The 113,711-nt window shown below is 41.8% G+C and overlaps 1 protein-coding gene across 1 annotated transcript; it reads right to left on the bottom strand.

Moving 5' to 3' along the window:
• Positions 1-5,786: 5,786 nt before the first annotated feature.
• Positions 5,787-49,658, bottom strand: LOC128686060 (uncharacterized; the record flags this gene model as incomplete). Its single annotated transcript, XM_070083477.1, is given in 3 exon segments — positions 5,787-6,447; positions 12,869-12,941; positions 49,538-49,658. A coding segment is annotated over 1 exon segment (249 nt), but the record flags the coding sequence as incomplete, so codon positions are not given.
• Between the last annotated feature and the right edge of the window lie 64,053 nt (positions 49,659-113,711).

The following is a 113,711-nucleotide window of genomic DNA, read 5'->3' as shown; positions in this document are numbered from 1 at the left end:
CCTCAAAACTTTAAGGGTGATGGACTGATAACATCGTCTTCAAATCTCTTCTGCTTCTATCAACTTTTCTGTACTCGACTGAAGAAGCCTACTGTGTAGGCGAAACGTTTCGAAATAAAGATACCTAACTGTTGCATGTGTGTCTTGCCTAACAACCTGTCGGTATTTTATACCATTTCATGTATAAAGCTGCAGTATGACCTCTGGACTTCTGTTACTTACACTTCTTGATATAAATCCCAGTAATCTATTTGCCTTATTACGTACGCTTAGGCACCAAAATAGGCCGTCGAATTCATTCTGACGAGGACATTCGAGCACTCCAGGAAGATTTGAATAGACTGATGCAGTGGTCGGAGAAGTGGCAGATGCAGTTTAATATAGACAAATGCAAAGTTCTAAATGTTGGACAGGACAATAACCATGCCACATATAAACTAAATAATGTAGATCTTAATATTACGGATTGCGAAAAAGATTTAGGAGTTCTGGTTAGCAGTAATCTGAAACCAAGACAACAGTGCATAAGTGTTCGCAATAAAGCTAATAGAATCCTTGGCTTCATATCAAGAAGCATAAATAATAGGAGTCCTCAGGTTGTTCTTCAACTCTATACATCCTTGGTTAGGCCTCATTTAGATTATGCTGCACAGTTTTGGTCACCGTATTACAGAATAGATATAAATTCTCTGGAAAATGTACAAAGGAGGATGACAAAGATGATCCCATGTATCAGAAACCTTCCCTATGAGGATAGACTAAGGGCCCTGAAACTGCACTCTCTAGAAAGACGTAGAATTAGGGGGGATATGATTGAGGTGTATAAATGGAAGACAGGAATAAATAAAGGGGATGTAAATAGTGTGCTGAAAATATCTAGCCTAGACAGGACTCGCAGCAATGGTTTTAAGTTGGAAAAATTCAGATTCAGGAAGGATATAGGAAAGTACTGGTTTGGTAATAGAGTTGTGGATGAGTGGAACAAACTCCCAAGTACCGTTATAGAGGCCAGAACGTTGTGTAGCTTTAAAAATAGGTTGGATAAATACATGAGTAGATGTGGGTGGGTGTGAGTTAGACCTGATAGCTTGTGCTAACAGGTCGGTTGCCGTGTTCCTCCCTTAAGTCAATGTGACCTGACCTGACTAGGTTGGGTGCATTGGCTTAAGCCGGTAGGAGACTTGGACCTGCCTCGCATGGGCCAGTAGGCCTTCTGCAGTGTTCCTTCGTTCTTATGTTCTTATGTTATGTTCTTATAACCCCCAAGTCCTTTTCGCAATCTGTATGGCTAAGTTCTACATCATTTAACTTATAAGTGCTAGGGTTATGGACACTCCCGAGCTTCAGAACCTTGCATTTATCTATACTAGTATACTAGTATAACCCCCAAGTCCTTTTCGCAATCTGTATGGCTAAGTTCTACATCATTTAACTTATAAGTGCTAGGGTTATGGACACTCCCGAGCTTCAGAACCTTGCATTTATCTACATTGAACTGCATCTGCCACTTTTCTGACCAAGAATAGAGTTTGTCTAAATCCTCCTGAAGTTCCCTAACGTCTACGTTTGAATCAATTATCCTACCTATCTTTGTGTCATCGGCGAATTTGCTCATATCACTAGTAATTCCCTCATCAAGGTCATTGATATATATTATAAACAACAACGAGCCCAAGACTGATCCCTGTGGAACGCCACTTGTTACAGATCCTCACACGGATTTAACCCCATTTATGGACACACTGCTTCCTGTCTGAGCCATGACTCGATCCACGAGAGCACTTTTCCCCCAATGCCATGAGCTGCCACTTTCTTTAACAGTCTTTGGTGCAGAACTCTATCAAAAGCCTTACTAAAATCTAAGTAAATAATATCAAACTCTTTATCGTGGTCAACAGCCTCAAAAGCTTTACTGAAGAAAGTTAATAAATTAGTTAGACAAGACCGGCCTCTTGTGAATCCATGCTGAGTATCATTAATCAAGCTATGCTTATCGAGTTGGCTTCTTATAATCTGAGCTCCAGATTCTCCTCCACCACGATGCTGTGAACACTACTCCAAGGTAAGACACATATGCAACAGTTAGGTATCTTTATTTTGAAACGTTTCGCCTACACAGTAGGCTTCTTCAGTCGAGTACAGAAAAGTTGACAGAAGCAGAAGATACTTGAAGACGATGTAATCAGTCCATCACCCTTAAAGTTTTGAGGTGGTCAGTCCCTCAGTCTGGAGAAGAGCATTGTTCCGTTGTCTGAAACAACGGATATAAATGCTCTGGAAAATGTACAAAGGAGGATGACAAAGTTGATCCCATGTATCAGAAACCTTCCCTATGAGGATAGACTAAGGGCCCTGAATCTGCACTCTCTAGAAAGACGTAGAATTAGGGGGGATATGATTGAGGTGTATAAATGGAAGACAGGAATAAATAAAGGGGATGTAAATAGTGTGCTGAAAATATCTAGCCTAGACAGGACTCGCAGCAATGGTTTTAAGTTGGAAAAATTCAGATTCAGGAAGGATATAGGAAAGTACTGGTTTGGTAATAGAGTTGTGGATGAGTGGAACAAACTCCCAAGTACAGTTATAGAGGCCAGAACGTTGTGTAGCTTTAAAAATAGGTTGGATAAATACATGAGTGGGTGTGAGTTGGACCTGATCAGCTTGTGCTACCAGGTCGGTTGCCGTGTTCCTCCCTTAAGTCAATGTGACCTGACCTGACTAGGTTGGGTGCATTGGCTTAAGCCGGTAGGAGACTTGGACCTGCCTCGCATGGGCCAGTAGGCCTGCTGCAGTGTTCCTTCGTTCTTATGTTCTTATCATCCGTGGTCTCAGATTATTCAAAAATTTTTCCACTGGATACCAGAAACACTGCTTAGACAAGTACAGAAGTCTTCGAGAGAAAACTGGACGAGCATCTCCATCGAGTGCCCGATCAACCAGGCTATGATGGATATGTGAGCCAGCTGACCGCCAGCAGCAACAGCCTGCTTGACCAGGCAAGTATCAGACAAGCCTGGCCCCATGGCCGGGTTCCGAGTAGAAAAAAAAGCTCTCTAAGCTAATCAAAGGTATATGAAAGGTAAGGCTGAGCGTGCTGCCACAAAGAACCACACCTCATGAAACACGATCCTACACTTCCTGCTAGACAGTCGAACAAGGGAGAGAAAAAAATGAAAAGAACCCAAGTTCATCGCAAGACACTGTTGTCGACAACGATAACTTAAATACCGAGAAAACGAATTACTGCGTCTTGCTGACCCTTAGTAAGGCAAAGCCAGATAATATGTTAGGTCAGGTGTGAGAAAGGTCAGGGTAGGTTCAAGTTATACATAATTTTGCGTAGGGGAAGCACTAAACCCATAGGGATCATAAAGCGCCCGGGGCAGTGGGAAGAAATCAGGGTTTATCCGAGGAATGGGAGAAAGAGTCAAATTCCTTGGATCAGGAGCCTCCGCCCCATCATTAAGACGCCTCCTTAAAGGGAAGAAGCTGACTTAGCAAGAAAAACTATGTGCAGAACAAGGAAGTAGTTTTTGCTGCATCACTTCCTCAGTGTCAGTTGATGGACGGAAGTCCGTATTTATAATTTTCCTTGATCTGTGTGTGTGTGTGTGTGTGTGTGTGTGTGTGTGTGTGTGTGTGTGTGTGTGTGTGTGTGTGTTTATTTTGGTTATTTCTAGTTATATTGGACGCTTACACAGTCATTTGTTTCAGGTGCCGGTTTAAGCCCTTTCCGTGAAGACCAACCTAATTCAGTTGTGTTTATGGCAGTACTATTCACTTTATTTACCTTCCACAGTGCCTCACCCCAAAGTTGCTTTCTTTTCGAGCATTTAGCTACCGATTACATAAATCTTTTATCAATGATTCAGAGAGCACAGTTCGAACACCTTAAAACCATCATGGAGTATCTGTTATCCGTGTAAGTGGAAAATGTAATATAAAACGCGGAAGGAAAGAGGCGGCAGTGTAGACCAGGTAGGTAGAGGAATTCCCGGCCGGCGTCCAGAGCAGGACTGGCGGCGTCGGCTGAGAATCACCTTCCAGGTACGAGAGGCAATGGTGAACCGGGAGAGGGTGATGAGGTAAGCGCAGCATGGAAAGACTAGTAGTCGTGATACACAGATCGCTTGGACCTCGTAAGTCATTCAGTGCACTTAGCAATAAAAAGTAAGACAGTGTCTTAACAAAAAAACAAAGAAAAATGCAATAAAAAATGCTCAGCACACTCTCATACTAAGTTAAAATAATCAACATTCGGCTAAAATTTTCATCGAAATATTAACAAATTACTCTTCTAAAAGTCCCCGTCTCTACAGGCACCCCGGTAATTATGACGAAGGAAGAACGGCTTAAGATGTGGAGAAACTTAAAATGCGTTCCAGTCAGCAGCACTCCACAAGCCACACACGAGGGTAACAGCAGCACCTGCAAACAGGTGGCTACGAGTGAGGTTAATGTGGCAGCTCGAAGACGACAGTAGCTTTATTATCATGTGAGCCTAAATTTTAATAAATTTGATAAATGCCGGTGAGAACACATGCTCAACAAGTACCAAAATGAAAGTGTAAAATGCCAAGAAAAACCAGTTTGGAAATTGGTAAGGGTAAAAAAAAAAAAAAAATAAGCAACTTAAGAAGAATCACCAGTAGATGGTCACTTAAAACCCTGACTACAGGGAGGAGGGAGAAACCTCATGACAACGTTTCAGTCTGTCCTAACTACTGTCAAGCCAGATAGAGAAAAAAACAGAGGGCCAGAAAACACTGAGAAGGGGAAGGAAAAGAGGGGAATAGTAGTAATAGTAACAGAAGTGAAGTAGTAGTGGTCATAGAATTAGTAGTAGTAGCAGTAAGACATGTAGCAACAGTATTAGTAATAGTGGAAGTAATGAGAGAGTAATAGTAGATGTACTAGAGTATTAGTATTGAAATATTTAGTAATAATAGTTGCAGTAGTAATAGTAGTACATAAGAACAGAAGGGGAGCACTGCAGGAGACCTGCTGGCCCATGCTGGGCACGACTAATACTTAATACTACCTCCTGCTATCATTGCTATCAGATTATTCTGCTATCATTATTGCTACTACCACCACCTGCTATTTTTACTACTACTACTACCACCGCCGCCGCTAATTCCACGACCACCACTATAACTACTACTATCACTACTGGTCCCTCCAACAGAGGCCAATGGGCCCAGGAGGGATCGTCGGCACAAGCTTCCTTTCCTAAGAGCAGAATTTTGGTGAATTGTTCGAGCCACGATATTGTGGTTTATTTTTTTCACCAGTAGATGTGGCAGGCGGTAATATCACCAATATTAGTGATTACATATGCTACGTCAGCTTTGCTGTCTCGCTATCGCAAGGCAGCCGACATCCGGTTACTTTTATTTGTGTTTCGACTGATATCCCGCCCGTAACAACAACGCAAGTCAATATACACGAAACATAAAGTTAGACCGAAACGTCGTTCTAAGCTCCTCTATTCTATGTGTGGGTTATTTGTGTACACAAAGCATCTTGAACGTTCATTAAATTTGCCAAATACAACTGCTGGTTATATATTAATTACTAAAACACAAATCTACTTAAATATTACCTCTATTTTTTCAAGCAGGTGTAGTTTTCATTAATATATTTTAGTGTCCAATTTAATCTAAAACTAATGTTAAATGTCGAACTTAATCTCTAGCCAGTAACATTTAACACGCAGTTTTAGATTATTTTCATATTAATATTGTAGTGGTGAGAAAATACAGTAGTTGCGCTAGACTTACCCGTCGTTCACGAGCCTCTCGCTCAAATCTGCGGTACTTGTAGTTGAGGAAGGAGTTTCCAGCTACCATGGTGGTAATGAGTATGGCACCCAGCAGGAAGGTCATGAGGTTGGCCACGCTCACCACAGGAGAGTAGATAAGCTGTGGGATGCCAGCGAACAGCAGGATTACACCAACAGACCCCACTACAGAAAGTACACACTGTGCTGACGAGTACACGGTGGTGATGTTGAAGGTAGTACGAGTCATGGTGGCGTCCCTGGTGGTGCTGTTGTATGGGTGTGTCTCCCTGGTGGTGCTGTTGTATGGGTGTGTCTCCCTGGTGGTGCTGTTGTATGGGTGTGTCTCCCCAAGTTATGAGGTACTTAATCGGATGTTCCTCTTAAGATAGTTATATTCTCAGTAAGAACAAAATATTTTTTTTATTAACAAGTAATTATTTGGCTTCAGTTCACTTCAGATTCAGTTATTCCTGGATATTCTTGGTATAATTTGAAAGTTTAAATTTTCTGACACCTTACCGGTAGTAAATGTCTTACTTATATCGAATACTACTGTCTCTCTGCTCCATAATTAAGCAGAGACTTTGGTAATTAGTAAAGACGAGTAGTGAAGACCTTGTGTTAGCACCAGCGCTGCCACCTCCTCACTAACCCCACATCTGCAAGGCAACACAATCACAATCACTATTATATCATCTATAATGTTTAACAGTGAAAAGGCAAACATAAATTTAACATTTAGAACTTGTAATGTATACGTATTAATAACTAATCTTAAAATTTTTTTTTGCTTTTCAGATAAAAAAAAAACTAGCTTATGAATTAATATGGATATTCTAATGAATTATGTGATTTTTTTTTTCTTAAATTTTCTGACACTTAGGAGCCAAAACTTACTTAAATCAGCAGTATTACATAAAATAAATGAAGTATTTTCGTAGACTTGTAATAAGCATTATTCCAAGCTGGGATTGTTCTTTACTTGGTCCTCCAGCTTGAAGAACGAATGTGATAATGCTGTCCTACCCGTGCCAGTGTGATAATGCTGTACTACCCGTGCCAGTGTGATGATGCTGTACTACCCGTGCCAGTGTGATAATGCTGTACTACCCGTGCCAGTGTGATAATGCTGTACTACCCGTGCGAGTGTGATAATGCTGTACTACCCGTGCCAGTGTGATAATGCTGTACTACCCGTGCCAGTGTGATAATGCTGTACTACCCGTGCCAGTGTGATAATGCTGTACTACCCGTGCGAGTGTGATAATGCTGTACTACCCGTGCCAGTGTGATAATGCTGTACTACCCGTGCGAGTGTGATAATGCTGTACTACCCGTGCCAGTGTGATAATGCTGTACTACCCGTGCGAGTGTGATAATGCTGTACTACCCGTGCGAGTGTGATAATGCTGTACTACCCGTGCCAGTGTGATAATGCTGTACTACCCGTGCGAGTGTGATAATGCTGTACTACCCGTGCGAGTGTGATAATGCTGTACTACCCGTGCGAGTGTGATAATGCTGTACTACCCGTGCGAGTGTGATAATGCTGTACTACCCGTGCCAGTGTGATAATGCTGTACTACCCGTGCGAGTGTGATAATGCTGTACTACCCGTGCGAGTGTGATAATGCTGTACTACCCGTGCGAGTGTGATAATGCTGTACTACCCGTGCGAGTGTGATAATGCTGTACTACCCGTGCCAGTGTGATAATGCTGTACTACCCGTGCCAGTGTGATAATGCTGTACTACCCGTGCGAGTGTGATAATGCTGTACTACCCGTGCCAGTGTGATAATGCTGTACTACCCGTGCGAGTGTGATAATGCTGTACTACCCGTGCGAGTGTGATAATGCTGTACTACCCGTGCCAGTGTGATAATGCTGTACTACCCGTGCGAGTGTGATAATGCTGTACTACCCGTGCGAGTGTGATAATGCTGTACTACCCGTGCGAGTGTGATAATGCTGTACTACCCGTGCGAGTGTGATAATGCTGTACTACCCGTGCGAGTGTGATAATGCTGTACTACCCGTGCCAGTGTGATAATGCTGTACTACCCGTGCGAGTGTGATAATGCTGTACTACCCGTGCGAGTGTGATAATGCTGTACTACCCGTGCGAGTGTGATAATGCTGTACTACCCGTGCGAGTGTGATAATGCTGTACTACCCGTGCGAGTGTGATAATGCTGTACTACCCGTGCCAGTGTGATAATGCTGTACTACCCGTGCCAGTGTGATAATGCTGTACTACCCGTGCCAGTGTGATAATGCTGTACTACCCGTGCGAGTGTGATAATGCTGTACTACCCGTGCGAGTGTGATAATGCTGTACTACCCGTGCCAGCGTGATAATGCTGTACTACCCGTGCCAGCGTGATAATGCTGTACTACCCGTGCCAGTGTGATAATGCTGTACTACCCGTGCCAGTGTGATAATGCTGTACTACCCGTGCCAGTGTGATAATGCTGTACTACCCGTGCCAGCGTGATAATGCTGTACTACCCGTGCCAGTGTGATAATGCTGTACTACCCGTGCCAGTGTGATAATGCTGTACTACCCGTGCCAGTGTGATAATGCTGTACTACCCGTGCCAGTGTGATAATGCTGTACTACCCGTGCCAGTGTGATAATGCTGTACTACCCGTGCCAGTGTGATAATGCTGTACTACCCGTGCCAGTGTGATAATGCTGTACTACCCGTGCCAGTGTGATAATGCTGTACTACCCGTGCCAGTGTGATAATGCTGTACTACCCGTGCCAGTGTGATAATGCTGTACTACCCGTGCCAGTGTGATAATGCTGTACTACCCGTGCCAGTGTGATAATGCTGTACTACCCGTGCCAGTGTGATAATGCTGTACTACCCGTGCCAGTGTGATAATGCTGTACTACCCGTGCAATGGTTTTGCTGTGTTGAGGTTTATCAAGTTAATTATCATACGCCAGTTTCAAAAAACACTAATATTCCACTGACGTTTTCAGCAACAGGTTTAAAGGCGAAGAATAAAAATGAATGAATTAATAAATAAAATGGAACAAAAGCAACCAGCTAAATATTTCAACTCTCTAAAACAAGTTTTAACATAAAAATGGGGTTGATTTAAAACGTGTAAATGTTGAGAATGTTTAAACCTGGTGACTAACCCTCCACTAACAGCTTCGTATCCCAGTCTATAATAGGATTAATGAAATAAGAAACCAGAGCACCCTAAAACCAAATTTAATTTAGTAAACAAGACAACTGGGCTCAATTTTCAGTTGAATCCAACACTCCTGCAAGAATAAATATCTTAATAAACCCAATTTATGAAAAGAACTGTCTCATATTTCAAAAAAAAAAAAAAATCTAAATTTCTTAATGAGCCAAAGTGTTCAACTCAGAACATGCGATAAATATATATATAGAATCTTGCTCTAATTTATATTATACATTAGACAAAGTTTGCACAATGAGTAAGTAAATTTTGACATCTGTTTATAGAGGTGTTGGAGCTGTTAAAATGATAAGATATGACTAAGTTGATAAAGTAAAGTCCGTTTAGAGTAAACAAGTGTGTATAAACCGAAAATTTACTCATCCTTATTTTAGAGAACTAAACATTCTCTACAGTAAACATGTGAATTGTAGTTATAATTATCTAACATGTAGTCTATAGGTTTTATTGCAACATACTAAACTGAGCAGAAACAGTAATATCCTTAAGAATAAGCGATGTTGACACCTTCAACCTTTCATGATAAACATAACCACGATAACAAGAAGATACATCTGACGTGATATGTGACACGAGATCTCACACTGTAATAAGTAACTACCTGGAGGACATTCCGGGGATCAACGCCCCCACGACCCGGTCCATAACCAGGCCTCCTGGTGGGTCAGGGCATAATCAACGAGGCTGTTACTGTTGGCCGCACGTAGTCCAACGTACGAACCACAGCCCAGCTGATCTGGCACTGACTTAAGGTATCTGTCCAGCTCCCTCTTGAAGACAACCAGGGGTCTATTGGGTAAACTCCAGGTAAACTAAATTGTTCTCAGGTACTCTATACACAGGGTGACCCGAAAAGAAACTCGCCATTATTCACACTGCCTTGCCAGAGGCGCGCAGATGCGACAGTTCAAATGACCCACCAAACAGCAAATATCCCCACCCCTCTTCAGCGTGCAGGAACTGCACTTCCCACCTCCAAGATTCAAGTTCGAATAATCCAGGTGTTACACTTGTCTTATTTACTAGGTAACAGACCATTTGGGTTTATATCAAGAAGTGTAAGCGGTAGGAATTCTAAAGCTTCACACACACAATTTTAATAACGGTATACAGTACCTACGAGTAGATTAAATTAAGACACATGTGCAACATCTGGGTATCTTTATTGTAGACGTTTCGCCATCCAGTGGCTTTATCAATACAAATTCCAGGACTGATTATCTCATCTTCTGTATATAGTCCTACTGTCTTCAAGTTATGTCCTGGAATTTGTATTGATAAAGCCACTGGATGGCGAAACGTCTACAATAAAGATACCCAGATGTTGCACGTGTGTCTTAATTTCATCTTGTCGATATTATATACCATTCTTGCACTACCTACAAGTAGATGAGTAACACGTGCAACAGGGGAGATATCCTTATTGTCGAAATGTTTCGCCTACACAACAGGCTTCAGTGGAATACAAAGACAACAGATGCAGTGAAGAAGTGAAGATGGAGTGACGAGTAATAGTTTGGAGGTGGTCAGTCCAACAGCCACCTGGCAGAGGGACTGATCACCTTTCTGCTGTCTCCCTCTGTATTTGTATTCGACTGTAGAAGCCTAATACGTAGGCGAAAAGTTTTGACAGTAAATTACCCAACTGTTGCTCACGTGTCTTACTCAGTTCTACACAGCATCGCTGGGGATTTCCTTAGACTGTGCCACTCAGTTCGAGTCTAGACACCGCAGAATGGATGTGCTCTACAATAGTCGGAGAACATGCAGAGAATGGAAACTGATTTATAAAGATAAACCATACCCCCGGCCGGGATTGAACCCGCGGTCATAGAGTCTCAAAACTCCAGCCCGTCGCGTTAGCCACTAGACCAGCTAGCCACAATAAGATTCATCCAACTAGGTATATTTCTACACCATAGGAAGGTTAGCACAGGCACCACTGTGACCACAAATGCATTTGTGGTTACAGTGGTGCCTGTGCTAACCTTCCTATGGTGTAGAAATATACCTAGTTGGATGAATCTTATTGTGGCTAGCTGGTCTAGTGGCTAACGCGACGGGCTGGAGTTTTGAGACTCTATGACCGCGGGTTCAATCCCGGCCGGGGGTATGGTTTGTTTGCAATCGTGTCATTACGATTTCTTGAGTCATAATAAGGCATATGTCTGAGAGGTGTATAAATACTGAACGTGCCGAGAAGTGTTTATCCCTGTTGATACGGTACGCCGGGAGGCGTGACTGTATACATGCTGAGACTTAAGTTTAGGATTTATTTAAGACCCGGGCCAGGAGAGTACCGGCGAATAAAAAAAAAAAAAAAAGTTCGGGCCACCACCCAGGCCGCCACACGGGACATCCTGGCCACCACCTGGACCGTCACACGGGCCATCCTGGCCACCACTCGGGCCATCACTCAGGCGGCCACACGGGCCAACGTGGCCACCACTCGGGCCATCACCGATAAATGCATTATCTCTAAAATAGAGACTGACGTAAACAGACACTAATGTCTACTTTAGGAGTTAGACAATAATATCTGTAGAGGAGAACAGTGACCTTAATGACGTACGTAAAGTTCATAAATCTCATTCTCTCTCTCTCTCACACACACACGCAGGATCCATACATAGCTTTAAGCAGAGGTATGATAAAGCACACGGTTCGGGGAGAGTGACCTAGTAGCGACCAGTGAAGAGGCGGGGCCAGGAGCTTGGACTCGACCCCTGCAACCTCAACTAGTTGAGTAGAACTAGGTGATTACACAATACTAATAAATTCTATCTTTATTACTCAGACTCGCCACTTTCACTTTAGAGAGACGTCAGTTTGTTGTCCATGTTTTACCATATTTCTCTCTCCCCAAAACTGTTTCTTAATCTCAAACATTCTAATAATGATTCACTGTTCTCAGCTGCCCTTCTTGCTCTCCATCTTCCTCCTAATCTTACAATAACTACCACTAAACAATGACCATTCATATCCAAAACGTACAATCTACCTAAATAACCTGTACAGGTTTAGTGTTCTTTACAAATATAATAAAAAAATGAGCTTTTTCCTTTTTCTTTTGACCATGTTTTGTCTGTTACCAAACTTCTTAATATAAATTAATAATCCCAGTAATCGTTCATTCGTAATGATCCAAAATATTCCCACTACCCATCTAGAGTTTTCGATTTTGTTTAAAACGACCTAAACATTAACTTATTAACTCAGAAGAGAGATAGAGAGAGAGAGAGAGAGAGAGAGAGAGAGAGAGAGAATCGGCTCTTTTTTCACCTGCCATACTCCGCCACGCACATTCCAACTTAAAAATCCGGCTTTTTAAATAAATATCTGTGTGGAGGTAGTTTAGTTACCTTCTACATCGCTCACACATACTGGTAAGGGATTCCAATACACGTTAGAGAAATAAAATTCCATATGAAACACAGGTAAGTAAAGGTACGTGCATCTTCAGCCATCTATAACTCCAGGTCATCTCTGATAGCCATGAAGAATAAAAAAACAAAATTTTGCAGAAGGGCAACAATGCAACAGATTTTGTAATTCATTCTTACAACAGGACAGAACTTTTTACGTAGGTCCCTCCCCCTCCCTACACTGAATTTTCTGTACGAGTTTTATTACATTTTCCTTCTTTGTGTCGATAAAATGAGTTTTTGTCTGGGAGATTAGAATTCTTATTAAACACTACAAACTAAATCATTCTAAAAGTATCTATGATGGTGACTGATAAGGATAATAGTGATAATAATGATTGATGACATACAAGTATATAAATATTGTATAAATTCGCCAGAGAGCAATAGCTTCTGTGTGTAATATTATAAACTTAAACTTTCGTATTACCTCGTCACAGTTTGTTCGTGGAAGCCCATCCGGCAACAGATATCAGAACAGGAAGACAGCATCGCTCTAGCATCTGTTAGCACAAAAAAATATACGTTTACAGAGTTGTATGTTTTGGTCTCCGTTACACACACACACACACACACACACACACACACACACACACACACACACTGTTCTGAACATCAAAATGTAACTAGCCACTAACCATTATTTTCAGCAAGTGTATGGAAAACTCGGTAAGAATAGTATATGTAGAGGGAAGCGGTAAACCTGTAAAGGTAGTACAGAAACTAGGAATAGGAGATAATTATGTTTGACCCAAGCAAGGAGATGACAAGTTCAGTTTCTTGGATCAAGAGCCCCTCACAAGCATCAAACAAACTTCCCTGGAGGGGCAACCCACTGAGATATCCTCCCTTTTAGATGAAAAGTTATTACCTCCCAGTACCCAGTTCAGAGCTTCATGGATAAAATTAAAATCTAGCCTCCTGCTTTCCAGTTACTATTCTTTCTGGTCCACCAACAGAGCAGTGATCACTACCCCTCACCAATTTATGTTACTAGTGTCTCTGGTACAACAGTTGTAGATCAGTACCACTCCCCGCCTGATTGCAACTAATAATATCCAACGGTATATATATAACCAGTAGTAATCGTGGGAAGAGGCTGTTGACTTATTTCCAGCAGCAGTAGTGAGGTGATTGATGATAAGTGTTCCATCATTGTTGCTGCCACCTATGTGCGTCCTCGCCGCCACCTCGGCATGAGGAAGTCCTAAGTCACCCAACCTCCACTTCCAGGGAGGCTATTTGATTCCGATGACGATCTCCTAATCCAAGGAATTGGAGTTTCCCCTGCGAAAGCCAGTAATGACGCCCTTGAAATCTTCTCCCTTGAGACAAAAGAAACACAAGACGTACTTACAAGAGTTGGTTCCCTCAGACTGACTTTTGTTCAGTTTGCTCAAGTAAATTTTCCGGTTGCCAGAGAGGTCAGAGGTAACTGAGAACACAGCCACCAACCCGCTCTTCCACCGCCAGTGATAATCTTCTATATTCGAACGTTTCCGGCTGATATTCAGTAATTGTCTTGCTTATCAAATATACTTATTTTAAAAGGTTTATAAAACCTACCGTAACTTCACCTTGCATAAAATAAAGATGAAAGCTTTTATGAACAGGAACCAACGTAGTGACAAACTCGCAGACCATCGTCTGCTGAGAAAATAAAACTTGAACAGGAAATAAACAGGAAGTACATGAGTATAGCAGTTCTATGTACACAAGAGTTTTAAAATGTTTTGTGTCCCAACTGCTTTTTAACATCTCTGGGTTCCCACTGTATAGTAGTTCTCGCTACCCATTTTTCTGAACAGCAGTTCTGGGTCCCCACGGTTGAACAGCTCTTGTTCGAGACTGTTGTACAACAGTTCTGGGGTCCCACTATTCTATAACTACTCCGGGTTCCCTCTGCTGTACAGCAGTCAGATTATTTCTCCTTGATATGTCAGACACATTAAAGTGAGCACCGTCAGATACTTTAAGATTTTTAAGTATAATTAAAGTAGCCAAACAAGAAAAAAAAGTGTCTTGCATCAGAGTAAGTAAATACGCTAACACTTTTTTTTTGAGGAATGAGGGGGTGGGGGTTAGTGGGGAGACGTGGGAGGGAGACGACAGTGGGGAGAGACGGGGGTTGTTGAGGACGTCACATATATTGCATCGTGTAAACATGACGTCAGTGCATCAGGGTGGCCCGGGAGTGACATCCGTCAGAGGATCCTGGCACTCATGAGTAACATTCACCAGAAGTGAAGTAATGAGGTCCCCGAATATAAGTATATTCACGGTGAAGCGCTAATCCCGAAGGGGTCACACAGTGACTAGGTAATGAGAGGCAATCAGGTTTAAACCATGGGCAGAGTAACTCGGTTCGTTGGATCAAGAACCCTTCACGACTCTTGAAGGGAAGGTCTCTCCCTCCTCCGAGACTAGAGCAACACACCATTCCGCAGATACTGTTGTTTTCTAATTTGTTGGGCGACTTCTCAATCGTGTCTACAATGTGTTCTTGACACTCCAGGACTTAGTAAGTCTGCAACAACAACTATCTGTATAATAGTGTTATGGTTGTGGTGGTATTATGGTTGAGGTGCTGTTGTGGTGCTCTGTGGTGTTATGGGGGTGCTTTGTCATGGTGGTTTTACTGTGTTGTGTTAGTGTTAGTGTTTAGGCGTTGTGGTCATCGCTCTCAGCACCACCCGTGTACCCTGGTCACCTTTGTTTCGCCCACTTCAGCGTGCATTTCACGGCGAACTGCAGCTCGCTAATTGACGAATTAACATGCAACGGAAATTTAACATTTGATATTCTTGATTTAGTTAATTTAACGCTTATTAACCAATGGAAATGTCACTTCGATTTTTATTGGGTAATCCTAGGTTCTCTACACATATGCTGCTATGTATGATAATCTATGTAACTATCAGTGTATACCTGAATAAACTTACTTAGAGGATGAGTTGTAATTTTGAGTTAGGTACAAATGAGCGAAAGCAGGAATTTTGTGGTAAATTGTTATTTAAGGTCTGTTGAAAACAGACCTTACAATAAGATTCATGTTATGTCTGCAACAATCGGATCACAACATGTAATGCTCAAAGAAGACATTTTGATAACTAAATATGCTATAGCCGGTGGGAGAATAGGAGTTTCCTCGCATAGGGCAGTAGGCCTGTTGCAGTGTTCCTTCTTTTGTTCATATGTTCTTAACGTTTCGCTGTAAACGTTTAATTCATCACTTTCCTACTGATACAAACTAACAAGGCGTGATTATGAAAGATTTTCTTTTTAAGGAAAGGACTATTGTTTTCTCATACTAATAATCCCAGTCCTGCTGAAGACGTCTGTGAAGTCACTGAATTGGCGTTACACTCGCTGGACTCTGCGAGTGCGTGGGAGGCACAACCGAGGGGGGTGGTTATAATTCATTTTTTTTTTTTTTACCGTTCGCTAGAAATTGCTTAAGATTTTTCACTATGTCCAGTGCTGCTAGAAATAAAACATCCACTTTTTTCCATTTAAATTCGTTATTGTCGTGTAGTTACGCGCAAAGGGAGGCTGATGTATGTTAACCTCTAATAACAAATATTACATTTCATGAAAAAATTTCAAGCTTGCGGAAATACACGAAGGGTGGTACATAAAATAATGCATACTTTAGTTGAATAGGTTAGTGTGGGAGGGAAAAAAAAAGATGTAGGTAGGGAGAGGGTGAGGTGTATAGACGATACCAGGTTGTTTTGATATGTTCATGAAAATTGAAACTTAAGACTCACGAAATCGTAATGACACGAGTGCAAACAAACCATACCCCGGCCGGGATTGAACCCGCGGTCAGAGAGTCTCAAAACTCCAGCCCGTCGCGTTAGCCACTAGACCAGCGACGGGCTGGAGTTTGCAGACTCTGACCGCGGGTTCAATTCCGGCCGGGGTATGGTTTGTTTGCAATCGTGTCATTACGATTTCGTGAGTCATGTTGACGGCAGTGAAGGGATTTGAGCTAGAGTTCGTCACGGCCACGCTAGCTGGAGATTCGTCTGTAAAAACTTGCATTTGTGGTTACAGTGGTGCCTGTGCTAACCTTCCTATGGTGTAGAAATATACCTAGTTGGATGAATCTTATTGTGGCTAGCTGGTCTAGTGGCTAACGCGACGGGCTGGAGTTTTGAGACTCTCTGACCGCGGGTTCAATCCCGGCCGGGGTATGGTTTGAAACGTAAGGGATGACGTTGAACCTAGTTCTTTAGACACACCATTACTAATATTACTACTTTTGATATTACTATTGCTGCTACTACAGCCAGTGCTAATATTACTACTGCTACTGCCACAAGCATTGCTAATATTACTACCACAAGCATTGCTAATATTACTACCACAAGCATTGCTAATATTACTACCACTCTCAGTAGTAGTAACCAGTTACCAGTACCGTCTGACTCAACGATCAACCGTCTCTTGAGTCACGGTCTTTCATATTGTGCTGACCTCAGCAGTATTCAAAGACCTACTGGGTACTGGGCAGCCGGCGAGCCAGTATTACGTGTGGTAGCAAGGAGATAGGTACGGCTGGCAAGAGCTCTGTCCACATAACAGCAATATACGTAAAACAGCCTACGTGAGTATTTCTACCCTAATCCACGTATCGAACTCCCACATGATAGATGGTGTGCAGCGGTGTGGAGCGTGGATTTACGTTTTTAAGGGTAATTCAAGGCGTTTGAAGGCTGTTTGTGTGAGTAGCGCCAGGGTCAAAGGTGAATCTCCAGCCACCAGCTCTACCCTCCGGCACCACCAGCCAAGCCTGACTCCCCTCACAGCTTTCATCCTGCAAGCCTGTTGCAGCCGTTTCAAGCTTCCTGGCTTAGTTCGTGTGCTAATTGCTTCAATCTCCGAGGGGTTGACCCGGATTTTGCAATTAAGCCAGTCAGTAAGCCAGACTGTGGAAGTGAACGCCAGTCAGCCTATCCAGCCTGTCTCCTGTCATCCAACTGCTCCTCCGTGCTTTGTGCATCGTTACACGTCTTCCAGTCATCCATTCTCGTGGGGTAAGCCAGTCAGCCAACCCAGCTTCTAACCCAGCTGAGAGAGAGAAGTAAGCCACGCAGTAAGAAGTAAGCCAAGCTCCTCTGAGGTATTGTTTATATCGCTTTGTGCTTCCTGTTGGATGCTAAGAGTGGTTTTCACCATTCCTGTGGCATAGAGTGGGTTAAACCATCTGTGGGTGAGTGGGGCGCGCGGCAGCCTCCCCGTCCCCCCCCCCACCACTCTTCCCCCCACTCTCTCCCACCACCCGGGGTGCGCGGCAGAAGCATCCACCACCACCACCACCACTACCAACCTACCTGTGGTTGTTTGCACCCTTGTACCGGGTCCTAGTACTGTTTTGGCTCACATAATTGGTCAAGAGATTGTAGCTGGTGCCAACGAGATAAAGCCAGTTATGTGAGTTCGCCTAGAACGCACATTTCTTCACGACAACAGTGTGTGGGTGTAGGAGGAAACACCGCCCGCCCACAGGACAATATCTTCACCTCATCATCGCCCGTCTACTACTCCAGACTCCAGTGATAATTGAGACATTTTTGCATTTAAAGACATTTGCGTGTGTGAGATATTTATAGTAAATTGCTTGTGTACTCTAAACCTTGTGTTTTTCAGTGTAAACGCAGTATTCTTTGAATCTTTTAGAATATTTTTCAGTGTTTTCACTTATCTTATATTTTTCTGCTGTGTTTTTCTTATGCTACTCCTGTCTGTAGTAAGTATTATTGTGTAGTGTACCAGTCAGTCACCTGTGTGAAGTGATTCAATTTTTTTTTATTGTATTCTTTCAGCGTTGTATTCTGCAGTGATATTTACCCCAGTATACCAAATTTTCTATTTATTTCTATGTGTGTCATTTTTTTTTCGTATGCCAACAGTGTCTCATTTCTCTAATTTTTTCGCAGACTGTGTACCATTATTTTTTTGCCAGCAAATTTTTGTCGTATCAGTCACAGCAAGATTTTGTCGTATCAGTCACAGCAAGATTTTGTCGTATCAGTCACAGCAAGATACAGCAAGATTCCACAGTAGGATTTTGTTGTAAGAATGAAGTGTGCTCCGTCATTGTAAGTGTTATATTCCCTGTTTTGTACCTGTGTTTTAATTTTATTCATATTTTCATAATTCTTGAACAAATTCACTCTTGATGCAATTTCAATTACTTTTAACGTAAAGTGTTTCCTTACTCTGTTGAGTAAATTGTTTTGTCTAATTTACAATTAAGAGTTAAAGTGTTCAATCAGTTTATTTTTTTTTTCTTCATAATTTTAATTCATTATTTTACCTGAGTTTTCCCAGTGACACTTTATTACTGCAGTGATTTCTACACTTTATTTGTTGCACTTGTTCTGAAGTGAATTATTTTGTTGAACTGTTCTGCAGTGAATTCTTTTCTTTTATTGATATTTTGTGCATTATATTTTAATTTTGTCTATGCATTCTTAGAAAATACTTAAATTTCCCAGTTTACAATTTAATAATTTTATTTTACACTTTCACATTGATTTAAAAATTTTAATTAATTAATTTCTTTATTAGCAAGAGTAAAGACAGCTCATTTTGAATTTAATTCAGTCTCCAGTAATATTTTTACTTGTATATTTCAATGTAAATATTTTCTTGATCAATAGTCCTTTCAATTGAGTTTTCCTTCTCTTGCAGTGCATAGATATTATTAATTCTGCTGAATTAGTGTATATCTTTTATTTCAATTCTAGAATTTTATATCATTTTTATTGTTCATTATTTTTGCCTTATTTGTTCTCGTGTTACTTTGCCATTATGTCTCACATACCGTCAAGTGATACTTTAGTGAATGTCGACACTCAGACCTCTCAGGCTACTACTGCTGGTCCTGTCATCAGTCCTCACAGTTCCTTACCGACTGACAGACCGACTCAGACACCGAGATATTATAGTTATACTCGTGATTCCCTTGATGCGTTACCTTTATTCAATGGCCATGTACATAGTCTTGAAGCATGGTTTGCAGCCATTCGTTCTCGTGCTAGTGCCCTAGGTGAAGGTCCTCCTTCAGAGGAAAGCCTTATCAGAATTGCTAAAGAAGCTCTTTATCGATCTCCTGCTGCTGTTCACGTTGTTGATCTCCTTGATATGCGAGACTTCAGGAATCTTACTAAGTGGTCACAATATGAGGAACTGATTCGTTCTTTCCTTGTCCCAGTAAAAACAGCTGATCCATATGTCGTTCTTAGGGAACTAGTGAATGCTACACCCATGAGTACTGAATCGTTGAGTGCATTTGCTGTTAGATTAGACAAACTTTTATCATCATTTATCAATGCTGTCCAATCATCATCTTTTCTCCCTGAAGAGGCTAAACCATTTACAGAATCAATTGCTAAAATAGCAGCTTTTGGAGCAATTAAAGAACTAATGCCGCCTGCTTCTGTGTGTGCTTATGAGGCTGATCCTCCAACTGTAACGATGGAACCACTTACAGCCTTAAATCATGTACGTTCCTTGTGCCCCCAGGGTACTTTCCCTTGTATTAAAAGTAATGTCACACATATGCCTCAGTCTGCACCACCTCTTGTTTGCGCCACAGAGACAAATCGTGGTCGTCAACCATCTCAGAGATCATCAAGAACCAGTGTACAGAGTCGTTATACACCTCGTAGTATTCATAGTACATTCAGTAACCATAGTCGGCGGAATTGTTACAACTGTGGTTTCCGTGGCCATATTGCAATTAATTGTCCTGATAGTTACCCTAAGAGACGTCGTACTGATGATGAGTACTCAGATCTTCCCTACTGTACTTATCATAGAATACATGGACATGACACATCTGAGTGTAATGCTCTCTATAACCTTCAGTACTCTAGATCTTTCCGTGGTCGTTCCAACCGCAGAACCCGTCGAGGAAACAGATCTCGTGGTTTTCAAAATAACCAGAACCAGGCTCATTCATTCAATTCTCAAACTAACCAGAACCAGGCTCGTTCTTCCCAGTCGGGGGAATTCGAGCGCCCCAGTCAAACCGCCCCATGGTGACAGTAGGTGATAATGAGTACACCATCCCCGTTCACAACTCCTTTGAAGCCTTAAGCAGTCTCGAGAATGACAACCCTGCTGATGATGTTGCTTCACATGTCTCTGACATAGATGATTTTGGGGATGGAGTAGAACAAGTCTTTTCTGATGAAAATCCACCTTTTTGTTTGCACATAACTTCCAATGCAACCATAGGCCCTATAGTGCAAGCATCTGTTTATAATGCGCCCGTTCAATTGTTCATGGACTCTGGTGCGCAAATCAATATTATTAGGTCTAGTTTGTTTAAGGATAAGAAGTTACGACATGTCCTTCTCGTAGAACCGACTCCTGTGTCCTCCCTTAGTGGAGTATCTGGTTCTCACCTGCGTGTCCGAGGTACGACTGCCCTAACCTTTTCTATCCAAGGTAGAGACTTCACTGCTTCCTTCCTTGTTGTCGACCAGATTACTTTCCCTGGTGACCTTCTACTGGGATTTGCTTCCATGCGAGACTTACGCATTGTGCTCGACCCTTATCGATGGCATGCACAAATTGACGACTTGATCGTTCCATTCTGGGGTTACCAGCTTGGATCAGAAATCTGTTATACTGCTGCAGAGTATGATGTACGGATTAAGTCCTTACAAGCTAATGCATTCTCCAGTAGCGTACCCAAGCGGTCAGGCACTGGTAATTCTGTCACTCCCATCAGTGTTCCACCTATACCTTCAGAATTGCAGGATAGTCCGATGCCTCAAGTGTCCGAGGACGCTCAGATTGCCTTGAGTGCTCAACCTATCCCTGCAATGCCTGCTAGTTCGAGTAGTAGTTTCTCCACAGGGGACGCCTTGTCGGAAAACAATTACTTGCAACTAGTAATGCCATCTCTTGTTGATGTCACATGCCGTCTGCAGAAAGACGTTTCTGTTGCGGCTAGTGCTCTCACTAGAGTGTCTGTAGTTGTTCCTAGTGTTCCAGATGGTGATAACGTCCTAGTTGACAGTGATTCCTGCAAAGTAAAAGGTCTATTTGTTGAACCATCCTTACATGTTGTAAGAGATAGTAAGATCCATTTCTACCTGGCCAACACTTCTGGTCACAGTGTTCGCCTTAGAGCAAATACCAATCTTGTTGACCTTGTTCACTATCCTTACCCTGTTCAGGTAGAGGATGAGTTGTCACCTGACCAGTGGGTCGGTGCTATTTCTGCCGGGGAGACCTCATCCACTGCACTGGATCAATCTGTTCCACCAGTTGAGGAGAAAGACTTAGCTCCCACTGACTTCCCAGATGAAGTCAAGCGTTTGTTGACTCTGTTGAACAAACGTCGTAAAGCCATTGCTTTACCAGGTGAGAAGATGGGTATAACGAACTTATTGTCCCATCGTATTCCACTTGAACCTGGTACTAGACCTATCTACATACCTGCGTACAGAATGCCTCATTCACAAGTTGCTGTCGCAGAAGAATTGATCAATCAAATGCTTGATGATGGAGTTATTGCACCTAGCAATTCCCCTTGGAATGCACCCTTGATACTAGTACCTAAGAAGGATGGTACTTGGCGTCCAGTAATTGACTTTAGGAAGTTAAACGCAAAAACCATTCCAGATCGCTTTCCACTCCCTGTACTGGGTGATCTTTTACGTAATATCGGAGATAACAAAGTCTTTTCAACCCTAGATTTGTTACAAGGGTTTTGGCAAGTCCCTCTTCACGAGGACAGCCAAGAGCTAACTGCATTCTCCACTCCTACAGGTCATTATCACTTCCTCCGTATGGCATTTGGATTACGATCTTCCCCTATCACGTTCTCAAGGCTCATGACTAATATCTTTAGAGGTCTCATAGGTAATGCACTTATGGTGTACTTAGATGACGTAATCGTCATGTCTAAAGACGTGGATACACACTTGAAAAGACTTGATGTAGTACTTGGTAAGCTTGAAGAAGCCAATTTAAAGATCAAACTGTCAAAATGTCAATTTTTCAGATCAGAAATTAAGTTTCTTGGTCACGTAGTCACTCCTAGAGGGGTTACGACTGACCAAAGTAAAGTAACTGCAGTACTAAATTTTCCAACTCCCAAAACTGCTGATGCCGTAAGATCCTTTGTGGGCTTAGCAGGTTTTTATAGATCTTTCATTGCCAATTTTTCTTCCATAGCTGCTCCTCTAACTGAGTTGCTTAAGAAAGATGCTCCTTTTGTTTGGACCTTCCGTCAAGAAAGAGCATTCCAAACTCTAAAAGAAAAGCTAACATCTGCTCCAATTTTGAAATTTCCAGATTTTTCTAAGCCTTTCTATCTGACAACTGATGCTAGTTCAATTGGCATAGGTGCCGTACTAGCTCAGAAGACCGATGGCAAGTACAACGCAGTTGCATTTGCTAGCCGAGTCCTTACAAAGGCTGAACGTAATTATACAGTAACTGAGCAAGAAGCTTTAGCAATAGTATGGTCTTTAAAGCACTTCCGAGACATTATTTATCAGTACTCTGTTCATGTCTTGACAGATCATGCTCCACTGATACCCTTATTCCAGAACAAACAACCTACTGGAAGGTTAGCTAGATGGACCTTGACTATCCAAGAGTTCAATCCCACCTTTGAGCATTTACCTGGCAAGTCAAATGTAGTCGCAGATGCCTTATCGCGACATGTTAGTATAGTAACTGCAGACCCTCCATTTAGTGCTGAAGATGTAAAGAATGCTCAACGAACAGATCCCATGTGGTCTGGTGTGATTCGATTCCTGCTCCAGGAAGATCTTATTCTGACTGTGAAGCCACCAGCACCCATCAGTGACTTTCTCATGAACCAAGAATTACTGTATCGAACAGCCGAGTTGGGTACTCCTAGCAGAAGAGTATACCAGTTAGTAATTCCACAGTCACTAGTGAATGTAGCCTTACAGCTAGTTCACGATGTACCAGGTGTTGCACACCCTGGTATGGATCGTTCAGTAAAACAAGCCAGATTGAAATACTTTTGGCCTCGTATGGCAACTGATATTTCTGAGTATGTTAGGAAATGTAGTGTCTGCATGCAACATAAAGGCAATGCTAATGGTCCTAATCCAATCCAAGTGTATCCAACTACTAGCGAACCTTGGGAAAGAGTTGCGCTAGATTTGTTAACTAATTTCCAATGTTCCCTCCAAGGTAACAAACATCTGTGTGTTATGGTAGACCATTTCACCAGATATTGCGAGTTAGTTCCTATTGCAGATAAGACTGCCGAGACAGTAGCTAAAGCGTTTAAAGAACGCATTATCTGCAGGCATACCACTCCTAAGTCCCTAGTAACAGATAATGGAGGTGAATTCTGTAATGAAATTCTTGAAAATTTGTGTACCTTGTACAAGATCTCTAAATCCACCATTGTTCCTCATCATCCTGCCAGCAATGGGTTAGCGGAACGAACCAATAAGAAAGTACTTGATGTCTTGAGAGCCACTATCAATCCCAATAGTGAAACTTGGGATGAAGTTATACCTGATGTGCAGTGTGCTATAAATTCTGCTTACAATGTTTCTATAGGTGACACTCCACATTATGCATTGTACGGTGTAGATAAACGTTTGCCTTATGAGTTGTTGTATTCTAATCCGAAACCAAATTACAACCCTGATGATTTCGTAGCAACTCGTACCAGCTTAGCTCAAAGTGTTTTTAGAAGAATCCGTGAAACACTTCATAAATCAACAGCTGAATTTACAAGAGTCGCAAATACTCGAGTAAAGCCATCCAAAATCAAAGTAGGTTCGAGAGTTATGCTGACTAACTTTAACAAAACGTCTGCAATGCCAAAGCTTGATCAAAAGTTTGTTGGTCCTTATCGAGTAGTTGAACATATCACTGGTAATAAGTATAAGGTTAGAGAGATTAGTACTGGTCAGTATAAAGAATCGCATTTGGATCATATGAAGTTAGTATGTGATGATAATGATGTTCCAACCCAGACTAATGTGACAGACTCTGACAATCCTCCTGATCCTGTACTCTCTTCCTCTGATACTCAGTCAGATGATCAACCTGAATGTCGTTATTCCCTACGTACACGACAGGTATTGAGAAATCCTCAAGTATCATTTGTAACTTCCAATTCAGATTTGCCTCAAATACAGCATGAGTTAGCCAATGCTACAGAGTTTGATCCTCCCAGAGATGACACCCATTCTGCATATGCCAATCTTACCCTAGCAGAGTTGGGGTTAAATGTAAATAACCTGTATAGATGAATAATTACAGTATCAACTTATCAGTATTCAAGAATTTTTTTTTTTGTGTTCATGTTCTCTCCGCATTCTGAGAGTTAACAGTCTAGATTTGCGTGCACCGAATCTGCCTTTCTGTTAAACACTCTTTCTTTGTATATATTCCTTCCTCAGAATCCGTAGATCACACGAATACAGATCGATCGATCAAAATTTTTTTTTTATCACTTGTAATCTCAACGTAGAGTTCGTTGTTCATTTGTTGAGTTTTAAGTTGTACTATAGTATACCTTGTATTGCATTACAGTTTCAGTTACGTAAGCTTTCATTCCAATGTTCTACTTATGTATTTATAATGTTTAATGTTGTGTACTTTGACATTGTATAGAATCAGCCCAAGCCGTATACCTGCCATCTCTAGTTTGTATTAGTTGTATGTCGGGACGACATACGTTAGCGTCGCCGAGCTCTCAGTAGTAGTAACCAGTTACCAGTCTCAGTAGTAGTAACCAGTTACCAGTAACCGTCCGTTGACTCAACGATCAACCGTCTCTGAGTCACGGTCTTTCATATTGTGCTGACCTCAGCAGTATTCAAAGACCCCTACTGGGTACTGGGCAGCCGGCTAGTCAGTATTACGAGTGTAGCAAGGAGATAGGTACGGCTGGCAAGGCTCTGTCCACATAACAGCAATTATACGTAAAACAGCCTACGTGAGTATTTCTACCCTAATCCACGTATCGAACTCCCACATGATACCATACAACCACAGCCACTGCTAATACTACTACTGCTGCTGTTACAGCCACTGCTAATATTACTACTACTGCTGCTGCTACAACCACTGCTAATATTACTACTGCTGCTGCTACAACCACAGCCACTGCTAATATTACTACTACTTCTGCTGCTGCTGCTGCTGCTGCAACCACAGCCACTGCTATTACTACTACTTCTGCTGCTGCTACAACCACTGCTAATATTACTACTGCTGCTGCTACAACAGCCACTGCTAATACTACTACTGCTGCTACAACAGCCACTAATACTACTACTGCTGCTGCTACAACAGCCACTGCTAATACCTACTACTGCTACAACAGCCACTGCTAATACTACTACAACAGCCACTGCTAATACTACTACAACAACCACTGCCAATACTACTACTGCTGCTGCTACAACAGCCACTGCCAATACTACTACTGCTGCTGCTACAACAGCCACTGCCAATACTACTACTGCTGCTGCTACAACAGCCACTGCCAATACTACTACTGCTGCTGCTACAACAGCCACTGCTAGTACTACTACTGCTGCTGCTACAACAGCCACTGCTAATACTACTACTGCTGCTGCTACAACAGCCACTGCTAATACTACTACTGCTGCTGCTACAACAGCCACTGCTAATACTACTACTGCTGCTGCTACAACAGCCACTGCTAATACTACTACTGCTGCTGCTACAACAGCCACTGCTAATACTACTACTGCTGCTGCTACAACAGCCACTGCTAATACTACTACTGCTGCTACAACAGCCACTGCTAATACTACTACTGCTGCTATAACAGCCACTGCTAATACTACTGCTGCTACAACAGCCACTGCTAATACTACTACTGCTGCTATAACAGCCACTGCTAATACTACTGCTGCTGCTATAACAGCCACTGCTAATACTACTGCTGCTACAACAGCCACTGCTAATACTACTACTGCTGCTATAACAGCCACTGCTAATACTACTGCTGCTACAACAGCCACTGCTAATGCCACAACATCCACTACTATAACGGTGTACATATATGTAGTCTAAGTCGATCGCTATTTCAGGGATTAAACTATTTTTTATGATAGTGTACATGTGACCTGAAGCTCTAATGACGAGTGCATTATAAGAGGTTGTAACAACTATTACTTATAGTACTACTATCCTTTATTACACTTATGCCACCAATGATAGTATAAAGTTAATCAGCACTAACTATTCAGTAACAAACATTCCACGGATGATCATAATTAGTACACAACATAAATAGGCTAACTATAACGACAACCACAATTAGGCATCTTACAACACCATTTGAGCCATAGATTGATGTTACGTCCATCTATGTCCCTCATACCAGGCTCCTGGTAGCCCATATAATAGACAATCACCAGAATCTGCGTTAGTCATTTACCCACAAGCCACCGACTGTTAAATGGGAAGGGGGGAATCTTTTTCTAGGAAGCTGCAAATACCTTCCCCTTCCTGGGATAAAACCTAAATACTTCCAATTTCCCGAGCGTTGTTTAACCCTTCCGGATAAAACACTTCGCCCTGAACTTAATAATTTGTGGGCTCCTGATTGCATTATTATTATTAAGGAGGAGCGCTAATTCCGTAGGAGTATGCAGCGCCTGTGGCGGGGAATGTGGAAGGCATTCAAGCTTAATTCAGGGAACCGGAGCACAGTTCCAATTCCCTAGATCAAGAGCCCCTCACCAACATCAAGGAACCTTCCTTGTGAGGCCTGATTGCATTAATTAGGCTCGCCTGCGGTGCTACCAATAAGTCAATTCCTCGCCTCCATTCAACCCCCCCCCCCCCCACAAAAGAAATACAAGTGTCTATCGACATGTAAATCTGACTACTGGTAATGAACACGAACACGAACACGAACACACACACACACACACACACACACACACACACACACACACACACACACACACACACACACACACATGCAGGAGCTCAGTGTAAAATGGTTTAATTTTGGAGTTAGGGGTAGATGTTTACAGGTATTAGCATCGTTGTCAGTGGTGGTGATGAGGGAGGATCACCTCCAACGCCTTCAATGGCGAATAAATAAATCTGCTGAACAAGCCGTTTTTTTTTTGAGACAGCTCTTAAGTTTGTGGGAAGTTTTAAGAGTGACACATGATAAAGCATCGCTTCTCACCCGTTGAGAAGTCACAATGCGACAGGCTGGGCGGACCACGCAACGCCAGGCTGGGCGGACCACGCAACGCCAGGCTGGGCGGACCACGCAACGCCAGGCTCGGCGGACCACGCAACGCCAGGCTCGGCGGACCACGCAACGCCAGGCTCGGCGGACCACGCAACGCCAGGCTCGGCGGACCACGCAACGCCAGGCTCGGCGGACCACGCAACGCCAGGCTCGGCGGACCACGCAACGCCAGGCTGGGCGGACCACGCAACGCCAGGCTCGGCGGACCACGCAACGCCAGGCTCGGCGGACCACGCAACGCCAGGCTCGGCGGACCACGCAACGCCAGGCTCGGCGGACCACGCAACGCCAGGCTCGGCGGACCACGCAACGCCAGGCTCGGCGGACCCGTGAATAATAAAAATAATAAAATAATGTAGTTGGCAACTGATTAACTATGATTTGTCTGCAATACGTAAACAATAATCCGTGAAGGGTATCCCTAACTCCCCCCCCGACCCCCCCCTTCCTCAACGCCAGACAGCACCAATAGTACAGTGACAAGATTTTATTGCTCTTACATTAGTGTCGAACTTCTATATAAAACTTTAAAACAGGCACCATCATAGCCCTAAATCAAATCAAAATTTCCACTAAGGTACACTTGTATTTAAAGTCAAAAGCTAATCAGAAGAGGCCGTCTCAAAGCTGAAGCCGATCCAACGATTCGTTCATTATTGCATTAAAACTAATGCATAAATTTCCATATTCCTTCAGTAAATTAGCAAACTGACATTACTGAGCACAACATGAAGCCAGAAATTTCTTTAAGATACGCCAGCATTTTAGGTTTGAATTTGACCAGAAAAGAAATTTTTCAGTTTTTGCACAGAAAACAGTTTATTAACATTTTAAAATTAAAACTAACACTGCCATAAATCAATGGGAAGTTGCTAGTAAAGAGCCCACCATCGCCGATACTCTGAAGCCGACTACACTTACTTATCTGTGTCCAGCGATTCAAAATTTATTAATTATACAAGAAAAATGGAGAAATCTGTATCTAGAATATCCAAACTCTGGTACTATCCTCTTCATAAGACCCATCAACCCTCAAAGACTGAGACCATTCAAAAGAATCACTCGGTTTTTTTTCCCCAAGAATAATTACATTTGGCGTTATTACTAGCACTGCTATTAGTACACTTTGGGGATACCTAACAGTAGTGCTAGTAATAATAATAATATACATCGTCTGTTATTGTGTGTGACGGCCGTAATTATCTCCGCTAATCAGAAAATAAGTGATAGAATTTCTGACAATCACAGCCTCATTATCTGATAGGAACACCGTCATTCATCACCTTCCTTATTTTCTCATAGCATCTCCACTGGTTGTCTGCCTGAAAAGATCAGATTTGCAGTAGTTGTCTTTGTGTTAGATAAGACACATGCAACAGTTAGGTATCTATTTCGAAACGTAGGCGAAACGTTTCGAAATAAAGATACCTAACTGTTGCATATGTGTCTTACCTAACAACCTGTCGGTATTTTATACCATTTTAATATTCAGCAGTTGTCTTTGAAATTTACATGCGATGTAACACTTATCTATTTACCATCTAAAGGTATTTGCATTTTAAAGATTTATTAAAAAAATAAATCTGACGGACTATAACACCACAACACGAACTCAAAGTAGCTTTAGGTAGATGTCGTTTTGATAAGGACCTGCCTCGTATGGGCCAGTAGGCCTTCTGCAGTGTTCCTACATTCTTATGTTCTTATGTTAAATTTACTGCCCCACCCCCCGTGTCTCGAGCAAAGTGTCATATATATTTTAAATTAGACAATCGACACAACCGTTAAAAAAAATCATGCTGCGAGACCCATTGTTGTGACCTGTTAAAAAGTTTTATGTTACACAATTCATACAAGACACGTCAATGCTGTGCAAAATACACAATACTAAGGCTGCAACAAATCACAAGCCCACAATGGCCCAGAAACGGCAACTGGATAGGTTTTTGTTCCATTCTGGATCATTACCGTCATACCTGTAACCATTTTCGAGAGATCAACTCAAAACCTTGGCCTAGGGCTAGATTTCATTGCTAACGGTACAGAACAACCAGGCTGTTGGTGCCAGCTGCCTGCCAGATTCACAATGCCATCACGGCCTGGTTGATCTGGCGCGAATCACTAAAATGTGTCTGGGATAGACTAGAAATAAAAATTCATGGGTGATCTAGCCTATTTAAAGCAGAGGGTTAGATTACACATGAATTTTCATTTCTTGTCCATCCCAGACATACAGCTTTTACAGTGATTCTCTAGCTTATATGACCACTCTCTTAAGCGCGATGCCAGGACGAGTTTTTGTGCAGCTGCCTACGGTGACCTACATTACTGGTGGAAGGGAAGGAGCCAGGAAGCCAGAGAATAGTCACCCGGAAGAGATAGAAAAAAAAGAAAGTCAGTTCAAAAGGTTACTTAGCATAACGTGTTCAACCGAGGCCAGCTATCAGCATGTCTAATTATTACTTTACTATCTTATTTTATTTGTTCCAAAGCTCCTCTAGACGAAAGACGAGAAGAGGCGGAAGAGAAAGGGAAATATAAAAGAGAAGAGAGAATAGATATGGGGGAAGGTAATGGGAGATTAAGTACCTAACAAGTGATCATTGGAATGGGGAGAAAAGAGTAATTACCTATTCATTTGCCTTAGAACTCTTGGCAGAGTTTAGACTTTTTTTCGGGTTTGTAATCCTGGAATGTCAATTATCCAAGAAAACCAAGTACTGTTGCTAACTTTTGTTGAAGTTCTGTAGGGCTTCTTTCCCAGGATACGATTCACAACAGTCTACTAGCTTCTGCGTCTCTACTGCTGGCTGAACTTGTGCAGTCGATGTACAAAGGCTTGCTTATACATCCCATCCCTTCACCTGAAGCCTTAGTGAAAATGAATCTGCACGTCCATGAAGCTTCAGTGAGAACAAGTTTGTACTCACATGCAGCACGAGCGGGAAGGAGTCTGTACTCGCCCTAAACCTGTGTGAGATGTGGCGAGGCCGCATTAACAGCTGACACCAAACTTTTTGCCAGTCAGTTAAAACAGTATATATACAAAATAGTCATCTTTAATATAAGGGATTGTACTGCAAGAGAAGTCTGCATTGAATCAATAATATTTTCCTCAACAGACATGACCGCTGTATTTTTAATGTGTATTAAAATGTTTGTGTCCATATCAGTTATTCGCCTTTCAGGTTGTTTGTGTAAGGATGTTATTAATATATTCATATGGAAGCAATAAATCCTGGGGAATGGGAGGTAACCAGTTATAATCTAAGGGAATGAATAGTTTCTATTCCATGGATCAAGAGCCCTTCTTAATATCCTTAAAGGGGTCGTCAATGGGTAGCATCGTCATATGGTTTGTTTCTGCCCCTTCCCTTCATCAACGACGTAATAACTTAATTTTTTATCTCACAGTAACGTTAAACACTTGTGAAGGTGGTAAAGCCCGACCTTCATATTCCAAGCGTCAAGCGGAGGCAGCGTACCCTGAGTACATGGAAATGATAGCTCGGGTACAAGACCAGAGTACAAGGACAGTAGTGTACTTTCTCAATATACGAGTATGATGGCTTTGTTGTAAGCCGAAAGTAAAGTGCAAGTAACGGTCTTAGTGTACCAGTGTGACTTCATGTTATCCACACACTAAGTATACAAGATTTATTATAAAATGTCGTTTATTATACAATGCCAAATGTAAAAATTTACTATATGTCACAAGATAAAGGAGATCCTCTGCATCATGATAGTGATTTTTGGGGCAACTGCCGACAACTGGAGATAAAGAAAACAGAAAAATCTTTATTCACTGAGGTGTTTTATTTTTTCTTCACACGTAGTGAACTTTTCGGTGAGATATATATATATATATATATATATATATATATATATATATATATATATATATATATATATATATATATATATATATATATATATATATATCACTGATCTCTGGTCGAAGGAGATTCGAACCTACGAACCTTGGGACAAGGTACGCAGTGCTTTAACCATCGTACCACACTGGTCCAAGGCAGCCAGCATTCAGGCAGGTGGTGTTAGCTATTTCATCTTATCCCCTGCATGCATCGACCGACGGGAGATTTTTACAGTGTTTAGAATTCGCAGAAAAGACGATATATTCACAAACAGTAATGTCGGGTCGAAGAAGCACTGCGTACCTTGTCCCGAGGTTCGTACGCTCCAGTCTACTTCGACCAGAGATTAGTGTTTGTGAATATTTCGCCTGTTCCGCGAATTCTAAACGTGTGTGTGAGTGAGTGAGTGAGTGAGTGAGTGAGTGAGTGAGTGAGTGAGTGAGTGAGTGAGTGAGTGAGTGAGAGTGAGTGTGTGTCAGTGTATGAGTGTGTGTGTGTGTGTGTGTGTGTGTGTGTAGCTGGTTCATTCAAACGTTGAAGGGCGTGTTAGTGGAGCACTGCAGTAGACCTACCTGCTCTTCCAAGATTGAATACACGGCCACTTCACCTGACACTAACTTCAGTCCCTCAGTTTATCATGTCTCTCGTTTTCTATACACGCTTGATCAAGTTCAATAATTGTAAACAACACTTCCCGTGCCTCTAACATTCCTTCATTTGCCTGATTTTTTTATCACCCTTTATTAAGAACTCTCTTCAGAATATAACATCAAGGAGTTACTTTATAATATAGTACAAGATAACACTCTAGACAATTATTTAAACAACAAACAAAGGATATCAATGAAGATGTGGAATGTTTTATACAAGGACATTGAAACGCACCGCAGCTCGCAGGTAAAGACGGAAGTGTAGGTATTACTAGAGCCAGAGAATATAATGCTAGACTTTCCCACCCACGTCCGGGTACATGTTCATCAGGTGGAAGGGAATGGCAGAGGAAATCGGAACAGGGCTAGACAGGAAAGATAGAGAACGAGCGTGTGGATATTCCCCTAGTCTAGTTGAATGTGAAAGGTCGATTTATATCTCCTGTCCTCCTTTCCTGGCTACTTTCAACCGGCTTTACTGATTCCAGGTCTCAGTGGCCCCAATATTCCTTCTATTTCCACATCTTGGTATAGTTCGTTTAACTTACTACCTCGAAACTATAAATATTTCCTTATGTCCTCGTGTCTCTTCCGCATCTTTAGCTGCCAACTATATCTCCTGTTTCCCCTTTCCTGGCGTCACAAACCCTCTGAATACTGTGATAAGTGGTTTAGAAAACTGACAAGTTGAAGCATGAGACACTTGTGCAACATTTATAAAGACTGTCAAATGTTGCATAAGTGTCTCATTCTTCAATGTTATGTTCCTTTTGATTCTGTTCTCTTCTAGATTTGAGTTCAAAATTTTTTTTGTTATCGTTTCTCTCAAATTTAATACAGATCTCATCGTAAACACCTGATTCACGAGTTTCCTTAAAGCTTGGTCGGCATGTTAGCGCCACATTCGTCAAACTATGTCTGATGTATGGTGGGTAAATGACCATAATTTTTTTTTATTCTTTCGAAATACTTCTTAGATTTACCATTTATATTATCTGTAATATGGTTTGTGTGATGCCTACTTCCAGATAATTATCTTTGTATATTGTCGGCAATGACTCTCCTCCCAGGCAATTCCGTGATCGGTTTCCTCCCTCGTTCCCACTATTTTTAATGTCGCATTTATCGAGATTAAATTCTTTTAGCGCTAGCACTTACTGCTTCCAGTCATCTTCGAGTCCCATCGCCTCAGGTATTAGTTCATATCAGCAGTGGTACGAAGGATTCAGTTTTTTCTGGTAGGTTATTAAGATACATCAGGAGCAGCAAGGATCTATGGAGGAACCATCGAAGATTCCACTAGTCACCATTGCTCATTCCAATATCCTTAATCTCGCCATTTTCATCCGCCTTAAATTTATACGTTATCATTATATGAATGATGAAGGGAGGGTATCGATTGTACCTTCAATCAACTGCTTTTCATCAGCATGAAGACACTTTTCTTCCCCTGAAGGGACTGCCACAGAGTGCCAGAAAATGTGTAGGTCACTGTGCCATCTCTCAGCTCGTGCTGATTGTCTCCATGTACCTGTTTTAAAGTACTTTGCCATTTCTTTCTTATGTTTCCGGTGCTTATCTTACGGATACCAGTAAAATTGGTCTGTCGTTCACTACCTCTTATTTTCCTCTTCGTATACTATGATGACTTGAGTTTTCCAACTGTATGTTAGTTGCACTCTTTCAAGAGACTATAAATCCATGTTGTTAGGTAAGACACATATGCAACAGTTAGGTATCTTTATTATGAAACGTTTCGCCTACACAGTAGGCTTCTTCAGTCAAGTACAGAAAAGTTGATAGAAGCAGAAGATACTTGAAGACGATGTAATCAGTCCATCACCCTTAAAGTTTTGAGGTGGTCAGTCCCTCAGTCTGGAGAAGAGCATTGTTCCATAGTAGGAAACAATATGGAGAAGAAGTGACAGGATGGAGCTTTTTATAGCGCCAAGAGGTGAGACGTAGGCCACTAGGAGAGGTAAGAACTCAGATGTTGAGAGGTCAGGTCCCTCTCAAATCCAGCCGCTCTCACTAGTGGAAGTTGTCGAAGTTGATTGCAGGTCTGTACCAAGATACCCTTATATTTCACTTCCATATAAGCTCTCTCATTTCTTTCTTTGTTACTTTATTTTCCTCTCTTCATTAGTGGTGTTCCCCGTCTCCGTCTCTTCCTGCTGCTTTTCACTATTCCTCGGCGAAGATATCTTAAGAACTTCTGTTATTTTTTTTTCACAAACTTCCCTTCCACTCGGTGATGCTTTGTTAGACACCTTGTGTCTTACTAACTGGCTCCCTACTGCCATATTAAATGACACCAAGGGTGCACCTCCCCGTGGTGGGTCCACCTCCCCGTGGTGGGTCCACCTCTCCGTGGTGGGTCCACCTCCCCGTGGTGGGTTCAACCTCCCAGTGGGGGCCAACCTCCCAGTGGGGGCCAACCTCCCAATGGGGGGCCAACCTCCAAGTGGGGGGCTAACCTTCAAGTGGGAGGGCCAACCTTCAAGTGGGAGGGCCAACCTCCAAGTGGAGGGGCCAACCTCCAAGTGGGGGGCCAACCTCCAAGTGGGGGGGGGCAACCTCCCAGTGGGGGGGGCCAACCTTCCAGTGGTGGGTCCAACCTCCCCGTGGTGGTCGTGGTTGCCGGTGTGGGCGTGGGCTGGTGGCTGCGTGTCAGTGTGATGAAGGTGGGTGTAACTTTCTCAAGGACGGGCTCTACATCAACACTTCGCTCATAGCGTATAGCCAGGAACCGCACATTGTTCTTCCAATTATCATCATCGTATGTTTAAGCTTAAATGGCGCCGTGTTTTTACACACACACGTGTGTGTGTGTGTGTGTGTGTGTGTGTGTGTGTGTCCCAGCATGGAGCCCACACTAGGTATGGCACATGCAGAAGCTCGTGAAGATCCGAAGATTTGCAACAAGACTAGTATTTAATACCATCGAGAGGAGTGCACTATGAGAAGTTAAACTCAACCTTGGAGGAGAGGACAAAAGGAGATATAATTACGACATACATAATCTTAAGATCTGAATGCACAGATAGTGACAGTCTGAAGTAAGAGAACCGAAATTAAAGGGATTAGCCATTAGGATATAATCAATTATTTCGTAAGTGTCAGAGTGGTTGAAGATGGAATGACTTGGACGAGGCAGTGCTATGCCTGAGATATACTGCCAGAAGCCAAGCTATCCTGCTGATTGTCTGTAAGCAATCTCAACACACAGCTTCAAGAGTAGATGTGATAGCATCAAAGAAGTCAAAAATCGTGATACCGATACAAGTAGTCTAGGCAGCAAAGTCACATACAACAATTCGGTGAATACAGAGGTTGAACCTTGTTATATGTCTAATCATCCGTCTTTACCACTGACGTCCTCACCCTCACTACCGACATCGACATCTCCAGGTCAACAAGAAAGCTTTCACCCCCACCAAACTAGCAAAGCCGCGGCCTCAAGTCGCCAGCACTGTCACCGCAGCTCCCACCTCCCGAGGCTATTGTCTTCATATAAATAGAGCTCATCCCAATGTATTTTTTTTCCGACACGTTTGAAAAAAATACCATGGAGCCATAATGGGCTGATTGTAGTGACAGAAAATAATATAACAGCAATAATTTCTGCAATGTTTTAGAGTTTTAAATCAAAAACAAAATTTCCTTTAAAAGGGGCCTCGCGCAGAGTCAAAGCAGTATTGGGAGGAAACAAACCATACCACGGACGGGGATAGAAACCGCGGTCAGAGTGTCTCAAAACTCCAGACCGTCGCGTTAGCCACTGGACCAGCTAGCCACAATAAGATTCATCCAACTAGGTATATTTCTACACCATAGGAAGGTTAGCATAGGCACCACTGTGGATGAATCTTATTGTAGCTAGCTGGTCCAGTGGCTAACGCGACGGCCTGGAGTTTTGAGACTGATCGCGGGTTCTATTCCCATCCGCGGTATGGTTTGTTTGCAATCGTGTCATTACGATTTCGTGAATCAGTATTTGGAGGCTTCACGGGAGATCTATATTAATAGCTACTATGATGACGAAGTTTAGACATAGGTCACAGCCTTATGATCGGACTACAAGCTAGGATTGCACTGTACGCTAAAGGCATTCATTCACCTTGAGTTGTTTAGCACGAACGGTGTAAGCCAAGTGCTGGCTGTGAAAGTGATATAGTTATAATTTAGTCAGATTCGGAAATTAAAAGATCATTTAATAAAATGAAACCACTGACTAAAAAACTTTATAAACCACAGATTAAAGACCTGGCTTAGTTATTTAAATTCAAGATACCTAATATGAAGCAACTAATAAAAGAGAAAACCAGGAGTTCAGATGAACAGTTAAAAAAAAAAACTATTCTGAATGATAAAATCAGCTTATGCCAGCAGTAGAATTGACAAAAAAAAAAAATATCCTTGACCTTATATTCACAAACAACGGTGATCTAGTGACGTAGTAGAACGGTGTTGAATATATCAAACTGTAACAGCCTTCGTAGATGATACTAGATTTGTGTGAATGTTACATCCACGGATGACATGGTGGTCTCTAAACCACCAAGCCAATGTAACCCAAGACTCCCGCTACATCACACACAACAATGTAACCCAAGACTCCCGCTACATCACACACAACAATGTAACCCAAGACTCCCGCTACATCACACACAACAATGTAACCCAAGACTCCCGCTACATCACACACAACAATGTAACCCAAGACTCCCGCTACATCACACACAACAATGTAACCCAAGACTCCCGCTACATCACACACAACAATGTAACCCAAGACTCCCGCTACATCACACACAACAATGTAACCCAAGACTCCCGCTACATCACACACAACAATGTAACCCAAGACTCCCGCTACATCACACACAACAATGTAACCCAAGACTCCCGCTACATCACACACAACAATGTAACCCAAGACTCCCGCTACATCACACACAACAATGTAACCCGAGACTCCCGCTACATCACACACAACAATGTAACCCGAGACTCCCGCTACATCACACACAACAATGTAACCCAAGACTCCCGCTACATCACACACAACAGTGTAACCCAAGACTCCCGCTACATCACACACAACAATGTAACCCAAGATTCCCGCTACATCACACACAACAATGTAACCCAAGGCTCCCGCTACATCACACACAACAATGTAACCCTAGACTCACGCTACATCACACACAACAATGTAACCCAAGACTCCCGCTACATCACACACAACAATGTAACCCAAGACTCCCGCTACATCACACACAACAATGTAACCCTAGACTCCCGCTACATCACACACAACAATGTAACCCTAGACTCCCGCTACATCACACACAACAATGTAACCCAAGACTCCCGCTACATCACACACAACAATGTAACCAGAGACTCCCGCTACATCACACACAACAATGTAACCCGAGACTCCCGCTACATCACACACAACAATGTAACCCGAGACTCCCGCTACATCACACACAACAATGTAACCCGAGACTCCCGCTACATCACACACAACAATGTAACCCAAGACTCCCGCTACATCACACACAACAATGTAACCCAAGACTCCCGCTACATCACACACAACAATGTAACCCAAGACTCCCGCTACATCACACACAACAATGTAACCCTAGACTCCCGCTACATCACACACAACAATGTAACCCTAGACTCCCGCTACATCACACACAACAATGTAACCCTAGACTCCCGCTACATCACACACAACAATGTAACCCAAGACTCCCGCTACATCACACACAACAATGTAACCCGAGACTCCCGCTACATCACACACAACAATGTAACCCGAGACTCCCGCTACATCACACACAACAATGTAACCCGAGACTCCCGCTACATCACACACAACAATGTAACCCAAGACTCCCGCTACATCACACACAACAATGTAACCCGAGACTCCCGCTACATCACACACAACAATGTAACCCAAGACTCCCGCTACATCACACACAACAATGTAACCCAAGACTCCCGCTACATCACACACAACAATGTAACCCAAGACTCCCGCTACATCACACACAACAATGTAACCCAAGACTCCCGCTACATCACACACAACAATGTAACCCAAGACTCCCGCTACATCACACACAACAATGTAACCCTAGACTCCCGCTACATCACACACAACAATGTAACCCTAGACTCCCGCTACATCACACACAACAATGTAACCCAAGACTCCCGCTACATCACACACAACAATGTAACCCTAGACTCCCGCTACATCACACACAACAATGTAACCCAAGACTCCCGCTACATCACACACAACAATGTAACCCTAGACTCCCGCTACATCACACACAACAATGTAACCCAAGACTCCCGCTACATCACACACAACAATGTAACCCAAGACTCCCGCTACATCACACACAACAATGTAACCCTAGACTCCCGCTACATCACACACAACAATGTAACCCTAGACTCCCGCTACATCACACACAACAATGTAACCCAAGACTCCCGCTACATCACACACAACAATGTAACCCAAGACTCCCGCTACATCACACACAACAATGTAACCCAAGACTCCCGCTACATCACACACAACAATGTAACCCAAGACTCCCGCTACATCACACACAACAATGTAACCCAAGACTCCCGCTACATCACACACAACAATGTAACCCTAGACTCCCGCTACATCACACACAACAATGTAACCCTAGACTCCCGCTACATCACACACAACAATGTAACCCTAGACTCCCGCTACATCACACACAACAATGTAACCCTAGACTCCCGCTACATCACACACAACAATGTAACCCAAGACTCCCGCTACATCACACACAACAATGTAACCCTAGACTCCCGCTACATCACACACAACAATGTAACCCAAGACTCCCGCTACATCACACACAACAATGTAACCCTAGACTCCCGCTACATCACACACAACAATGTAACCCTAGACTCCCGCTACATCACACACAACAATGTAACCCAAGACTCCCGCTACATCACACACAACAATGTAACCCAAGACTCCCGCTACATCACACACAACAATGTAACCCAAGACTCCCGCTACATCACACACAACAATGTAACCCAAGACTCCCGCTACATCACACACAACAATGTAACCCAAGACTCCCGCTACATCACACACAACAATGTAACCCAAGACTCCCGCTACATCACACACAACAATGTAACCCAAGACTCCCGCTACATCACACACAACAATGTAACCCAAGACTCCCGCTACATCACACACAACAATGTAACCCAAGACTCCCGCTACATCACACACAACAATGTAACCCAAGACTCCCGCTACATCACACACAACAATGTAACCCAAGACTCCCGCTACATCACACACAACAATGTAACCCAAGACTCCCGCTACATCACACACAACAATGTAACCCAAGACTCCCGCTACATCACACACAACAATGTAACCCAAGACTCCCGCTACATCACACACAACAATGTAACCCAAGACTCCCGCTACATCACACACAACAATGTAACCCAAGACTCCCGCTACATCACACACAACAATGTAACCCAAGACTCCCGCTACATCACACACAACAATGTAACCCTAGACTCCCGCTACATCACACACAACAATGTAACCCAAGACTCCCGCTACATCACACACAACAATGTAACCCTAGACTCCCGCTACATCACACACAACAATGTAACCCAAGGCTCCCGCTACATCACACACAACAATGTAACCCTAGACTCCCGCTACATCACACACAACAATGTAACCCAAGACTCCCGCTACATCACACACAACAATGTAACCCTAGACTCCCGCTACATCACACACAACAATGTAACCCTAGACTCCCGCTACATCACACACAACAATGTAACCCTAGACTCCCGCTACATCACACACAACAATGTAACCCTAGACTCCCGCTACATCACACACAACAATATACTCAACAAGGATTAAGTTCAGTTAGTCTCCTGTTGAAAAGTTCACAAAATAATCAGTTGCAATATGATAAAAGACTAAATGATGAAAACCTTTAAAGCTTGAGATACAAGGGGAAGCAAGACTTAAATAATGCTCACAGATGGATGAATTTACCTACATACTACTGATGTGAGGGGAGAGGGGGGGGGAGAGTAAGTTCTTGATCTTAAAAGGACATGCTATTAAATACTTCAGACTTGCCCAGTTGGTCAAGCTGGCAATTTAAGAACATAAGAAAGAAGGAGCACTGTAGCAAGCTCACTGGCCCATGTTAGGCAGGTCCAAGTCACCTATTGCCCCAAGCCAGTCAGGTTAAAGTCACGCCTACCGGCACCCACCCAATGAGGTTTTTGAAATAACAAGTTAGGAATTTCTTATAAAAAAAAATGTTATGCAACCGAATATTAAATAATTATGGTAATGTCAGAGTGGCTCCAGGTACTTACAAAGATAATTGTGGGTGCTAATGCAACATGTTGGTACTCCTGCAAGTAAATGTACAGTCAGAAATTTCACCGCCAGATGTGCGAAAGATACTGTTCATTCCGACATATGGGGCTTGTCTGACACTGGGATGTGGCCTGCTCCGACACCTCAACCTTGCACATAAACCTTGCCCCCAACACCACCTCAGCATTGCTCTACCCTACATCTCGTCTCATCCTCGTCCCCCCCCCACACCACCTCAACCTTGCCCCACCCCACATCCCATCTCAACATTGCATCCCCCTCCCACACCATCTCAACCTCGCTTCCTATCCCTGAATTTACATCAGTCTTGTCCACATCCCACCTCGGTCTTTCCCACACTCCACAGGCTTTGCCTCCAACTATCCCTTGCCCCCCGTCCCAGAGTCCACCACACATTCTTGACTCACCAATATATTTACTTTGTGTGCGTAATATGACAAACATGGGTGGATTTTGTTACTATGTTATATAGGGCATCAGCACAATGATATATCTATCCAGATTTGGTAATGAAATCAAATCAACTTTGCCCTGCTCTCCATCCCACTGCCTCCTCAGACTTGACCTCCTACTCCACTGCCTCCTCAGACTTTGATCCTCTCACTGCACATTCCACCTCAACTTTACCCTCCATCCCACAGCCTCGTCTCAACTTTGATATTAGTCTCCCTTCACACTCTACAACCCACCCCAAAATTATAAAAGCATTTTGAAAAACCGAATTAAAAAATAACAAAGATGTGTGCAAGACAAAGTACTATGCGTGGAGATGACCCTACACCAGCATTAACAGCAGGGGCATCAGTACTAACAACAGAGGTACTAGCACTAATAAAGGCACCAACAGCTGTGGACCACCACAAAGCCACTATTGCCAAGTGCGAGGCCTCATTCTTGATTTACTTTCACTGGTGTATCCGAGTGCTGGAGGCTCGGCCCACAACACGTCCACTTAAATGGTCCAAGGAGCGTCTAGACAACTTCAAACACGGCGAGGTCATGGAACAAGCTTACGTGAGGACCTACACGAAGGATCCGTTACTTAGATAATTCTAGCTCAGCAGAACATATCGGTTAGATGGATATACCTTAGCTTGTGATGACTTAACCTGTCTAGGCAACTAATTTTTCGTATGGAAAGCAGAATAAAAAAAAAGTGACGCTAACAGAAAATATGGAACAATAAATATCAAAGCTAACTTTTGTATAATTGCGGGAGTATCCAATGTTAACTAAAACTATGTAGAAAAAAACAGAGGAAGTTACAGGCACATTAAGAAAGGGGCAGGTTATGAACCAGCATGCCCAACAAAAGACTAAGAAATGCCCAGAGAATATGCAGATAAAGTTGCAAGGGAAAATAAAATGAATATATATGTCGATCCAGGTGGCTTCGAAATATATCAGAGGTTGTCGATTTCAATAACTTTCTCTTTATTGAGGTTAGATGACTGATTGGTAGCTAATGGCCAATCAATAATTGATGAAAATCTCATTTAGAGTATATGGGTCAGATCTAGTCCGCATTCAGTATTTCAGAACGGATACAATGCAATGGAACAGACAAATAAAAATGATAAATACTCCTGTGTTAAGAGTATTCATTACGAAGACATAGTCCTAAATTAACAAATACTCTCTTGGACAGGTATAATGATAAATAACTGACCTAGGCTATCCAGCAAATATAAACTTAGTAGGGAACTCAAGCTGGATAAATTCAAATTTAGAACATACGAGTAACAACAATGGTTTAGCAATAGTTTTTAGACGAACAGAAACTGGCAAGTAGGGTCACTAAACCAAATTCTTTTGGGAAACTTTAACCGGTGGTTGAACAGATTTGTGCATGATAGTGGTTGGGTATACTTGGAGTATACCTGGAGAGTTACAGGGGTCAACGCCCCCGGTCTGTGACCAGGCCTAATAAAACAAATTCTTCGACGTAGGGAATGTGTGAAGTGACATGTAGCCTTGATAACTTGTATAGTGAAATGGCTTTAGAACTAACTAAATTCTCGCTGTATACCTTAGTATCATGTGACGTTGATAAACGAGACTTGTCCAACATTTGGGTATCTTTATTTTGGAAACCTGTCACCACACAGTGGCTTCTTCAGTTCAGTGCAGAGAAGTTTGAGGTAATTAGTCCCTCAGCCTCGAGTGTGTTCAGTACATCACTCTTGACAAATGTACGGTGATAGAACTTATATACTGATGACAATATACTGCACATTTTTCAAGACTGACGGACTGAACACATCGACTCTAGGCGGAGGGACTGATTACCTCAAACTTCTCTTAATCTTCCACCTTTTTTCTGCACTGGACTGAAGTCACTGGCGAAACGTTTACAGAATAAAGATGCCCATTTATCAAATTGTCGATTTTGTAAACGATTTATTCACATCCTTTGCGAGAATCTTGCTATTATTTATCACCTGGTAACGACTAACTAAATTTGTTAGACCGGAACCTTTCGCTTCTCTCCCCCGTTTATGCATACTATGTATATATGAACTTTTTATTCTCATGTATCCACTTTTTTCAGATTTTATCAGATATACAGCATTATTTTTTACTAAAATTTATCAAATTTATATTTTAATTATTTTTAATTACTGGTCATAATACACTCACTAGAGACATGCAACTAAATGAGACATTAAGTCAATGTTTTGCTCAAGCTAACAGATGTACTATGCTATGGAAACAATATCTGTATATACGGAAGATGTGGCAGTGGTACATGAGTGGATGTGGGTGGGTGTGAGTTGGACCTGATAGCTTGTGCTACCAGGTCAGTTGCCGTGTTCCTCCCTTAAGTCAATGTGACCTGACCTGACTAGGTTGGGTGCATTGGCTTAAACCGGTAGGAGACTTGGACCTGCCTCGCATGGGCCAGTAGGCCTGCTGCAGTGTTCCTTCGTTATGTTATGGTAGTACTAGCAGTAGCAGCAGCAGCAGCATTAGTAGTAGTATTAGTAATAGCATTAATAGTAGTAGTAGTAAAGTTTCAAGTGATGGCGGTGTAGTGTATTTCAAGGATTCTCTGAAGTAACAACACTGACTATCATTATGTAACAGTGTTGGAGATACAAGGCTGCTGCTTCCGTGCACTTGCGTCATCAATATATACACATACTGATGAGAGTAAGACACATGTGCAACATCTGGGTATCTTTATTGTAGACGTTTCGCCATCCAGTGGCTTTATCAATACAAATTCTAGGACATAACTTGAAGACAGTAGAACTATGTACAGAAGATGAGGTAATCAGTCCCTCAACCTAGGAGTAGGTGCGAACAGCACCATAGTCGTGGAGATTCGCACCTACTCCTAGGTTGAGGGACTGATTACCTCATCTTCTGTACATAGTTCTACTGTCTTCAAGTTATGTCCTAGAATTTGTATTGATAAAGCCACTGGATGGCGAAACGTCTACAATAAAGATACCCAGATGTTGCACATGTGTCTTACTCTCATCTTGTCGGTATTATATACCATTCGTACACAACATATACACATACTCATCGTGTAAATAAAATGGATGCATTGGCTTGATAGAGCCTCTGGTTGGCAAAACGTTACATTAATATTAAAGGTGAATGTGTCTTTACATATTAGTTATTATATTACTATTATTGTACTAATAATTTTAAAATAAATTATTATTAGGAATAATTACGGAAAAGAAAAAAATATTAAAAAAAAAAAAAACAGCACTATCGTTTTACTGGTCCAACATCAAGTTCATAACAACAGTGGTATCAAAGGTGCACAAGGTAAGCCAAGGCAGCTTGTGACAGCACGACCTTCTACCCGTTGACTCAGTACCGTATGCGTTGGAACCACCTCCAACGGTACTGGTGGCTTAGCCGGTGCCACACACGCATAGCAATAGAATAAGTGCTCGGAATGATAACGAACCTTCAGTGACCCTTGTAATTCCTTTATTTTGCAGTGTTGCTCTAAGGAGCAGATGCAGCCAACTACCGATCGCAGGTTTAGCTGGGGAAGCAAACTACTGCTCTAAACCTAAGATGCAGCCCGAAACTTTCCTACGTCTCTCAAGTGTTAGTATCCCCACTCACGCTGTGTAAGTGCCAAAAATATCAAGTAACAGCACAAGTACCAGGGAGAAATAATTTTTGCTTATAAGAAGCCTGACACCTTGAAATTACATCTACATTTTGCATCAACAAGATAAATAAAAAACGAAGAGAGAGATAGTAATTAATCTAATCAATGACTTTATTCGGCAACATCTGAACTTATAACACTGTTCGCTGGGTCTGATCAAAAATTTTTATCATGTGATACGTATAATTGTCCTACCTCTCACAGGATGAGTTGGAGATGTACAAAAAACTACCAAAGAAGATTTAGTAGTTGTTTCCTGAGCGGTTAGTTTCTTGTGTACTCAAATGCTCATCCCGTGAGTGGCAGCACAAAGGACAGGATTACAAAAGGTCTTAGTGGGCTTTTATCAGACCACACTGAACACTGTTATATCACAAAAATGTTGTAATAAAGTTGGTAGAATTACCGACAATATGTAAAGTAAAAGGACAAGTGCAACTAATGTGACATAAAATGTCACATTAGTTGCACTTGTGTCCTTTTACTTTACACAAAAATGTTGTCATTTCATATATTACAATTACTTCATATAGCTAATGTTCACAGCACAGAATAAGAGTCATACAATTTGGTATTTTATTACCACTATAAAACACTGGTCCTAAGTGTCATCAGTGCAGTCAGTTCGTTCATCTAGCCGACGTAAAATGAGGATACATTATCCATAGTGACATGCCATTTTATTACGAAGGATTATATAAATCTGCTAGTTCCTATTTGTAGCGTTCTACTTTCTTCGAAGTCGTGAGCTAGCTCTTTTCTTTGATAATGTATTGTAAACTTTTTTGAAAGACCAAAATTATACTCGAGATTCCTTTTAGGCTAATTTCACACTCTTTGAAACCCACGTGAGAAAAAAATCACAAAAACTGAATTGTAATCACTAAGTAATTTTTGTATTTCTGTGGCTGGCTTCCCCGAGAAAGTTCCACTGACTATAGTAGAATGGTACTGGATACGGGTGCAGTACAAAAGTGGCCGAGTAAAATAATTACGTCCGCAAAAGTTTTAAAAATTTGACCGCAGTGTCTAAATGGTTCAAATCCAGAATCCATGAGGTACTAGTTAATTTTTTTCGCCTCTGAGGAAGAGAATAATTTTGTTATTCTCATATTCAGCGCATTTTTGTTCGTTCAGGAATGTGGAAACCAGAACTGCGCTGTCTAATCGAATGATCTTTTGTAGCGAGTTTCAATGTAACTAAAACTTTTGCTCAATATACGTCCAAACCCCTCAAAGGGAGAGGGAATATTGAAATTGATGAAGGTCTCTTCTTCCAAGGAATTGTAAAGTAAAAGGACACAAGTGCAACTAATGTGACATTTATTGTGGCAACGTTTCGCTCTCCAGGAGCTTTATCAAGCCATTACAAACAATACATGGACACAGAGGGTATATAAAGGCTCAGAGTGAGGTGAAATCCAAGCACCACGAACCAGTCAATGCAGGAGTTTACACTATACCCTGTGGAGGCTGTGACAAGATATACGTAGGTGAAACAGCCAGAAACCTCGACACCCGCCTCAATGAACACATTTACGCATGTAGGAACGATAACCTGAACAACGCCTGTGTACAACACCGAAATTCCACCAATCATCTCATGAAATTCAGAGACGCCCAATTAGTGATCAAAGAAACTAATTTCCGCAGACGCAAGTGCCTCGTATCAGCACTGATCGCTGTTTCGAATACAATCAAACAAAACAACGGCAGCTTCACCATCTCCGAAGTCTTAGCAAGAATCCTCCTGAAAACAGTAAACCCTGCCATCACATAGGAGAGACTGTTATACTACACAAAGCACAGAGAGTGAACACTGAAACAAGCTGCCTCATTCCAGTTTATATTTGTCCAACCTATTTTTATGTTACCCAAGTAATAGCTTTTATATCCTTTTACTCATGTACGAATTAATTGCTCTACCATATTGTATTACTTTTGTCACTACTACTACTACCACTAGTGAACATCGAAATGGTACCTCACTAGTATTCACCTCACTCTGAGCCTTTATATACCCTCTGTGTCCATGTATTGTTTGTAATGGCTTGATAAAGCTCCTGGAGAGCGAAACGTTGCCACAATAAATGTCACATTAGTTACTTTACATATTGTCGGTAATTCTACCAACTTTATTACATTCCAAGGAATTGAAGGTTCCCTCCCTTCATGGAATCTAATCTACCTCTCACTCCACAGGTGCTGTATGACCCCCCTCCCTTCCCCCACATGTTTAAGAGTCTCCCCGTAAAAATAATACACTGCCTTAATTCGACTCACGAAATCGTAATGACACGGTTGCAAACAAACCATACCCCGGCCGGGATTGAACCCGCGGTCAGAGAGTCTCAAAACTCCAGACCGTCGCGTTAGCCACTAGACCAGCTAGCCACAATAAGATTCGTCCAACTAGGTATATTTCTACACCATAGGAAGATTAGCATAGGCACCACTGTGACCACAAATGCAAGTTTTTACAGACGAATCTCCAGCTAGCGTGGCCGTGACGAACTCTAGCTCAAGTCCCCTCACTGCCGTCAACATGACGGCAGCTGGTCTAGTGGCTAACGCGACGGTCTGGAGTTTTGAGACTCTCTGACCGCGGGTTCAATCCCGGCCGGGTTATGGTTAATACACTGCCTTCATATGAAGTACATTAGCATGGCTGCAAACACTTGTTGCTCTGGCTTGAGAATTCTGTTAGCAAGAACGTCTCTCCCATCCGGTCTTACGTTCTATATTTAGTTCATAGGTGCAGTGGTTATTGGGTCTTCCCAGGTATATACACCTGGATGTGTATATCAGCATGATAGGTGCACACTGATTACAGGAAGGCTACGAGAAGATATCATTGCCCCTGCGGCCCGATCCCAGACCATGCCTCCGGTTAGATGTGTTTTTAGGGCATGTACACAAACACGTGTGTTCCTCTTGGAGTATGTACATGGATAGATATAAATTGCGAGTATCTTAAGTAACAATACGACTGTAACCAACTCAGGGAATGGGCAGAGGTTCAAACCCATACAAAATTTAATAAGCTATTCATCTAAATATATTTCTACACACTAGAGAGGTTAGTGTGGGCCCCCAACTGTGACTGCAAATGTAAATTTTCATGGCTGACTCTCAAATACCAACACGGCAGCGACGAGATCCATCTCACTCCTTCAAAGTGTTGTCAGTAACTCGTGACCCAACTGTAAACATCCTGCCCTGACGAACCCTGCCCCTACCCTGATCAGAAAGGATATTTCTCGATTATACGCAATGATAGATGCGCATCTTTCAGAGTTTATATGTCTGAGCATAAATACCAATAGAAGATGATAGACTGATAGCTCTGTACAGGCACAAAATGAAGTGGGACAACCGATATGTACAAGTGAAGGACGCAAGAAAGGTAAGGTAAATAATGGGAAAATATGTTACGGTGAAGTAATAAGGAATCTATAAACTTACAATTTAATATAACCTGTGAGCTGACACTTTCATAAGGTGTAGAGCTCACTCTTCAGTATGAACTGTTGAGTTAACACTTGAGTAACAACTGTGGAGCTGTTACTAGAGTGTGAGCTGACACTTGAAATGTAGTTATCACTGAGGCAGGTCAGTTACCTCACTGACAATTCTACCATCAGAGATGAACCTCGGAACACACACACAAAGCTCTACCATCAGAGATGAACCTCGGAACACACACACAAAGCTCTACCATCAGAGATGAACCTCGGAACACACACACAAAGCTCTACCATCAGAGATGAACCTCGGAACACACACAAAGCTCTACCATCAGAGATGAACCTCGGAACACACACAAAGCTCTAGTATCAGAGATGAACCTCGGAACACACAAAGCTCTACTATCAGAGATGAACCTCGGAACACACAAAGCTCTACTATCAGAGATGAACCTCGGAACACACAAAGCTCTACTATCAGAGATGAACCTCGGAACACACAAAGCTCTACTATCAGAGATGAACCTCGGATGACACACAAAAGCTCTACTATCAGAGATGAACCTCGGAACACACAAAGCTCTACTATCAGATGAACCTCGGAACACACAAAGCTCTACTATTAGAGATGAACCTCGGAACACACAAAGCTCTAATATCACAGATGAACCTCGTAACACACAAAGCTCTACTATTAGAGATGAACCTCGGAACACACAAAGCTCTACTATCAGAGATGAACCTCGGAACACACAAAGCTCTACTATTAGAGATGAACCTCGGAACACACAAAGCTCTACTATCAGAGATGAACCTCGGAACACACAAAGCTCTACTATCAGAGATGAACCTCGGAACACACAAAGCTCTACTATCAGAGATGAACCTCGGAACACACAAAGCTCTACTATCAGAGATGAACCTCGGAACACACAAAGCTCTACTATTAGAGATGAACCTCGGAACACACAAAGCTCTACTATCACAGATGAACCTCGGAACACACAAAGCTCTACTATCACAGATGAACCTCGGAACACACAACAGTATAAACACTAACAATTTTGCTGTATATTTTTCAGTCATTCGAATTGGATCTCTTCCTAAAGACGTTTAATAACGTAGAATCACAGTTATTGCCAAGATAATGAGAAACAATCGTAACGGACAGACTACGAACCTCTCAAGGCGAGTATAATCCAAGTTTTAATGTGGGTATTTCAGGGTCAGGCAACGCAAGCCTCCGTTGCCACTAAACTCACACACTAAGGCTCAGCGGCGGAGCAAAGACTGGCTATCACCACCACTAGCATCGTTTATATTACCTCCGTAGTGTTGCCGCACACTGCCACACGTCATATGGTTGGTTGGTTAACTGGGTTTATAGCCAATCGATTACACGAAGATCATTAAGGCTGCTTGTAACACGTTCACAACCAGTCAAAATACTTTGATACATAAAGTAGGGATTAAAGTAAACTCTTAGCAACTATACAATGAGAGACATACACGTAGTGTATAAATAAATCATTGCCACACGTCACTTTGTATACACCAGTTACATTATTTTTTACAGTTAGCTAAGATATTAAACCGGAAATATTACAACAAAACCGGTAAGATGTTAAAAAAAGAAGAAAAAAGTTGAGGAAGAATGAATCTTTAAATCAACACTATGAGGAGGTGAGGTGTTGCTGGTGTGGTACGACAACTTAAAAACGTTGCTCGCTTAGTCACACGTACGAACATAAGACAGGAGGAACACTGCGGGAGGCCTACTGGCCCATACTAGGCAGGTCCTTCGACACATCACCCGATGTGTCTGGTCAGTAATTGCATGGATCTATAAGAAACTGGATTAGTGGCTTTTCGGGGTGTGGGGAGTATAAAGACTCGCTTATTGACGTGGTTAAGCCTGGGAGTCCTCCCACCTGGGTACAATATACGTCACGGAGAGCGCCACCAACCGGACGGTAACATCCCGGGGAAGTGACCGGCACTTCCTGACACGTACACTTGGAATACAGTGAATTCAAAGTGGGTAAATTCAGAGTAAGAAATGATAGATGCGACTTACGTTTGATTGTATTACATGAAGCGCTAAACATCGGAATAATTAATTCATTCGCCTATGAAATTTTCCATTGCAAGAGAGATCGAAATCCCTTAACATACATTCTCGCGTAAGATTTAGAATGAGGGAAGACATAATTGACGTGGAAGATGAGCATAAATAAGAGAGATACGATCAATGGTATTGTTAAGAACACAAGAACATAAGAAAGAAGGAACACTGCAACAGGCCTACTGACCCAAGCGGAGCAGGTCCATGTCCCCCCCCCCGATTAGACCAACGACCCACCCCCCGGATTATCCCAATGGCCCACCCAGTCTGGTCCTCCACTCAAGGATGGAGCACTGCACCAGACCCAGAAGCACAAGCTAGTTAGGTCCAACTCACACCCACTCATGCATTTATCTAACCTATTTTTAAAACAACACAACGTTTTAGCCTCAATAGCTGTACTCGGGAGTTTGTTCCACTCATCCACAACTCTATTACCAAACCAGTGCTTTCCTATATCCTTCCTGAATCTGAATTTTTCCAGCTTGAAACCATTGCTGCGAGTCCTGTCTTGGCTGGAAATTTTCAGCACGCTATTTACATCCTCTTTATTTATTCCTGTTTTCCATTTATACACCTCGATCATATCCCCCTAATTCTACGCCTTTCGAGTGAGTGCAGATTCAGGGCCCTCAGTCTATCCTCATAGGGAAGATTTCTGATACATGGGATCATCTTTGTCATCCTCCTTTGTACGTTTTCCAGAGCATTTATATCCATTCTGTAATACGGTGACCAGAACTGAGCAGCATAGTCTAAATGAGGCCTAACCAAGGATATATAGAGTTGAAGAACAACCTGAGGACTTCTATTATTTATACTTCATGATATGAAGCCAAGAATTCTGTTAGCTTTATTGCTAACACTAATGCACTGTTGTCTTGGTTTTAGATTACTGCTAACCAGAACTCCTAAATCCTTTTCGCAATCAGTAGTATTAAGATCTACACTATTTAGTTTATATGTGGCATGGTTATTGTCCTGTCCAACATTTAGAACTTTGCATTTGTCAATATTAAACTGCATCTGCCACTTCTCCGACCATTGCATCAGTCTATTCAAATCATCTTGGAGTGCTCTAATGTCCTCATTAGAATGAATTGGACGGCCAATTTTGGTGTCATCAGCAAATTTGCTTATGTCACTATTTATTCCCTCATCTATGTCGTTTATTTAAATTGTGAACAACAACGGGCCCAACACTGACCCCTGAGGAACTCCGCTTGTGACGTGCCCCCATTCTGATTTTCCCCATTTATGCAAACTCTCTGCGTCGTCAGTGGTCAGTCGTCACGTGAGGTCACAGACCCTGAGCTGCTTTGGGGATTAGCGTGGACGGTTACAAAGCATGGCTTGCTTCTGCAGTGTTTTAAAAATTGAGGTTGGAGAGTTGAAGGAGGAGGTCTTGCTTCTCCAGGAGGAGATTAGGAGGCTGAAGGTCCACCTCAGTGGGTCTGGGAGAGAGTGTGAGGTGGCTGGAGTTGTGGGGAATGAGGCTTCTAGCAGTGAGGTGCAGTCTATCTCTCGCTGTGAGGAGGCTGTAGGTGGGGAGGTAGCAATGGCTACCAGCAGTGAGGTGCAGTCCAGCACCTGCTACAAGTGGCGAGTGGTAACCAGTAACGGGAGGAGAATCAGAATAAGGAAAGTTAAGAGTGAAGATCTGAAGGTAGGAAATCGCTTCTCTGTTCTTCAGGATGAATGTACTTCAGTGGCCAGCGAAGGTATGGGTACTACTGCCCCTGCTAACAGAGGTAAGCGCATTCTTGTGGTTGGTGACTCTCAGGTAAGATATATTGACCGTGCTTTTTGTAATAGGAATAAGAAGATGAGAGACAGAGTGTGCTTCCCTGGAGCTGGTGTTGGGGACATAGTTGACAGGCTGGATAATATCATGTCAGGTAATGGGAACGAGCCCATTATTTGTCCCAGTGCTGGTGGAAATGATGTTGGGAAGGGTAGGAGAGAAGAGCTGCTAGGTAAGTACAGGTCAACTATAGATTTCATTAAGTTTAAGGGAGGGATCCCAATCATATGTAGCATCTTGCCTAGAAGGGGGGTAGGAAATGAATGGCTGTCTAGGGCAATTGGAGTAAATTGCTGGCTAGACAGATACTGCAGGGAACTTGCAATCCCATTCATTGACAACTGGAACAACTTTTATGGCAAACATGATATGTATGCAAGGGATGGGGTACATCTCTCTGAGGCTGGGGTGGTAGCACTTGCAAACTCAATTGAGAAGGCCATTGGTGAAATGCCTATGATTTTAAACTGATCGAAAATAGAGGTATGGGTGTGTGTGAGAAACAAGCAGGTTGCATATCAACATTTTCGTATGTAGATGCCCTACGAATTTCGTCCCATAGAAGTTTACTGCACTCCCTTTCAAGATATGGGGCCCTGTAAATCACACCCAAAATTAGTTTTTCTCGGCCCTCGAGAAGCTGTAACCAAACAGATTCAGTGGCTGACGCTTCTACTTTTATATCTTGTCTAACACAACAATTTAAATTGTCTCTGACGTACATAGCTACTCCACCACCCTTCCTGTTGACCCTGTCAGTGTGGAATAATTTATAGCCTTGTATGTGACATTCAGAGGGCATCTCTCTATCTTTCAGACTGAGCCAGGTCTCTGTTATAGCAATAATATCTATGTTTCCTGCACTTGCAATTAATCTTAGCTCATCTATCTTATTTCTTACACTCCTGCTATTAGTATAGTAAATCTTAAGGGAGCTAGTCCCTTGCTGTCCTCTGCTGTCCCCCTTTGTTTGCTGACCTGATCTATTGTCTTTATTTATAACTATAGACAGATTGACTTTCGGAGCTAACTGTTGCATATGTGTCTTACCTAACAACCTGTCGGTATTGTATACCATTTTGATGTTCATCTGACCTGATCTATTGTCTTTATTTATAACTATAGACAGATTGACTGGAGCAATTTGACAGGAAATTTAGAGTCAGGTGACTTTCTTGATACGATCCAGGATTGTTTTTTAAAACAGTTTGTGACAGAGCCAACTAGAGGAAATAACCTCCTTGACTTGGTCCTTGCCAGTAGGGAGACACTAATTAATAATCTTGAGGTTAATGATGAGCTTGGGGAAAGTGATCACAAATCACTCAGTTTTAATATATCATGGAATTCCCCTAATAACGGCAATCAAGTCTCCGTCCCTGAATTTCGCTTGGCTGATTTCATAGGACTGAAAAATTACTTAGGTGGGCTGAACTGGAATGACCTGACTAAGGGTCAGGTAGGTGGTGATGGTTGCCGATAAGATGCTTTCCAGGGCATAGTTCTAGCTGCTCAGTCAAATTATGTTCCAAATAGGGAAATCAGATCAAACAAAAATGATCCTAAATGGATGAACAATAGATTATAATATCTGATTGGTCAAAAGAGAGGCATATATAGGCAAATCAAAAGAGGAGAGGGGCAATTAAGAAATCGATATATTCAGTTAAAGAGAGAAATAAAAAAGGGAATTAGAAAAGCAAAAAGAGTTTATGAGGTTAAAGTTGCAAGAGAATCGAACACTAACCCACAAGGATTCTTTCAGGTATACAGAAGTACGATCAGGGACAAGATAGGCCCACTCAAAAGTTCCTCGGGTCAGCTCACTGACAGTGATAAGGAAATGTGTAGAATTTTTAACACATACTTCCTCTCAGCTTTTACACAGGAGGATACCAGCGATATTCCAGTAATGATAAATTATGTAGAACAGGACGATAATAAATTGAGCACGATTAGGGTCACAAGTGACATGGTCCTTAGGCAAATAGATAAATTAAAATCTAACAAATCCCCAGGCCCTGATGAACTGTATGCAAGGGTTCTAAAGGAATGTAAAGAGGAGCTTAGCACACCTTTGGCTAATCTTTTCAACATATCACTACAAACTGGCATGGTGCCAGATAAGTGGAAAATGGCAAATGTGATACCTATTTTCAAAGCAGGTGACAGGTCCTTAGCTTCGAACTATAGACCAATAAGCCTAACCTCCATAGTGGGAAAATTTATGGAATCAATAATTGCCGAGGCAGTTCGTAGCCACCTTGAAAAGCATAAATTAATCAACGAATCTCAGCATGGTTTTACAAAGGGGCGTTCCTGCCTTACGAATTTATTAACTTTTTTCACTAAGGTATTTGAGGAGGTAGATCATGGTAATGAATATGATATTGTGTATATGGACTTCAGTAAGGCTTTAGACAGGGTCCCACATCAGAGACTATTGAGGAAAATTAAGGCACATGGAATAGGAGGAGAAATTTTTTCCTGGATAGAGGCATGGTTGACAAATAGGCAGCAGAAAGTTTGCATAAATGGGGAGAAATCAGAGTGGGGAAGCGTCACGAACGGTGTTCCACAGGGGTCAGTGTTGGGCCCCCTGCTGTTCACAATCTACATAAACGACATTGATGAGGGCATAAAGACCGACATCGGCAAGTTTGCCGATGACACCAAAATAGGCCGTCGAATTCATTCTGACGAGGACATTCGAGCTCTCCAGGAAGATTTGAATAGACTGATGCAGTGGTCGGAGAAGTGGCAGATGCAGTTTAATATAGACAAATGCAAAGTTGTAAATGTTGGACAGGACAATAACCATGCCACATATAAACTAAATAATGTAGATCTTAATATTACGGATTGCGAAAAAGATTTAGGAGTTCTGGTTAGCAGTAATCTGAAACCAAGACAACAGTGCATAAGTGTTCGCAATAAAGCTAATAGAATCCTTGGCTTCATATCAAGAAGCATAAATAATAGGAGTCCTCAGGTTGTTCTTCAACTCTATACATCCTTGGTTAGGCCTCATTTAGATTATGCTGCACAGTTTTGGTCACCGTATTACAGAATGGATAAAAATTCTCTAGAAAATGTTCAAAGGAGGATGACAAAGTTGTTCCTATGTTTCAGAAACCTTCCCTATGAGGATAGACTAAGGGCCCTGAATCTGCACTCTCTAGAAAGACGTAGAATTAGGGGGGATATGATTGAGGTGTATAAATGGAAGACAGGAATAAATAAAGGGGATGTAAATAGTGTGCTGAAAATATCTAGCCTAGACAGGACTCGCAGCAATGGTTTTTAAGTTGGAAAAATTCAGATTCAGGAAGGATATAGGAAAGTACTGGTTTGGTAATAGAGTTGTGGATGAGTGGAACAAACTCCCGAGTGCAGTTATAGAGGTCAGAACGTTGAATAGCTTTAAAAATAGGTTGGATAGATACATGAGTGGATGTGGGTGGGCGTGAGTTGGACCTGATAGCTTGTGCTACCAGGTCGGTTGCCGTGTTCCTCCCTTAAGTCAATGTGACCTGACCTGACTAGGTTGGGTGCATTGGCTTAAGCCGGTAGGAGACTTGGACCTGCCTCGCATGGGCCAGTAGGCCTTCTGCAGTGTTCCTTCGTTCTTATGTTCTTATGTTCTTACGTCTATTTGTCAGCCATGCCTCTACGCAGGAAAAAATTTCTCCTCCTAATCCGTGTGCCTTAAGTTTCCTCAATAGCCTCTGATGTGGAACTCTATCGAAAGCCTTACTGAAGTCCATATACACAATATCATATTCATTACCATGATCTACCTCCTCAAACACCTTAGTGAAAAAAGTTAGGAAATTCGTAAGACAGGAACGCCCCTTTGTGAAACCTTGTTGAGAATCATTAATCAATCTGTGCCTGTCAAGATGGCTACGAATTGCTTCGGCAATTATTGATTCCATAAATTTTCCCACTATGGAGGTAAGGCTTATTGGTCTATAGTTCGAAGCCAAGGACCTGTCACCTGCCTTCTAAATAAGTATTACATTTGCCATTTTCCACTTATCAGGCACTATGCCAGTTTGTAGTGATATGTTAAAAAGATTAGCCAGAGGTATGCTAAGTTTCTCTTTACATTCCTTTAACACCCTTGCAAACAGTTCATCAGGACCTGGGGATTTGTTAGGTTTTAGTTTCTCTATTTCTCTGAGAACCATGTCACTAGTTACCGCAATCGTACATAGTTTATTATCATCCTGTTCTACATAATCTATTATTTCAGGAATATCGCTAGTATTTTCCTGGGTGAAAACTGAGAGGAAGTAAATATTTAGAATTTCACACATATCATATCACTGTCAGTGATCTGACCAGAGTTAATCTTAAGTGGGCCAATCTTGTCCCTAATCTTACTTCTGTATACCTGAAAGAACCCTTTTGGGTTAGTCTTTGAATCCCTTACGACCTTAGCCTCATAATCTTTTTTTGCTTTTCTTATTCCTTTTTTTATTTCTCTCTTTAATTGAATATATTGATTTCTTAAGTGCCCATCCCTCTTTTGATACGCCTATATATGCCTCTCTTTCGACCAATGAGATGTTTTAATCTATTGTTCATCTATTTGGGATCATTTTTGTTAGATCTAATTTCCCTACTCGGAACAAATTTTTTTTTTTTTTTTTTTTATTTTATTTAAAATACAATACATAGCTTAACATAAAAACCCTTAAACTAGGGTTGATACACATTGTATATAAACACATTTTGAAACACAATCTCTCAGAACGTACAATAGCAAATAAACACAATATTAACAAACACAAGAGGTTACACAATTATACTAGAAAATATCGCTTGTGACAAAACATAACATTAAGAAGATGGGCAATCTTAACCCTATGTACACAAGAACAACAACAAGAACATAACATGTAGGTGACCCCTGTAGCAGGTTCAATAATATAAATAAAACCATAATCCCTTCGGGTATACACTATTTACATAATATACTGGGACATTGCCAATGCACAATACAATACAATAAGAAGAATAGTATGATAAATATATAAATATATCGGTTACTCACAACCAACACAAATAATCGATAACCGAAAGAACCTACATCACAATCTCATGATAAAACAAAGTACATACTCTTACTCACCTAACTCCCAGTACATAAGTTCCCTACAGTCACACATACTCGCCTTACCACAAGTCTTACGAGTCAGCCACAAAACTAGAAAAGCCATAATCATTCCGCACTCATCTACAGGCTATACACATTATATAACATAGCAATAAAATGCTCGGTACAAACACACAAAACCCCGTTTGCCAGGCCATAGCCGAAAGGTACATCAAGTACTTCAACAAAGAAAGAAGGCAGTAGACTCTGACTTAAGACATCTATAACACATATAACTTCACCACCACATCCACTCACACAACCACATTTTCCTCAACCACGCATTACACAGATACACACAGTAAACCAGCCGTTGTGCATACCCAACCCCGGAGACAAGCCCGTTCCATCCCCTGAAATTCACTCCCCCCCCCCCCCTTTCACAACGTTAACAATGCTCTCACACTCATACTACGGTACCCTGCTGAAAAAGCCTGGTCCCAGCGACTTCCATATATTTCCCGATTATAACACAACGTTCTATAAATGGTCCCCGCCAACACCCTTTTGCGCACCTCCCAATCCCCATTCCTTCTCATTGCCCAGGATACAAAAACAAAATCCGCAATTATATACGTGATTGCACGTTGCACAGGCGCCTCGACGCCTCCCACGTCCAAACTTAACGCCCTCAATACTAATATCCCGCCTCCTCCCACTGTCCTCAGAACCTTACCCATCCATTCCCTGATACTCCCCAAATTATCACAAAAATACACTACATGAAACGCAGTCTCCTCATCCCCGCACACCCGACACGCGCCCTCCACCATCAACCCTCTTTCCTTAAGTGCAGCACCCGACGGCAGTATACCATGGAGAAAACGGAAAAATACCTCTCGCACATTTGGACGCACGCGCATCAACCGTAATCTTTCCCATATATCCTTCCACGCATACATAGGGTAGATACTCTCAGCCTTCACGACTACCTTCGCCCTTACAACACGCTCTAAAACACCCACTCGAACTTTATTAGGGTCCCGTACATGCAGCAACGCCCGCAACACGTCTTCACACACTTTCATCTCCGACCCTCCCCACCACATTCGCACCTCTTCATGCAAGCCATTCACGCCCCTCCCTGCATGACCCCGCACACGGCGTAACCCCCACTTCAAATAAATGCACTTGACTCTTAACCGTAAATCAATCAACCCCAATCCTCCTCTGTTGACCGGTAAAGTAACCACACTCCTACTCAACCATTCACACCCGGAACCCCAAAGAAAATGGAAAACCCTCTTTAACAGCCTCGTAACATCCGGACCTGCTAACGGATATACCGCAGCCACGTGCCAGACTTTACTGTATAACAACACATTCACAACAATCGCACGCTGATGTACTGTCAAATGAGTTGGTCTCAACCCATCCAATCGCCCCACCACTCGATCCACAACAAGTCCAGAATTAACCATCCTCGCCTCTCTCGCACTACGCATATACACTATTCCACACACTTTTATCCTGTCCACCATATTCCAACGTACATTCCTTCCCCAACTCTCTCTTCCCACCCAATCTCCTAAGACCAGTAATTTTGATTTTTCCACATTAACTCTTAACCCGGTAACCCCCGCGAAATTATCAATAACATCTCCAACCGCACGTAAACTCCTCTGCGTTCGCACGAGTATTGTCGTGTCATCCACATACCCTATTATTCCCTGCACTCCACTTCCTACTCCCCAATCCACCTCCATACACGCTTCCACCTTTCTATAGAAAGGGTCTGTTAAACAGGCAAACAACAATTGAGACAGGGGACAACCCTGCCTAATACCCCGACCCATGGATACCCACTTCCCCAATTTCCCATTTACTTGTACACACACTCCCACACCTGTATACAATGTCTCTGCCCAACGTACCACCTCCTCCCCAAAACCCTGCCTCCTTAATATATACCACAACACCTCACGTTCTACACTATCATACGCCGCCTGCCAATCTAACGCTAAGACACCCCCCCCCTGCTCCCCTCCCGACCCTTCCACAAAATTCTTTATAATACTATGCCCGTCATACATCGTCCTCCCAGACACACCATATTGTCCTCTCGCAACCACTCTATCCACCACACACTTCATCCTATTTCCTAAAATTTTTGCAAAAATCTTATAATCAGCACACAGCAATGATATTATCCTAAAGTCCCGCACCGTGTCCTGTTTCTTACCTTTTGGCACTAAAACCACAACCGCAGTTCCTTGCAACCTGCCCATCCTCCCCTCCCTTTTCATCGTATTCATTAGTTCTACTAAGAAGGACTTCAACACATTCCAATGGCTCACATAAAACTCGCAGGGCAAGCCATCCAGACCTGGAGCCTTACCACGTGCCATCCCCTCCAAAGCCCTCCACACCTCCCCTTCTTCAATATCCCCCCCCAACGCCATGCGATCACTGCTACTTAGCACACAAGATACATTCTCCCCCAACCTCCCGAAAGCCTCCCCATCCACCCCTACACTCAGTAAATTTTTTCCAAACCACCTATCAACGTAATCACTCATTGCCTCCGTTGTTCTTAACTCATGTCCCGCCCTATATCCACCTAAGTCCTCATGTACCACCAGCCTATCAATTTCCATAGCCATACGTCGCTGCCTCTGTCCCCTTAACACACAGGCCGATGGTCGGTCACCCCACACCGCCTCTTCAATTCCACCCTGCACTCTCACCGCATCAAATCTATCATTCTGCAAATCACGAATCCTTCCTTTTAACAACTCGATTTCCTCCATGGGATACTGCCCTGCCTGCACGCCCCTCTCATAACAACTTTGCAACCTACCCTCGAAATACTGCTGCAACCCGTACGTCATCCAACCCTGGTACTTTCCCCATCGCACATAAAACCGCCGGATCCTCTCCTTAGCTACCCCATCCCACCACCCCAGCAAGTCACCCACATCCCTACCCTCTCCCCACAAATTCTCCCACATTGTCCTAAAATCTAACCCCGCCTCCTCCACCCCAAGAAGTCTCACATTTAACTTCCAATACCCTGGATACCTCTTAGGTAAGCTGGCCCAAGTCAAGTCCGTATAAACAGCTCTATGATCCGTGTAAACAGCTTCCACCGTACGCACACACATCACTCGCACACTTCTCGTCACATATAACCTATCGAGCCTGGCCGCGTATCCCTGTCTATGAAACGTATGCTCAACCATTAGGTCCCCACCTCCAATAACATCCCTTAACCCCACGCCCAGCAAAAGATCCCTTAGGCTAACCAAAAAACACCCTGCCCCCCGTGGCTCCACATCCTTTCTACGTACTATACAATTCCAATCACCGCCCATGATTGTTACCGAGGGAAGAGATCTCAAATAATAAACCAAAACATCACGCACAAATTCATTCTTCACCCGTACATCACGCTCCGCCGGCGCATACACACAAACCACTGCCAGTCGCTCACCTCTCCACCATCCATCTACCCGGAGTACCCTACCCTCCTCCCCTCCCTCACATCTAATTACAACAAACGGGCTTGTCTCCCGAATCAGAATTCCAACCCCACCTTTCAAACGGTCCGAATATGCCACAAACACACGATATCCGTCCACATTCAAATCCCGACCCGCCTTAAAGTTATGCTCCTGCATGAATACAATATCTATGGCATGACGCCTCAGAAACCCCTGGAGCCACAAACGCTTCACATTCATACACAACCCATTTACATTCACAGTCATACACCTGAAACCTTCTTGAAGGGTTTTACACGCTGCCCTGTAACTCCTTTCATAGACACGTCACCAGCCTTCCTATTTTTCCCACCATGCTCACCACAGTGAGCTCTATTCCCTCCCCGGTCGAACACCTGACCGGACACACCTGTGGCGCCTCCACTCACCACATCAGCCCACGGTTTCTTCCCCGGTCTTTGCGCCGGGGTCAAGACATCATCGGAATCAGAGTGCGTTGCCGCCCTCTTCCGCCGAACACTCTCTGCATCCATGGTCTGGTCGGGGGATGCCTCACAATGCACCTCCGCCGCCACCTCGACCACGGTCACCATTCCCGTAGAAGAGGCACCTGCAGTCAGCTGGCTGTCTCTCCTCTCGTCCTCACTCTCCTCAGGTCCCACCACCGATTGTACATCATCTCCAGCTCTCTTCGTCTCCAAAAACTTTTCCGTCAACTGCTCCAGAGCCACATCCTCTGCTCGTTCTCCTCCACTCAACTTGGTCTCCCCTTCCACCAAAGCGGAGACTGTAGATTCTACAGGCATTGATGGGCTCGACCCCACCGTCGGGAACTCTCTCTCCACCTCCTCGCTCCAAGACGAACTATGGCCCTTTACAGGCGTCCCGCTGGCAGGCCCCGCCTTCGGGTCAGGCCCTCGCTCCGTCCTTCTGTCTGCAACCTGTCGTTGCTGCTGCCTCTCACACTGTGCTGCCATATGGTCATAAGCACCACATAGCCTGCAGGTCTTGCGCTGCCCTGCGTAATACACCATCACTTGCGTCCTAAAGTCGTCCAGGATGACAAACGACGGGATGGGATGCCTCAGCGTCATCTTTAGGTTGAACGTACCCTCCGGCCAGCCGGCGTACGCCCCATCCACCCAGGTACCTGCCATTGCCAGATGCACAGTACCATAACGTTCAAAAACGTTCCGTATTATATGGACCGTGCTTTCTGTAATAGGAATAAGAAGGTAAGAGATAGAGTGTGCTTCCCTGGAGCTGGTGTTAGTGACATAGTCAACAGGTTGGGTGGGCAATGAATGGTTATCTAGGGCAATTGGTGTAAATTGCTGGCTAGACAGATACTGCAAGGAACTTGCAATTCCATTCATTGACAACTGGGACAACTTTTATGGCAAACATGATATGTATGCAGGGGATGGGGTACATCTCTCTTTGGCAGGGGTGGTAGCACTTGCAAACTCAATCGAGAGGGCCATTGCTAAAATGCCTAGGATTTTAAACTGATAGAAGATAGAGGTATGGGTGTGTGTTGGAAACAGTCAGGTTGCAACACTAGGGTTGAAAACAGTAAATGTATAAAAGACATTCATCATGAAGTTATAAATAAAGACAATAGATCAGGTCAGCAAACAAAGGGAGACAGCAGAGGGCAGCAAGGGACTAGCTCCCTTAAGGTCTACTATACTAATAGCAGGAGTGTAAGAAATAAGATAGATGAGCTAAGATTAATTGCAAGTGCAGGAAACATAGATATCATTGCTATAACAGAGACCTGGCTCAATCTGAAAGATAGAGAGATGCCTTCTGAATGTCACATACAAGGCTATAAATTATTCCACACTGACAGGGTCAACAGGAAGGGTGGTGGAGTAGCGATGTATGTCAGAGACAATTTAAATTGTTGTGTTAGACAAGATATAAAATTAGAAGCGTCAGCCACTGAATCTGTTTGGTTACAGCTTCTCGAGGGCCGTGAAAAACTAATTTTGGGTGTGATTTACAGGGCCCCAAATCTTGATAGGGAGTGCAGTAAACTTCTATGGGATGAAATTCGTAAGGCATCTACATACGAAAATGTTGTGATAATGGGAGATTTCAACTATAGACAGATTGACTGGAGCAATTTGACAGGAAATTTAGAGTCAAGTGACTTTCTTGATACGATTCAGGATTGTTTTTTAAAACAGTTTGTGACAGAACTAACCAGAGGAAATAACCTGCTTGACTTGGTTCTTGCCAGCAGGGAAACGCTAATTAATAATCTTGAGGTTAATGATGAGCTTGGGGAAAGTGATCACAAATCACTCAGTTTTAATATATCATGGAATTCCCCTAATAATGGCAATCAAGTCTCTGTCCCTGACTTCCGCTTGGCTGATTTCATAGGACTGAAAAATTACTTGGGTGGGCTGAACTGGAATGACCTGACTATGGGTCAGGTAGGTGGTGATGATTGCCGATATGACGTTTTCCAGGGCATAGTTCTAGCTGCTCAGACAACTTATGTTCCAAATAGGGAAATCAGATCAAGCAAAAATGATCCTAAATGGATGAACAATAGATTAAAACATCTCATTGGTCAAAAGAGAGGCATATATAGGCAAATCAAAAGAGGAGAGGGGCAATTAAGAAATCAATATATTCAGTTAAAGAGAGAAATAAAAAAGGGAATAAGAAAAGCAAAAAGAGATTATGAGGTTAAAGTTGCAAGAGAATCGAAGACTAACCCAAAAGGATTCTTTCAGGTATACAGAAGTAAGATCAGGGACAAGATAGGCCCACTCAAAAGTTACTCGGGTCAGCTCACGGACAGTGATAAGGAAATGTGTAGAATTTTTAACACATACTTCCTCTCAGTTTTTACACAGGAAGATACTAGCGATATTCCAGAAATAATAAATTATGTAGAACAGGATGATAATAAACTATGCACGATTAGGGTCACAAGTGACATGGTCCTTAGGCAAATAGATAAATTAAAACCTAACAAATCCCCAGGCCCTGATGAACTGTATGCAAGGGTTCTAAAGGAATGTAAAGAGGAGCTTAGCAAACCTTTGGCTAATCTTTTCAACATATCACTACAAACTGGCATGGTGCCAGATAAGTGGAAAATGGCAAATGTGATACCTATTTTCAAAGCAGGTGACAGGTCCTTAGCTTCGAACTATAGACCAATAAGCCTAACCTCCATAGTGGGAAAATTTATGGAATCAATAATTGCCGAGGCAGTTCGTAGCCACCTTGAAAAGCATAAATTAATCAACGAATCTCAGCATGGTTTTACAAAGGGGCGTTCCTGCCTTACGAATTTATTAACTTTTTTCACTAAGGTATTTGAGGAGGTAGATCATGGTAATGAATATGATATTGTGTATATGGACTTCAGTAAGGCTTTTGACAGGGTCCCACATCAGAGACTATTGAGGAAAATTAAGGCACATGGAATAGGAGGAGAAATTTTTTCCTGGATAGAGGCATGGTTGACAAATAGGCAGCAGAGAGTTTGCATAAATGGGGAGAAATCAGAGTGGGGAAGCGTCACGAGCGGTGTTCCACAGGGGTCAGTGTTGGGCCCCCTGTTGTTCACAATCTACATAAACGACATAGATGAGGGCATAAAGAGCGACATAAGCAAGTTTGCCGATGACACCAAAATAGGCCGTCGAATTCATTCTGACGAGGACATTAGAGCACTCCAGGAAGATTTGAATAGACTGATGCAGTGGTCGGAGAAGTGGCAGATGCAGTTTAATATAGACAAATGCAAAGTTCTAAATGTTGGACAGGAAAATAACCATGCCACATATAAACTAAATAATGTAGATCTTAATATTACGGATTGCGAAAAAGATTTAGGAGTTCTGGTTAGCAGTAATCTGAAACCAAGACAACAGTGCATAAGTGTTCGCAATAAAGCTAACAGAATCCTTGGCTTCATATCAAGAAGCATAAATAATAGGAGTCCTCAGGTTGTTCTTCAACTCTATATATCCTTGGTTAGGCCTCATTTAGATTATGCTGCACAGTTTTGGTCACCGTATTACAGAATGGATATAAATGCTCTGGAAAACATACAAAGGAGGATGACAAAGTTGATCCCATGTATCAGAAATCTTCCCTATGAGGATAGACTGAGGGCCCTGAATCTGCACTCTCTAGAAAGGCGTAGAATTAAGGGGGATATGATTGAGGTGTATAAATGGAAGACAGGAATAAATAAAGGGGATGTAAATAACGTGCTGAAAATATCTAGCCTAGACAGGACTCGCAGCAATGGTTTTAAGTTGGAAAAATTCAGATCCAGGAAGGATATAGGAAAGCACTGGCTTGGTAATAGAGTTGTGGATGAGTGGAACAAACTCCCAGTTACAGTTATACAGGCTAAAACGTTGTGTAGTTTTAAAAATAGGCTAGATAAATACATGAATGGGTGTGGGTGGGCGTGAGTTGGAACTGACTAGCTTGTGCTACTAGGTCAGTTGCCGTGTTCCTTCCTTAAGTGAATGTGACGTGACCTGACTAGGTTGGGGCATTGGCTTAAGTCAGTAGGAGACTTGGACCTGCCTCGCATGGGCCAGTAGGCCTGCTGCAGTGTTCTTTCTCCAGTAAAACTTTTGCGTCAGTTGATCATGAAAAGAATACGATATTATTTGGATTTTAGTGAAGGTTTTGGCAGAGTACCACTCCAAATGCTTTTAGGGAAAGTGGCAGCACATGGTACCAGGGGATGAGTCCTGTCATAGCTCGAGCCACGGCTCACCAACAGAAATCAGAGAGTCTGCATAAATGGGATGAAATCTGAGTGGGGATCAGTCACAAGTGGCGTTCTACAAGTATCAGTTTTGGGCCCAGTGTTCATAATATACATTAATGACCTTGACGAGGGAAAAACAAGTAATATGAGCAAATTCGCTGACGATATAAAAATAGGCAGGATTATTGATTCATTACATGGTGCGAATGAAATAGTCAATGCTCCGGCTGCTACACCTAGCTATGACAATCCTCCAAGTGTCACACACGAAATTAATGGACAAACATGATGCAGGGGAGAGACTGATTTGTTTTATGCAACATTTCCTTCACTAACTTTGAACTTTATGCAGCACTAAAAGCAACTCCACGTCACCCGGGAAGGATGATATTATATACACTATTCTCAGATTGTTATTCCGAGTATCAGATAATTCTTTACTTGAATTATACAACATGATTTAAGTAACTGGGGATCTCCCTAAATCTTGGACCAGCAGCTTCATCATTCCCATTCCAAAGCCCAATCATGAAAATGCATTTCGCCCAATATCTCCTACTAGCTGCCTGTGTAAAACATTTGTGAGATTTTTGTAAATCGTCTCATGCACAGAATCACACAATTTCTGTCTACCCTGTTGTATGGTTTCTATGCACGGAAGGAACGTGCATCATTACATAACTACCTGTCTTACCCTGCACACTGACAGCTCATACACTACCTTCCGGTAATCAGGCCGAGGGACTGATTACCTCATCTTTTGTATATAGTTCTACTGTCTTCCTATTATGTCCTAGAATCTGTATTGATAAAGCCACTGGATGGCGAAACGTCTACAATAAAGATATCCAGATGTTGCACATGTGTCTTAACTTTCATATTGTCGGTATTTTATACCTTTCTTGCACAACATCATGGAATCTTGGTTCAGAGGACATCTACAAGACCTTCACGGCTGCTGCAACTAACCCATCTCTTTGGGAAGGACCTACTTCCATTGGGGAATCCCGCCTACCAGTGACTGCCCTCGTCTGCTGCCCGTCCCTATCCACTGACGCCTATATAACCGCCAGTCTTCTTGCCTTTGCTCCAGATTCTCCTCCACCACGATGCTGTGAACACTAACTCCAAGGCCGAGGGACTGATTACCTCATCTTTTGTATATAGTTCTACTGTCTTCCTATTATGTCCTAGAATCTGTATTGATAAAGCCACTGGATGGCGAAACGTCTACAATAAAGATATCCAGATGTTGCACATGTGTCTTAACTTTCATATTGTCGGTATTTTATACCTTTCTTGCACAACTTGTCAGACACTGCAACATCATGGAATCTTGGTTCAGAGGCTTGGTTCACGGCTGCTGCATCTAACCCATCTCTTTGGGAAGGACCTACTTCCACTGGGGAATCCCGCCTACCAGTGACTTTGCCCTCGTCTGATGCCCGTCCCTATCCACTGACGCCTATATAAACGCCAATCTTCTTGCCTTTGCTCCAGATTCTCCTCCACCACGATGCTGTGAACACTAACTCCAAGGCCGAGGGACTGATTACCTCATCTTTTGTATATAGTTCTACTGTCTTCCTATTATGTCCTAGAATCTGTATTGATAAAGCCACTGGATGGCGAAACGTCTACAATAAAGATATCCAGATGTTGCACATGTGTCTTAACTTTCATATTGTCGGTATTTTATACCTTTCTTGCACAACTTAAATCTGTTGTTGATGTAGCCAACCGACATGTAATCATTAGTAAACTTGCTAGAATGGATAAAGGACGATGGTTTCTCCGTTGTAATAAAGGCTACCTGTCCAACAGGAAATCTTCTGTATTATTCCAGGGGCACAGAAGTGTAACCAAAGACTTTGAATTAGGAACCGCACAGGGATGTGTGCTCAGTTCCACCTTACTAATTAATGCTTTACTAAATACTATGCCTAGCCAGCCTGATCATTATATGATTAGCTTTGTTGATGATATAATGATTTATATCACCTGATTCTCCAACACCCAAGATTCTTAACCTCGTGTCAGGACCTGGGGTTGATTATCTCTACTGAGAAAACAAAGATACTCAGTAGGTGTTCTCGACAGAGAGAGACACAGTACGCAGGATCATGTTGTATCATGGGTGTTGACTAGAATATATAACCTAGATACCTGTATCTAGGCTTTGAGGTCCCATTACTTAGACTTGCTGCAACAAGACTTTGTCGCCAATACAAAGAAAGGCTGAGAGCACTTGAGTTGTGGCAAGTTTTCATCCCAGGTATGGTGCTAATGTTAAAATTGCTAAAATGATGTATTTTGCTTGTATTAGATCATTGGTTGATTATGCCGCACACTAATTGCTCTTGTGTCAGGGCTGGAGGGCTGGAGGGCTGGAAAAACTTCAGAACGAGAGAATGCAGATTATTCTAGGTTGCCCTCGTACTGCGAAAATTCTAAATATGCGAAAAGAACTTGAGATCCCAAGCATCAGAGATCGTGTCACTGAAAGAAATGTCGTCATTGGAGTCAACATGCTCAAGCAACCCCATTCAAACCCTTGCACAGATGCCCACCAAGCTTTCCTCGGATCAAGGTAAAACACCTAGCTCTGCTGGGTGCTTGATTCTTGTAGGATTTGGTGGTCCAGCCGGTTAGAGCGTCATGTGATTTTCTCTCACCATGAAGCGGGCCAAAACTACATGGGTTCGAGTCCTCGGCTAGTCGCAGTGTTGTTATTGATATATATATTATACATATATATATATATATATATATATATATATATATATATATATATATATATATATATATATAGATGGTGTGGTGTTACTCGACAGTGTCGAGTAATACCACACTTCCTTTGTCAGCGGTTGTAATGACGATATCATCGTTGTTAGCCAAGTCCCAGAGTGCTTGGATGTATCTTCTGGGAATGACCGGTCTTGAAGGCTCAGTAGCTGCAGCAGTGATAATTCCTGAACAAAGCCTTTTTGAAACTCGGAGCCTCCAAAAGGTGGGTTCTTGGTTACCATATCCACCAGATTATGTTTCTTGTTGATGCCGGTAGTAAACTTGAGCCCTAGGCTGAGGGCTTCTGTCTCGGTGACGGTTAGTGTATAGGAAGATAAGTTATTTATGATTTCTGGTCGTCCCATTTCGCTCCATTTGCTGTGGGAGCACAGGTCTTGTAGTTTTCGTGATAACTTCAATTTCTGTTGGATGTTGGCAGTAGTAATTTGGCTGAGTATATATTCTGCCGTTCTTCAGTTCCCATCTTTCTTCATCCGAGATTGCAGACTAGAGGCACAAGCTATTCTCAACAAACCGCCCATGGAACAACCCCTTAAGCAGTTCATAGTGCTCCCATGTGGTGATGTTGCCACGAATACTCGCCGGGCACATTATCTAGCAAAGACCTCACTACGAAACGCAGCCCCACACCTCTAACTTCTACAGCAGGCGTCTACACTATTCCCTGTGGATTCTGTCCCAAGAAATATGTAGGCGAGACAGGCAGAGATCTTGCAGTCCCCCTGAATGAGCATCGAAATGCCTCTAACAGAAACGATGTAAGGTACGCCTGTGTCCTCCACAGAGACTCCACGGGGCATTTGATGAACTGGAATGAGGTACAACTCGTTCTCACAGAACCAGACCTCAGACGCCGACGGTGCCAAGAAGCCTCACTAATCGCCGTCACCGACACTATAGAACATAACACTGGAAACTACAAAATTTCAAAAACATTGGCATACATGACATAGTCAGCAGGTTGGATAATATTATGGCAGGTAATGGGAACAAGCCCATTATCTGTCTTAATGCTGGGGGTAATGACATTGGGAAGGGCAGGAGAGAGGAGCTGCTGGATAAGTAAAGGTCAGCCATAGAAGTAGTTAGATCTAAGGGAGGGATCCCAGTCATATGTAGCATCTTGCCTAGAAAGGGAGTGGGCAATGAATGGATGTCTAGGGCAATTGGTATAAATCGCTGGCTAGGCAGGTACTGCAAGGAACTTGCAATCCCATTCATTGATAACTGGGACCTTTTCTTTGGCAAACATGATATGTATGCAAGGGATGGGGTTCATCTCTCTGGGGATGGAGTGGTTGCATTAGCCAATTTAATTGAGAGGGTAATTGATGACTTGTCTAGGAATTTAAACTAATAGATTATAGAGGTATGGGTGTTTGTGGGAAACAATCAGGCTGCAGCATTAGGGTTAAAAACAGCAGTTATTACCGGGATACCTCAGGGATATGTTTAAAAGACAATATTCAAAATAAAGTTGCTAGTAATGGCAAATCAATTAATCAACAAACAAAGAGAGATAGTAGAGGACAACGAGTGACTAGGTCCCTTAAGGTTTACTATACAAATAGTAGGAGTCTAAGAAATAAGATAGATGAACTAAAATTACTTGCAAGTGTAGGTAATATAGATATTATTGGTATAACAGAGACCTGGTTCAACCTGAAAGATAGAGAAATGCCTTCTGAATGCAACATAGAGGGTTATAAACTATTCCACACTGATAGGGTCAACAGGAAGGGTGGTGGTGTGGCGATGTATGTCAGAGAAAATTTAAATTGTTGTCTTAGACATGATATAAGATTAGAAACATCGAACACAGAATCGGTTTGGCTACAGTTTCTCGAGGGACGTGACAAATTAATTTTGGGTGTGATTTATGGGCCCCCAAACCTTGGTAGGGAGTGCAATAAGACTTCATTTAACGGGTTCACTCTCTCCCAACCTGTAAGATGCTTAGTCTTGACGTTGAGTCCCTTTTCACCAATGACCTTCTTGATGATGTCCTTGATTTCCTTAGAGAGAAGGCCCATGAAGGGTTTCTACGTCTCCCTATACCTACTGATGTTTTTCTTGATCTTATCCGCCTCTGGACTCTAATTCCTTTTCCTTCCAAGGGAAATATTATTCTCAAACCTTCGGTGTCACTATGGGCTCTCCTCTCTCTCCTGTCCTTGCTAATCTTTACATGGAATACTTCGAGACTGTTCTTCTTCCTACCCTCGATGTGCAACCTTCACTCTGGCTCCGCTATGTGGATGACATATTTGCTCTGTGGCCTCATGACTCCAGTCTCTTCCAACCTTTTCTTGAAGCTCTTAATAATCTTGCCCCTTCCATTAAGTTTTAAGCTGAATGGGAATCTAATTCCTTGCTTCCTTTCCTTGATGTCCATGTCCACAGCTCAGATACAGGTTTTTCCTTGTTCGTTTACCGAAAACCTATGTACAGTGGCATGTACATTCACTACTTTTCCTATCATGCTTCCCCTGTCAAGAAAAGTGTTCTTATCTCCCTCTTTCTCCGTGCCCTCCGCATCTGTGATCCTCAGTTCCTTCCAGCAGAAATTTCCACTCTTCATAATTCGTTTTCCCGTCTTGGCTACCCTTCCCATTTCATAGACTCTGCCCTCTCACGTGCTAAACGTAATTTCTTCTCTCCCAAACTCTCTACTCCTGGGAACTCTTCTATCCTCTGCCTTCCCTACATTTCCGGTCTTTCTAATCTCAACAATTCTCTCCGTCCCTTAGACATCAAGCTTACCTTCCGCCAGACTAACACTCTTCGCACTAATCTCGTTCATACCTCTCCTCCCTCTACAGATGTTCCTGGTGTCTACTCTATTTCTTGCTCCTCCTGTCCTCTTCAATACTTTGGAGAAACTGGTCGATCTCTTTCTGACAGACTTAGGGAGCACAAAAATAGTGTTAGGCTTGCCGACACTAACAATGCTCTTTTCTGTCACGTCAGAGATCATAGCCATCCTATTGACTGGTCTTCTGCTAAAACTGTCTTCCCTACTTCCAACTCGAACAGTCGCCGTCTAGTTGAATCCTCTCTAATACACAACTTTCCTTGTATGAATCTTAGTCCTGGCTTCGTCTCTGTAGATGCCTTCCTCTCCCACTACATTGTAAAATGCTCCAAACTTCAGAACACCCGTGATTTAACCTGATTCCTCTTTTTTTTTTTTTGTATTCTCCCTCTTCCCCTTTCCTCTTTCCTTTTTCTCCTCTGGGTTCTTTCTTCTGTCTCGTGTTTCTGTTCCTTCTTATTTATTTCATCACTTCCCCTTTCACGCACCTCTGTGCGCTTGCTCTCCCTCTGTGGGCACCTAGCTCCCTTGCAGTGCTCCCCTTCCCTTGTATTTGACTGGCTCGCCCTCCTTATTCCCCACTACTACCACTACCACTACTACTACCTCTTCTACTACTACTACTACTGATGAAATTGAGACACATGTGCAGCGTCTAGGTGTCTTTGTTGTGGACGTTTCGCCATCCAGTGGCTGGCTGGATGGCTACGATATGCCCGGACGCATGTGTCTTAATTTCATCTTGTCGGTATTATATACCATTCTTGTACTACTACTACTACTACTACCACCACCTCTTCCTGCCTATATATAGCCGTCCTGCTCCACTTCTGGTTAGTGTGACTTTGTAAATGCTCCAAGTCGGACCGAAACGTCGTCGTAAGCTTCTCTCTTTTATGTGCGGGTTATTTGTGTTAGGCATCTAGATATGAAAATGTTGTGATAATGGGAGATTTTAACTTTAGACAAATTGATTGAAACAATATGACAGGAAATCTTGAGTCTAGTGACTTTCTTGATACGGTTCAGGATTGCTTTTTAGAACAGGTTGTGACAGAACCAACTAGAGGAAACAATCTGCTTGACTTGGTTCTTGCCAACAAAGATTCACTAATTAATAATCTTGAGGTTAATGATGAGCTTGGGGAAAGTGATCACAAATCACTTAGTTTCAATATATCATGGAATTACCCAGATAACTGCAATCAAATCTCTGTCCCAGATTTTCGCTTGGCCGACTTCATGGGACTGAAAAATTACCTGGGTGGGCTAAATTGGGATGTCCTGACTATGGGTCAGGTAGGTGATCTTGGTTGCCAATATGACGTTTTTCAGAGCATAGTTCTAGCTGCCCAGACAACTTTTGTTCCGAGTAGGGAAATTAGATCTAACAAAAATGATCCCAAATGGATGAACAATAGATTAAAACATCTCATTGGTCAAAAGAGAGGCATATATAGGCGTATCAAAAGAGGGGATGGGCAGTTAAGAAATCAATATATTCAATTAAAGAGAGAAATAAAAAAGGAATAAGAAAAGCAAAAAGGGATTATGAGGCTAAGGTCGCAAGGGATTCAAAGACTAACCCAAAAGGGTTCTTTCAGGTATACAGAAGTAAGATTAGGGACAAGATTGGCCCACTTAAGAGTAACTCTGGTCAGATCACTGACAGTGATAAGGATATGTGTGAAATTCTCAATACCTACTTCCTCTCAGTTTTCACCCAGGAAAATACTAGCGATATTCCTGAAATAATAGATTATGTAGAACAGGATGATAATAAACTATGTACGATTGCGGTAACTAGTGACATGGTCCTCAGACAAATAGAGAAACTAAAACCTAACAAATCCCCAGGTCCTGATGAACTGTTTGCAAGGGTGTTAAAGGAATGTAAAGAGGAACTTAGCATACCTTTGGCTAATCTTTTTAACATATCACTACAAACTGGCATAGTGCCTGATAAGTGGAAAATGGCAAATGTAATACCTATTTACAAGGCAGGTGACAGGTCCTTGGCTTCGAACTATAGACCAATAAGCCTTACCTCCATAGTGGGAAAATTTATGGAATCAATAATTGCCGAAGCAATTCGTAGCCATCTTGACAGGCACAGATTGATTAATGAATCTCAACACGGTTTTACAAAGGGGCGTTCCTGTCTTACGAATTTACTAACTTTTTTCACTAAGGTGTTTGAGGAGGTAGATCATGGTAATGAATATGATATTGTGTATATGGACTTCAGTAAGGCTTTCGATAGAGTTCCACACCAGAGGCTATTGAGGAAACTTAAGGCACACGGAATAGGAGGAGAAATTTTTTTCCTGGGTAGAGGCATGGCTGACAAATAGGCAGCAGAGAGTTTGCATAAATGGGGAGAAATCAGAATGGGGGCACGTCACAAGCGGTGTTCCTCAGGGGTCAGTGTTGGGCCCGTTGTTGTTCACAATTTACATAAACGACATAGATGAGGGAATAAATAGCGACATAAGCAAATTTGCTGATGACACCAAAATAGGCCGTCCAATTCATTCTAATGAGGACACTAGAGCACTCCAGGATGATTTGAATAGACTGATGCAATGGTCGGAGAAGTGGCAGATGCAGTTTAATATTGACAAATGCAAAGTTCTAAATGTTGGACAGGACAATAACCATGCCACATATAAACTAAATAATGTAGATCTTAATACTACCGATTGCGAAAAGGATTTAGGAGTTCTGGTTAGCAGTAATCTAAAACCAAGACAACAGTGCATTAGTGTTCGCAATAAAGCTAAAAGAATTCTTGGCTTCATATCTAGAATGAACATTAAAATGGTATAAAATACCGACAGGTTGTTAGGTAAGACACATATGCAACAGTTAGGTATCTTTATTATGAAACGTTTCGCCTACACAGTAGGCTTCTTCAGTCAAGTACAGAAAAGTTGATAGAAGCAGAAGATACTTGAAGACGATGTAATCAGTCCATCACCCTTAAAGTTTTGAGGTGGTCAGTCCCTCAGTCTGGAGAAGAGCATTGTTCCATAGTATGAAACAATATGGAGATGAAGTGACAGGATGGAGCTTTTTATAGCGCCAAGAGGTGAGACGTAGGCCACTAGGAGAGGTAAGAACTCAGATGTTGAGAGGTCAGGTCCCTCTCAAATCCAGCCGCTCTCACTAGTGGAAGTTGTCGAAGTTGATTGCAGGTCTGTACCAAGATACCCTTGTGTTGCAGTGTCTGACAGATTGAACATTAAAATGGTATAAAATACCGACAGGTTGTTAGGTAAGACACATATGCAACAGTTAGGTATCTTTATTATGAAACGTTTCGCCTACACAGTAGGCTTCTTCAGTCAAGTACAGAAAAGTTGATAGAAGCAGAAGATACTTGAAGACGATGTAATCAGTCCATCACCCTTAAAGTTTTGAGGTGGTCAGTCCCTCAGTCTGGAGAAGAGCATTGTTCCATAGTATGAAACAATATGGAGATGAAGTGACAGGATGGAGCTTTTTATAGCGCCAAGAGGTGAGACGTAGGCCACTAGGAGAGGTAAGAACTCAGATGTTGAGAGGTCAGGTCCCTCTCAAATCCAGCCGCTCTCACTAGTGGAAGTTGTCGAAGTTGATTGCAGGTCTGTACCAAGATACCCTTGTGTTGCAGTGTCTGACAGATTGAACATTAAAATGGTATAAAATACCGACAGGTTGTTAGGTAAGACACATATGCAACAGTTAGGTATCTTTATTATGAAACGTTTCGCCTACACAGTAGGCTTCTTCAGTCAAGTACAGAAAAGTTGATAGAAGCAGAAGATACTTGAAGACGATGTAATCAGTCCATCACCCTTAAAGTTTTGAGGTGGTCAGTCCCTCAGTCTGGAGAAGAGCATTGTTCCATAGTATGAAACAATATGGAGATGAAGTGACAGAATGGAGCTTTTTATAGCGCCAAGAGGTGAGACGTAGGCCACTAGGAGAGGTAAGAACTCAGATGTTGAGAGGTCAGGTCCCTCTCAAATCCAGCCGCTCTCACTAGTGGAAGTTGTCGAAGTTGATTGCAGGTCTGTACCAAGATACCCTTGTGTTGCAGTGTCTGACAGATTGAACATTAAAATGGTATAAAATACCGACAGGTTGTTAGGTAAGACACATATGCAACAGTTAGGTATCTTTATTATGAAACGTTTCGCCTACACAGTAGGCTTCTTCAGTCAAGTACAGAAAAGTTGATAGAAGCAGAAGATACTTGAAGACGATGTAATCAGTCCATCACCCTTAAAGTTTTGAGGTGGTCAGTCCCTCAGTCTGGAGAAGAGCATTGTTCCATAGTATGAAACAATATGGAGATGAAGTGACAGGATGGAGCTTTTATAGCGCCAAGAGGTGAGACGTAGGCCACTAGGAGAGGTAAGAACTCAGATGTTGAGAAGGTCAGGTCCCTCTCAAATCCAGCCGCTCTCACTAGTGGAAGTTGTCGAAGTTGATTGCAGGTCTGTACCAAGATACCCTTGTGTTGCAGTGTCTGACAGATTGAACATTAAAATGGTATAAAATACCGACAGGTTGTTAGGTAAGACACATATGCAACAGTTAGGTATCTTTATTATGAAACGTTTCGCCTACACAGTAGGCTTCTTCAGTCAAGTACAGAAAAGTTGATAGAAGCAGAAGATACTTGAAGACGATGTAATCAGTCCATCACCCTTAAAGTTTTGAGGTGGTCAGTCCCTCAGTCTGGAGAAGAGCATTGTTCCATAGTATGAAACAATATGGAGATGAAGTGACAGGATGGAGCTTTTATAGCGCCAAGAGGTGAGACGTAGGCCACTAGGAGAGGTAAGAACTCAGATGTTGAGAGGTCAGGTCCCTCTCAAATCCAGCCGCTCTCACTAGTGGAAGTTGTCGAAGTTGATTGCAGGTCTGTACCAAGATACCCTTGTGTTGCAGTGTCTGACAGATTGAACATTAAAATGGTATAAAATACCGACAGGTTGTTAGGTAAGACACATATGCAACAGTTAGGTATCTTTATTATGAAACGTTTCGCCTACACAGTAGGCTTCTTCAGTCGAGTACAGAAAAGTTGATAGAAGCAGAAGATACTTGAAGACGATGTAATCAGTCCATCACCCTTAAAGTTTTGAGGTGGTCAGTCCCTCAGTCTGGAGAAGAGCATTGTTCCATAGTATGAAACAATATGGAGATGAAGTGACAGGATGGAGCTTTTATAGCGCCAAGAGGTGAGACGTAGGTCACTAGGAGAGGTAAGAACTCAGATGTTGAGGTCAGGTCCCTCTCAAATCCAGCCGCTCTCACTAGTGGAAGTTGTCGAAGTTGATTGCAGGTCTGTACCAAGATACCCTTGTGTTGCAGTGTCTGACAGATTGAACATTAAAATGGTATAAAATACCGACAGGTTGTTAGGTAAGACACATATGCAACAGTTAGGTATCTTTATTTGAAACGTTTCGCCTACACAGTAGGCTTCTTCAGTCGAGTACAGAAAAGTTGATAGAAGCAGAAGATACTTGAAGACGATGTAATCAGTCCATCACCCTTAAAGTTTTGAGGTGGTCAGTCCCTCAGTCTGGAGAAGAGCATTGTTCCGTAGTCTGAAACAATATGAAGATGAAGTGACAGGATGGAGCTTTTATATAGTAGCCAGGAGGTGAGAACGTAGGTTGCTTTGGGAGGTCAGGTCCCTCTCAAACCCAGCCGTTCACTAGTGGAGGTTGTCACTAGTAGAGGTTGTCGAAGTGGTCTGTACCAAGATACCCTTGTGTTGCAGTGTCTGACAGAATGAACATTAAAATGGTATAAAATACCGACAGGTTGTTAGGTAAGACACATATGCAACAGTTAGGTATCTTTATTTCGAAACGTTTCGCCTACACAGTAGGCTTCTTCAGTCGAGTACAGAAAAGTTGATAGAAGCAGTACTTCTGTTCAGTTGCTCTACACCGCAAGAAGCCTCTCTTCGACCCCGTCGGGGTGTAGAATTTATATTCTACAAACGTGATATCCTTTTCACAATGCTGTCGAATCGTGTGAAAATCAAGCCTGTGAATGGTGCAATAAATGACTCCTCGAAGTTAGCTTTAGCTACCGTCGTTAGGACCTGCCTGCAGGTCAAATTTACGGCAATCCACTCTCTGAAAGACTCCTTCATTGTCGTCTGCACAGATGACACGGAAGCACTAAAACTAATGGACGACTCTTCAATCAGGACCCTACAAACACAACAATTCACTCTATCCCCGTCTCCATTCTTGAAGTCGAAACGTTCGGTCTTTGTGAAAAGACTTGACAATATCGTCACCTCTCTCTCTACTGAAGCACTGAAGACATCTATTGAGGAACAAAACACGTGGGCCTCGGTAGACAGCATCTCAAAGATCCCCAACGCCACATCAATGCTAAAGATTACATTCTCAGACATCTCCATGGCTGCCCAAGCTCTCTCTGACGGTCTGGCCATCTCATATTACCACATTCACCCAAGTCATATAGAACAAGAACGTTTCACATACATCTCCCACTGCTGGACCTGCTACTCCTATAATCACACCACCAAGGACTGCCCCATCAAGAATAAGAAGTTTTGTTCAAAATGTGGGAATGATGGACACGATTTCAGATCCTGCACCATTACTACAACACCAACATGTCTTAACTGCAAGGGTAATCATCATACCCTTGCAGCTAAGTGCCCACTCAGGAAAGAAATCATATTGAAGAAAACTAAAGTTCTGAAGAAAACCTCCAATTCACCGACATATGCTGCAATAACCAAACCACAAACCGACGCCATCAAGACTCTACACGCTAATCTACAGGCACCATCGCCCAGCAACTCCCTCTCTCCACTCCCCGACGGTGCTCCTTCCAAGGTGCTGTACTGCATGGTGTATGCACACCTTGCAAACGCAGCAAGCCCCGGCACTTTCAACACCACTATTAACGAACTATTCCGTCTGAACAACATGCCTGCCTTCAATTTTCCGGAATCCACACCTTCAGAAGACATCCTCAAGATCCTTCCCAACGTCCTGAACTTTACTGCACCTACAGACCTGTCTCCTGCCCAAGCAACTGCTCCTGTAACTTCTATAACCACTTCCACCGCTGACAACGTTGATCAAGTTGCCTCAACCACCGCCTCCCACCTCTCCCAGCCTGCTGTTACACAACCATTACACCTCACAGCTGCTCCTGTCGAACCTCAGTCACCTGCTACCACCATTGTAGATTCTCCCAGTGAATCCACTCCAGAAGAGGAAGATAACGACGACTCCAGTAAACCCTCATGGGAAAACCTTACCTTTTACACTTCTCCTTCAAATACTGACACCATGACCTGTACTGAACTCTACAAAAGCCTCGGTGCTGGAACAGTCAAGTATGCATGTGAATCACCGCTTCACTTCACACTCACCCAAGTTCTTGAGTTCATCAAGCCTCTACGTTTCACCTTCAGCAACAAGGCTAAATTATACCACCTATCTAGAAGCAGCTTCAAAAAGTTTGAAAATGGCTCCATTGCTAACCTGCCTCCTCAGTTACTCCTATAACTCCCATATGTGTTCTACCCTCTGATGTGACCTAGCCTGCTGCCAGCTACTCAAGATTCAAGACTTCAACTACCACAAGTTCAATGCAACAGTCCCTGCTATTCCTGTTCTCAAGTCTGCCCCACGATCGCCTTAGCTGCTGGGTTAAGCCCTGGCTCTATTTCTCTTACTAAGAACACTCCTCTCCAGAGCTATTCTTCATCTGTCCCGTCTTCCCCGCTCATCCCATTGGGATCTTACCTAAACTTGTTTGCTTTTGCTTTGCACTTCATCTCCATATTGTTTCATTCTATGGAACAATGCTCTTCTCCAGACTGAGGGACTGACCACCTCAAAACTTTAAGGGTGATGGACTGATTACATCGTCTTCAAGTATCTTCTGCTTCTATCAACTTTTCTGTACTCGACTGAAGAAGCCTACTGTGTAGGCGAAACGTTTCAAAATAAAGATACCTAACTGTTGCATATGTGTCTTACCTAACAACCTGTCGGTATTTTATACCATTTTAATGTTCATTCAGGAAGGATATAGGAAAGCACTGGTTTGGTAATAGAGTTGTGGATGAGAGGAACAAACTCCCTAGTACAGTTATTGAGGCTAAAACGTTGTGTAGTTTTAAAAATAGGTTAGATAAATACATGAGTGGGTGTGGGTGGGTGTGAGTTGGACCTGACTAGCTTGTGCAGCTGGGTCTAGTACAGTGCTCCATCCTTGAGTGGGGATGACCAGGCTGGGTGGGTCATTGGTCTAATCCCGGGGGGGACATGGACGTGCTCCGCATGGGTCAGTAGGCCTGTCGCAGTGTTCCTTCTTTCTTATGTTCTTAAGCACCACCAACCCAACAAGACAGGAGTCACATGATCTCATCGTCTACTCGTCCTCATCCCAACATGACATTCTTCACGTCACCATGCGTCACTCACACCTCACTCTCCGCCTATATATATAATGTCTTTCTACCTCTGTGTGTTAGAAATGATCAAGGTCCCAGGACCGAAACGTTTTCTAATAAATAATATATATATATATATATATATATATATATATATATATATATATATATATATATATATATATGTCGTGCCGAATATGTAAAACTGGTCAATTAGCAAGAACTCATTTAAAATTAAGTCCTTTCTAAAATTTTCTATTATACGTTTAAAGATATATTTTTTTCATTAATGTTGATGTAAAAATTTATAATTTTGCACCAAAAGGAACTTAGAAAACTTACCTAACCTTATTATAACAAGAACAATTTATTTTAGCCTAACCCAACTAAATATATTTTAGATTTGTTTACAGTAATTTAATACTAAACAAACACAGTGAAATATATTTTTTTCGTTAGGTTCAGAATGATTTTGGCGAAATTATTGCATACACAAATTTTCACTTGTCCTATATGGCAAGATGAGCGTTGCTATTTAAGCCAAGATCGCAAGTTCTGCCTATTCGGCACGACATATATATATATATATATATATATATATATATATATATATATATATATATATATATATATATATATATATATATATATATATATATATATATATATATATATATATATATATATATATATATATATATATATATATATATATATATATATATATATATATATATATATATATATATATATATATATATATATATATATAGCCAGTCCCTCAGCCTGGAGAAGTTCTGTTCCAAAGTCTGGAACTAAATGAAGATCAAGCGACAGTGTTAAGACTTAAATACTGTCGGAAGGAGAGGTGTGGAGTACTAGTAGTGAGAATGTAGCCACTGGGAGGTCATGTCCCTCTCAGATCAAACAATTCTCACTTGAAAAAGTTGTCCAAGGTGTTTTCTCTTCTGTACTAAGATGCCATTGTGTTGCAGTGTCTTACAGAAGGATTATCAAATGGTATACAATACCGACAGGTTGGTAGATAAGACACATAGGCAACATTTAGGCAACTCCCGTGGGTGTTGACACCTAGTTCATCTACGTAATAGACAGTGAGCGTACTCTGTGTGAGAGTCAGAGACAACAGGGAAGGGTCTATGTTACAGTAGTAGTGCACGGTTGGTCTGGACTGAAGGTCTTACGAATGCGGGACAGGGACAGCGAGTCATTAACGTTTGAGGAGGAAGGAGTGGAAGGGGAAGCAGAGGGGGAAGTAGACTCATCAGGAGCAGGAGCACTTGGTCATGCGATCTAGATATTGCTTTCTCCAGTGCGGCTTTGGCCTAGCTAATCATTGTCCACGAACTTCATGTAGTCATGATGCGCTTCCTTGGTCGTCCAAGTAGCAGTCTCCCTCACTTCATATTTGTTGCTAGGGAGGTTATGACCCGATGAGTCAGTTGTCTTCTTAAGGTTCTTGTAAACACGCTGAAATACTAACCTGGGGGTTACGCATCTTGACTTCGCTAAAATCGTCTGCTTAGTGGTGAGGCAGTGGTGGTGAGTTCAAGATTTCACATGACAAATGGTTGTTTTACCCATGTAATGTGATATGTGGACACTAGCCAACTGACTTATTGTAGGAAGAGTTCAAGGTGCACTGAACCTATAGAATTACCTTAACTCACATAATGCATACAAGGTTGATTGTGGCACATAAGATGTCAGGTATCTTACGGTTGGTGAGCTCGGCAAGGCCAAAGTGAATTTGGGATATCTAGTGGATTTATGGCGAGCCTCGAGAGAAGCTTCCGGTACTTGACTGAATGGTTTGCTTAGTCCTCTGTGCTCAGTGCTCAAGAATACAAAAAAGAAACTTAGAAGCACAAGAAACACTGTGAAAGCCAGTGGCGACCTTGGTACTTTGAGTGACGATGAAAACACATACGTTAGGTTACAGCTCGGTAACTTGAAGATTATATAACTGAACAAAATACTAGACAGGTAAACACCTACCCATGCAACTCCTCGTTAAATGTTAAGTTTCAGATTGTTTTTAAGATTCATATTAGAGAATTGTTTATTAGAGCTAGAGTAAGAAAATGGCATTTGTGAAGCAGTGTATTTCACGGACGGCGTCATGATGTTGGTAAAGGACTTTTAACTCCTATATCAAACCTAATAGGATTACCTCCCATTTCCGACGCACTGTGTGACCACTACGTGTTTAGCGCTTTCCGCTCAATGTAACAACAAAATTTAAAACTACATCGAATTAGATTTTTCAAGAACGTCTTTAGGATGGATATAATCACTTTCATGACAGAAAGTGTGTAGCGCGTATATCACGAGAAGGAGCATTCTGAACACAACCGAAAGTTTCCAGGTTCGATTCGTAGGCACAGTTATTAATATGGGAAAGTTCCCCCTAAACACTTGCAATCTCTTTTTAATTTGCCCTCACGAGGGTTAATGTGTTACTTGCCAGAAAATACTGAATAATGAAAGTATAACCACTTGGAAAAGGCCCGGGCCGGAAGAATACCGGCGAATCTTTAATAATAATAATAATAATAGAAAACTGTCTGCTCATCTAAGGAACAAGCATACTGATTTTATCAAGAAAAAGGAAGAGATATAGAAGGGTTCTAGAAGTGACAGTACTGGTCACTTTAGTAGGCGGACAGGAAGGTATTCCGGGAATCAGTGCCCCCGCGGCCAGGTTCGTGACTAGGCCTCCCAGTGGATCAGGGCCTGATCAACTAGGCTATTACTGATGGTCGCATGGAATCCAACGTACGAACTTCAGCCCAGCTGATCTGGCATTGACTTTAGGTATCTGTCGAGCTCCCTCTTGAAGACAACTAGGGGTCTATTAGTAATTCCCCTTATGGATGGTGGGAGGCTGTAGAACAGTCTTGGGCCCCTGACACTTATTGTGTTTTCTCTTAGTATACTAATTGTGCCCCTACTTTTCATTGGGGTACGTTGCATCGCCTGCCAAGTCTTTTGCCTTCGTAGGGAGTGATTTCTGTGTACAGATTAAGGACGAGTCCCTCTAGGATTTTCCAGGGGTAGATTATGACATATCTCTCTCTCCTGCACTCCAGTGAGTACAAGTTAAGTGCTTCCAAGCGTTCCCAGTAGTTAAGGCTTTTGACGGAACTTATACGTGCAGTAAAGTTTCTCTGTACATTCTCTAGATCTGCAATTTCACCTGACTTGAATGGAGATGTTAATGTACATGAGTAATCCTGCCCAGAGAGAACAAGTGATTTAAAAAGGATCATCATTAACTTGGTATCTCTTGTTTTGAATTTTCTCATTATCTGTCCTATCATTTTCCTCACAGATGTGATATTGGCACTGCTGTGATCCTTGAAGGTGAGATCATCAGACATTACCACTCCCAGGTCCTTCACGTTACTTTTCTGATCTGTTGTGTGATTAGAGTTTGTAGTATACTCAGTTCTAACTATTATTTCATCCAGTTTTCCATAACGGAGTAGTTGGAATTTGTCTTTATTGAACATTATATTGTTCTCGGTTGCCATTGAAAAACTTGGTTTATATCTTCTTGGAGATTTACCGTGTCCTCAATGGATGACACTCTCATGCAGATCCTAATATCGTCTGCGGAGGATGATATGGTGCTATGGTTTACATCTCTGTCTGTCTCCGATATGAGGATGAGGAACAGGATAGGGGCGAGTACTGTGCCTTGTGGAACAGAGCTCTTCACTATGGCAGCTTCCGATTTAACAATGTTTACCATTGCTCTCTGTGTTCGATTGGTTAGAAAGTTGAAGATCCATCTGCCCACTTTGCCATTTATCCCTTTAGCACGCATTTTGTGTACTATTACACGATGATCGCACTTGTCAAAGGCTTTTGCAAAATCTGTGTATACTACATCTGTATCCTGTTTATTTTCCTCTGTATCCAAGACCATATCGTTTTGGTGCAGTAGTTTCGAGAGGCATATAATTGGGACAGCGATGAAAAAAGACATTTTTGGGGGAAATTAATGGTCATTTGAAAAATACATGACGATGACATGACAGATAAATGATTTTGTAATAGGTATGACTACTCTTTGTTTTTATAAGCATTGCTACACACTTTGGCATAGAATCGACCACTGTTGAACACATTTTGGCAAGTTCTTCGTCGTGGTACCAGATCCTAATAACAGCAATAATTAGCTTCTCCACAGTTGAACAGTCCTGTGTTTGGTTTTTGCCCAAAGATTCTCAACTGGGTTAAGGTCAGGAGAGTTTCCAGGTCAATTTAGAATGCTTAGCCCACTCTCTTCGAAGAATATCAGTATTTTCCTGGAAGCATGGCATGGAGGAAGGTCCAGCTGTAAAATGCCTTCTCCATCAGGAAAGTCTTTATCCACAATGGGAAGCAAATGAGTTGCCATGATTGCCTTGTATTTGTCACAGTTCATTGTTCCCTCAACAATAACAAGCAGTCCTGAGCCTTTATCAGTAAAACTACCCAAAAAATCTTATGTTGGTGTTTTGTCGCTTACTGGGGGTGTCCATTTCAAAGAAGTTCACCTCCGCTCCGTCTCACTACTACTGATCTGTATCCATATACTTCAAAATGCACCTCATCTGAAAATACAACTTCTCCATTCTTCTATCGTCTCTCCCCACCGCAGCCATTTTTTCTTCATAGCAGTAGTCAATAACTGTTTCTTTACCAGCTTTTTGGTAGTTTTACCAACTTCAAGGAGCCTTCAACGAGCAGTTGAAGAATCAGCATTTCACCACATGAGGCCAAATCTCTCTGTAGATCTTTGCTGGTTTTCTTGGGATCCTTCACACTATTTCTTATGATAACCTTGCCATCTTGAGATGTTGTCTTGCGCTTTCTTTAACATCTTCCTAGACGCAACGCTCCACAAACTCCATTTAGTTTAATATGTCAAATATGCACCCCATACCCATCCTGAGTCGTCAGTTCTCTTCAGAATCTGACCAACAGATGATTTTGGTAAGCTCAAATTTTCGGCCATTTGTTTGATACCCAAATCAACATGTTTTCTAAGAGCTACAATATTTGCATGCTTCGTAGGTATAACATCCACTATGAATTTCAGCAATAATCGTGAAATGAAGGGGAGAATTTGGTGAAACCACACTGACTCACGGAGCAAGCTTGCAGGAATAGCCTTACAGAACAACACCTCAACATTATTAATTAGTGATTCTTTATTGGCAAGAAGCAAGTCAAACAGATTGCTTCCTCTAGTTGGTTCTGTCACAAACTGTTCTAAAAAGCAATCCTGAACCGTATCAAGAAAGTCACTAGACTCAATATTTCCTGTCATATTGTTTCAATCAACTTGTCTAAAGTGAAAATCTTACATTAACACAACATTTTCATATCTAGACGCCTTATGAATTTCGTCTCACAGCAGCTTACTACAGGCCTCCAAACCTTGATAGGGAGTGCAGTAAGCTGATATGGGACGAAATTCATAAGACATCTAGATATGAAAATGTTGTGTTAATGGGAGATTTTAACTTTAAACAAACTGATTGGAATAATGTGACAGGAAATTTGAGTCTAGTGACTTTCTTGATACGGTTCAGGATTGCTTTTTAAAACAGTTTGTAAAAGAACCAACTAGAGGGTCAGGTAGGTGGTGTTGGTTGCCAATATGATGTATTTCAGAGCATAATTCTAGCTGCCCAGACAACTTTTGTTCCGAGTAGGGAAATTAGATCAAACAAAAATTAACCTAAATGGATAAACAATAGCTTTAAACATCTCATTGATCAAAAGAGAGGCATATATAGGCGAATCAAAAGAGGAGAAGGGCAGTTAAGAAATCAATATATTTAGTTAAAGAGAAATATAAAAAAGGAATAAAAAAAACGAAAAGGGATTATGAGGCTAATGTCGCAAGAGATTCAAAGACTAACCCAAAAGGGTTCTTTCAGGTATACAGAAGCAAGATTAGGGACAAGATAGGCCCACTTAAGAGTAACTCTGGTCAGATCACTGAGAGTGATAAGAATGTGTGAACTTTTCAACACTTACTTCCTCTAAGTTTTTACTCGGGAAGATACTAGCGACATTTCAGAAATAATAAATTGTGTAGAACAGGATGATAATATACTATGCATGATTGGGGTAACTAGTGACATGGTCCTCGGACAAATAGAGAAATTAAAACCTAAAAAATCCCCAGGCTCTGATATTTGTTTGCAAGGGTTTTAAAGGAAAGCAAAGAGGAACTTATCAAACCTTTGGCTAATCTTTTCAATATCACTACAAACTGGCATAGTGCCAGATAAGTAGAAAATGGCAAAAGTGATACCTATTTACAAGGCAGGTGACAGGTCCTTAGCTTCGAACTATAGACCAATAAGCCTTACCTCCATAGTGAGAAAATTTATGGAATCAATAATTGCCGAGGCATTTCGTAGAACTCTTAATAGGCATGAATTAATCAACGAATCTCAGCATGGTTTTACAAAGGGGCGTTCTATCCCTACCACGGGTGGGGATAGAACCCGCGATCAGAAAGTCTCAAAACTCCGGACCGTCACGTTAGCCACTGGACCAGCTAGCCACAATAAGATTCGTCCAACTAGGTATATTTCTACACCATAGGAAGGTTAGCACAGGCACCACTATGACCACAAATGCAAGTTTTTACAGACATATCTCCAGCTAGCGTGGCTGTGACGAACTCTAGCTCAAGTCCCCTCAAAGACGTCAACATGACTTGCGAAATCGTAATGACACGATTGCAAACAAACCATACCACGGGTGTGGATAGAACCCGCGATCAGAGAGTCTCAAAACTCCAGACCGTCGCGTTAGCCACTGGACCAGCTAGCCACAAAAAGATTCGTCCAACTAGGTATATTTCTATCCCCGCCCGTGGTATGGTTTGTTTCAATCGTGTCATTACGATTTCGAGAGTCATGTTGGCGGCTTTGAGGGGACTTGAGCTAGAGTTCGTCACGGCCGTGCTAGCTGGAGATTCGTCTGTAAAAACTTGCATTTGTGGTCACAGTGGTGCCTATGCTAACCTTCCTATGGTGTAGAAATATACCTAGTTGGACGAACCTTATTGTAGCTAGCTGGTCCAGTGGCTAATGCGACGGTCTGGAGTTTTGAGACTCTCTGATCGTGGGATCTCTCCCCGCCCGCAATCGTGTCATTACGATTTCGTGAGTCATGATATTGTGTATATGGACTTCAGTACAACTTTTGATAGAGTCACACATCAGAAACTTGAGGAAAATTAATGTGCACGGAATAGGAGAAAGAATTTTTTTTCTTGTCTAGAGGCATGGTTGATAAATAGGCAGCAGAGAGTTTGCATAAATGGGGAGAAATCAGAGTGGGGAAACGTCACGAGCGGTGTTTCACAGGGGTCAGTGTTGGGCCCCCTGCTGTTCACAATCTACATAAACGACATTGATGGGGGCATAAAGAGCGATATAAGAAAGTTTGCCGATGACACCAAAATAGGCCTACGAATTCATTCTGACCAGGACATTAGAGCACACCAGGAAGATTTAAATAAACTGATGCAATGGTCGGAAAAGTGGCAGATGCAGTTTAATATTGACAAATGTGAAGTTCTAAACACTGGACAGAAAAATAACCGTGGCACATATAAACTAAATAATGTAGATCTAAATATTACTGTTTGCGAAAAGTATTTAGGAGTTCTGGTTAGCAGTAATCTGAAACCAAGACAACAGTGCACAACCAAGACAACAGTGCATTAGTGTTCACAATAAAGCAAACGGAATATCTTGGCTTGATATCAAGAAGCATAAATAATAGGAGTCCTCAGGTTGTTCTTCAACTCTATATATCCTTGGTTAGGCCTCATCTAGATTATGCTGCACAGTTTTGGTCACCGTATTACAGAATGGATATAAATGCTCTGGAAAATATACAAAGGATGATGACAAAGTTGATCCCATATTTCAGAAATCTTTCCTATGAGGATAGACTGAGGGCTCTGAATCTGCACTCTCTAGAAAGGCGTTGAATTAGGGGGGATAAATAAAGGGGATGTAAATAGCGTGCTAAAAATATCTAGCCAAAACAGGGCTCGCAGCAATGGTTTTAAGCTGGAAAAATTCAGATTCATGAAGAATATAGGTATGCACTGGTTTGCTAATAGAGTTGTGGATGAGTGGAACAAACTCCCGAGTACCGTCATAGAAGCTAAAATGTTAGGTTAGATAATTACATGAGTGGGTGTGGGTGGGTGTGAGTTAGATCTGACTAGTTTGTGCTGCTATGACGGTCAGATGTTGTTCTCCTTCCTTAAGTGAATATAACCTGACCTGACTAGGCTGTATTAACTTGCTTTTGTGGTCATAGTGGTGCCTATGCTAACTTTCCTATGGTGTAGAAATATACCTAGTTGGACGAATCTTCTTGTGACTAGCTGGTCCAGTGGTTAACGTGACGGTCTGGAGTTTTGAGAGTCTCTGATCGCGGGTTCTATCCCTGCCCATGGTATGGTTTATTTTTTAGGCTGGGGCATTGGCTTGGGCTGGTGGGAGACTTGGACCTGCTTTGCATGGGCCAGTAGGCCTGCTGCAGTGTTCCTTCTTTTTATTGTTCTTATGTTTACCTATCTGCGAATATAAGTGTTTTTGAGGACTACCCAAGTGTACTGCAAGTGTTGCTAAGTGTGTTAAGGTAGTGAACAATTCCTTGAAGCCATTTACAATCTGCCTGAGCCACATAAGTGTTGGGAGAGCCACAATTTTGTAAGTGATCTGCAAAGTAAAGCGTGGTGGTGGTTCCAGAGCAGGTAGGGCTCAGGCGATGCTGTCACGTGTCACCCAAGAAAGATAATAAAGTCAAACAATCGTGTGACCAGTGAGAGAAATACAGTGAATAGGGTACATTATATAACGAGAAGAAATTGAGGTGGATCTACGCCAGGACGTCACATCGAGCTGGACACTCTACAGGCTGCTACAGCTGCATTGCAAGTTCTGTAATCACCTATGCATAGTTGTTTGGGTGTGGGGTTTTGGGTTCCAATTAACCGCCAAACTGATTGTGAATGGTCCAACTCTCCTAGCATGACAAAGAATAGGCACTCAAGTACTCAATAAGGAATAACAATTGGTATTCTATGGAACAAGGCGAGTAAGTTACTATAAGCCTAGGTGGGAGTAAAAGCATAGAGGGCAGCATTGCAAGTAGGTGTGCGTCAAGTCACAGGACGGTGTGGGTCAGGTCACAAGAGGTTGTGGTCAGGTAAGGGACCACTGTGACTCCACATAACACTCCAATGCACAATTCCACCTACTTTTCAGACACTTAATAAACCCACACATAATTCCACACATAATTCCCCCCCACACACACACACGGGGCCAGGAGCTTGGACTCGACCCTTGCAACCTCAACTATGTGAGCACACACACACACACACACACACACACACACACACACACACACACACACACACACACATGCACACACACACACCCACCCACTCACCCACATATACAGACTCACACATACACTTCCCCCCTGCCCCACCAACCTCTCACTCCTTCCCCTGATCCCCCCCTCTCTCAGTCACCCTCCTCCTCCCCACCTCTCCCTCTTTCCCCCCTCTCTCTCTCCCATTCTCCCCCTTGCTTCTCCCTCCTTCTCACTCCCCATATTCCCCCCTAAATCCCCCTCCCCACCCCTCTCCCATATAACCACTATCCACAGTTCTCCTCTACCTTCCCCCCCCCACAGTCGGACAAACACACTACTAACCTAACATGCAGAATTACATAAGTTTTCCTTTCTGGGGCAATCAAAATAAAAAAAAAAAGATTGCCAGAGAGCAGGAAGGAAAACCAATGGACAGGAGGATGAATCTGCAAAGGAAGACTGGGCAGCAGAGCTCACAAAAAGGGAACAAGAATGGGAAAAGAAACTAGAAGAACTTAGCATGAGAATGGAAGAGAGGATAGATATGGAAAGCAAGAAGTGGGAGATGCAAGTCATAGCAGCAGAGGCTAGGATACAGAGATTAGTAGAGGAACTGAAAAAAATCTGAAACAGCCTAAAGAACATTTTGGGAATGACATCAGAGACTGCTACCTCAGTCACATATAAGGGGACTGTAGGGAAAGAAGGAGCAAAACTGCATGTAGAAGTTCTATCAGAGGGGACTGTAGTAAAGGAAAGAGCTAAGCTATATGTGGAGGCCCTAATAGACCACAGCAGAGCCCAGGGAAAGCCGAGAAGGGAAAATGACAGGCCACTGAGCCCAAGTACAATAGATAGTGAAACTGAAGAAAGGAAAGCTGCAATGGAGGAAAATAAATTGAATGAGTGGATACACAAGGATACACATTGGGAGATTGAAAGGGAGAGGTGAGTCTTTGTGTATGGAAATTGAAGGGGAAACATATGAAGCAAGAAAACAAGGTAAAAAAAACCATTGAAAGCATCATAAAAGCAATAGGAGAAGATGACATGACCCAGCTGGAAAATTTTTGGAGAATAGGGGGGTTTACAAGAAGAAGAACCCGGCCAGTGAAAGTGACTTTCAAGGCAGAATCGACTCGGAACAGGATCCTGCAGGAGAAAGCAAGATTAAGGGACATGCCAGCATACAGGAAGGTGTATCTCGACCTCGACAGAACACAGTGGTCAGTGGTCAGTCGTCACGTGAGGTCACAGACCCTGAGCTGCTTTGGGGATTAGCAGTTTGTGACCGCGACAGGTGTAGGGAGGCAAAAACTAGGTGTACTAGAGAATGGAAAAGGTACAGAAGACAGAGAACTCAGGAAAATAAAGAGATTAGCCGAAGAGCCAGAAACGAATATGCACAGATAAGAAGGGAGGCTCAGCAACAATATGAAAATGACATTGCATCGAAAGTCAAGTCTGACCCGAAGCTGTTGTATAGCCACATCAGAAAACAACAGTCAAGGACCAGGTAATCAGACTGAGGAAGGGTGATAGGGAGTTCACAAGAAACGACCGAGAGGTATGTGAGGAGCTCAACACGAGATTTAAAGAAGTATTTACAGTGGAAACCAGTAGGACTCCAGGAAATCAGAACAGGGGGGTACACCAACAAGCGCTGGTTGAGGTACACATAACCAAGGAGGAGGTGAAGAAGCTGCTATGTGAACTTGACACCTCAAAGGCAGTAGGACCAGACAACATCTCTCCGTGGGTCCATATAGAGGGAGCAGAGATATTGTGTGTGCCATTAACAAAGATCTTCAACACACCCATTGAAACTGGGCAACTCCCTGAGGTATGGAAAATGGAAAATGTAGTCCCAATTTTTAAAAAGGGAGACAGACATGAGGCATTAAACTACAGATCTGTATCACTAACGTGAATAGTATGCAAAGTCATGGAGAAGATCATCAGGAGGAGAGTGGTGGAGCACCTGGAAAGAAACAAGTGTATAATTGGCAACCAGCACGGTTTCAGGGAAGGAAAATCCTGTGTCACAAACCTACTGGAGTTTTATGACAAGGTGACTGAAGTAAGACAAGAGAGAGAGGGGAGGATAACCTGCATTTTCTTGGACTGCAAGAAGGCCTTCGACACAGTTCCTCACAAGAGGTTACTTCAAAAGCTAGAGGATCAGGCACACTTAACAGGAAAGGCACTGCAATGGATCAGAGAATACCTGACAGGGAGGCAACAACTAGTCATGGTACGTGACGAGGTGTCAGAGTGGGCGCCTCTGACAAGCAGGGTTCCACAGGGGTCAGTCCTAGGACCTGTGCTGTTTTTGGTATATGTGAACGACATAATGGAAGGGATAGACTCAGAAGTGTCCTTGTTTGCAGATGATGTGAAGTTAATGAGAAGAATCAAATCGGACGAATATCAGGCAGGACTACAAAGAGACCTGGACAGGCTACAAGCCTGGTCCAGCAACTGGCTCCTTGAGTTTAACCCTGCCAAATGCAAAGTCATTGAGATTGGGGAAGGGCAAAGAAGACCGCATACACAATATAGTCTAGATGGCCAAAGACTGCAAACCTCACTCAAGGAGAAAGATCTGGAGGTGAGTATAACACCGAGCATATCTCCTGAGGCACACATCAATCAGATAACTGCTGCAGCATATAGGCGTCTGGCAAACCTACGGATAGCGTTCCGATACCTCAGTAAGAAATCGCTCAAGACTCTGTATATCATTTACGTCAGGCCCATACTGGAGTATGCAGCACCAGTTTGGAACCCACAGCTGGTCAAGCACGTCAAGAAATTAGAGAAAGTACAAAGGTTTGCAACAAGACTAGTCCCAGAGCTATGGGGATTGTCCTACGAAGAAAGGTTGAGGGAAATCGGCCTGACGACACTGGAGGACAGGAGGGTCAGGGGAGACATGATAACGACATATAAAATACTGCTCGGAATAGACAAGGTGGACAAAGACGGGATGTTCCAGAGATGGGACACAGAAACAAGAGGTCACAATTGGAAGTTGAAGACTCAGATGAATCAAAGGGATGTTAGGAAGTATTTCTTCAGTCATAGAGTAGTCAGGCCGTGGAATAGCCTAGAAAGCGACGTAGTGGAAGCGGGAACCATACATAGTTTTAAGGCGAGGTATGATAAAGCTCATGGAGCAGGGAGAGAGAGGACCTAGTAGCAATCAGTGAAGAGGCGGGGCCAGGAGCTATGAATCGACCCCTGCAACCACAAATAGGTGAGTACACACACAAGCGACGTTGCCACGTGTCACCCAAGAAAGATAATAAAGTGAAATAAATGTGTGACCAGTGAAAGAAATACAGTGAATAGGTTATATTATATATGACAAAAAACAGAAGTGGATATACGCCAGGACATCACATCGAGTTGGACAATCTACAGGCTTCTGCAGGCTGTTGCAGGCTGCTGCAGGCTGCATCGCAAATATCTAACCTATGCGAGGTTTGCTGGGAGTCGGGTGTTGAGTTCCAATTTACCGCCAAGCTGTTCGTGAACGGTCCAACTCTCTTACTATGATAAAGAATAGGATATCAAATACTCGATAACGAATAGCAATTGGCAATTTATAATAGAATAGAGCGAGGAGACAGATGAAGCATAGAAGACATAAAGCTAATAGGTGGGTGTGGGACAGGTCAGGAAGAGCACTGTATGCCGTATTCTATTCAAGATTGATGGACTGACCACATCGACTCAAGGTTGAGGGACTGATTACCTCATTCTACTCCTGTTCTTCAAGATTTTCCTTTGTATGGACTGATGAAGCCACTGTGTGGCGAAACGTTTCCTCAATAAAGATACCCAAGAGTTGCACATGTGTCTAATTTATCATCAGACTATGTGTCACACAAATTCCACATACACATTCATACACAATAACACACAATCTCACCCACTACTTTTCACACACTTTATAAAGCCACACTCATATTATTCCGCACAGAAACACACACACACACACACATACACAACTACAGACCTGTGTCACTAACGTGTATAGTATGCACAGTCATGGAAAAGATCATAAGGAGGAGAGTGGTGGAGCACCTGGAAAGAAACAAGTGTATAATCGACAACCAGCACGGTTTCAGGAAAGGAAAATCCTGTGTCACAAACCTACTGGAGTTTTATGACAAGGTGACAGAAGTAAGACAAGAGAGAGAGGGGTGGATAACCTGCATTTTCTTGGACTGCAAGAACATAAGAACATAAGAAAGAAGGAACACTGCAACAGGCCTACGGACCCATGCAGAGCAGGTCCATGTGACCCCCCCCCCCTGATAAGCCCAATGAATCACCCAGTCTGGTCACCTCCACTCAAGGAAGGAGCACGGCACCAGACCAAGAAGGCCTTCGACACAGTTCCTCACAAGAGGTTAATGCAAAAGCTAGAGGATCAGGCACACATAACAGAAAAGGCACTGCAATGGATCAGAGAATACCTGACAGGGAGGCAACAACGAATCATGGTAGGTGACGAGGTGTCAGAGTGGACGCCTGTGACAAGCGTGATTTCAGAGGGGTCAGTCCTAGGACCTGTGCTGTTTTTGGTATATGTAAATGACATAACGGAAGGGATAGACTTAGAAGTGTCCTTGTTTGCAGATGATGTGAAGTTAATTAGGAGAATCAAATCGTTCGAGGATCAGGCAGGACTACAAAGAGACCTGGACAGGCTACAAAGCTGGTTCAGCAACTGGCTCCTTGAATTTAACCCCGCCAAATGCAAAGTCATGAAGATCGGGGAAGGGCCAAGAAGACCGCAGACAGAGTATAGTCTAGGTGGCTAAAGACTGCAAACCTCACTCAAGGAAAAAGATCTTATGGTGAGTATAATGCCGAACACATCTCCTGAAGCGCACATCAATCAGATAACTGCTGCAGCATACCAGCGTCTGGCAAACTTAAGGATAGCTTTCCAATACCTCAGTAAGGAATCGTTCAAGACTTTGTACACCATATACGTCAAGCCCATATTGGAGTATGCAGCACCAATTTGGAATCCACACCTGGAGGACAGAAGGGTCAAGCACGTCTGCGCGGAATAACAAGGTTAGAGATGGGAACAGAAACAAGGGTTCACAAGTATTTCTTCAGTCACAGAGTAGTCAGGAAGTGGAATAGTCTGGGAAGCGTTGTAGTGGAGGCAGGATCCATACATAGCTTTAAGTAGAGGTATGATAAAGCTCATTGTTCAGGGAGAGTGACCCAGTAGCGACCAATGAAGAGGCGGTGCCAGGAGCTATGACTCGACCCCTGCAACCACAACTAGGCGAGTACAACTAGGTGAGTACACACACACACACACACACACACACACACACACACACACACACACACACACACTTGTTAATAGTGGAGAGCGCAGCAGCACGAGAACAAAGAGAGAAACCAAACTTCAAAAAAGGGGACTACATAGGAATGAGAAGTTTCCTGCATGAAGTGCAGTGGGAAAGAGAACTAGATGGAAAGACAGTAAATGAAATGATGGAAATAGTAACCACTAAGTGCAGGGAGGCAGAGGAAAGGTTCATACCAAAGGGCAACAGAAAAAATGGTAAGACCAGAGTGAGCCCATGGTTTAATTGGAGGTGTAAAGAGGCCAAAGCCAAGTGTGCTAGAGCATGGAAAAGGTATAGAAGGCAAAGGACTCAAGAAAACAAGGAGCTGAGCAGAAGAACCAGAAACGAATATGCAAGGATAAGGAGAGAGGCCCAGAGGCAATACGAGAACGACATAGCATCAAAAGCCAAATCTGAACCAAAGTTGTTATACAGTCACATTAGGAGAAAAACAACAGTCAAGGACCAGGTAATCAGGCTGAGGAAAGAAGGAGGGGAGCTGACGAAGAGTGACCAAGAAGTATGTGATGAACTAAACAAAAGATTTAGAGAAGTATTCACAATAGAGTCAGGAATGCTTCCAGCAAACTGTGGAGGTAGGGTGCACCAGCAGGCGCTGGACACAATACACATAACCAAGGTAGAGGTGAAGAAACTGCTAGACGAACTCGATACCTCAAAGGCAGTGGGCCCAGATAACATATTTCCATGGATACTGAGAGAGGGAGCAGAGGAACTGTGTGTGCCATTAGCAGCAATCTTCAGTAAATCTATCGAAACAGGGCAGTTGCCTGAGGCGTGGAAGACAGCACATGTAGTTCCAATTTTTAAGAAAGGGGACAGACAGGCAGCATTAAACTACAGACCAGTGTCACTGACTTGTATAGTATGTAAAGTCATGGAAAAGATTATCAGGAGAAAAGTAGTGGAACACATTGAAAAGATTGGGCTCATACATGACAGTCAGCATGGCTTCAGAGATGGGAAATCCTGTGTCACAAATTTACTTGAGTTCTACGATAAGGTAACAGAAGTAAGACAGGAGAGAGAGGGATGGGTAGATTGCATCTTTTTAGATTGCAAGAAGGCTTTTGACACAGTACCACACAAGAGACTGGTGCAAAAATTAGAGTAGCAGGCAGGAATAACAGGGAAAGTACTGCAATGGGTCAGGGAATACCTGACAGGAAGGAAACAACGTGTGTTGGTACGTGCTGAAGTGTCAGTGTGGGCGAATGTGTCGAGTGGGGTTCCACAAGGTTCAGTCCTAGGCCCGGTGCTGTTTCTTGTATACGTGAATGACATGGTGGAAGGAATAGATTCAGAAGTGTCACTGTTCGCTGATGATGTGAAACTGATGAGGAGAATACAAGTGGGCGGGATCAGTTAAGATTACAAGGGGATCTGGACAAACTACAAGTGTGGTCCGACAAATGGCTCCTGGAGTTTAACCCCAGTAAGTGTAAGGTCATGAAGATTGAGGAAGGACACAGAAGACCGCAGACGGAGTACAGGTTAGGAAACCAACAGCTGCAAACGTCAGTTAAAGAAAAGGATCTTAGGGTAAGCATTATAACGAACATATCCCCTGAGGCACACTTCAATCAAATAACTGCTGCAGCATATGGGAGATTGGCAAACCTGAGATTGGCGTTTAAACATCTGAGTAAAGAGTTATTCATGGTATTGTACACCGTGTACGTCAGGCCTATACTGGAATATGCAGCGCCAGTTTCGAAGCCTCACCTAGTCAAACACGTCACGAAACTGGAAAAAGTGCAAAAATTTGCAACACGATTAGTCCCGGAACTGAGGAATATGTCTTATGAGGAGAGGTTAAGGGAACTCAACCTGATAACACTAAAGGACAGGAGGGATAGGGGAGACATGATAGCAACGTATAAAATACTAAGAGGCATTGACAAGGTGGACAGAGATGGGATACAGAAACAAGGGGACACAATTTTAAACTGAAAACCCAGATGAGTAATAGGCATGTTAGGAAGTATTTCTTTAGTCTTAGAGTTGTCCGGAACTGGAATAATCTGGAGAGTGAAGTAGTGGAAGCAAGTTCCATAAATAGCTTTAAGAAGAGGTATGACAAATATCATGGAGCAGGGAGAGAGTGAATTAGTATCGACCAGTGATAAGGCGGGGCTAGGAGCTATGACTCGACCCCTGCAAGCACATACAGGTGAGTACATACACACACACGACCCCTGCAACCAAAAATAGGTGAGTACATTCCCACATATACAGACCCACACACACTCTCTCCCCCAGCACCCTCCCCCCACCTCTCTCCCACTCCCCTGATCCCCCCTCTCTCTCACTCTCCTCCTCCTCCCCCTCCTCCTCCCCCTCCTCCTCCTCTCCATCATTCCCCTTCTCCCTCTCCCATTCTCTCTCCCCCTTTGCTTCTCCCTTCTCTCTCTCTCCATATTCCCCCCTCTTTCCCCCTCCCCACCTCTCCCATTTCGCCTCTGTCTTCAGCTTCCTCCTCTCCCTCCCTCCACCCCCCCCCACACACTCAGACAAACATATCGCAAACAACTACACATAAATACATAAGTTTTTCATCCTGTGGCAATAAAAAAAAATGGTTTGCCAGAGAGCAGGATGGAAAAACAGGGGACTGGAAGATGAGTCAGGGAAGGAAAATTGAGTAGCAGAGCTCATGAAAAGTGAACATGAGTGGGGAAGGAAGCTAGAAGAGCTTAGCATAAAAATGGAGGGGAGGATAGCTGCTGAGAGCAAGAAGTGGAAGATGCAAGTCACAGCAGCAGAGGCTAAGATTCAGAGATTACAAGAGGAACTGAAAAATCTGAAAAAGCCTAATGAACTAAAGAGCAATGCTGGCATGACATCAGAAACTGCTACCTCAGTCACAAACAAGGGGACTGTAGGGAACGAAGGAGCAAAACTGTATGCAGAGGCCCTATCAGACCATCGTGGAGCCTGAGAAAAAAAGAGGATCACATCAGGAACAATCAAGGGGTCTGTAGAAAATGAAAGATCTAAGCTATATACAGAGGCCCCAGCAGACCACAGCAGTGCCCAGGGAAAGCTGAGAAGGAAAAACAACAGACCATTTGTTTATGAGCTCCAGGAAGTTGAGGGAGAAACTTACGAAGCAAGAAGACAAGGGGAGGGAGAAAAAAGCGATTGAAAGTATCAAGAAAGCAATAGTAGAAGATGACATTGCCTAGCTGACAAATTTTCTGAGAACGAGGATATGCAAAAGGAAGACACTGGCTGGTCAAAGTTATTTTTAAGGCAGAAGTGGTTCGAAACAAGCAAGACTAAGGGACATCTTGGCGTACCGGAGGGTGTATCTCGACTGCAACAGAACACTAGAAGAAAGGCAGAAACTGAAAGAGAGGGTACTGAGATGAAAGGAGGGAAATGAGGTGAAGATGGAGATAGACAGGAGAACCTAGACTCAGAAGGAAGATCAAATACAACCTCCCTCACAACCACCTACAGAAATCCCCCAACCAGGACAACCCCAATGCAACCAAGCATTCTAACCCAAAACACACATACCATGCCCAATGCCCCCACCCACCTCATTATAAACTCCACCCATAGTTCCTCATCAGGTCTCCTTCCCCAGCTCCAATGTATCCCCCAAACCACAGTTTTAGAAAAGACGTTGAAGGTGTGGTATACAAATGCAGATGGAAAAACAAATAAATGTTAGGAGTGGCATGAAAGAATCAAGGAGACATCCCCAGATATAATAGCACTCACAAATGAAACTCACCAGGGTGATAACAGATGCAATCTTTACGCCCAGTTATCAAATCCTGAGAAAAGATAGAGAGAGAAGAGGGGGAGGAGGAGTTGCACTGCTTATTAAAAAATGATGGGGATTTGAGGAAATGGAAGGAATTGATAGAATGGGCGAAAGGGACTACATAGTAGGAACAATCCAGTCTGAGGGCCATAAGATGGTAATGCTGTAATGTACAACCTCCCACAGAACTGCAGGAGGCCAAGAGAAGAATACAACAAGAGCAATGGTTGACACACTAGCCGAGGTGGCGAGAAGAATTCACATGGGGAGAGCAAAGTTACTAGTTATGGGTGATTTCAATCACAAGGAGATCGACTGGGAAAGCCTGGAGCCCCATGGGGGTCACAAAACATGGAGAGCCAAGATGATGGATGTGGTACTGGAAAACCTCATGCATCAACATGTTAGAGACACTACCAGAGAGAGAGGTGAGGATTACCCAGCAAGACTGGACCTTGTATTCACCTTGAGTAGTTCTGACATCGAGGATATCACATACGAAAGGTCCCTTGAAGCTAGTGATCATGTAGCTCTGTGCTTTGATTACATAGCTGAACTACAAGTAGAGAGGGTAGCAGGAAAAGGATGAGTAAAAACCATACTACAAAAGGAGGGAGTACAGATGCATAAGGAACTTCCTGCAAGACGTTCAGTGCAAGAGAGAATTGGCAGGAAAACCAGTACAAGAAATGATGGACTATATGACAGCATAATGCAAGGAGGCAGAGGAGAGTTTTGTTCCTAAGGGAAACAGAAATAATGGGAAGACCAGAGCGAATCCTTGGTTCACCCTAAGGTGTAGGGAGGCAAAAACTAAGTGGAATAGAGAATGATAAAAGTACAGAAGACAAAAGACCCAGGAAAATAAAGAGATTATCAGAAGAGCCAGAAACGAATATGCACAGATAAGAAGGGAGGCTCAGCGACAATACGAAAATGGCATAGCATGAAAAGTCAAGTCTGACCTGAAGCTGTTGTATAGCCACATCAGGAGGAAAACAACCGTCAAGGACCAGATAATCAGGCTGAGAAAGGAAGGTGGGGGGTTCACAAGAAACGACCAAGAGGTATGTGAGGAGCTCAACACGAGATTTAAAGTATTTACAGTGGAGAGAGGAAGGACTCCAGGAATTCAGAATAGGGAGGTACACCAACAAGTGCTGAATGAAATACACACAATCAAGGAGAAGGTGAAGAAGCTCCTATGTGAACTTGATACCTCAAAGGTGGTGGGACCAGACAACATCTCTCCATGGGTTCTTAGAGGGAAGCAGAGATGCTGTGTATGCCACTAACAAAAATCTTCAACACATCCATTGAAACTGGGCAACTACTTTAGGTATGGAAGAAGGCAAATATAGTCCCAATTTTTAATAAAGGGGACAGACAAGAGGCATTAAACTATAGACCTGTGTCACTGATGTGTATGGTATGCAAAGTTATGGAGAAGATCAGGACTAGAGTGGTGGAGCACCTAGAAAGACACAAGCTTATAAATGACAACGAGCACGGTTTCAGGGAAGGAAAATCCTATGTCACAAACCTACTGGTGTTTGGTGACAAGGTAACAGAAGTAAGACACGAGAGAGAGTGGTGGATAGACTGCATGTTATTGGACTGCAAGAAGGCCTCCGACATAGTTCCTCAGAAGAGGTTAATGCAAAAGCTAGAGGATCAGGCACACATAACAGGAAAGGCACTGGATCAGAGAATACCTGACAGGGAGGCAACAATGAATCATGGTACATGACGAGGTGTGTAGACAGCCTGTACTGTCTGCACAGACAGCCCATGCTGTCTGCCAGCTTAGTTCATATTTCGCGCCACTCAGGTGCTGCCCTCTGTAGCCAGGCCTCTAGGTAGGCATGCCAGCCTGCCGGCCCATGCCTCTCCCTCACTCCTAGGCCGACTGACTTGACAGACACAAGTGCTCCCCCTCCACGGACTGGCTTGCGGTCACTCCCTCACACTGTCCGTTGTGTACTCACTCCTACCCAGTCCTTGTTGTCAACATGCATAGTCGAGAATTTCCCCTGCGGAAGAATACCTCACTTGTCGACCTTGTCAGATTCCCTCTCCCGGTGAGAGTGGAGGGTGAAGCCCCAGTTGACTTCCTTGTGAGTGCAGTTCTCCCAGGCGAGTCTGCTGCTGACTCTTCCAACACCCGGCCAGTGCAGGAAGATGATCTAGCATTGACAGATTATCCTGAAGAGGTCCCAAAACTTCTCCAGGTTCTCAATCGTGCACGTTCTGCAGTCGCACTAGAAGGTGAGTCAATGGGTTTGACCCCACTGATCTCTCACCGTATTCCACTTGACAAAGGTACTAAACCCATTTATGTACCTGCGTATCGCCTGCCACATGCGCAAAGAGTCTTCGCCGAAGAACTCATTACACGGATGCTCCGTGATGGAGTTATTGAGGAGTCCACTTCCCCGTGGAATGCTCCCCTTATTCTGGTTCCCAAGAAAGACGGAACCTGGCGCCCTGTTATCGATTACAGGAAACTGAATGCATGTACCATCCCAGACCGCTTTCCATTGCCAGTTCTGAACGACCTGTTGCAGAACATCGGCGATAATAAGGTCTTTTCAACTCTTGATCTTCTTCAAGGGTTCTGGCAGATCCCCCTCGATGATGAGAGCAGAGAGTTGACAGCTTTCTCTACTCCAACTGGTCATTACCAGTTCAGGATGATGCCTTTCGGCTTGCGCGGAAGCCCAATCACATTTAGTCGTTTGATGACGACAATTTTCCGTACCCTCCTAGGTGGCACGCTCATGGTCTACCTGGATGATCTCATAGTCATGTTGCAAGATGTCCCGTCACATCTTGAGAAACTTGACAGGGTATTGGACAGGCTAGCTCAGGCAAATCTTAAGGTAAAGCTCTCCAAATGTCATTTCCTCCGGAAGGAAATAAAATTTCTGGGTCACGTAGTGACTCAGAATGGCATAAAGACGGACGAGTCTAAAATCTCGGCCGTGCAGAAATTCCCCAGACCCATGACGGCGGATGCAGTCCGGTCCTTCATAGGCCTGGCGGGTTTCTACCACACCTTTATCGCAGGTTTCTCCACCATTGCTGCACCCCTGACACGCTTACTTAAGAAGGATGCCCCTTTTGAGTGAACGTGTGATCAGGAACGAGCTTTTGTCATTCTTAAGAACAAGTTAACATCAGCCCCAACCCTTAGATTCCCTGATTTCACCAAGGCATTTACCTTGACGACTGATGCCAGCAAAGTTGGCATCGGTGCAGTCTTGTCACAGGAATCTAATGGTAAGCAACAGCCTATTTCCTATGCTAGCCGTGTCCTTACTAAAGCGGAAGTCAATTATTCAGTGACAGAGCTAGAAGCTTTAGCCATTGTATGGGCCCTGAGTCATTTTCGGGATATCATCTATCATTATCCTATCAAGATTTATACAGATCATTTACCCTTATTTGCCCTTTTTGCGAATAAGAACCTCTCGGGAAAGCATGCTCGGTGGTCGCTCACGTTCAATGACTACAACCCTGAAATTTGCTATGTCCCAAGTAAGCAAAATGTTGTAGCTGATGCCCTGTCGAGACATATAGCATTCGTGAGTGTAGGCAATTCGTTCTCTGTTGAGGATCTCGAGAGAGCCCAACGACAGGACCCTGTGTGGTCTCCAGTCCTTCGTTTCCTGACCAAGGAGGACGTTGACTTACAGGTCAAGTCTCCCGTTCCACTGAAGGATTTGGTGGTCAACCAGGGAGTACTGTGCCGTGTTGCACAGCTGGTGGACCCCGGCAGAACCATATACCAACTGGTGATACCAGAGTCCATGATACCAGCTACAATTAGGTTGATTCACAATGTCCCAGGTGTAGCGTACCCCGGGAAGGACCGCAGTATCAAACAGGCACAAATGAAATATTTCTGGCCTAAGATGGCAGCGGACATTGCCAAGCATGTACACCAGTGTGTTGTTTGCCTACAGCACAAGGGTACCATTACAGGCCCTAACCCCATTCTAAAGTATCCCATTACAAAGGAGCCCTGGGAGAGAACTTCTGTCGACCTGTTGACGAACTTCTCGACCTCGGAGAAGGGAAATAAGCACCTGCTTGTAATGGTAGATAACTTGACGCGGTACAGTGAATTAGTACCCATTCCTGATAAAACCGCCGAAACGGTCGCTAGTGCTTTCCGTGAGCATGTTGTTCTTCGTCATACTTGCCCACGTGTCCTTCTGTCAGACAATGGGTCTGAGTTTATAAATGGCATAATGCAGGATCTTTGCTCCAGATTCAACATTCATCAAGCGCCAGTAGCTCCACGCCACCCTGCGAGTAATGGTCTTGCTGAACGTACAAATCGCAAAGTCCTGGAGGTGCTCAGAGTAACCGTTAACCCAAGTTGTACTACATGGGATGAGGCTATCCCAGATGTTCAGTGTACATTAAATTCCTCCCTCAACAGCTCGATCGGTGAGACACCTCATTTTGCTTTGTATGGCTATGACAAGCGCTTACCATATGAAATTCTGTTTGCTCCACCTAGACCTACTTACGATACTGATAACCCCAGTGTAGTAAAGATGAGGACAACGCAGCTTGTCTTCCAGCGGGTACGAGAGAACCTTATGAAAGCTACTGATAGGTTCACGTCTGAGCGCAATGCCCGCGCCAAGGAAAGCAAAGTGGAACCAGGTTGCAAAGTTATGTTGCTCAACCCAGTGCAGACCCCAGGTATGCACAAACTTGTCCCAAAGTTTGTGGGTCCTTACCGTGTCCTACGACAGCTCCGTGGCAATAAGTTCGAGGTGAGGGAGATTGCTACGGGAACTATCAAGGAAGCCCACCTTGATCACATGAAGTATGTGGACCATATGCAGGCCGAAGCAGAGCTGGAGGCGCGTGCGTTGCAACGCCACGATCAGACTAATGTTAGGGACAAACCGTCTATCCCTTCTCCCACTACTACTGGTACGGAAGACGGCCCAGTAAGGCTCCATACTTATGGCCTGCGACCCAGGACAACAGTACATTTCTGTGACATTGACGTACCTACTGACTTGTCTGACTCCTACGCTAGTTATGCACACACATTGTATAGCTAGTCGATAATGGAGTCAGGGTGGACAACATCATGTAATTATGTAAATACTTATATATATATATATATATATATATATATATATATATATATATATATATATATATATATATATATATATATATATATATATATATATATATATATATATATATATATATATATATGCAAAACAACCACTCTGAAAGAATAGAGAAATTCCAAGCGCTTTCGTGACTACTCACATTATCAAGGAACTATGAAAGTAAAGCATCCAAGGAAGCTATATAAGGGGTCTGGTCGGCACCTCACTATCAGATCCCACAACGGTTTAAACACGTGACGCGCGGCGAGCCAACTTGGAAAGGTCCTTGGCACAACTCACCCCACAAACTATTCTACCCAAGAAATAAGAAATTTTAAAGATTATTTGTCCAGTGTATTATTAAATTCTTCCCAAATTCTATTAATTATAAATGGATCTAATTTATATAAACCAAAGGAAATATTCATATTATTGTCAAAACTGCTTTTTATGAAACAAGATTCAATTATATTCCTGTCGACCATGGACTTGCTTGATACTACTTTCTCAACTTTTTGAAAATCAATTGGATGGTTAAAATCTCTTACATGAATAAATAGAGCATTGGAATCTTGTCCAGTTCTAATGCTATATTTATGTTGTTTTAATCTTAGTTCGAGATTTTTACCAGTTTGACCGTAATAAACTTTATCGCAAATTTTACAAGGAATCTTATAGACACATCCATCAGCATTTTGGGGGGAATTCTTTATCAAAAGTTTTTTTACTGTATCAAGATTTTTGAATACAACTTTAATATTAAAAGTCTTAAGAAGAGAAGGCATATCAACCAAGTTTTCATGGTAAGGGAGAACCAACATATTTTTAGTTGAATAAGGCTGGTTGTCCCTTTTTGGATTGTAAAAAGTATTTCTAGCAACTTTAAAAGATTTATCAATTACATTTCTTGGGTATTTTAAATCATTACCTATTTCATAAATTTTGGATATTTCCTCATCTATGAACTCAGGACTACAAATTCGTAAAGCTCTCAGAAACATTGATGAGAAAACAGACAGTTTGACTCTATCTTGATGCGAGGAATAATAGTGGACATAGGAACAGTTATTTGTAGGTTTTCTGTAAATTTTAAATTTGAATTCATTATTACCCTTAATAATTAAAACATCTAGAAAAGGCAATGAGTTATTTTCTTCAAACTCAACAGTAAAGTTTATAGAATGGGCTAAGCTATTTAATTTTCCAAGGAAATGGTGTATATCTACATTTTTGGGCATAAGACACAAAATATCATCAACATATCTGAACCATTTAGCTCTATTAGGGAGGATTGTGTTAAGCAACCTTGTTTCAAAAAATTCCATGTATAGGTTACTAAGAACAGGTGAAAGAGGATTTCCCATTGCCATACCAAACTTCTGAGTGTAAAACTTATCATTAAATACAAATTTTGCATCAACAATGCAAAGTTTAATAAGTTTAATGATAGTAGGAACTGGCAATGGTAAATCATAGTTAACGAGTTCTTCAGATAAGAAACTTAATAAATCATCAACAGGAACTTTCGTAAACAAGGAAGTAACATCAAAACTAACCATGTTAAAATCATTTAAGTCAGTCAAGGAGCTTAATTTATCAACCAAGTCTATGTTGTTTTTAACATTAAAGTTAGAAATTTTGCCAACAATAGGGCTCAAAATATCAACAAGCCATTTGGATAATTTATATGAAACTGACCCTATGGAGCTAATAATTGGTCTGACTGGATTCCCTGGTTTGTGTGTTTTTATTAGTCCATACATGTAAGGTAAAGATGGATTAGTGGAAGTAAATTGTTTGACTAATTCATCTTTGCCTTTCAGTAGAAGTTTTATTGTTTTATTGAAATTGCTGTTAACGGTTTCTAGGGGATTTTTCCTAAGTTTAGAATAGGTTTCAGTATCATCTAAGAGATTATTCATTTTTTCTTGGTAATCATTTTCTTTCATAATTACTATTGCATTTATTTTGTCTGCTTTAGTAAGGCGCAAATTTTTATTGTTATTAAGTGTATCATAAGACTTAAAGAATCTTTGAGGGCAATTGGGAATGTTTGGTTTTAACATAGAGCTATATACCATTCCTTTACTAATATTAATTTCATCAGAGGATAAATCAGAAAATTTTTCAAAGTTACAAAAGGCTTTTGCAATTTCAACATTATTAAGTTTTTTTGAAGTTGCAAAACTTAGGCCAAAACCTAGAGCAGCAGTTGTATGTTTGTCTAAAATTTCATCTGATAAGTTAATTACAAAATTGTTATTAGCATGCTTTGTCCAATCACTATTTTCAATTAAAATGTCTAATTTTCTTTGTAGTTTGCTCTTGAGTTCATTACAAATTCTTCTGAGTTTATTATAGCAATGATCCAACATACTGTGTTTCCATTCTGATGGAATGGCCTGATTAAAAGAGTATTTTTTGTTTCTCAATATTTTGAATGCTTCCTTCTCCTGTATTTTAGTTATTTCAATATGTTTCTGAAGAATAATTCTCATAAAATCATCAAAAGGACGATATGCAATAAGATCACAGTAAACAGGTGATTTCAAAATATGCAAAACAACCACTTTGAAAGAATAGAGAAATTCCAAGCGCTTTCGTGGCAACTCACATTATCAAGGAACTATGAAAGTAAAGCATCCAAGGAAGCTATATAAGGGGTCTGGCCAGCACCTCACTATCAGATCCCACAACGGTTAAACACGTGACGCGCGGCGAGCCAACTTGGATAGGTCCTTTGCACAACTCACCCCCAAGTTATTCTACCCAAGAAAATTTGTCCAGTGTATTATTAAATTCTTCCCAAATTCTATTAATTATAAATGGATCTAATTTATATAAACCAAAGGAAATATTCATATTATTGTCAAAACTGCTTTTTATGAAACAAGATTCAATTATATTCCTGTCGACCATGGACTTGCTTGATACTACTTTCTCAACTTTTTGAAAATCAATTGGATGGTTAAAATCTCTTACATGAATAAATAGAGCATTGGAATCTTGTCCAGTTCTAATGCTATATTTATGTTGTTTTAATCTTAGTTCGAGATTTTTACCAGTTTGACCGTAATAAACTTTATCGCAAATTTTACAAGGAATCTTATAGACACATCCATCAGCATTTTGGGGGGAATTCTTTATCAAAAGTTTTTTTACTGTATCAAGATTTTTGAATACAACTTTAATATTAAAAGTCTTAAGAAGAGAAGGCATATCAACCAAGTTTTCATGGTAAGGGAGAACCAACATATTTTTAGTTGAATAAGGCTGGTTGTCCCTTTTTGGATTGTAAAAAGTATTTCTAGCAACTTTAAAAGATTTATCAATTACATTTCTTGGGTATTTTAAATCATTACCTATTTCATAAATTTTGGATATTTCCTCATCTATGAACTCAGGACTACAAATTCGTAAAGCTCTCAAAAACATTGATGAGAAAACAGACAGTTTGACTCTATCTTGATGCGAGGAATAATAGTGGACATAGGAACAGTTATTTGTAGGTTTTCTGTAAATTTTAAATTTGAATTCATTATTACCCTTAATAATTAAAACATCTAGAAAAGGCAATGAGTTATTTTCTTCAAACTCAACAGTAAAGTTTATAGAATGGGCTAAGCTATTTAATTTTCCAAGGAAATGGTGTATATCTACATTTTTGGGCATAAGACACAAAATATCATCAACATATCTGAACCATTTAGCTCTATTAGGGAGGATTGTGTTAAGCAACCTTGTTTCAAAAAATTCCATGTATAGGTTACTAAGAACAGGTGAAAGAGGATTTCCCATTGCCATACCAAACTTCTGAGTGTAAAACTTATCATTAAATACAAATTTTGCATCAACAATGCAAAGTTTAATAAGTTTAATGATAGTAGGAACTGGCAATGGTAAATCATAGTTAACGAGTTCTTCAGATAAGAAACTTAATAAATCATCAACAGGAACTTTCGTAAACAAGGAAGTAACATCAAAACTAACCATGTTAAAATCATTTAAGTCAGTCAAGGAGCTTAATTTATCAACCAAGTCTATGTTGTTTTTAACATTAAAGTTAGAAATTTTGCCAACAATAGGGCTCAAAATATCAACAAGCCATTTGGATAATTTATATGAAACTGACCCTATGGAGCTAATAATTGGTCTGACTGGATTCCCTGGTTTGTGTGTTTTTATTAGTCCATACATGTAAGGTAAAGATGGATTAGTGGAAGTAAATTGTTTGACTAATTCATCTTTGCCTTTCAGTAGAAGTTTTATTGTTTTATTGAAATTGCTGTTAACGGTTTCTAGGGGATTTTTCCTAAGTTTTGGTTGATATGCCTTCTCTTCTTAAGACTTTTAATATTAAAGTTGTATTCAAAAATCTTGATACAGTAAAAAAACTTTTGATAAAGAATTCCCCCCAAAATGCTGATGGATGTGTCTATAAGATTCCTTGTAAAATTTGCGATAAAGTTTATTACGGTCAAACTGGTAAAAATCTCGAACTAAGATTAAAACAACATAAATATAGCATTAGAACTGGACAAGATTCCAATGCTCTATTTATTCATGTAAGAGATTTTAACCATCCAATTGATTTTCAAAAAGTTGAGAAAGTAGTATCAAGCAAGTCCATGGTCGACAGGAATATAATTGAATCTTGTTTCATAAAAAGCAGTTTTGACAATAATATGAATATTTCCTTTGGTTTATATAAATTAGATCCATTTATAATTAATAGAATTTGGGAAGAATTTAATAATACACTGGACAAATAATAATTTTTAAATTTTCTTGGGTAGAATAGTTTGTTGGTGAGTTGTGCAAAGGACCTATCCAAGTTGGCTCGCCGCGCGTCACGTGTTTAACCGTTGTGGGATCTGATAGTGAGGTGCTGGCCAGACCCCTTATATAGCTTCCTTGGATGCTTTACTTTCATAGTTCCTTGATAATGTGAGTAGTCACGAAAGCGCTTGGAATTTCTCTATTCTTTCAGAGTGGTTGTTTTGCATATTCTGAAATCACCTGTTTACTGTGATCTTATTGCATTAATGGATACCACACGACTCTTCAGAATGTTCTCGATAAGCTTTCCTAATCATATATCTTTTGTTTCACAGTTTTCTTCTGCACTGATCAAGTCCCACAAGTTAAAAATTCGACTTAATTTTTTAAAAAATTGTTTAAATGAACAAGTTCTGCCCAAGTCTCTTTTACCCAATAGACTCCTTGACATGAGAGATCGTCCTTTTGATGATTTTATGAGAATTATTCTTCAGAAACATATTGAAATAACTAAAATACAGGAGAAGGAAGCATTCAAAATATTGAGAAACAAAAAATACTCTTTTAATCAGGCCATTCCATCAGAATGGAAACACAGTATGTTGGATCATTGCTATAATAAACTCAGAAGAATTTGTAATGAACTCAAGAGCAAACTACAAAGAAAATTAGACATTTTAATTGAAAATAGTGATTGGACAAAGCATGCTAATAACAATTTTGTAATTAACTTATCAGATGAAATTTTAGACAAACATACAACTGCTGCTCTAGGTTTTGGCCTAAGTTTTGCAACTTCAAAAAAACTTAATAATGTTGAAATTGCAAAAGCCTTTTGTAACTTTGAAAAATTTTCTGATTTATCCTCTGATGAAATTAATATTAGTAAAGGAATGGTATATAGCTCTATGTTAAAACCAAACATTCCCAATTGCCCTCAAAGATTCTTTAAGTCTTATGATACACTTAATAACAATAAAAATTTGCGCCTTACTAAAGCAGACAAAATAAATGCAATAGTAATTATGAAAGAAAATGATTACCAAGAAAAAATGAATAATCTCTTAGATGATACTGAAACCTATTCTAAACTTAGGAAAAATCCCCTAGAAACCGTTAACAGCAATTTCAATAAAACAATAAAACTTCTACTGAAAGGCAAAGATGAATTAGTCAAACAATTTACTTCCACTAATCCATCTTTACCTTACATGTATGGACTAATAAAAACACACAAACCAGGGAATCCAGTCAGACCAATTATTAGCTCCATAGGGTCAGTTTCATATAAATTATCCAAATGGCTTGTTGATATTTTGAGCCCTATTGTTGGCAAAATTTCTAACTTTAATGTTAAAAACAACATAGACTTGGTTGATAAATTAAGCTCCTTGACTGACTTAAATGATTTTAACATGGTTAGTTTTGATGTTACTTCCTTGTTTACGAAAGTTCCTGTTGATGATTTATTAAGTTTCTTATCTGAAGAACTCGTTAACTATGATTTACCATTGCCAGTTCCTACTATCATTAAACTTATTAAACTTTGCATTGTTGATGCAAAATTTGTATTTAATGATAAGTTTTACACTCAGAAGTTTGGTATGGCAATGGGAAATCCTCTTTCACCTGTTCTTAGTAACCTATACATGGAATTTTTTGAAACAAGGTTGCTTAACACAATCCTCCCTAATAGAGCTAAATGGTTCAGATATGTTGATGATATTTTGTGTCTTATGCCCAAAAATGTAGATATACACCATTTCCTTGGAAAATTAAATAGCTTAGCCCATTCTATAAACTTTACTGTTGAGTTTGAAGAAAATAACTCATTGCCTTTTCTAGATGTTTTAATTATTAAGGGTAATAATGAATTCAAATTTAAAATTTACAGAAAACCTACAAATAACTGTTCCTATGTCCACTATTATTCCTCGCATCAAGATAGAGTCAAACTGTCTGTTTTCTCATCAATGTTTTTGAGAGCTTTACGAATTTGTAGTCCTGAGTTCATAGATGAGGAAATATCCAAAATTTATGAAATAGGTAATGATTTAAAATACCCAAGAAATGTAATTGATAAATCTTTTAAAGTTGCTAGAAATACTTTTTACAATCCAAAAAGGGACAACCAGCCTTATTCAACTAAAAATATGTTGGTTCTCCCTTACCATGAAAACTTGGTTGATATGCCTTCTCTTCTTAAGACTTTTAATATTAAAGTTGTATTCAAAAATCTTGATACAGTAAAAAAACTTTTGATAAAGAATTCCCCCCAAAATGCTGATGGATGTGTCTATAAGATTCCTTGTAAAATTTGCGATAAAGTTTATTACGGTCAAACTGGTAAAAATCTCGAACTAAGATTAAAACAACATAAATATAGCATTAGAACTGGACAAGATTCCAATGCTCTATTTATTCATGTAAGAGATTTTAACCATCCAATTGATTTTCAAAAAGTTGAGAAAGTAGTATCAAGCAAGTCCATGGTCGACAGGAATATAATTGAATCTTGTTTCATAAAAAGCAGTTTTGACAATAATATGAATATTTCCTTTGGTTTATATAAATTAGATCCATTTATAATTAATAGAATTTGGGAAGAATTTAATAATACACTGGACAAATAATAATTTTTAAATTTTCTTGGGTAGAATAGTTTGTGGGGTGAGTTGTGCAAAGGACCTATCCAAGTTGGGTCGGCGCGCGTCAGGTGTTTAACCGTTGTGGGATCTGATAGTGAGGTGCTGGCCAGACCCCTTATATAGCTTCCTTGGATGCTTTACTTTCATAGTTCCTTGATAATGTGAGTAGTCACGAAAGCGCTTGGAATTTCTCTATTCTTTCAGAGTGGTTGTTTTGCATATTCTGAAATCACCTGTTTACTGTGATCTTATTGCATATATATATATATATATATATATATATATATATATATATATATATATATATATATATATATATATATATATATATATATATATATATATATATATATATGTCGTGCCGAATATGTAAAACTGGTCAATTAGCAAGAACTCATTTAAAATTAAGTCCTTTCTAAAATTTTCTCTTATACGTTTAAAGATATATTTTTTTCATTAATGTTAATGTAAAAATTTTTAATTTTGCACCAAAAGAATCTTAGAAAACTTACCTAACCTTATTATAACAAGAACAATTTATTTTAGCCTAACCCAACTAAATATATTTTAGATTTGTTTACAATAATTTAATACTAAACAAACACAGTGAAATATATTTTTTTCGTTAGGTTCAGAATGATTTTGGCGAAATTATTGCATACACAAATTTTCACTTGTCCTATATGGCAAGATGAGCGTTGCTATTTAAGCCAAGATCGCAAGTTCTGCCTATTCGGCACGACATATATATATATATATATATAACGGCACCAGACCCAACAGCACAAGCTAGTCAGGTCCAACTCACACCCACCCACACCCACTCATGTATTTATCTAACCTATTTTTAAAACTACACAACGTTTTAGCCTGAATAACTGTACTCGGGAGTTTGTTCCACTCATCCACAACTCTATTACCAAACCAGTGCTTTCCTATATCCTTCCTGAATCTGAATTTTTCCAACTTGAAACCATTGCTGCGAGTCCTGTCTTGGCTGGAAATTTTCAGCACGCTATTTACATCCCCTTTATTTATTCCTGTTTTCCATTTATACACCTCGATCATATCCCCCCTAATTCTACGCCTTTCGAGAGAGTGCAGATTCAGGGCCCTCAGTCTATCCTCATAGGGAAGATTTCTGATACATGGGATCATCTTTGTCATCCTCCTCTGTACGTTTTCCAGAGCATTTATATCCATTCTGTAATACGGTGACCAGAACTGAGCAGCATAGTCTAAATGAGGCCTAACCAAGGATATATAGAGTTGAAGAACAACCTGAGGACTTCTATTATTTATACTTCTAGATATGAAGCCAAGAATTCTGTTAGCTTTATTGCGAACACTAATGCACTGTTGTCTTGGTTTTAGATTACTGCTAACCAGAACTCCTAAATCCTTTTCGCAATCAGTAGTATTAAGATCTACATTATTTAGTTTATATGTGGCATGGTTATTTAACTGTCCAACATTTAGAACTTTGCATTTGTCTAATATTAAACTGCATCTGCCACTTCTCCGACCATTGCATCAGTCTATTCAAATCATCCTGGAGTGCTCTAGTGTCCTCATTAGAATGAATTGGACGGCCTATTTTGGTGTCATCAGCAAATTTGCTTATGTCGCTATTTATTCCCTCATCTATGTCGTTTATGTAAATTGTGAACAACAACGGGCCCAACACTGACCCCTGAGGAACACCGCTTGTGACGTGCCCCCATTCTGATTTCTCCCCATTTATGCAAACTCTCTGCTGTCTATTTGTCAGCCATGCCTCTACCCAGGAAAAAAATTCTCCTTCCATTCCGTGTGCCTTAAGTTTCCCCAATAGCCTCTGGTGTGGAACTCTATCGAAAGCTATATATATATATATATATATATATATATATATATATATATATATATATATATATATATATATATATATATATATATATATATATATATATATATATATATATATATATATATATATATATATATATATATATATAGATACATATATATGTCGTGCCGAATATGTAAAACTGGTCAATTATCAAGAACTCATTTAAAATTAAGTCCTTTCTAAAATTTTATCTTATACGTTTGAAGATATATTTTTTTTATTAATGTTAATGTAAAATTTTTTAATTTTGATCCAAAAGAAACTTAGAAAACCTACCTAACCTTATTATAAGAAGAACAATTTATTTTAGCCTAACCGAACTAAATATATTTTAGATTTGTTTACAATAATTTAAAACTAAATAAACATAGTGATATATATTTTTTTTCGTCAGGTTCAGAATGAGTTTTGGCGAAATTATTGCATACACAAATTTTCGTTTGTCCTATATGGCAAGATGAGCGTTGCTATTTAAGCCAAGATCGCAAGTTCTGCCTATTCGGCACGACATATATATATATATATATATATATATATATATATATATATATATATATATATATATATATATATATATATATATATATATATATATATATATATATATATATATATATATGTATATATATATATATATATATATATATATATATATATATATATATATATATATATATATATATATATATATATATATATATATATATATATATAGATAGATAGATATATGACATATTTATTAGAAAACGTTTCGGTCCTGGGACCTTGATCACTTATAACCTACAGAACGAACGATTGCTCAGGATAGCTTCTTCCTCGCTCATCCCAAATGGGATGAGTGAGGAAGAAGGGACAGACGAAGAATAGCGCTGGA

This window comes from Cherax quadricarinatus, chromosome 9, assembly GCF_038502225.1.
Source record: "Cherax quadricarinatus isolate ZL_2023a chromosome 9, ASM3850222v1, whole genome shotgun sequence".
Classification (NCBI taxonomy): Eukaryota; Metazoa; Arthropoda; class Malacostraca; order Decapoda; family Parastacidae; genus Cherax; species Cherax quadricarinatus.
The sequence above is the reverse complement of the archived record's forward strand: the minus strand, read 5'-3'. Positions and strand labels throughout refer to the sequence as shown.